Genomic DNA, 141,162 nt, shown 5'->3' with positions numbered 1-141,162 from the left:
GTGCCCACCTTTATTCACTTATTCAACCAATAGTTACTGTGTGCCTGCAGTGAGCCGGCACTGGGGGGTTCACCTGAGTTAAACAAGCTCCCTAACCTTGGGAGGGTTCCCCCTGATGGGGAGACAAGAACAAAAACTAAAGAAACAGGCAAGTTACAGGTCAGGAAAGGTGCGGTGGAGGACCCGAGGAAACGGAAAGAAGTCGGAGGTCACGTTACTCAAGCCCTTTGCCCAACTAGACCTGGCCTCGCCTGGGAGGAACAAGCGCTTGACAGAACCCTGGCCCCACTTGTTGCCTTCTCAGCATGAGGGGAACGGAAGTATACGGGGGAAAAGAAGGTGCCCTGGGCATCTCTCTCGGTCAGGCCTGAGGACTTCCCAGAGCAGGTGACGCTTACACTGGGTGCGGGAAGAAAGGGCAGGTTGCACTAGGCATCTTTCAGATGATCAGCTGTCTTGCTCCCCCTGCCTTCACTTAACAGAGTGGAAACTGCAGACCAAAGCTGCCTGGGAAGGGGTGTCAGACCCAGACACAGGCCTAGAAACTCGGCTCTGGTCCCTGCAGGAAGAAGCGGACGCAGATATGTCAGCCGGAGCCAGAGAGCTTTCTTTCAAAGCTCTTCCTGGTCAGTGATGCACACATAGCAGTGGACAGTAGACCGGGTTGAAACTTCCAGGGAAGTCCCCGCTACTGGACGAATTCAGTCCATGGGGGTCCGCGACCGGGAAGGCTGCGGGCAGCGGCCCCCTTATTTATCTATTTATTTTTTTAGGAGGGCGCAGCTCACAGTGGCCCATGCGGGGATCCCATCGGCAACCTTCGTGTTAGTATTAGCACCATGTTCCAACTGAGCTAACCCGCCACCCCGCTGCGGCCCCTTTAAGCCCGATCCTCCTCCCCAGCCAGCCCGGGCGGGCCCAGGGACTTCCCTCGCCGCAGCTGCGCCGCCCGCGCCGCCCGCGCCGCCACGCCGCCGCCGGGACCTTTCCCCTACTTTCCAAGGCCTCAGGCCCCGCCCCTTCGCCCGGACCAAAACACGTGCCGCATCCCTCCCTGCCCGATCACGCCGCGGCCAGGCTTTGATCACGCGGCTCCCTGCGGCGCCCATTGGCCGGCCGTGCACGGGTCTGGCGCGGATTGGCTGGCGGGCATCCGGCCGCGCCCCAGTGGGGCGCGGTGTATTTTGGTTTGCCTCCGCGCTCCGCCCCTGCGGCCGCGCCCTCCGCGTCAGCCCCGCCCCTCCCGCACCGCGGGGGCCGCGCCGGGGCAGAGCTGCGCGGACAGGAGGAGGCGCGTGCCAGCCGCCAGAGCTCTGGTTCTCGGACGCCGCCTCCGCCACGCACGTGCGGCCGCTGCTGTGCTTAGAGCTCCCGCCCTGCGGCCGCTTTGTTGCCCCTGGGCCGCCGGCACCATGCACACGCCGGGCTCCGCGGGTCCGGGCGAGACGCGCGCGGTAAGTGGCCGCCCATCTGAGGGGCGAGGCGGAGCCGCGCCTCTTGTGCCGGTTGGAGCGCGAAGGAGGGCGGGGGCGCGCGGTGCCTCGCCGCGGCTGCACCGTTAGGGTCCGAGACAGGCTGCAGTGCTGGGAGGGGCGGCGGCCGCGTGGGGCGGGGTGCGGGGGTGTGCCCCGCGCGGTCCTACGCACAGCTTTGTCTCGCGCTCCCGCAGCGGCGGGGCAGCGGGCGGTGGGCGCGGGGCTATTTCCAGGCCATGACGTCACCTGGCCCTGTGGGGTGGTGGCCGTTGGGCGGGGCGCGGTTGGCGGGACACGGCATGCGGGTAGTGGAAAGGGCGAGGGGGCGGGGCAAAAGCTGGCGGGAACGCGGCATGTGGTGGGCGGGGCGGGGCAAAGCCTGCGAGGGGCGGGGTCAGGGCTGTGGGAACGCGGCGAAAGCTGGCGGGAACGCGGCACGCGGGGGGTTGGGGGCCATGGGAGCGGGCAGGGCCCCCTTCGCCTCATCCAGGGGCTCCTGCAGTCGGGACCTGAGGGGCTCCCGGAGGTCGCTGGCTACACCTGGGACCTGGTCGTCGAGAGGCGCAGACTGCTGAGGGGCGGGGAGAGCGCTCTGGGAGCTCTGCTCCACGCTGGCCCCCTGCTGCATGTGGGGGCGGAGCAGGCGGCAGCCCCCACGTCTGTGACTTGATGCCCTAAGACTAGGCAGAAGTTGGGCCAGAGTGACATTTGTAAAGGCAGCCTCATTACCTGTGTGCTCTGGGGAGAACCAGGGCAGGACAGAGGGTTTGATGCTTGCGCAGACTGAGTGGAAATGTTTACAGATTTGAAGTGCCTTTGGGAAGAGATCAATAACTTCCAGCCACATCCCCCCCGCCCCGTACCTCCCGCTTAGAAAGAGGGGCTGTGATACCTGGAAGACAGCAGTCTCCTAGGTTGTGGTAGATCTTCTAAGTCCTTCCTCTTACCGCCGCGCCTCCGCCCCAACCCCTTGTGGCATTAGGGAGTGACTTACGTTCCTGACTCAGGAACAAGGCTACACCACCATAGGCCTGACCTTCATGGGGCCCGTGGAGTTCAGCCTCCCCACTCCCAGAGTTCTCTGTGGTAATGCCTGGACTGGAGGGGGCTGTGCTGAATGCTCCAGAGAGCTGCCAAAAATGCAACTGTAGGGACGCGCTCCTAGTGGCTCTGACAACTCAAAAGAGCCATCCTGTCATTTCAACCAACCGGAAAACTTAGAGTTGATGTCCTGTTCCACCTCCCCATGTGACTAGCCACTTTTTGGCTTACACCTTTGGAATTAAAACCTTATTAATCGTTTACCAAAGAAAAATACGAACTTCATATAAGTAATCTTTTTAAAGAGTTTTGTAAGGCTTTTCTGTGGAAACCTCTTGCCAGCCAAGTCTAGTCATTTTCTTTCCCTCTGCAGAACATTGGCTTAAAAACAAAATTGTCATGAATGTTGTTGACATCTTTTCCTAGAACAGAGCTTGTTCTGTGTGGAGTGTCGTATACGTGTTGCATATGTTGTGGAAACTCCTGGTGTGTGTATCCACGTGCCCATCGGGGTTACCCCTCTGTGTTTCCCCTGGACTGAGAAACCATTGTGTTGCCTTCAGGTTGACATCATGGACATATGTGAGTCAATCCTGGAGAGGAAGCGGCATGACAGCGAAAGGTCTACGTGCAGCATCTTGGAACAAAATGACATCGAAGCTGTAGAGGCTCTTGTTTGCATGAGCTCCTGGGGTCAAAGATCCCAGAAAGGTGACCTATTAAAGATAAGACCCCTCACACCTGTCTCTGACTCAGGGGATGTCACCACCACTGTGCATGTGGACGAAGCTTCAGCTGAGCTACCAAAGGACTTCCATTCTTTATCGACCCTGGTAAGAGGTGGGGGAGAGGAGTGTTTTTGTGCAATGACTAGCGTACCTTGAATAAATGTGCTGTGGAAATCGTGGTAGATTCACTGGGATGCTGGCAAGCAAGTTCATAGCCTCCCCTTGTGGAGGGCCTAAGGGCAAAACTTTTTATCTCTTGGAAATAGTTTCTTTCCATTGATAGATTATAGCTTGCAGCCCCAGGGTTAAAATGTCCATAGGACAAAACCTACAGATTGATTTAAGAAAGTAAAATGTACTCATTGCCCTGGGGAATTGCAGGGTAGGAGCTAGGTTCCACCGATGACCCAGTCCAGGCTCAGGATATGTGGGTGGCAGCTCGGGAAAGCCTGTGGTTTGGCACCAGACACCCTTTGTTAGTTAGGTCAAAAGACTGGCCTCTCTGCCTCCCTATGGCAGCCAACTTCTTTCTTGCGAGAGCTGGCTGCAGTCAAGCCCTGTTTTGTGTTTTCTTAACTTGCTACACTATGAAATTGTTGGGAGAAATTGCTTCTCAGCTTGGAAGAGTGGAGAGCTGTCGGTTGCTATATGAAGTGAAAATCATAATCTAATTGTCCTGGGCTGGAAGCTTGTACTGGAAGGAGAGTGTGGAAAGCAGACTTGGAGAGAGATGAGAAGGGAGTTGGAGACGGTAGAGAGGATTGTACGAGGACTGGCCTGGCTGCTGGGCGCCCTTCTCAGTTACTTGGTCTTGGGCTCTTCCACGGGGAGGCTGAAAAGAAGCGGGAATGTTGGGAGCAGTACAAGGAGAGGCATGATTCAGGCAGGACCACTGCTTAGAGCATGGCTTTTCAGGATCCTTCAGATAGGTTTACCCTGAATCTAGTAGGCACTGGCTAAGTGTGTGTGAAGTGATTACCACTGGGATTTTTAAAAATTTTGAAAATCTGAAATTATTGTGAAAAGCTCTCCTTTTGAATATAAACCTTTTTTTCTCATCTGTAGTCCTAATGCTTGAATTGCTTTCAGTAGCTGTGCAAGCCCAGGAGAGGCACTGACGTTCTTACAATCCAGCAATGGGTGTGTTTGGGAGGACAGGAAAGGAAGTGAAGTGCCTCATGCAGCCTTGAGATCCACTGCGGACTATTGTGAGCAGGCTTACACCAGTCTTTTCTCGATTCTGCTTTCTAAAGGCATTGGGGCAACATGATCAAAGTAAGCCCCTTTTAAAGTTTAACCAAAACAACATTTTCACACAGTACCTTTTTTTTTTTTTTAAGTGCATGACTCCTCCTCAGAGCCCTGACCTCGCGGAGTCTTCGACAGGGACACTTGTTCCTTCCCAAATAACTGATTCCAAAGCACGCGTGGCCATGGCCATCCCCCGAGCCTCTGGTGGGGCAGACAAAGTGCCGAGCAGGAGGGCAGAGAGGGGCCTGCCTGGTTTGAAGCCTGAGCTGCTGGAGCCAGCCCCTGGCCCCCCCTGCAGGCCTGTGGTGACGAGTGTCATCCGCCACACCATGGGGAGTCCGGCTCCTGTCCACATTCCTGCCGTCCAGACGCAAGAACACCAACTTGCAGACAACAGAAAAGGAGAAGCACAGTCTGTGGGACATACTGAAGCTTTGCAGGACGGTCACCTCACAACCAATTTACTCAACGTTAAATCAGTGTCCTGTCAGCCTTGTTTGCATAAGTCTGGTGGCCTGGTCCCCACTGACAAAAGCCAGCAGGCATGTTGGCCAGTTGCAATTCAAACCTGCTCACCAAAGAATTATGAAAATGACGTGCCAAGGAAAGCCACCCCTCTAATTTCTGTCCCCAGTCTCCCTTTCCTTTGCCAAATGATTCCTGTGACTGGACAAAGTGGCATGGTGTCAGCTTTTTTGAAGCCACCTCCCCAAGTAGCTGCCGGGACTGTCAAGCCCATCCTACCCCACGCCGCTGCTCCACTGCCCCAGCCTGTGTTTGTGGGCCCGTCTGTGCCTCAGGGAACTGTGATGCTGGTTCTGCCCCAGGGGACACTCCCCCAGCCGGCCACCTGTTCATCAAGTGTAATGGCTGTTGGGAGTACCAAGTTACTGCCTCTTGCCCCGGCTCCAGTGTTCATTGCCTCCAGTCCAAATTGCGCTCCTCAGGTAGACTTTTCCCGAAGGAGGAACTATGTTTGTAACTTTCCAGGCTGCCGGAAAACATACTTCAAAAGTTCCCATCTCAAGGCTCATCTTCGCACTCACACAGGTAAGTACTGAGGCAGGTAGGGCATTGGGAAGTCAGACCCCATGGTTAGGAAACACACCTTGAGCCTTCTTGGAGTGGGAGGGAAGCATGAGAACCACTGGAGAAAGTGGAAATGTGGCTCTTTTCCTGTGGTTCTGAAAAGCCTTCATAGTCTTATAGGGGTTGGGGTTAACCTTGGTACAATTAGCAGTAGTTTTTCTAGAACATAGCGTCTGCTCACCCCAGTACGTAAAATGCAGCATAGTTCTAAGACTGATCCTTCCGTGGGCTCTTGGGGTGATGCTCACATTGTCCCCTTTCTCCTCGCATCGCGGTGCACGTCCCGTTCTGTCCTTGCATTTTAGGTAATGTACACTCACGTCCAGTAAACATCAGTGTGACTGATTTAGATTTGTTCTGGGGAAGGTCTCTCTAAAGTATGGGAAAGTTTGAATTCTAGAATATTTGAACTTGAATGTAGATTTCTTACGTTCAGGAGGATACAGTGTTTAATTCAGGAGAAATCACACAAGAAATCAACTATAATGACTTAGTGATTTCTTGATTGTCTTACCAGCTGCTTCCAGTAGAATTTTCTGCAATGATGGAAATGTTCGCTATCTGTCCATTAGGATAGGCACTAGCCACCTGCACTTGACTGAGGACCTGAATTTTACACTTTCATGAAGTTCACATTTACATAGATACACGGGGCTGGTGGCCACCATGTGTTGAACTGGTCTGGAGGTTGCCTGGTAGAGTTTCTGCTTTAGTTGATTAGGGCAGAATATCTCAGGTGTCTGTGGCACTCTTGTCCTTTGAGGTAGTGTTCTTTTGTTTTTAAGGGTCCTATGGTTAAGTAGTCAGCTTGTTATACTCGCTCTTCAGGGTTCACACTCATACATACATATAAGCACGGTGACAGGTCACAGGTTCTGCAGTGAAGATGTGTTTCATAAACTCTCTTGATCATGAAACCTCCTTCCTCCAAAATATCTGCTAATGATCTGTGGGACAACAGCGAACTGTGGAATACAGTGTAGGAAAGGCTGAACTGGAGGTAGTTATTATTGTACTTTATTCCAAAATGCACTTGAGATCGAGTGGCTTCTGATTAGCTCAATGACGCTCTAATTGTGGCAGCTCCCACTTGCAGAATGAAGCCGAGGCGGGTTCAGGCATTACAACAGGAGCTTTACTGCCTCCTCATTCTCAAGTGGCTCTTTGCTTCCATATGAGGCTGAAAACCTGGCCCTGGAAGAACTTGCCTCTCTACCTTTACCTCTGCCTTCAGTCCCATATTTCTGCCCTTCACCCTCTGTCCTCGGCCCATCTCTCCTTACTGAAAACCCTGTGAGGGCCTTCCCAAAGTCACTTCTCAGACATGTTTCCTGGTCTCTCCTTCCTCCTTTGACCCTGGTAGTTGATTGTGTATCCCACCACAGTTCTTTCTTTTCTTTTTTTTCGTTCTATACTTGACTGGTCTCACTGACTGTAAACTCTTGCTGTCTGACACAGCCTGACACTGCTCAGTGATGGTTGCTCATTGGTGCTGGAGAGGGGCCGTTGTGGTCCTCTGAGGGGCTCAGTGACTTGGCAATTCTGCTTTTCACTGAGGCTACGGAGGTGAACCTCCGATCACATCCAAACACAGATTCCAAATAGGGGAATGAGGTTTTACTGTAAATTCAATCTGCTTCCCTTGGTAGAAATACGGACAGGATGGCATAAGAGAAGGCTCTTTTCAGGTTTCCCAAAATACTTCAATTTAAATAACCATAAAGATTCTGAAGAATCAACTTCTTATGCCATTTTGTCAACACTAAATTGGAATTTTCATAAGAAACAGAAACTTTGGGTAAGTTTACCTTAGAGAAGATAGTTTTTCGTATATTTCTACCAACCTGAAAAAATTTTTAATTAGAATAAGGGGGAATGAGCAAAAGCTACATTTTTGATGTGTTGAAAACAGGTAGGGCACTTTATAAATCCCACGCCAAAGGGTTGTTTATCTCCGCCCACACCTGGCCATCCTGGAATGCTGCCAACAGTGGTGGTTTCCTGGGAACACGTGGACAGCCTTGTGCTTACAACATGGGGTCTTTGAAATCCATGAAGTTCGCCCTTTTTCTTAAAATGGTTCATAAAAGACCATTGTGATGCCGGATTTTCCCATTAATTCAACTTTGAAAACCATCGGATATTTATTTGGTGTCTCTTCAACACTCATTCATGCAAAACCATTTATTTGCCGCCTGCCACATGAAGTGCCGTGCTGGGGCTAAGCTGTACGGAGATGGGTGAGCTAGACAAGTCCTAGACCCTGAGAAAGGCATATTACGTGGCAGTGCATGACAGCCTTTAACAAATCAGTGCACGAGGTCGCACAGCTGCGGATGCTTGTCACACCCTGGTCAAGGTGAGAAGAGCAGGACACAGGAAAGGGAGCCCTCCTGCTCTGTGGAGAAGGGCTCCACCTTACCTGCGGACAAAGCTCCCCGGCTCACCTTTGCAGCTCCAGGAAGACAGTGTGGGGCAGCTGCTGGGTACTTGGAAACTGAATGAAGGGAAGAGACTCGTGGAGCTGGTAACGGTACAGGAAGGTGGCTGTGAGAATTCTAACCCATTTCGTAACTGATCTCTGTCAGTGTAATAACAAATATGAAGATGGAATTAATGATTTTGAGAAGTCTTACAGGTCCTAGGAGGGATTTTTTTAGACGTGCAGTTTCTTGAGAGGGAAGGAATTATTCCTTTCAAGAATCTTCTCCCCTACCGCAAGCTAATAGTCAGAGATAAAATTTTAAACTATCTTTTGAAAGATTAGCTTAGTTTGACATCTTTGGGCCCTGATATATTACATCTTAGGTGTGGCAGGAAGAAATGCATCTTAGAGGATTTCTCGACTTCTGAATAACCTGATACCGGAATAATAGGGTTATTCTTTCTAGATTTTGATGAACAGAATTGAAAAACAACACGAATTCATTTGTTCAATAAGGTGCCGAGCCTGTACGTTTTCTTTAATATGTTTTCTCACCTCTTAGGAGAGAAGCCTTTCAGCTGTAGCTGGGATGGCTGCGATAAGAAATTTGCCCGTTCAGATGAACTCTCTCGCCACCGCAGAACTCACACTGGGGAGAAGAAGTTTGTGTGCCCGGTGTGTGATCGGCGTTTCATGCGCAGCGACCACCTGACGAAGCACGCCCGGCGCCACATGACGACCAAGAAGATCCCTGGCTGGCAGGCCGAGGTTGGCAAACTGAACAGAATTGCCTCAGCAGAGAAGCCCAGGAGCCCACTGGTGAGCACGCCAGCCTCTGCCTGAAAGGTCAGCGGGGAGTTGCCGATGGGGATTTTCAAAAGCCTCCTTTCGGGGAAGGAACTGATGGTTTTCTCTCCAAAAGAAATTGTCTTGGGGCCTAAGGAAAAGTGGGGAGCTGGTTCTGATGAAAGTGTGTTAACTTTTTTGGTTGAGACCCTGTTCAATAGCTTTTGTAGTTTCAGAAGTTTTTTACGGAAATGGAAGAAAATTTGATAGTCTAAATCAAAACCAGCATTCAAACAGTCATTTCGGCAGTAAGTTTTACAATATCTGGATTTTTACAACCTTTCTATTCGTGTTTTATAGAAATGCGACGGTACTAATTTTTATACTGTTTTTATGAAAACATTTATAAAATTTCTAGATGGGTGATTTTACAATCTTCTTTTCAGTGTTGAACAATGTTTTTATAATAACCCTACTTTTAGTAGTCTTGGCATATTATTCAGCCAAAAAAAAAAAATCATAGGTTTGTAATCAGGCCTTTTAGACCCAAGAATTCTTTAGAAACGCAACTGGTTGAATAGAGGTCTCTTAAAGAAATGGGGGTGGGGAACTTTGCAGTCAGCTTCTTCATAGCATTTTCCAGGGAAATTCCAGGCAACCATTCCTTTAAAGCCTGTAGCCCAAGCAATTAAAATTTTGGTAGAGCTAGTCACCTGTGTCTGGTGTGACTTGTGGAGGATGTACCCAGAGGATAACTTCAAACACTCGATAGATACCCTGTGAGCTGGAAGCTGCTGTGGGATCTGAATGTCTGCTCTGCCAAGAGCAAACCATTTGCAGTTTCCTGTTTGTACCTCAAACACCAAAAAAAAAAAAAAAGCTAATGTAAGCACTGAAACCCAGCTGCTTTGTCAATTATCAGTTGACTTCTTTTGCTGTGGCCTTATCCGTAGTATTCTGTGGGTAGAGTAACTTCCTAGAGAAAAAGGAAATACCCTTATTGGTTGAGGAACTTTCCACCGAAGTATAGCTTATCTGAGGTGAAGTGTACATGCAAATGGTCCAGGTCCAATGTTCTGATTCTTTTATTAAGTACTAAGAACTATAGGAAATGCGAGTTATGCTAAATGGCAGTGATACTACCCAGCTGCCCTTTCGTGTTTTTGAAGGAAATTGTTTTGGTCAAATAGAAAATTACGTGGAATGGGGGTGTTTTGCAGTCTGTCTAGAAACTAGACGGTGGACACTACTTTGAAGTTGTGTGAGCACAGGCCCCAGATATAGAGATGACACCCCCACCCCGTCCCACCCCGCATCCAGGAAGCCACAGAGGGAGACTGCTGGGTGGAGCTGGGAGTCCAGGCGACAGAAAGAAAGCGTGTGACGTACACAGGGCGCTGCTCGGAGCCTGGGAATGGCTTTTATTGTGCCATGTGTGTTTTGATTTTGTCTTTGCCTCTTAGTTACTGGCATTTACCTGTGTTAAAATGATGGTAAGATTAAATGTTGAATAAAGATCATTAGTTCTGCGTTCAGGTCTTTCTAGTCTAGAATGACCTAACCCGCTCATTCATTGTACGTTAGTTGATACCCATTAAGTTGCCCCTTAGTATCAACTGCTCATTGACATACTACAGATCTGTAAGTGGCGGCTGTGTGTTTAGGAGATTTTCACATTTGTGGACATGTCCTTAGTTGAGTATTTGTACTGGTCGTGAGATAGAATACAGTTGTAAGAGAACCGTCATTAAATGTACATAGCCCACCACCCCACTCCTTTCTCTCCCACTCGTATCTGAAACAGCGTAAACATTTCTGATGATGTGCATGCCATAAATGGCATGAAATTTGGATATTTTCCTTAAGTATACAAAATAATGTTAGTCCTACTAATGTTCTGGTGGATAATACAAGGTCTGCGAGTATCTGGTTGCTTGTCATCTTGAACTTTATTGTCTGAGCAGTGTTGGTTCTGAAGAATAGATGTGTTAAAAATGGTTTTGACTTTCGCTTCCATTCCCTGGTTAGATTTAGAAATAACTCCTAGAAACAAATTTTTTTTTCTTTGTTTTGCCTTCTGTTTGTCGATTGAAAGATTGTAAATAGGGCAACAGTTTTCGTCTGGAAAATACTGTCCTGAGAACCAAAACCCTGTGGTGGTTGTTTGACCCTCTGCTGGTGGCTCGGGTGTCAGAGCCGAGCACGTGGCAGGTCCCCAGTGCACTTTATTTCCTGAGCAGTTTTGCTTGATCTTTGTTGACTTTGAGCCTTTTAAGTAGTTTTAGTAATAAAATGTTTTGAAATTATGTTTTATGTACCAGACTTAGACTTAAGACTTATTATTTAAGTGAATATGTGCTGTAACTTTTTTCTTTGAATCATATAAAACTTTTTTGAGTTGCAAACTGGACTTGGTGTGCCATTTAACTGCACTACAATATACACGGTCACTTTTCAGAAAATCGTCTACAAAATTCATTGTGTGTTGGCCCAACCTGACCCTTCTCCTGTTTTCTGGGGTTCTGTTCTGCTCTCAGGGCACGCTACAGATTTCTTGGAGAGCTCTTCCTGAAAGAAATGTATGGAGAGACTCTTCTGTGTTGGTCTCTCTGACGTGGGGTCTGGTCCCGGCAGAATAGGACCGTGGGTGCTGGGCAACCCGTGTCCCTCGTCCTCGAGCTCTTCCTGTGCCAGGAGGGGGACGGAGGGAGCCAGTCTCCCCCGCCTCCCGCCTCCCTCCGCCCCCAGCCCAGGCTGTAAAAGGACATCACTGACCACAGTCTGCACTCCTGCTCTTGGAGCTGTGTGGATGTCGCCAGATCTGTCATCGCAGTTGTCTGTCAGCAGCACTGGACAGTTCGTTGTCCCCCTGCAGGCCACACACTCCTGCTTTTCTCCTACCTCACTGTCGCTTTGCTGGACCCCTCGTCCCCCGGACACTTTTCCTACTCCCCTTCACAACCTTGGTGATTTTTCCAGCCTGTGACCTAGATAAAAATAGTATGTCTACCACAAAGAAAGACCCCTGAATGTATAGAATGTATATCTCCCCTTCGTACGTCTTGCCTGAGCTTCAAATTCCTACATAACAACTGTCTACTTGAGACCTGTCCAGTCAGCGTCTCAGACTTAAAATGGCCAAGCCCTTATCTACTCCCCACACCTGCTCTTCTCACAGTTGACCCCATTGTCTTTAAAGGAACAGTGAGCCCATCCTTCTAGCTGTTCTGGTGCAAAGTCACCCTGGACGCCCTTCTCACTCCACATCCAGTCTGTCACCCATCCTGGGCTGTGATGGTGGCAGAGCTATGTAGATGGGATTCGTAGCCCACGCTGGTCCTGGTCATACGTGTGCACGTAGGCATGTTGGGGAAAGGCAGTAAATGATCACAGCGGGCTTTGCACTTAGCAGGCCACCTAGAAAAGTCTCTCCACCTCCAAATCCCTCTGCTTCGGGGTGACAGCCACGAGCTTGTTAGCCTCAGCTTTGTGACTTTGTGCCTGCTGTCCTCCCTCTGTTGTCACCAGCTTTTACTTTCCAGCTGTAACATCCACTGGACCTTTGTTTTCAGCCTGCCTCTTTGTTTAGGGACTTTCATGAGGAACATGAGACATTTTCTTAACAGGTGGACCCCATCCTGGGAGGAAGCCCAGGCACCAAGGACTCCCTACCCCAGAGGGGTGCAACAGTCACCTCAAAGTTAGGGACACCCTCTTCGAAGGTCTCTCCCACTCCCTGTGAAGCCTGGTGGGTCCCAGGATGGCCCGGAGCTGGCTCAGCACATACGCTTCCTCCCCCCAGCATGGTCTTGCTGAGCTCAGCGTACAAACTGGCCAACAAACAAAGACGATACGAGACAAGATGCCACAGCCAAGTGCTGGGGAGGAGATGCACGTGCGTGAGATGACAGTACAGCATAGTAGCAGCTGAGTGCTGAGCTTCGTCCCAGCTCTCCCCACCGGCTCTGGTGGCCGCCTCGGGGCTCCTTCAACACTCCAAGTTCTGACCACCCATAAGGCCCTGGCATCTTGGCTTTGGCAGGTGCCCTTGAAGCCATTGATTTCACTCACAAGGCCTGTGGTCAGCCTCAAGGGGGCTCAACTGAGCAGCAGCTCCCAGGGCAGGTGACACACAATTCATGGAAACACCTCTGGGGGAACCTCTGAAACATTTATTTAGAGACCATCAGAAAAATGCAAAATTCCTGCTAGCAAATGGGGTGGGGCTCGAAGCCAGGGCACCTCATTTATAATCTCGGGGGGGTCCCTGAGGAGAGTTGTGCCTCTTGGCAGGCCAAACCCCAAGCCCCAGTCCCAGCTGTCGCCTCCTGTGGCACAGACAAGCTCCCCCATCTACACCAAGGAGCCCGACAGGGTCTGCCTTCCACATAATCAGGCCCCTACTTCTTTACATGGGCTTTGCAATGAGAGAGCACGGTCAGGCCTCCCAGTTATCGTGGGTAGTAGGAAGATCAGGCACTATTTGCCCACTGAACACTCAGGAAGCTAAGATCCCGAGATCACACACTAGAGTCTGGGCCCCCTAGCAGCTCTCCTGTCCCCACTCTTGCTGCACAGGAAGGGGGCCTGGCTACTTCCAAGGATGGGTGAGCAGCGTAGCCTGCAGGAAGTCTGAGGAAATTCAGGCAGAATTATTTGCCCTTCATCTGTGCTTTCACTGCATTTGGCTTATTCCTGTGGCATCTTTATTTTTTACTTCCAGGGCCGCCTAGCATAGAGCCTGGAATGGAGCAAGCCCTCTTCAAGTAGTTGTATAAATTTTTTAAAAGAAGGGAAAAAAAGAATGTTTCTGTAACCTGTGCTTCACTAACGTAAGGTGCTACTAAGGTCGTACTATTTTTATTTTTCACTCAAATCGTTTTCTGCCAGATTAGTAGGAAAGTCAGCCCCTCCCTCTGCAGTTTCTCCCCTTCCTGCAAATTCTCCTAAACCTGAGTTGGGGCTGAGTTAGCTCACAATGAGTATTGCCACTCCCCAGGGAGAAAGCAGAAAGTCCAAGCGACACTACGGCTTCTTGCTATGTGATTCTTGCTATGTAGTGTCATTGTTGACAACTGGCCACAGACCCCTGACCCTGGTGAAGGCCTGGCTCTTAGAAGGACCGCCCTGCATCCCCAGTGTCACATGAAACCACGTTCTTTTTGTCTGTCTCCGTGCCCCCAGGCACCAGCTCCACGGAGTGTCCATCAGATATCATCCACCACTCTAGGACTTAAAGTGTCACCTTTTCTTTCCAGGGTCCGCAGCTCACAGAAAAGGCAGCTTTTCTTTTTCCAACTCTAGAAATTAAAGGATTTCATCACACCAGAAAATGGAGCCCCGCCCATCTGTTCAGATCTGATTTGTTCCTAGGGGACCCAGATGTCACCACACCAATGGTCTGACTTTATGTTGCCTCCTTCCTAAAGGAGGGCACTGACCTTCAGAGCCTCAGCTGTGATTTATCCTCTTGATGGCAACTGAGGCTCTTCTCCTGCCTCCTGATAGCCGGAACAGAAAAAACCCCACAGGTTAGACCTTCGATGGGGCTTTGGCTACAAGTCTTTGATGGCCTTGACCTTTGCCAGGTGAATCCAGGTGTGCCCGTGCCATTAGACAGCATGTCCTCACTGGTGGGGACCATGGCCGTGTTACGCACAAGCCCCACAGCTAGCAGGGTGCCAGGCTCACGGCAGCAGGGGTCAGGAGGTGTGATGAGGGCCCCGCTGAACAGAAAGTAGGGGCGTCCACCCATGCTGACCCGGCACAGCCAGGACCGGCGGCAGCCCCGGGAGAAATGGCGCCAGGACTTTTGAACGTCAAAGGGGAGGGACTGTCTTAGAAAAGCTCATGCTGCAGTGAGGAGGAGGGAGCCTACACTGGGCCCGAGGAGGCTTAACGCCTATGACAGGACGGCGGGTTCTGCTCCTTCCCCAAGACAACGGAGCCGGGAATGGGGCGTGTCGTCTAAATTCCCGATGCCTTGTAGCATCTCAGAGGCAGTCACACAGCCCAGAAACCAGGAGACACGAGTGTGGTGCTTAGCCTTCTCCAGACACTAACATGTGCCCTCATGGCTTCGGACTTGGAGCCCTTTCCTTACTGCCTCTTTCAGCCACGGTGCTCCCTGCCCGGGTGCATATCCCACACGCAGCTCCAGAGGAGAAGGCTCGGGCTCAGAAGCAACACCCACCTACCAAGAGAAGGCACGTGGCCATGGTCCATTCAAGCACGGCTCCCGTGGGCCCATCCCGCCCTTCCAGGACCCGCGCCCTCAGCTCCCCAGTGGGGCGGTGCTTCCAGCGGGCGCACACAGCTTTATCTGGCCAGCCGCTGGTCAGAAGACACTTTTTCTGAATTCAAAGAATAAAGCACAAAGGCCTGAGAACAACTGCTCTGATTTCTTAGCTTTGATGAAGTGCGTTCCCTTTGACACTGACAGACTGTTTAACTACATGAGGGATTTTTTTTTCCTTAGCACTTTTACCTCATTGAGGGTTTCATGACGTTTCCACTGGAAAATGCAAAGATATCATCTTTCTCTTGGAAACCGGCTGAACGTGTTCCATTTTAACAAAATGATGATGTGAAATTGTAAACATTTTATATCATTAAATTCAAGGCCTGATCCATCTTGTGAAAGATACAATTTTAACTTCTTATAAAAGAAGCATGTGTATTACTAAAATAGTAACGTCTTTAGTCATTTTATATCCAAAGAAATGGCTTGGGCTTGGATGAGGAATAGCTCTCGCTTTGGGGCGGTTCTGAGCCAACCCTACGGGCGCCGTGGTGCCATCCTCTGACTTTGCAGAAAAAAATCTCCCGGCTGTGGAACATCTGATCAGAGGCACTCTGGTCAAATGATGAAAGTTCGTGGTAATGCCCATTTGCTCATGATGGCAACAGGCCTATGCATCTGGGGACAGTGCCGAGTGGCCATGTGTCGGTTTCCGAGGGGATCTTGCATTTTGCAGGTGATGCCCGGAAGGCTGCTGTGTGGGGTAAACTTGGGACGAGCTGGGACCGATTCCGGCTTAGGCCAGAGCTGCCGTCGCCTCCCAGTGCCCCTTTGTGCCAACGCTCTCACAAGCTGCTCGGGCCTGCCTCCTGGCCACCCGGCCACCCTGCCCTTCCTGAGGGCAGCCACACCTGGGCCCCGCAGAAGTCCCAACTTCCAGCCAAGCTGTGGTTCTCCTGGCCCTGCGGGGCGTCCTTGTAGGCTTTCTCATTGGTCGGCGGAAACGTCCTAAGGCTCTCATGGCCTCACTGCTATGGTTTTCCACCTTCCACCGGAGGGAAGCCAGTGCAAAGGTCCCATCGGGCATTCGTCAGGTGTGGAGAACTGGGGCGCCCTAGCCTTGGCTGGCGGGGCCTCAGCGGCAGTACTCCTGCTCGATGCTGGCCATCAGCTCCTCCTCCGAGTAGTCGTAGGAGATGGCTGACTGCCTCTCGGGCCTCTTGTGGCTGCTGCCTGGGGCTCTGGGGGCCAGAAGCACAGACAGCTGTGTCAGGAGACAGGGTGTCGCCTTCAAACTCATTATCTCTACTGGACAACCAGAATGGCCCCTTTACGGAATTCTGATCCATCCTAAAACCAACCCCTGGGGACACGTCTCGGTCTCTTGCATGAGAGGGCAGGCCTCTGCCTGTTCTCTGGTTTCATCTCGCTAGCCTCAGCCACCAAGACCGTCCCTGTCGAGGAAGCCAGCACCTGCAGGGCGAGGGCTCGAGGGTGGGAGGACCCTCTTCAAATCCCAGCTCTGCCACTTACTAGCTCAGTGACAATGTTTTTCTCTCAAATGGAGCTGTGTTCATAGGTTCATTCTGAGGCATAAATAAGATAATGCATGGACAGCATGTGACACTGAACCTTGCCCTTAGCAAATGGGAGCTATGGCGTCACAGCCATTTGCCTGATTTACAACCTGCTCCTGCACCTCCAGGGTGCTGGGAGCTCACAAGACCTGCTGAGGGTGAGCTGAGATGCCGAAGGTCATGTGTCTAGCACGGAGCTTGGCACCAGAAAGCAGTGGGCAGAAACAGCTCCCAGCACAGCAGTATTCTAAGGTCCCAGCAAAGAGCCTGGTATGGAGGAAAGGCCCAACCGGTGCTACTTCTGTCCCCTCCGGGGCTCACTGAAGAGGGCAGTGAGAAGGAATGCGGAAAAGGACTAGGCACCTGGAACACCCTGAAGGGCAACAGGTCTCGTGGCCAAGCCAGGGGACCGAGCAGGAAGCCAGCTGTCCAACAGGCATCCCAGGGCGTCACTGCTGGGTCTGGGGGCTTCCCAGCAGGAAAAACACCTCGGGGGTCACCCAAGCCAGCACTGTTTGCAAATGAGAAACGACTTGCCCACAGTCACAGTGACCTGGCAGCAGACCCCTCCCACTGGCAGGTACAGGGCAGTGCCCTTGGGATTCTGCATAGTGAGTGAGGAGGAGGAAGAGGAGCAGGCCTCTGAGCTGTGCTGACGGCCACCCTTGGCCTTGGCTGCTGGTGTGAGCGGGGAGAGCCGTGTACGTGTTCTGCTGCTGCCGTGCTGGTGCCCCGACGCCCAGAGCCAGCCCCAGCGTTCTACTTGACAGCAGTGGCCGGCGGGTTCAGCTCAGCATTCAAGCGCCTCTTACATTTCAAAACACCCCTCTGTCCACTCCTTTCCACAGACCATGTGCTAACTGCCAGCAGCCTGTGTGCCGTGTCCCGAGTAAGTGATGTGTCCAGACCCGTGTGTCTGGCTTACTCAGCTCCTGCCACCTGGACCACCGGTTCCTCCCTTCTCTCTCCTCCCTGAACTCCTTCCTCCGAGGGTCCTGCCAACCATTTAAACACCAGCTCTTCGGTGAGCCCAGGCTGCTTCTGTCCCCTCTGCGACCTGCTGTGGCCTGCACTTCTGAAGAGGCCTCCCTGTCCAGGGAGGGACCTCTGCCAAGGTTTGGTACGTAAGGGAAGCTAGCAAGATTCTTGCCCCCAAACCATTTGGAATTGGTAATAAAAATAGCCATTAAGCCAGAATTTTCACAACTTTTCACATCCATGGTTTTGAGCAGCAGTCATCGGCATCCAGTGACAAGGTGCAGATCACTGTCACCCCATTAGACACAAGAAAACTAAAGTAAGAATGCGTCAGGGGTCCAAGGTCACCCCAGCCGCTCCTCCCAGTGTGCCCCCTCCCACTGGCTGCTTCTGGCGCCCTGAAAGCCTCATGCAGCGCAGGGCCATGTGGAAGGCCAGGAGCAGACGAGCCCGGGTCTCGGCCTGGGGTCCTCAGTGGACACTTTCCGGGGGTTTTAAATACATTTTCCTGATAACACCATCATGGGATAGTGGAGCCCATCTGTCTCCCCTCTAGGCTGCGAACTCCTGACGGCCACGGACTGTGTCTCCATCCAGGTGAATGAGTGAGGGAGGGATGGGGAATGCCCTGTGTGATCTGGGTCATGGCCTTTTTCACGGGAAGGCCAGAGGTGCTGTGAGACTGCACGGCTTTTACACTTTCCCAGGACAGGGACCGTCCTCTGAGGGGTAGAGCTTTGCATTTAAAGAGGGAGCTGCATCTGGAAAAGAAGCTGGGACCTGGAGAAAAATGGGAGCAATGAGCATTCTGGGGGCAGCTGGAGCAAACAGAACAGCCTGTGGCTTCGGGCAGAGACGAGCTTCCCTGTACTTACTCGGAGACGCTGCTGCTCTCGGGATGGCCTTCAGCACTCTGTTTAGGGGACACCTTGAGACAAAAGGAAGAGGCATCAGAAAAGGTTGTCAGTAGTAGTGCAGCCTCCTAATGCGCTGGCTTTCTGCTGATGGATGATGGCCACCACATTCAACCAACCCAGGACCCGAGAGAGCAGAGCCAGAAAGGCTCCCTCCAGACGTCTAGTTTATCTACTCATTTTACAGGTGGGAAATTGAGGCTGTGAGAGGGGAGCACCTTACAAGGCTCCCCCCTTCCTAGACAGCTACCTGGCCAGCACCCCCATCCCCCACCTCACGACCTGCACCTGAACGCCTTCCCTGAGGTGCCCCCCAGGGCTTCTCCGTCCTAAGTCAAAGGTGCGCACGCGTAGCACACGTGACACAGCACAGCCTTGACAGTAAGCTGAAGCAAGTCCTCCCACCTGCTCTCTTTGTTTTCAAAAGTCTTGACTATTCTTGGTTCTTTGTACTTCCACATGTATGTATTGGACTCAGCTTGTCCCCCCTTGGGGATTTTGTTGGGCTTGTATTTAATATACAGATCATTTTAGAGGGAATTGATATCTTTATAGTAAGAAGTCCTCTGATTTATAAACAGGGAATATCTCTATTCATTCAGGGCTTCTTCGACGTCTTTTAAGTAGTCTTATCATTTTCCCTGTAGAGGCTGTGGATACCTCCTTTTAGACCAATTCCTACATACTTGATACTTATGCTGTTATCAGTGGTGGTACCTTTTTTAGATAGAATTTTATTTTTTACTCCTGCTTGTTGCTGTAGATATATGACTGAAATATATATATGGTATGTGTGTGCGGGGGTGCCTTTAGCAGTCTTACTAAACTCTTTTATTAGTCCTAAGTTTTTATAGATACTTTGGTATTTTCTTTGTTCCCAATCACATCAGCTGGGAATAATGACCATTTGATTTTTTCCCTTTCTGGTCCTTACACATTTTTCCCGATCCTTTCTGCACTGGCTAGGACCTCCGTACTACCCTGGAGAGAAGTGATGATAACAGGCGTCTTTGTCTTGTTCCTTTATTGAAAGTTTTCATTGTTTCGCAACTTCCTAGGTTTGCTGTGGTTTTCTCCTTGAGCTATCCTGTATCACATCCTTGCCTCTCTTTGCTGGATCCTCTGTTTTCTTCTGTTCACCTTTGTCTAATCTCATGTTAACCCATAACATAAAAATCTTTAATTTTGTTTATTGTATTTTCCATTTCTACAAGTTCCATTTGGTTCTTTTTCAAAAATGCTAGGTCACTTCTTATAGGTCCATGTCCTTTGCAGGTATTTTCCTTAAACGTAATAAACATAGTTGATTATAGTGTCTGTCTGGTAATCCAAATAACTAAAGTCTTCATTGATCTAGTTTTGTTATCTATTGTTTCTTGGTTCCTTAGGTAGTTGGTTATTTTTTACTGTGTGCTGCTTTGTTATCCTTGGGAATTTCTTTGTGGGTATTCTCTGAGGCCTGAGTGGAAGATGACTTCCTCCAGAGAGGACATGCATTTGCTTTTGCCAGGCACCTTAGGAGGCATTCCAGTCTGAGACCACTTTAAATTAAATCTATGTGTGCAGGTATTTTGGACCACCCAGGGATGGGAATTTGGGCTGCAACCCTAAGTGGTGGTTAGACTGTGTTTATAGCTTCCTAGTGCTTTGTTACCCTCCTGTGCTGTTACACATAACTTGCAGTCCCTAGCGATACATACAATGGAATGTAAGCTGATACATACAATGGAATGTAAGCTGATACATACAATGGAATGAAGACTGAATAATGGAATATTATTCAGTCTTAAAGGACCACTGAGGGTCCTAGATTTATGAGAGATCTACTATTGATTCCTTACTTTCATTGGGCCCTAAATTCTGTTCCCTTTACTCTTGGACACCATCGGACCCAAAGCCAAGTTCACTTCAATGCACTGGCCAGAAAAGGTTGTTCTTGACGGCCTGGCATTATCTCCAAGGGGACACTGGCCGCATAGCAAGGTGCACAGCCCTGTTCCAGGGGTACCCAAGGAGCCAACTGTGGCTGCTGGTGGCTGCTGAGCTTGCCACGGGAGTCAGTCTTCACTGCACATTTCTCGGAGTGCTCACTGTGCCTTTGAAGAGTATAAAGATGAAGAGGAGATGACTCCCAAGTCAGCAAGGAATTCACAATGGGAAGAGGGATAGAGAATGGGGATGGGGCAGTGAAGGTGGAGAGAGGAGGGAAAGACACACACACACACACACACACACACACACACACACACACACACCCGCTGTGAGAAGCAGCCCATTCCAGCTCAGGGCAGCCCAGACTATGTCAAAGTTCTTTGTAATTTTCTTTTTATCAAAAAATTTTAATTGGCAAACATAACCTAAAATTGACCATCTTAACCATTTTTAAGTATACGGTTCAGTATTGTTAGGTACATTCACATTGTTGTGCAACCAGTCTCAAGACCTCTTTCCATGTTGCAAAACTGAAACTGTCCCCATCAAACAACTCTCACCCCTCAACCCCCTGGCAACCACCATTCTACTTTGTGCCCTATGACTCTGACTCCTTTAGACACCTCGTCTACGTGGAATCACACAATATTTGTCCTCTTGTGTCTGGCTTATTTCATTAGCATAATGTGCTCAAGGTTCATCCATGTAGCATGTGCCAGAATTTCCTTCCTCCTTAAGACTGAATATTACTCAGTTGTATGGAATACAGTTGGCCCTCCATATCCACAGGTTCTGCACCCACAGATTCAACCAACTGCTGATGGAAAATATTCGGAAAAACACAATGTTGTGGCTGGCATGCACTGTGTAGTCAGGACAGTGAGGGCTGCATCTGTACTGAACACGTATGGACTGTTATTTGTCATTAATACAGTATAACAACTAAATGATACAGTAGAACAACTATTTACATGGCATTTACATTATATTAGGTAGTATAGGTAACCTAGAGATGATTTAAAGTATACGGGAGGTTGTGCATAGGTCATATGCAAAAACGACACCATTTTATATAAGGGACTTGAGCATCTGTGGATTTTGGTATCCACAGGGGGACATGGAACCAGTCCCCTATGGTTACGTACTGAGGGACAACTGTACATTCTTTATCCATTTCGTTCATGATTTTGTATATCCATCCGTCGATGGACACTTGCGTTGCTTCCACCTTTTAGCTATTGGGAATAACACTCCTATGAACATAGGTGTACAGATGCCTATTTGAGACGCTCAGAGTTTTTCAATTCTCGTGGGTAGATAGTATATGAAAGGTCTCTCTCACATTGACACAATCAGCCTCCCTACAGCTTCCATCACTCGGCCTGGTTATAGTCTCAGGGGCAACACAGAAGAACAGTAATACTTCTACCCAACCATCCTTCAGCTGTTTTTTATAAAGTCTTTCTATAGAGACCCTGGTTCCCTCTTGTCAGTTTCTGCTGGAACCAGTTTTGCTGTCACCTGCCGTGGCTTTGCTTTTCATCACCAGATTTCAAGGTGTTGTTACAGTAGTTTCTCCCATCAGGAGGACACAAGACTGTCCATACTGAACACGTATGGACTGTTATTTGTCATTAATACAGTATAACAACTAAATGACAGAATCAAACATCTCCATGAAGCCCGGGCTCCACTTCTCCACGCTGCTCTACTTACTACTAACGGGGACATACTGGAGGCCTCCCTTGCAGGGCAGGGACGACGGGCACACCGTCATGTCTGAGCTGTACATTCTAAAACTGCATTCCGAAAGAAAGGTCATGCTCTTTCCTTTGTAATTTCCCTAATGGCTCAGCCTTATTACACCTGTTCAGTTTTCACCAGTGTTTCTTTCTGTGCCTGCGATTTGAATGTGTGGTCCTTTCTCTCATCAATTTGTTGCCGCCTTTAACTTTCCTGTCTCAGGTGGGAAATGTGTTAGACGCCCTCCCAGCAGTACAGCTTGTTGAAGCAGCCAGGAGAGCTTGGATGAAACGTGAAGACACAGCAGCCCCTGCTGGCTGGTCCAGGCCTAGTGCAGACACTAGCTCCCGCCACCAGCCCGCTGGCATCGTGCCACCTTGCGGTCAGACGTCTGAACCCTGGGGGGGGCGGCGCCTGGGCTGGGGCCGTGGGAACCGGGCTGAACTCAGGGAGGCGTGAGTGTTTGGGCGGGGCGGGGATGTGTCATCACTCGTGATCCTAGGGAGGCTCTGAAAAACTACAGCTGAATGAGAAACAGAGAATATATGAAGTCTGACAATTAAGTTCGTGAACTCATCCTAGAAAAAGTGCTACGTACCTCATTGCTGAATATCACTACAGTCACCTTCAAAGTACCCCCTTGGGAAGCTATGCACTGATGCCAGTGCCTAGTCCACCCTTCAAAGCAATTTTGGAACTCTTTATCTGGAATGGCCATCAGAGCTGTCGTTGTATTACCCTTGATGTCCTGAATGTCATCAAAATGTCTTCCTTTCAATATTTTCTTTATCTTCGGGTAAAGAAAGAAGTCATTGGGGGCCAGATCAGGTGAGTAGGGAGGGTGTTCCAATACAGTTACTTGTTTACTGGCTAAAAATTCCCTCACAGACGGTGCCGTGTGAGCTGGTGCATTGTCGTGATGCAAGAGCCATGAATTGTTGGTGAAAAGTTCAGGTCGTCTCACTTTTTCACGCAGCCTTTTCAGCATTTCCAAATAGTAAACTCGGTTAACTGTTTGTCCAGTTGGTACAAACTCATAGTGAATAATCCCTCTGATATCAGAAAAGGTGAGCAACGTCGTTGCAACAGGTTCACAAACTTAATTGTCAGACCTCGTGTGAGAAGAATTGAATGAGATGATCTCTTAGTCTCCTGTGACTCTTACAACTAGGGTTTTTTGAGAAAAGCGAAGTGTCAACAGTGAGAAAATCCACTACATCTCTTATTTACCAAAATGTATTATATTCTGCTTCTTCTGTTTATAGAGTTCTCCCCTTAACTCTCAATTCTTAACAGCTTTCTATGTACTATATATGTGCACATACCAATGACATATCTACAATCGACATAGAACAAGCAGCAGATGTTTAAAGGATACAGCTTGGTAGGTTTTGACCTGTGCGTATACCTGCTAACCCATCACCACAATGAAGATGCTAAACACATCCCTCACCTCCTCTGTGCTGCCTCACCTTGTCCCGCCCCCACCAGCCCTCCCACCTGCAGGAACCACTGATATGCTTTGTCACCGCTGTCTCAGTCTCATGTGCACCCTCTAGTAGCCTAGATACGTGGAATAGCACAGCGTGCGCTCTTTCTTGTCTGGCTTCTTTCACTTAGCATAGCGGTTCTGAGATCCATCCGCATGGCCTGTATCAATAGTTCACTCCCTGTTATTGCTGGGTAATACTCCACTGCATGCATAGACTTCCCCTTCCTCCTTATCTAAGAATTATCCTTCTTTGAACCCCAGGCTTATCTGGTTGGTTGGGTTTTTTTATGTTTCTGTGGGAAATTCTAACGTACAGTAGAGAGAACAGTGCACTGGCTCTCCTGGCACCTTGTCTCCCAACCCCAACAATTTTCAGGATTTTGCCAATCAGGTTCCGCCCTCTCACCACCAGAAGGCGCTGTTGTCCGCACTTCACGGCCTCCCCGGTAGCAAAAGCTGCGGGTGCAGGTGGCCTGGGCTGTGAAAGCTGCTCTGCATTGCTAACATGACAAAGAACTTTTTCAAAGGGATGCTCTGACTCTGAGGCCACCAGTCCTAGGGTCCCCACCTCCCTTCAAGAGGCCTGGCCTTCAGGAAAGTGTTTCCAAAGAGAAATTCAGGGAGACCTGGAGAAGGTAAAGAGGATAGGATTGGAGGAAAATAACAATAAATTACATTTGTGTAGTGTTTTATCACTTTATAAAGCACATTCACATACATTTTCACATAATTCTACCAAGCCTCCAGTCAGTCAACATTTACTGAGTACTTAACTAGACTCATGAACAGGCGGTAGGTAGGTGACCTGTTTCCTACCCTGTTCGTCCTCCGGACCCAGCCAAGAACAGCCAGGTCCTTGCACCTGGCCTGGTTCCTGGTCCTGACTGGAGACTTGGGCATCACCGTGCTGGACCCACAGGTCTCCAGCGTACATGACAAGACAGCCCTGGGTGGTCGATAGGCCCTTTACAGCTCTAGCAATCTGTGATTCTCAAACTGTCAAGGAACTAAAGGGATCCTAGACATTAGCCGTCAGGAGGCAAAGTCCCGTGGGAATCGGAATTGGTGTCCTGGGGGCTGCCCTCCTTGCTGGTAATGGGGCTCCTGGGATTTAGGTGTGGAAGAACGTCTGTTCTGGCCAAACCACTGCTGACCATCCTCACTAGAGTCCCCTTTGGGCTTGTCCCAGCCCTGCAGGAACTCACACTCCTGTGCCACGGCTTCCTCAGCATCTCTCAAGCATGCTTCAGCAACGTCCTGTCCACTTCATTTCTGTGCCTTCCTGTGCCCACCAGCACGTGGCTCAGGCCTGGCATCGGGCAAGGCACTGTGAGATTCTGCTTCCAACCCTTACAGAGTAGCTGGGTTCCGACCATGGACAGCAGCCAGCAGCCTGGTCAACCTGTGTGTTCTGGGGCCACCACTGCCTTTGCATCTGAGGTTCTCTCTGCCCAGATGCTTTTCTCCACTGTTTGCCTGGCTAATGCCACAGACCCTCCTGATTCAGGTCAAGTGCTGTCCTTCTGGAATTCCACCCTGACTTCTCCAGGGCTCAGTGCTCCTCCTGCGGACTCGATGCAGATCTTGAACCGCACTGTATTCTGCTTTCTGTCTGTGTACCCCACCCCTACCCCCGTCAGACTGTGGACTTCAGGGCAAGGACTGTGTGACATTTGTGTTCATCTCCAGCGCCTAGAGCAATGGCCGGCGCACAGTAGGTGCTCAAACAATACCTGAGAGATGACAGAGGATGAGTAAGGCGGCCCTTGCACCCTAAGAGTCTGTGATACTCCGCGAAGGTGGTGGGGGGGCCATTCTTTCTATTTTCTTCTCATTGTCACTTTTCGAGTTTCCAAAGCACTTGAAAACTGAACACTAAAAGATTGCTTCTACGCTCTCAGAATTTCCCCCAATTTTCTCAACTGTTTATCCATTTTTAGTGTTATATAACAGTGCTGCTGTAGCTGTAAAGGAATCCTGTTACATAATTCAGTCCTGCTAACAGCAGCTCACTTGGGGAGAGTAACGGGGAGGAGAGTAACGGGGTGGGGGTGGGCGGGAGGACGGGGTGGGAGGCTGTCTGCAATGTGCAGGTGGGCCAGTCCCCCCCACCCCCACTGAGGCGGTTCAGGACGCTACTGCTTGGTGGCTGCCCAGGAAGACATTCCCTCAGGTCCCTCAGTTAAGCAGAGCCTGCGGTTGGCTCCCCGGGAGGGGTGCTGCCTGCAGCTTCGCCCTCAAGTCCAGGAGCTGACATTAACCGTTTTGTACATTCAGCTCTGCTGCAGGGAAGACTGTCGCCAAACCAGAGTGCTCATTTTTATTGTTTTTCTAGACTAGCAGGGCTGTTGTTACAAGTGTTCTGGAAAAGAGAATAGGAAGCCAAAAAGAGATTCCAGGCATTTTAAAAATAGGCAGCAGTACGCGAATTGCTTGGCCAGCCTGACTCCCAGGGCATCTGTGAACCACTGTTTGGCTCCCGGCCACACCACGTAGCTAGCACCTCCTCCACCAGTGTCCCCAGGGACTGCCAAGCGGGGAGGCAGCTGAGAGAAAACAGCACCCCTGGCCAGCTCCCTCCCGGGCTGGAAGGAGCCCGGGAAGCTGCACTTTGCGGGTGGACACAGTTCCAAGAGGAAAGAAAGGGGAGCTCTGGCCAGAAGAAAGCCTGAGCGAGAGATGCCTTTCTGCCAAGTGAGACGTCTGTCCCCCTCCCCTTTAAGGCTGCTCCCGGCACTGTCACCCCAAACTAGAGGCAGTGAGCACCCAGAGGAGGCAGGCAGGGAGAAAATCAGATGGGAAGGAGAGGCCCTGACCTCGGAGGGATTCGGAGACGGCGAGTCAGTGGGGGGGGTAGGGGGGCCAGAGCATCACGCAGGCCAAGAAGCCCGTAGGGGGATGGAGGCGGCTGGGAGGACGACCAGCATCGGGAGGGAGGAGCAGAGAGAGAGCGACGGGAGGGCACCGGGGTCTGGGGGCCAGGGCGGAGGCCCCGCAGAGACCGCTCCCGGGCGCGGCCGTCGCGGAAGGGACTCCGGGCAGAGACGCGCACATGACACTCACCGGGCTCCCCGCGCCAGCGGCGGGTCGGGGCCGCGCCGGGCCCCGCGAGGCCAGTTCCTCCGCGCCCCAGGCCGCCGACTCGGCCAACAGCTGGTCCAGCAGGCGCAGGGTTTCGTCCCGGACGTCTGGGGGCGCCGCGGGGCTGGGGTCCGGGCCATCCGCACCCTCCGCCGCCTCCGCCGCTGCCTGCGGGGCCTCCTCCCGGGCCGCCGGGGTCGCCGAGACCAGCGGCCCCGTCCCGCCTTCGGAGGCCGCCCCGCTGGGCCCCGCTGGCCGGCTGTCGGGGCCGCGCAGCCGCCTCAGGGCCCGGCCGCTCCGGCTGCTGCCGCTGCCCATGGCGCACCCGCCGCCCGCTAAGCAGGCCGGTCGCCGCAGGAGCGGCCCAGGGGCGGGGACGCGGCCGGGGGTGAACTCGGGCCGGGTGGGGGCGGCCAAGGCACTAGTGCTGGGGGGGTGCCGGGGGCGGGGGTGAGAACCTGGGCATGGGTTGGGCGACGAGATCCGGGGACGGGGACGCGGAAGGGGGCGCGGCTTGGGCGGGGGTGTGGACCCCGGCCTGGGGAGATGGTGCGAGTAGCAAGAGCCAGGGGCGGGGGAACGGGATGGCGGGGGGACCGGGGCGGGGTGCGCGGGGGCTCGATGGAACTGGGTCGTGGAGACGCCCCCTCCACCGTCTCCCTCCACGGTCTCCCTCCACCGCTCCACCCCCGCCCCGGGTCCGGCCCCTTCTGGCCGGGTCTCCGCAGCCTGGAAGAACCGAAAACACTGGGGCTCCGAGCGGCCTGGGGTGAACTCCGCAGGGCTTTCTGTGCGTTGGTGGGAAGCACACCCAAGGCAAACGCTCATCGACAGGTTTGCGTGGGGTGCGGGTGGGAGCACTGAGGGGACTTCACAGACTTGTCCTTCCGGAGCTTCCAGGACTGCGGGCGACTTCACCTCTCCCAGCCTCCTATTCCTCAGACGTTAAATTGGGGACGCGGCAGGGCGTTAAAATACCGCTGAGGGTTGAGTAATACAAGGAACGTGCAGGGCCTGGCACCTCAGGTGCCTCCCCCGATCCTCAGGTGTCCACCGCCCCCCACCCCCAGACCTGAGACGGACAGAAGGAGGGAAGGGGCGGGCGATCCTCCCGGACGGCCCCTCCTGCCTTTCAGCGGAGGCGAGCGCAGCAGCTGGCAGTGAGGCCTCCCGTTTTCCCATCCCGCTCCTGCCCCTTCTGAGATCTGGCTCCTGAACGCTGAGCCTCATCAAAAAGTAATCACGTTTGGGAAAGAAAAAAATTAAAAAGAGGGACACAGAGAAAGCATGCTTTCCCCACAAGAAGAAAGCAAAGGAAATATCAGTAGGTACTGATCATACTTCATTCTAGGTTTTGGTCATTGGATACAGAAAAAAGAAAGAGGGAGGAAGGGAGGGAGAAAGATGCTTTTTTTTTTTAAGTTTTTTTTTTTTTTTTTTATTGAGAAAGGGGAACAGGACTTTATTGGGGAACAGTGTGTACTTACTTCCAGGCCTTTTTTGCAAGTCAGGTTGTTGTCCTTTCAGTCTTAGTTGTGGAGGGCGCAGCTTAGCTCCAGGTCCAGTTGCCGTTTTCTAGTTGCCGTTTTCTAGTTGCCGTTTTCTAGTTGCCGTTTTCTAGTTGCCGTGGCACAGCCCACCATCCCTTGCGGGACTCCAGGAGTTGAACTGGCAACCTTGTGGTTGAGAGCCCACTGGCCCATGTGGGAATCCAACCGGTAGCTTTCGGAGTTAGGAGTTAGGAGCATGGAGCTCTAACCGCCTGAGCCACTGGGCGGCCCAAAAGATGCTTATTTTTAAGTGAACTAACCCCACAATAAGAGCAGGAAATGCCCCCAAAGCTGTTAGGCTCAACCCCAGTGATGTTATTGCTGGTCGTCCTTGTATTTTTCTTCGACTTGGTTGCTGCTTCGCTCTTCCCCACTTATTTACAAAACCAGCCTTTCCAAAGCTGGACAACTCACATATCCTGGGTTTAACTCATATGTGTTGACTTGACATTAAGCTGAATCCAGACTGGACTGCAGAGTAATTGTTCAAATGAAATGTTGGCCAACTTTTCCAAACCACACACTTGAAATTTTATTATTTTATCACGTTGAGAACAGGCATTAAAAACTTTTGCCCAAGAAAAAGGAATAAACATGAGATTCAAGTCCATAGCCATTTGTTTTAGTGTCTAGAGACTATGGAGGTATTTATAACCTCCCTCGTTTTTTTTTTGTTTTTTTTTTTTTTGATGTACTATCTTAACCATGTAGGTGTAGGAGTTGGGGCAAATACCTTATTTTATGTCATTTGGGTGTTCTGAGTCCACAGATGTGTCTACTTTGGAAACTATTGATATAAGTATTCTCTTTAAGAAAACAAATCTCATCTTGAAACTCTTTAAGTATGGGGAAAAAAGTGTTCAGAAGGAAGAATTTTTCTTGAACTATGTTCAACCAAGTTTAATCATTTAAAGGAAAACATGCTTTCCTTCTGCCTAAGCAGAGTCTCTTGTCATATGACTCATAGTTTATACTCACAGCTCCCTGCGTTTACCTCCCAAGGCAATGGATTTTTCTGACCACTCTTGATTCCAGGCTTGTTCGCTCAGACTTTCCTAGCTTGCTCGCTTCAGTGAGAGGAATGCCAAGCCTGTGTTCTTTCCACTCTGAGAGTGCATTTAAAACCAGCTCCATTTGGAGACCTGGCTCCCATTAGACGTGCAAAAACCCCAGACTGAGTTTGTGAGGAGCTTCCTGTAAGCAAACAACCCAAGTTTTGCCACATGACTAAGGCCACCTGAGACCATTTCTCTTTGGGAAAAGAATCTCTTTTCCCAAAGGGTTAGCGAAGTCCTAGGAATATTGGCACATTGAAAATGGGGTGTAATCCCTCTTCAGGAAGCATCCTGGCAGCCACACTTCTCCAGCTGACGGATTTCTTTGTGCAGTGACTGTGTTGTGGTGGTGGCCGGTGAGGCGGGCGGAAGATGAGGCCCAGTTTGGAAGCCGTCTGCCTAACTCCTGGAAAAATAAGAACAAATTACACTTTGGGAGAGAACTGCAGTTGTTGGTACTCTGAGCGGGAAATGTGTCCTGAGTGGTGCTTCCCTTGGCAACAGGACTAGCCTGGCATCTGGAGACGAAAGGGGTCCTCTCCTTACCACAGCTCCAGGACCACCCCCATTACAGTGGGCTGCCAAATGCTGTTCCCCTGTCAAAGCCCTACTCAACTGCTCTTCTTCAGGGACCCTCCAGATCTGCGCTCCCAGCTCAGACCTCTATAAGTTTCACCGCCGCTGACACGTCACTAGGTGTTACATAGGACAGATATATTGCATAGGGGTTGGTTATTCTGAATATGCAGAAAGGTAGCATTTACGAGTATATTCAGATGGGTAATGAGGCAGCATTTGGAACAGGCAAGCCGGGCTTCTATTTTGAATGCTTAATCAGTAACATGAGAAAGCCACAGCGCTATCAATTATTGCTGAGACGTGGACAGCGGTGTCTCATAGAATTGCTGTTGTCTTCGTGCAAAGTGTCCAAGCTTTGCATCTGGATTCGTGGTTTCCCCACTGAGAGGGATGAGGGGAGAGATGTAAGGAAGAGTCAGCGCTATTCATTAGGACAATTAATGAGTTGCACGACCCCTTTGCAGTATTTACTCAGAAATAAGATGAAGTCCTCAGAGTTGGCACGTATACGTCGTGATTGATTTGGCCCATTCTGTAACATTGTATCCTATTGGTTCTGTGTCTCTCGAGAACCCTGACTAATACAGTAAGTCACATAAAATATCTGAGTAATAGAAGAAGCAAATTTATTTTCCTACATTTCTTAAAAAGGTAACACTTCTAGTTGGGATGGTCTTGGGCTTCCTCTGCCACACTGCCGGCCCAAGGTTCTGGATAGTTTTGTGCTCTCTTGACTCTAAAGTAAACCAACATAGCCAGCAGTCTCCCTACTGTCTCCCTACTGGGCGCAAGAGACCTAGACCACAGTGGGTGACTGGGTAAGGATGGGATCAGTGAGAGCAGGAGGGGGGCTCTGACCAGACAGGAGGCAAGTCATTCTTCTGGATCTGAAACTGCCATCCTGACACCTGAATCTGGCCTCCCAGCCCTGAGAGGTGTGGTTCTTTTCACTCACTCAGAATTTGATCACTGGTGTTAAAATTACAAATATTTGTAATGCCATAATAACCTTATGACCTGGTCAACACAGCTTCCTTTTGTATGTGCAAGGTGTGTTTAAGAGAATGGATACTTAGGGCTGAAAACAGAGTGTTTAGTTGAGAGGTCAGCAACCTATAGCCAACAAGACAAATCTGGCTTCCTTCTGCTTTTGTAAATAAAGTTTTATTGGAACACAGCCATGCCCCATTTTTGCACATCTGGCTGATTTTACATCACAGCGAAGCGCTGAGTAGCTGCTTCAGAGACTGTCCTGCAAAGCCTAAAATATTTACCATCTAGCCCTTTAAAGAAAGCTTGCCAATCCCTGGTTTAGTTAAAGCCCTCTGAGTTTCACCCATTAGTCCCAGATGATATGGTTTATTCATGAAAGAAAAGAAAGTTAATATTAACCACCTAAGAGTTTCAGTAACTTATTTCTGCCTTCATACCTAACAGCATTCTCATCTGGGGCCCCAGGGAAATGTTGAGTTATGAAAGCCAAAGTAAAAAGATTCTTGTAGACAAACCATCAGTCCCAATTTTTAAATTCCTCCTTTTGTACAAACCAGAAACTAGATCTGAAAGTCATCTTTATTTTTCTACTTCTTCTACAGTTTCTTTTTTGCTTAGAGATAAAATGTTAAAACATTTGCTTTCCCTATTCTTTCTCTTATTCAGACACAAATAAAAGGGAAAAATCTTTTCAATGTCCAGTTTGCAAGCATTATCACATTACACTAGGAATATATTAAAAGCTATTTTTAATCCACTCAAGAATACTTACCTAAGTATGTTTTGATTACTTAAACTGAAAGCAAACTTACACCAAAATAAAATTATCAGAAAAGAAAGTCTGTTTGAACAACCACATACAGTCTATTTGATTCAACTCTGCAAACAAGACAGCTGCAGTAAATAATTAAAATAGAGAAATGTGAAATAACTGGTACAAAATACAGAGAAAGGAAAATTAACACGAGTTAAAAACTCTGGGAGAGGTCAATTAAAGTCACAGAAAAAACACCACACCTGGGTTTTAAAGGAGGAGCAGAAGGAGAGTCTCCCAAAAAGCAGAGGCCAAGTTACCCGGATGTGGAAGGCACGGGACATTCGGTGCCTGGTATTCCCGGAGGCGAGCGCAGAGAAATGCCCTCCCCTGGCGTCCTGTGAATCCAGCCTCCAGTGAGACCATAGTGGTGTGACTCCCCTACCTATGGCTCCGTGGGTGTTCCTTTTTGGCCTAGCCACATCCTGCGTTCTTATGTGGGGAGCGGGAGCAGAGACCCCGCAGGCCGCCCTGCATGACACTCTGTCCTCGTGTTCCCACGCTGGCACTGTGTACTAACAGCCAGGGCCAGCAAGAGCATCCAGCAAACACCAGACGGTGGAGTCAGCGCTGGAAGGATCTCTGGGTAGCACGTGCTCAGAACAGTCCCAGAAGAGGAAACGTGACTCCTCCAGGCCCAGAGCAAGGATTTCAGACCTACAATTTATCGAGGGCTACGGTGTCCTGAGCACTCCGTGAGGTTCAGACGGCTTAACCCTTGGCAGTATTATGAGGTAGTTTCTGTGCTCCTGCATTTGACAGAGCACCGAGGCTCAGAGAGCCCAAGACACTTGCCCACAGTCACACAGCTAATCAGTGCCAGAGCCTTGGACAGTCTCGCTGCAGAGCCCATGTATCCTGGTGTCTGGCGGTGCCCTCCATGACCAATGAGCCACCCAAATCAGCAGACCAGCAGACAGTTGCATGAAGAGCTTTGGTGGCACTTACAAAGCATGTGCCCTGTTCTCTGAGAAGCCTCTCCCAAACTAGGGCTGTACCACCATCTTCCATGCCCTGAAAAGATCCCAACTCTGATCCCAGTCCACCTTTCAGTTTGCACAGCCTGGCACGCGCGTGCCCACCTCTAGCGGTCAATTGCAGGATTTATTTGACTGTGGTACCTCCACCATCATGACACCGTACATCTCTAAGTCTCTATTGCATCTCTAAGTCCAAAAAAGATCTGAACACCAGCTGCCCTTAAGCAAATTTTGGTTCCCATGGTAACTGGGCCACCAGCTTTTCCTGACTGGAACAGTACCAGCAACACCACTGTGGTCTTAGCTCCAAAATGCCACATGCATCTGGTGCCCCTGGCTGCACGCTGTGAAACTCCGGATGGGGTAAGAGGGGTTGAAAGGGGGCAGCGGGCGCTCTTCTTGCTGCATCGTTCTTCATCCTCAGGAGCAAATTGGGTAGTCGGTACTTCAGTCCTAGTGGAGTTCAGGGAGGCTCAACCCTTCCCTTAGCCATCTGTGTGCTGTTGGGTGAAAAGGAACTATTACGCTAAAACACAACGGGGCTGTTTTCCTGCCTCCCAGATCCAGCTCTGTTGATCAGAAGTGGCGGTGGTGACCAGGCACTCACAGTCCCCAAGGGTAAGAACTGCAGTGAGCTGGGGACCAGGGTGATGGCCCAAGCCAGGGAGGGAGACCCAGCTTGAGCCACTCCTCTCTTGGGGCTGGCTCCCGGGGCGGGTGGCCAGAGTTCCACCCCTGACCCAGACTTTGCCCAGACCTGGGGCCCCAGGAAAAAGGAGAGAGGTGCCAGGCAGTTACTAAGGAGAAACTGTCTCAGACTGGAGGAGACTAAGGAGACATGACAAGAAAGCACAGGGAGGGGGTCCTGCATCACAAAAATGACAGTAAGGGGAAAAATTGGGAAATGAGAATACAGTCTGCAGTTTAGTTAATAGTGTTGCACCAAAGGTAATGTCTTCTTTTTGTTACTGTACTGTGGTTATGCCACATGTTAACAGTAGGGGACGCTGGTGCGCTCCAGACACTGCTCTCTCAGCAACTCTTCTGTAAGTCTAAAATTATTTCAAAATTAAAAGTTTTAAAAAATCATACATTTTTCTTCATGAAAATAAAAGGAGGTGCTGGCTCTTATCTCTTGATACATCGTAAAATAACTTTTGTCATACTTCCTGATTTCTTTGCTCCTCCCACTGTCCCACTCTGGCACAGGCATGTCACCCAGACCACTGGGCAAAGGTCTACAGAGGCCACGGGGATAGAGAGAAAAGCTGGCCCCTTTTTACAGCATTGTTGTAAATTTTTGTTATTCCAGTTACTTGGGCCAAAACCCCTGGGTCCTGTTTGACTCCTCCTCTCTCTCACACACCACCTTCAAACCATCAGCAGTTCCTTTAGTTCTGCCTTCCAATTACCTCTCTAGAACCTGGCCACTTCTGACCACCTCCATTGCCCTCTGTCATTCCTCTCCAGGCCCCAGTCTCCTGGACTGTCCTCTACCATGCTAAACACGCACATACCTCTGTACCTTTGCACTCACTGCCTGTGTTACTCTTCCAGAAACCTGCACAGCTCACATCCATCCACATCTCTCACCCCCCTCAGTCTCCACACCTATTTCATCATCACAGGAAGGCCTATTTTAAATTAAGTCCCCCCTTCTATCTTCAGATACTCTTTATTTTGCTCTATTTTCTTTTCATGGCCCTTTCTCCCTCAATATACAATTTAATACACATTGTTTATTGTTTGCTTCTCTTATCCTCCTGCTAGAATACAAGCTCCCAGGGGCATGGATTTCTGTGTGGATTGTGCCCTGCTATGACCCCAGCACCTAGAATAGTACCTGGCCCTCAGTAACTATTTGTTGAGTCAATAATTAGTGTGAGAGAAGGGTATATGAGAGCCACTCTTTCTCTCTAGGGACAAGCATGGGCAAACCATCCACAGAACTGTACTTTCGTGGGGTTTTGTTCTTCTAGAGCAGAAATATGTCTGGCTGCATCAATGTGATCCAGCCAATGTCAACACAGAAATGGGGTCTGTTCTCAGGTGCCAACTTTATGGAGTAGTGGCATTTTGGAAAGAAACATGCTCACATGTGAGTCCCGTCTCCATCTGTGCAGCTTTGGATAGATTATTTAAACTCACTGTGCCTCAGTTTCCTCATCCATCAAATGGGAATGAACACCTGCCTCATCGTGCTATCAAAAGTGAATAAAAGTGAACCTGGTAATGCATGCCAAGCCACCAGCATGGAATAGTGTCTAGCACATAAGAATGTGAGCTCAAAATGAATGCATTTGTAAATGGCAACTGTTCAAATTTCACAATACATTTTCCAGAGAATTAGCGGAAAAAACTAATTGTTCCCTAGAGCTCATGAGAAAAGTTTGGTAATTGAATTGAAGACAGATAATATAACTGGAATAACTGAGAACCAACTAATGGCTGGTATCAGTTTAGTGAACATTTATTGAGGACCTACTACATGCCGGCCACTGTAATGGTGACAGTAGGACTTATTCTTTTTGTGTTTTAATTTTTTTATTAGTTTCAGGTGTACAAAACAATGTAATAGTTAGACATTTAAACCCCTCATAAAGTGATAACCCACCCTCCACGCCACTACCCCTCTGACATCTTATATAGCTGTTACAATACCATCAACTATCTTCCTATGTTGTACTCCACATCCTGTGACTATATATTTAGTTATAGTTGACCTTCACTATTATTCTACTTCAGCTTCAGGTGTATAGCGCATTGGTCAGGCATCTACAGTGTATGACGTGATCCCCCTGATAAGTCCAGTGCCCATCTGACACCTTACATGATCTTTACAACATTGTTGATTATCTTCCCCAGACTGTATTAACTACCAATTTGTTTTTCTTAATGCCTTCACCTTTTTTCACCCTGCCCCCAATCCATTCCCATCTATCATCCTGATAGATCTAGCACCTATCTGGCACCATACCTAGTTATTACAATATTACTGACTATATTCCTTATGCTATAACCCACATCCCCATGACTGCTGTGTAACAACCAATTTGTACTTCTAAGCCCCTTCCCCTTTCACCCATCCTTAACCCCCTCCTATCCTAAAGAAATCCCTCTAAAATTCCTTGTAATACTGGTTTGGTGGTGATGAACTCCTTCAGCTTTTTCTTGACTGGGAAGCTCCTTATCTGTCCTTCAATTCTAAATGACAGCTTTGCTGGGTAGAGCAATCTTGATTGTAGGTCCTTGCTTTTCATTACTTTGAATATTTCCTGCCACTCCTTTCTTGTCTGCAAAGTTTCTTTTGAGAAATCAGCTGCCAGTCTTATGGAGGCTCCCTTGTAGGTAACTAACTGCTTTTCTCTTGCTGCTTTTAAGATTCTCTCTTTGTCTTTAACGTTTGGCATTTTAATTATGATGTGTCTTGGTGTGGCCTCTTTGGGTTCATCTTGTTTGGGACTCTGTGCATCCTGGACTTTTATGTCTATTTCCTTCACCAGGTTAGGGAAGTTTTCTGTCATTATTTCTTCAAATAGGTTTTCAATTCCTTGCTCTCTCTCCTCTCCTTCTGGTACCCCTATAATGTAAATGTTGGTACGCTTGATATTGTCCCTGAAGTCCCTTTAAACTCGCCTCAATTTTTTGGATTCTTTTTTCTTTTTGCTGTTCTGATTGGATGTTTCCTGCTACCTTATCTTCTACATCGCTGGTTGGGTCCTCTGCTTCATCTAATCTACTGTTGATTCCCCATAATGTATTCTTCATTTCCGTTATTGTATCCTTTATTTCTGACTGGTTCTTTTTCATGGTTTCCATCTCCATTTTTATGCTTCCTGTCTCTCTGTTGAAGTTCTCCCTTAGATCACTGAGCATTCTCATAACCAATGTTTGGAACTCTGCATCTGATAGATTGCTTATCTCTGTTTCACTTAGTTCTTTTTCTGGAGCTTTGTTCTGTTCTTTTATTTGGGATATGTTTCTTTGTCTCCCCATTTTGGCTGCCTCCCTGTGTTTGTTTCTATGTATTAGGTAGGGCTGCTACGTCTTCTGGTCTTAGTAGAATGGTCTCATGTAGTAGGTGTGCTGTGGGGCTCAGTGGCGCAGTCTTCTTGGTCACCTGAGCCGTGCACTCCAGGTGTGTCCCTTGTATGGGTTGCGTGTGCCCTCCTCTTGTTGAGCCTTGGTTGATAAATATACATCAGTGGGAGGGACTGACCCTCGGACTCAGTGGTTGTGAGGACTGGCTTTGACTACAGTGCAAGAGTTGTTGTGCAGGGGCTGATCCTACAGAGCAGGATCTGCCTCAGCAGGGCTCTGCCCTAACTGCCTCTTGGGTGTTTGTACTTGGAGGCGGCTGGGTGATGCTCCAGCTTGCTTTGAAGCTGGCCACTGGGGGCGCCAGCTCCAGGACCACTTTAGACGGGGTCCACTGTAGGTTAAGTTCAGCCACAGCCCGTGTCCCACCTGAGGCCACTCAGCAGGAGCCACAAAGAAAATCCACTGATGGCTGCCACCTGCCCGTGCTGTGCTTAGAAGCATCTTAAGAGGTCAAGCCGCGAACCAAGGCTGGCTGCTGCCAGTGCCAGCTTAGGGCTGCTCAGCCAGAGGTACAGGACGTGCTCCAGCCAGATGCTGCTTGTAGGGACAGAGTCCCAGAGAGCAGTTTCCAGGCTCTCAGCCTCACATGGAAAGGTGCTGGCTCGGGCAGTAGGTGGCCGTCAGCTGTAACCAGTTAGCCATTCGTCACTAATATAACAGCGATGGTGATGCTAGCAAATTCGGTTAGCAAATGTGGTTAGCAAGCTGATTGTGGATCGCGGATCATGTTGATTCTACTTCCTGTGTCTCCCTGGCCGCCAGCGAGACTGGGGTGCAGGAAGACCCCTAGTTGGGGTACTGGTAGATGTTTGCTTTTGTGTTTTGACCAGCTGCCATTGAGAATATAGTGGTATGACTCCCCTGTCTATGGCTCCGTTGTTGTTCCTTTTTGCCCTCACCATATCCTGCTTTCTAGTGCGTGGAGCGGGAAATGACACCCTGCATGACACTGCTTGTCTGGGTTCTGCGAACCTTTGAGAGACCCTAGGAAAGTCTGCAGCTTGAGCCAAGGCAGGCGGTCTGCACATAAGAGCCACTGAAAGAGGCCTGGGTGTGCCAGAAAATTGCCCGGGGCCAGGTCTTGAACCTCCAGGGCGGGGCTAACGATTGTTGAAGACTCATATATGGCTGCCACCTGCGTCCACATGTGGGGAAGGGGGAGAGCTCAGCAATGAAACAATGGCCTCTACCAGCTCCCCGTTCAGGAGAAAGCCGCCTCTCCAGCCCCCTTCCAAAGCCGGACAATCCAATTCCCCACCGTTTGTCCCTGCGACCTTTCCAGCTGCTGCCCGAGCACTGGAGCTCAGAGCGAGTGTTTGTTGGTGGGTAGGTCTGCGCGGTCCCTTTAAGAGGAGCACCTGGGAATGCCGCCACACTCAGTCACAATGTCCACTGGTTTTCACAACCAGAAATTATGGGGACTTCTCTCGTCAGTACTGGAACCCCGGGCTGGGCTGGGGCTGGGATCTGTCACTTCTCTGGGGGATGAGGGGGATCCCCACAGCCGAAGTACCCCTCCTGATCTTTAATGGTCACACGTGGGTGTGGGACCAGCGTTTTCCACGTCTCTCTCCCTCCTACCAGTCGGGAGGTGGCTTCTCTTGCATGTCCTTAGTTGAAAGGCTTCAGTTCAGCTTGATTTTAGGCGATTCTCCATAATGGTCGTTTGGGAGATTAGTTGTCATTTTGCTGTGGTTGTGAGAGAAGGTCAGCACAGCGCTTACCTGTTGCGCCATCTTGGTTGTCCCAGTAGGACTTATTTCTTGAGCACTTTATTTTACCTTCTGGCTCTGGACTCAATACGATGAGAAGTCAGAGTTGGACAGAGCGCAAGGGACACTTAGAGATGATGCAGGCGAAATGCCATCCTTTCAGATGAGCAAGCAGAGGCCTGCAGACGGTGGAAATAAGTTGCCCAGGGTCACACAACTGTTGTGTGCCACACACAGCTTGCCCTCCTATCGTAAGGACCAAACGAGGTACTCAGGCGAAGCACCTTAGCCAGGTGGCTATAGGTTGAGTTCAGTTTCCCCTATTATGTGGAATAAAAATGCCTCTTTTCTGATAAAAATGTGGCCTGGTGTCTTCTATATAATGAACTGTGTCCCTGCTGTCAGTCTCTGAAAGTGAAGCCTGAGCTCCCTTCTCATAGTGTTTTTATGTCACGTTTCATAGCAGTTTCCCTCAGTTCCTAGAGAGCATTGGGACAGGGTTCCTCGTTTGGCTTCTATCTGGGAGCAAGTGAATTTGATGACATAAAGGCCGACGGCGCCCCCTGCTGACCACTGTACATTTTCTAGGACACGATCCCCGGTCGAGCTGTGTTGGGCTCCCAGAACCTCTATAGGGACGGGGCTGAGGAGCTGTCATCTGCCCATCAGTTGAGGGTGTTAGGGAGGCCGTGCGACTTGACTGATGCCCTTTGGAAAGCACACTATTTGATCTGGGTTATATGTTTACATGAAGAGAGCTTAGGAGACCAATCCCCCATCCCCCCCACCCCTCGTGTCTTGCACCGTCACTGGCTCATTCCTTCAATACCATGCATAATGCAATTTAATATTTATCAGGTCCGACCACACACAAGGCAGTGTGCTCAGGCTGAAGGAAATACGGAGATTAAGCATAGCTTTATGTCTACTCACAAAGATGAAAACACAGCATGTGGTCCTGATAACCCTGAAGCATCTGTTACAGGCCGAGGAGTGTTCCCTGCGTCAAGCTTGGTGAGTCCAAAGAGAACACACTGTGTTGACCCCTTAAAACAATCCTTGGGGCTCAGTAGGGTTTTTGGCTCCCTCATCCTTATTGTCCTTCCCGTCACTATAGCAGAAAGTCTTAGTTGTCCATGAAACTCTTTAGACACACACTCAGGCTGAAACCCTCAATGTGCAAAACTGGAAAACACTATGGGAACTCACCACCTTCGGAAAACATCTCATCTCTGGTTTCTGCCTCTGCTAAAAATGGCTCAGTGACAGTAGCACTTCTGCCCACCACCTTCTCTCCTGAGACCAGTAACACCCAGGTTAGGCCCTTCAATACTGTTTTCCACCGCGAGGAACTAAGCTTTGGGAGGGCAGCTGATCTCATGTCTTGGGGCAGGAAATAAGTCAGGAGCCTGGAACAGTTTGTTGTCCCCAGAAATCCAGAAGAGCACCGAACACATCAGGAGCAGTGCTAAAGGAAGACCTCCCCACTGACCTAGTTGTGCCCCAATACCAATACTTATTATAATTTTTATTGAGGTATAATTGACACATAACATTAATTTCAGGTGTACATGATTTCATACATGTGTATATTGCAAAATGATCACAATAAATCTAGTTAACATCCATCACCACATAGCGTTACAATTATTTTACTTATGAGAAATTTTAAGATCCGTTCTCTTAGCAACTTTCAAATACATACATAATACAGTATTTTTAACTATAGTCACCATGGTTTGCATTATATCCCCAGGACTTATTTATCTTACAACTGGAAGTTTGTATCTTTTGATTATCTTCACCCATATCATCCACCCACCACCCCCCCCTCTGGCAACCACTCCTCTGTTCCTCGTATCTATGAGTTTTTTGTTTGTTTGTTTTGTGTAAGATTCCACATACAAGTGAGATCATATGGCATTTGTCTTCATTTGTCTGACCAAGTCCAGGCCTGTGGAGAAGGCTGTTGGACAGGGGTTGGGACTTGGTCAAGGCGTGCCAGCAGCCTGTGTGACCCTTCAGGGAGATGACTGCCCTGCCCCCCATCTCCTCTTTCTCTCCAGTCTCTTCGTGACACCCACATTGGCGGGAATTGTGGAAGCCAGGCAGCAGGAGGCTCTTTGGTGCCATCTACCCAAGGCTTCCTCCCTGCACAGGGCAGGGTGGGGAAGGGTCAGGTGAATATGCAGAGCCCGACAAACAGAATCCAGCACAGCACCTACGTCAGTTAGGACACACGTGTGAATATGGTTTACATCCCTTGTGGCAATTTACATACATGTGCAATAAAAATGCCTTAAACATTTAAGAACATGATTTTTAAGGTTTTGTTACATATATGTATTTTGCACATGTGTGTATATTTTTTCAATTTAAGGGAATATTGTCTAGACACCAGAGAGATGTCTTTTGTTAACAGGATCTAAATTAATCACTAGGCTCTTTTTATGAAGAAGGAGGTAAAAAGTACAGATTTTAAAGAACTAAATATCAATTGGATTTTTTTTTCTATCCAAGGTAACATTAAGTAATGTTTAGATCAGGGGTGTCCAAACTGCGGCCCGCGGGCCAACTGTGGCCCGCAATCCATTTTTAATTGACCCGCAGCAAATTCCAAAAATATATTTCGTTTACTTAAATAAACCAGGTGAGACAATACGTACTTTTCCTCGAGTGAGTGGCCCAGCTGTTTGTGTATTTTACCGCATATGGTCCTTGGTAAAAAACGTTGAAAAAAGTTTGGACACCCCTGGTTTAGATGTTTCCCAAACAGTTTTTTAGCTCTCGAGTTGCTTTCTGTGTCAAAGCAGAACTCACCCACAGGTGAGGTCTCAGCCACACACATTCTCTTTGGGAGGGCGAGAAAGGTGGGGCTGCTACATGTAAGATGCTTAGGAATTAAGCCGGCCTGGGGGTGAGGATGTGGAGATGAGGTGGCGGTGGGTGGAAGCTGTCAGCCAAGCGGACTGCACTGGTGGGTGCTGGGTGCAGGCGTGGCGGGGGATCTTTCTGGGCTCTTCAGGCACGTAAACCAATAACAATTTTTTGCTTAAGTGTCTGTCACTTGCAACCAAAAGAGTCCTAACTAACAGTCTCTCTCCATCTCTGGGTTCTGCTTTCCTCTGCATTCATTCCCCTTTCCACTCTGGGCTCCCATGAGTCTCAGGCTTAGTTCCCCACGTTCCAAATGCAGCAGGAAGTCAGAGTTTCTCTTTCCTCCCACAGCCGGCAAATGGCCTGAAATTGGGCTTCCTAAGGAAGGCTTGAGTCGGTTGCCCATTCCTAATGGGTCGAGAGACTAGAAATTTCGGGGGTCACGTCCCTCCTATACACCTTCAGGGGCAGGCAGGGCAGGTGGGGAGTTGACCCACTTAAATATCATGGGCCTTGTAAAGACTTGGATGTCTGCTTTGCCTGAGATGAGAAAGGTTTAGTCAAAGTGCATCGGGACAAGCGCTGAGTGTGGAACCCAGGCAGCTGGCCCAGTCCATGCTCTGCCCATTACACCATCCTGTCTCTACTTCCTGCAACACTTTCTTGCCACTTTGGGTTATGTCAACCCACCCTAAGTCTGATTCTGCAGGTTTTTGATAATGTGCACCTAACCTCTCTAATCTCCCTGCACTGCCCCGGGGCCAAGCCAAGATAAGACTCCTGGGCCTGCCCATCAGGCCCAGCAAGAGAAAGGAGACGACCTGCCCTGGGGCTCATCAGGCAACACAGTGGGGCTTTTGGATGGTGGGTACAGGGTGGGGGCTTGGGAAATCCTTAAGCAAAACCTTAATCAGCATAACAGCTACCCTTTACTGAGGGTTACGACCTGCCACGCACTGTGCTGGATCTGCCATAAATTCTCTCATTTCAACCTCACGACATCCTATTGAAGTATTAACACCCCATTTTACAGATGAGGGAGAGAGAAAGCTCAGTGAAGAGTAGCCTGCCCAGGACACAGCGAGGATGTGGCAGAGGGGGTCAGCCTGGCCTGCCTGACTGCAAACGCCATGCACTGAAGTTACGGCCCCTCCGTTTCCAGGTCCCACCTCCAATCTCTGGTCTCTTGTCAAACGTTTTCAGCCTTTTTCACCAAGCAGGGTTATGTGATACGCAGCAGAGAATAGTATCAATTTTATTCCAAACGGGACATTGTCGATCTGTTAAAATATTCCTATAAAAATTAATGCTGGAAATGTAAATCAAAACCACATGGTTATTTTAAAAGACTATAAAATAACAAGTGTAGGTGAGGATGTGGAGAAATTGGAATCTTACGCATTCCTGGTGGGGATGTAGAATGATACAGCCACTGTGGGAAACAGCATGGCAGTTCCTCAGAAAATGAAATTGTTCTCTGTATTTTTTTTAACTTTTAAAAAATGAGGAAGAAAAGAAAAAAATGCATGCCATACATTTTCTGATCACAATGTAATAACAAAGGGTAGAAATTAAAAAATATCAAACACTGAAATCAAACCACATGGATAATTAACATTTTTGACCTGCCAAATAATTCAAAGTAGAAATAAAAAATTCAGACTATTTAGGGAAAAAACAGCAAAATTGAGAGCACTACCTATTAAAACCTGTGGGATTTGGCCCAATTTCTTTTTTTTCTTTCTTTCTTTCTTTTTTTTTTTTTAATGCTAAAAGCAATGTGGATCCTGGAACAGAAAAACAACATTAGTGAGAAATCTGGTAAAACCTGAATAACGTCTATAGTTAATAGTTTGGTACCAATGTTTTCTTTTAGTTTTAACAAATGTAAGATGTCAATATTTGGGAAAGTTAAATGAAGGGTATATGGGAACTTTCTATAAATGTAAAATTATTCCAAAATAAAAAGTTCAAAGAAAAAGATGGCAGTTTATATAGCTACATGGGTGTCAAGAGGAAGGCGTAGAGCATCCGGTCGGTGGCATAGATCCTGCCTGGCCAGTGTGGACCTGAACTTGGCAATGGGGCACTGGCCTCCTGACCAGTCCACTTATCACAATCCTGGTAGCAGCTCTCCTGGGGGCCAGGTCTGCAGTGTTCTCGGAAGTTGCTACTGGAAGCTCAGTCTGGTACCCTACCCTCTCGTCCTTCCAACTTTACAAGCACTAATTCCCCTTAGTAAATCCTTTTCTCCTTAAGTTGGTTACAGTAGTTTCTGTCATTCTCAAACGACCCCTAACTGATAGGCAGATAGAAATACTGAATATATTCACCCAATGGAAGGAAGTGAAAAAGAAATATTTACCTCCCTCCACACAAAAAATGTGCTCATCCTTGATGGTTTTTACAGGCAAATTCTATCAAAGTTACACGAGACAGATAATTTAAACTATATCAGAATAAAGTTATGTAAAAATACTTAATTTTATTTTAACGAAACTACTTGAATTCCAAAAGATGTGAGAATAGTGAACATGATAAAAGATTAACAATTCTATTTATGAATGATGTCAATTGTAAATAATTCTGCTGATTCTAGCAGAGTAATACAAGAATAGAAACCATAGCAAATACAGACTAGCTTTGCAGTTAAAAGCACAGATTCAGGAACAAGACTGGAGGTTCAAATACTGGTTTCACCTGTTTGATTCTGGGTAAGTTACTTCCCCTCTGTATCTCACCTTCTCATGTGTATGATGATGTACCTACCTCATGGGGTTCTTATGAGTTAAAATAGGTAAACACAGAAAGTGCTTAGTGGGGTGGCATGTTAGCTCTGTTGGTTAGAGCACGGTGCTGCTACCACCAAGGTTGCCAGTTCGATCCCCACACGGGCCACTGTGAGCTGCGTCCTCCTTTAAAAAAATAAAAAAATGTTTGGGACAGTCCTGATATATAGTAAATGTTATCATTAATATCATTCCAGGATGCAATACAATATAGCAAATTACGTCTATAGATTCAAGGAGAAAAATCATGCAGTTTCATTGGTAGATGCCAAAAGAGTATGTGTATTTGATTAAATTGAACATTCCTCATAAAAACTCTCTGTGATGTAGGATATATAATGAATGTATTTAACGTAGTAAAGAGTGTGTATCAAACATCAGCAGAAACTTCTGGGTAAAGAGAGTGAAGTGAAGCCAGATCATGGATTTTCTTTCCTGTGATTCATCCGATGAATATTTGTCAAGAACATACTGGGAATGTCAGCAGTAAACACAGCTTATTGGTTCTGGCTCTCGTGAACTCACATCCTAAATAAGGAAAAAGTTCCAGAGACTGATGAGTGCTATGCGAACATTAAAATAGGGTGGTATGTTAGAGAGAGACAGAACAGGTACACATAATAAGATGTGAACGAGAAGAATGAGCCATGAAAGACAGCAGGAGAAAGCGTACCTCAGGCCCTGAGAACAGCTACTCCATGGCTCTAAGTGGGAGTCGGGTTGGAACAGTGACGAAACAGAAAGAAGGACCCAGCACTAAGCTATAAAGATACTGAGAAGTAAATCCAGTGAGAAACGTGCAAAACCTAAGAGAATATTCTAAAACTTTACTGGTGGTCATTGAAAAGCTTAATGATGGGGCAGCTGGATGGCTCAGTTGGTTAGAGCGGGAGCTCTGAACAGGGTTGCCAGTTCAATTCCCGCATGGGATGGTGGGCTGTGCCCCCTGCAACTAAAGATCGAAAACGGCAACAGGACTTGGAGCTGAGCTGCGCCCTCCACAACTAGATTGAAGGACAATGACTTGGAGCTGATGGGTCCTGGAGAAACACACTGTTCCCCAATATTCCCCAATATTAAAAAAATAATAATAATGGGATCATTCCAAACATATTGTTGGAAAAAAAAAGAAAAGCTTAAGGAAGGGTATACTGTGTTCATGAATGGGAGGACACACTGTTTAAGATAATGTTTCCCCCCAAATCATCTATAAAATCAATGCAATTATAATTTTAAAATTCCATTAATTGCTTAGTTTTAATTTGGAACTTGACAGACAAATGAATTGTAAGGTTCATCTGGACAAATAACTGCAAGAATAGCCCAGAAATGTTTGAATAAAAGAATAATAATGAAAGAGTCATGCCTAGCCGATATAAAAAATAAATTATATAACTAATTAAAAGAATATGGACAGGTCTGGTAACAGATCAGTGAAACATAATTGAGAATCCAGAAATAGGCTATATATAGATGGAGGTTTAGTATCTATAGGATAAAGATACATTTAAAATTAATACAGAAAGGATAGACGAATTATTCAATAAAGATATTGGAGCAATTAGCTATGAATTAAAAAAAAAGTAGAGCTTGATCTCACCCTTATCAGCAAATCAGAGATTCAAGTGTAAAAGATAAGCCATTAATGTTCTATAAGAAAATGCATCTTTTGGCGGCCAGTTAGCTCAGTTGGTTAGAGCGTGGTGCTCTTAAAAACAAGGTTGCCGGTTCGATCCCCACATGGGCCACTGTGAGCTGCGTCCTCCACAACTAGATTGAAACAACTGATAGGTTCTAGAAAAACACATTTAAAATAAAAGTTAAAAAAAAAAAAAGGAAAAGAAAATGCATCTTTGTGTGGTGTTTTAGCAGGGCAGCAAAACCAGAAACCAGAAAAGGAAAAGTTTAACAGTTTTACCATACAGAAATTTGTAAACTTCTCAATGGTAAGAGACACCATAAATGATATTAAAAGATGAATGAACAAGCCACAGACTGGGAGAAAATATTTGCCAACCATATATCCAACAAAGGACGTGCCCCTCAAATATAAGAAGAACTCTCTAATCTCAACAGTAAGAGAACAACCAGAAGTGTATCCAGACATTGCCAATGTACCCTGGGGGTTCAAATTACCTCCAGGTGAGAACCACTGAATTAGAAATGAGCGAAAGACCTGAACTGACACTTCAGTGAGAATGATATATGAATTGAAAATTAGTGCCCATGAAAAGATGTTCAATATCATTAGCCATGAGGGAAATGCAAAATAAATCTCCGATAAGATAGAACTACACACCTTATTATATGCTAAAATTGAAATGAAAAATTCTGGTCATACCAAGTGCTTGTGAGGAAGTGGAGCAATTGGAACTCTCACTCACTGCTGGCAAGAATGGCAATGGTACCACCACTCTGCAAAACAGTGTGGCAGTTTCTTGTAAAGTTAAACGTACACTTACCCATATGATCCAGCAATTACACTCCTGCATATTTACCCTAGAGAAATGACAACATATATTCACATTAAAACCTGTACACGAATATTCATAACAGCTTTGTTATAGCCAAAACTTGGGAATAACTCACATGTCCTGCAGCAGGTGAAGGATAAACACTCTGTGGTCCATCCATACCACGTACCACTCAGAAATAAAAAGGAACAAACTAATGATGCACTCAGCAACCTGGATCCCTCTCAAGGGCCTTGTGATGAGTAAAAAAAGCCAATCTCAAAGGGTTACAGAATGTGTGATTCCATTTATATTATTCTGTAGGTGATAAAATGATAGTGATGGAGACCAGACAGGTGGTTGCCAGGAATTAGGGTTGGGGGAGGGTGTGACTATTACAGAAAAACAGGGATTTTCATCGTGGTCATGGAAACGTTCTGTGTCCTGATTTGGTGATTACTCAAATCGACACATCTGATAAAATTTCCAAGAACCATGTACACAACCACAAGTGCATGTAGAAACTGGTGAAATCACAATAAGGTTTGTAATTTACTTAATAGGGTTGCACCAATGTCAATTTCCTGACTTGAACAATGTACTCCGTGGTTATGTAAGATATTGGGGGAACCTGGGTAAAGGGTACATAGGAATTCTACTAATTTTGCAACTTTTTCTATATCTTAAACTATTTCAAAATAAAGTTATAATGTAAAAAAAAGAAAAACCACAAATGAAAAACCTTATTGTAATTAAACTATTTCAAAATAAAAAGTTATAATTAAAAAAAGGAGAAAAAAGACATAAATGAAAAACCAGGAAATGAAACTGCAACAGATATAACAGAAAAAGAGGTACCATCCAAAAGATATAGAACACCTATAAATATGTATGAAAATAATAAATAACCCAACCAATAAGTGGACAAATATCAGGAAATTCAGAGAAGAAATATAATTATCTATATGTCCATAGTCAATCTCACTAATAATCACATAAATTCAGATTAAGACAACAGGGAAATATTAGTTTCCATCCATTAAAGATTCCTGGCCAGGATATAGAGAAAGTGGCTCTCCCATAAACTAAGTGAAAGTGTAAATTGGCCAGCATTCTAACATGTCTAACTAGACAGTACCTATCTAAATGTTAAATGTTTACACCATTTGACCCAGTAATTCTACTTCTAGGAATACAAAGATGTTCACTGAAGCACTAGTTTATAATAACAAAACATTTGTTACAAAGAATTGGATAGAAAAACTATAATGGTAACTAATATTTTTCTGGTGCTTTCGATGTTCCAGGAATTTTTGTAAGTGCTTTACATGTATTAAGTCATTTAATCCTTTTACAACAATCCTATGACGTAGGTTCTAGGTACTATTATTTTTGCAACGGAGGACTTACATTAGGAAGCTGGGATTCACACCCAAGCGCCTGGGTCCAGGACCCACCCCTCTAACCTTCCACCACATTTCCAGGCACTAAACATGGAGGGATGTGCAGGCGTGATTACACATGAAAAGCAGCTACAAAGCAGTGTGTATAGTGGGATCCCAGAGAGTGTACACTAAAAACAAAGGTCTGACAGATTATCTCTGGGGCTTGATGTTATGGAAAACATTTACTCTTTTGTTTATACATTTTAATACTGTTTGCATTTTTTACAATAAAGTATATCATTTTTATAATTTAAGAATAAGAATATTTAAAGGTAATAGATGCAAAATTTAAAACAGCGAGAAGAAAAGAAAAAATATATCTCTTGTAGGAATTGCGTAGCATGGGGCACTCATTCCCCAGACCTTTCACCCCCTCAGACAGGGGATGACCTTCCAGGGAGGGGCTCTCCTCAGGCTGGGGCTCCTCCTCTGAGGTGAAGGTGAAATCTCATGGAGAAGCCTCTAAGTGTTGACGCAAGCTAGGTGGTGGGCCACCCTCTCCAGAACTCTCCAGGGCTGGCCCTTCCCTGAGGAGCTGATACTCCCCCCAGGGGAACATGAGATCATGGCCGAAGTAAAACTACTTCAAAAGGAAAACAACAAACTGGAATACAAATACCATCAAAAACTGGAGATTAGAAGGAGGGACAGAACAAGAAGTTAAAATAAGCTTAACAAAAATGCAGAAGTCTTTGGAGTCGAGGTTCTAGGAATCACACATTAAAAATACTCAGATTGGCAACTTGGTGGAAATTACATCCCCTGCAACTACTTAAAGCGATGAAAAAGTTTAAATGTCAATTTAAACGTGTGCAAAGGGGCACACTATTTTTCAACATCATTTCAGGGGCCACTTGAGCAAAAAGAAAACCACTGATTCCAGCCCTGCATGGAGCTGGCTGCAACTCTGAGTCTGCGTGTCCTGGACTCATGGCTCTGCCAGGCCGTGAGGTCTAAATTCTCCTGGCTAGAAAGCAATTTCTTGATTGTGATCTGTCCTCTCTGGGAGGCGCAGGAATAGGGTCCTGGGGTCAGCAGAGGTGTGTGTCTGTGTGGAGTTCACAGGAAGAGTTGTGTGGAGGGGGAGGGCCCTTGGCAGGTTTCTGGGGTTGGCGGAAGGAGGCTGACCCAACTTTACTCTCAGCCCACTGCTTCACTCTTGAAATTCCATAGCTAACAAGTCACGCTGCGGATGAAGTATTCCATCTTTCTGCTGCCCACTACGCATTTCCTGCCACAGAGGGTACTGAACATCCTGCGGCTCTGAAAGGGGAATGTCAAGTTCCGAAAGAAGAAAGGAGGCGCTCTGGAGCCACACTGGAAGGAGCTCAGTTTTGAGGAGGGTTGACCTTGCTTCCTAGTGGTTGGGGAATAAAAGAGCTCCAAGGAGGGAAGGGGCACGTGGGTCATAGAAAGGAAATCTCATAAACAAAATGTGGTCCGTCCATACAATGGACTATTTATTATTCCTTAAAAAGGAAGGAAATTCTGACACATGCTACATCATGGATGTACCCTGAAGACATTATGCTAAGTGAAATAAGCCAGATATAAAAGGACAAATACTTTATGATTCCACTTACATGGTACTTAGATTCATAGACAGAAAGGCAAATGGTGGTTACGAGAGGTTGATGGGAGGGACTAATGGAGAACGAGTGTTTCATGAGGACAGAATTTCAGTTGGGGATGATAACGTTATGGAGATGGATGGTGGTGATGGTTGCACAACTTAAATGTACTTAATGCCACTGAACTGCACACCTGAATGTGGTTCAAAAGATAAATTTTAGCTTATGTATAGTTTACTACAATTAAAAAAACAAGCTAAATCTAAAGTCTTTAGATCTAACTTCCAGTTTACAGTAAATACAGGGGATAGAAAAACAAGTTAACTTGCAATATGAAATCACAATGTAGAATGTAGATATTCATTCAAATGTAGAATGAGCCCGCAAATGTAGAATGTGGGATATTCTACAAAAAAATTGGCCTGAACTTCAAAAAGTCAATTCACGGGGGGAAAAGTGGAGTTGTTCTAATTAAAAGAGATTAAAAAATACAATAACCAAATGTAATGCATGCACTTAATTGAATCCTGTGTCCAAAACGAACAGACTCAAAAGACATTTGAAACAACTGGGAAAGTTGATTATGGACTAGATATTAGGTGGTATTAGAGAACTGAGTTTTCTTAGGTCTGAATATAGTATTGTAGTTATGTTAGGGAATGTCCTTATTTTTAGGCGCTACATGTTGACATATACTGAAATATCTATTGTGAAGGGTCATTAATACAATTTACTTTCAAATGATTCAGAAAAACAAATGCCTCACACACCCATAAAGGGGGATAAAGCAAACACGGCAAAATGGAAATGACTGTTAAATCCTAGGTGGTGGGTGAACACTGCAAAATTCTTTCCATTTTCCTGTAGGCTGAAAACTTTTTTTTTTAACTTTTATTTATTTTAAGTGTGTTTTTCCAGGACCTATCAGCTCCAAGTCAAGCAGTTGTTTCAATCTAGTTGTGGAGGGCGCAGCTCACAGTGGCCCATGTGGGGATCAAACCGGCAACTTTGTTGTTAAGAGTACTTGCTCTAACCAACTGAACTAACCAGCTGCCCCAAATAATTTTTTTTTGTTTTTAAATCTCTTTTTTTTTTTTAAGGAGGGCACAGCTCAGTGGCCCATGCGAGGATCTGAACCGGCAATCTTGGTGTTATCAGCACCAAGCTCTAGCCAACTGAGCTAATCCGCCGCCCCTGAAAACATTCTTAATAAAAAGTTGGGGGTAAAAAGTTCCAGCTGTGCGGTTAAAGAAGCTGCGTGACCTTGGGCAGTCTCCTTGACTCTCAGACCTTAATTTCCTCACCTAAGGAACAGAGCTAAAACTACCTACCTCACATTGTCGTCTGGATTAAAAGAGTAAGTCACCTGGTCCAGGTGCCCAGTGGCTGTACGGTTATTGTCATTAGCATGATTATGACAATCCCGCCGGTGTCTGGTATATGGAGTGATGAACAGCTCTGGGAAAATTACTTGAGTTCCCCAAGCCTCACTGAGTTTCTCCACCCCGAGCACAAGACCGGTAAACTTTCAACTGCTCGGGGCTGGACCGCCGGAACGCGGGAGAAGAAAGCAGGGTTTGAGAGGGTCGCAACCTATTGGGATTTGGGGAGCACCCTGCGGACCAATGATGGAGTTGCTGAGCAGTCTAGTTGACTGAGGAACTAGCGAATCCCAGCACTTCGCGCTCAGCGGCTGCGGCTGCGTCCCCTCCTCCTGCGGTTGGGCTGCCTGCAAGCGCCGGCCGGGCTGGGCCGGACCCTTCCCTGTCTGGACCCCAGCGCTACGGAGGGGGCACTGCGGACCAGAAGCCCCGCTAGGCGGTCTCCTCCGGGCGCGACCGCCAGGGAGAGCCACGCTGCTTTCTGCGCCGGTTTTCTTCTTGGAAAGTAAGCTCACCATTTAGGCGGAACAGAACATGCCCCAAATGACTCAAAGCTGGGGGATAGTGAAAGAGAGAATGGCGACGTTTGCCCTGCCTCGTGGTGCTACTCACATGTTCAAGTTTTCTACAATGCACATATTTTGGTGGCCAGGAAAAAAAATGAAACTCAGAACGGAGTCCTAATTTCTGGCTAGCTGACAGTTACTTATACTTAATGGTTCCTGTACACACAGTGTTAACAGGAGCTCTTCATTCATTCTGGTGTTTTGCCACTTACAGGACAAACGTCTGAGACAAATCACAAAAAAAAGCAAATACAAAGTAAAATGAAAACTTAAACCAACTACACGTCTCCACCCTCAGCCCAGTGGAGATTTTCAACCTCTGCTGGCTATTTGACGCCCAATAAGCAGTAAATGAACTGGTTCTTCAATCATTCTCTGAACTTTCTCTCAGGAACTTCTGCTCAGTTTGCAATTTTGAAAACAATGTTGACACGGGACAGTGGCCTGACAGCAGCCACATTTTCAGTGGGAAACTGCACCAAAGGCTCTGTCTGTCATTTCATTGAGGGTTTACAAAGGACTGAGCATTTTACGCGAATTTTATTTAGTCTTCCCATTAATAATCTCACAGGTTAAGTGCGTTATTAAGTCCCAACTGGAACTCATTTGTCCAAGTGACAGCAACTGCACGTCGGGACCCCACAAATTTGCCTGATCTCAGGGACCTTGCATCCCCACCCCCAGGGACACAGAGCTAAAAGGTCTCAACAAGGCATTTCCTCTGAGGAAAGAGCCGTTTTGCAAGCGTTTTCGTGAATTTTACTTGCAAAACCTCTATCGCGGCCAGCCAAACAGGTTCGCAGAACCCGCACTGGGGAGGTGGGGTTATGGGTGGGCTCGCAGCACATCCAATGGGAAGGCTCATTACTACCCGCCAAGCCTTTACTAAAGGCGCCGCTTTAAATAGCGGCGCGGGACCTTGCAGTCAATTCCCGGGACCTAAGTCCAGCCTCACCTGTGTGAACTGCACGCCGCCCTCAGCCATGCACTGTGTCCGCGTCCCGCTCGCTACCATTGGGAACCAGCAGCAGCCGCTGCAGCTCTCGCCCCTGAAGGGGCTCAGCCTAGCGGATAAGGAGAACACGGTGAGCACGCTCGGGCCGGGTTGGGGTGGCGGGTACCTGGGGGACTCGGGCATGCCTCTCACCGCTTGTCTCCCCGCAGCCACCCGCTCTCAACGGCACCCGCGTGCTGGCCAGCAAGGCGGCCCGGAGGATCTTCCAGGAGGCGGCGGAGTCGGTGGAGCCGGTGAGCGGATGCCCGAGGGCGGAGACAGCGCAGTGGGCGTGGCCAGCGCGCAGCGCCTGGGGGCGACAGCCGACTTCGCCGGCTCTCTGGCGCCATGGCTTTCTTTGTCTTTCTACTTACTCATAAATCCTACCGCTTCCGGGCCCGGTGCTCCGTTCCCGCCTGTTCTTTCGGTATCGGTCATTCAAATTTCCGCGGGGATGGATACGTGTGTAACAGCTGACACGTAAGACACTGGACCACATGAAATTGCCGACAATTGAATGTAACTGGATGGGAAAAATGGCAATTTCATATGGTTCGATGGATACTTCACATTTTCATTACTTTCTCCCCCAACAGAAAACTAAAGTGTCTGCCCTCAGCGGGCAGGATGAACCACTGCTGAGAGAAAACCCCCGCCGCTTTGTCGTCTTTCCCATCGAATACCATGATATCTGGCAGATGTATAAGAAAGCGGAGGCTTCCTTTTGGACAGCTGAGGAGGTAATCAGATTCAGGAACTAGGAGACTTATGAGAAAGTTCAGGCCTTGCCCCTCACTGGAGGAAGACCCTCTGCAGGCGCGGTTGTAACTTGTTTGAAATATACTTGACTTTCCTGTTGTTCCTCTTGGGGATGGTTGCCCACCGAGGCTGTTAGATGTCCTCAGTGGCCAGGGGAACTCGGAGGGATCTAGGAACCAAGTGGGCCCAGCAGACTTAAAGGTTAAGAATTACGTGTGAGGTCCTGCAAGCCTAAATCCCTTGTGAACTTGTAAACTTCAGGTGGATCTTTCCAAGGACATCCAGCATTGGGAAGCCCTGAAGCCTGACGAGAAATATTTTATATCGCACGTTCTGGCTTTCTTTGCAGCGAGTGATGGCATAGTAAATGAAAACCTGGTGAGTTGTGCCAAAAAGTCTGTTTTTATTCACGTCAAGATTTAAGGGAGAACTAATTCTCTTTCCTCGTCTATTAAGTTTTTCCATTCCCAATGTATCTAGAAGGTAATTTTTATGTGGCATTTCCTGATTTATAGTATAGTTCACAGTTATTTCTTCCTTGCGGTGATTTTTCCCTGACTGGAGAAGCTCAAAGACAACGGTTAGCGGTAATAGGTTTACTCCTGGGGGGATCACGTTTGCTCTTTTTGTGCCTTTGATGTTTTAATAATTTGGTCGCATATGCGGCTTATGCTGAGTGGATCCTTCTCAGAATGAATTAGGAAAGAATGAATCAATAACCAAGGGTTCGCAGAAACCATATAAAATAGGGGTTATCTATTTCCTGATCTGTACATTGAGCATATGACAGGAAATGCCCACCTTTATCACAGAATAATGAATTATATAGAGAAACAAACCTTAAAATGGCACCAAAAAAGGAGAATGATGCAACCAATGTCCAGTGACCCAGATTGCGCTGAACTTTGATGTGTTTACCACTAGGTGGAGCGGTTTAGCCAAGAAGTTCAGATTACAGAAGCCCGCTGTTTCTATGGCTTCCAAATTGCCATGGAAAACATACATTCTGAGATGTATAGTCTCCTCATTGACACTTACATCAAAGATTCCAAGGAAAGGTGAGTATTTGAGTGGTATGCCAACATGTTTGGGACTCACTAATTGTTTATTTCAAGTTTTTGGATTCAGACTGGGATAGAAAAATGACTCAATTGACTAAATCAAAAATTCCTAGCTAGCACCCATGATCGTGTCCGTTTTGAGGAAGAAACCTAAATTTACTTTTAGCCAATCACTAAAAACAAAGTTATGATGAGGTTACTCCATTTTTAGAGGTGGAAGTATACTGTTGGTCAGCCAATCTAATATCTTCTTTTGGGAAAACATCCCTTAGGCTCTGGATGATGAACTAAAACCTTAGTCTGACAGTTTTTACTCGTGGCAGACCCTGATTTACAATGTGAGGCTGGGGCAGGGTAGAGGATATGAAGTAGACTGTAGCTTGCTTCTTAAAGAGCTAGTAATACCGTGTTTCCCCGAAAATAAGACCTACCCCGAAAAGAAGCCCCAGTTAAAATCTCAGCCAGACGGAAGCATTTAGTACGTCATGACGATGTTCCAGAAGAAGATGATATGGCTGTATTTGAATAAATGTAGATTGTATATAAAAAAAATAAGACATCCCCTGAAAATAAGCCCTAATGGAGCAAAAATTAACATAAAACCCGGTCTTATTTTCGGGGAAACACGGTAAAGTACAGAAAATAAGACCTAGAAGTGTAAGTGAGGAATTGCATAATATAGTAGTCCCCCCTTCTCTGCTGGAAATACAATCCAAGACCCTGTGGATGCCTTAAACTGGCTAGTACCAAATTCTGTATCTACGAGGTTTTTTCCTATATATACACACCTATGATAGTTAAATTTATAAATTAGGCACAGGGAGATATTGACAACAATAGCTAATAATAAACAGAATTGTTGTAACAATATGCTATAATAAAAGTTATGAATGTGGTCTCTTTCTGATAACTGAGACAGCTAAGTGACTGATGGGTGACAGGTGGCACGTATAGCATGGATACACTGGACAAAGGGATGATTCACGTTCCAAGTGGGACAGCACAAGATTAAGAGTTTTAGTGTTTTTAGGTCTTGGGGCTCAACACAAATTAACGAACACCTAAATTTGTATTAACATAAGTCAAATCAATGTTGATATTTTAAAACCGGTAGTGAAGGAAAAAACAAACCAGTGGAAAACAACACATTTCAGTTTGAGCCCCAATTTGGCCTTGGTCCCAGTGATCTGATCCAGAAGCTTGTGACAAACGGTCTTTGCTGGAATTGCTGATGCTCTGTGTGCTTCCCAGGGAGTTTCTCTTCAATGCCATTGAGACGATGTCTTGTGTAAAGAAGAAGGCAGATTGGGCCTTGCGTTGGATTGGGGACAAAGAAGCTACCTATGGTAAGGCTACCTGTGGCCCTCCTTATACCTCAGCTTCATTTTCTAAATGACACTGGTTTCTTGGTCCTTTCTATGAAGCCGAACAGTTACTCACTAGAAATATTTTGGTGTTAACTCTTAAACAGGAGAACGTGTTGTAGCTTTTGCCGCAGTAGAAGGAATCTTCTTTTCTGGTTCTTTTGCATCAATATTCTGGCTCAAGAAACGAGGACTGATGCCTGGCCTCACGTTTTCCAACGAACTTATTAGCAGAGATGAGGTGAGTCTCGTTCAAGTAATAGGCTAATCTGGACCCCAAACACCAACTTTTAGGCAGGTTCTCGTGTTCATTGATGGGAACTCCCGGTATCATGTTGCCGATACTCACATTTCACATGTGAATTCAACCATATACTTACTTGGCGGGGAATGAAATACTTTAAATGATATACTGAAATTATTTTACTCATTCTTAGTATGTTACAGTATATTTATATATAGGTATTTCTCTATGAACGATGGGATTTTTAAAGGGATATGTTATTTTTCCTAGTATCTTGTGTGATTCTACTGTATTTGGAAGTCACACAAGTAGAAGGTGACTCAAGGAAGGTGACTTCACACAAGGAAGTCAGTTGATGAGCATCTCAATGAAATGAGAACCCATTCTGATCCAACATATGTCTTTGAATGCACTTGGATTAAGCTGCAGACAGGAGGAGATGGTGCCCGGGTATTCTAGTTTAGGCCCCATCGGCATTACTTGGGGTTCAATGCACTAAGAATTGCAGACTTGATCACTTGAAGTTGAATTAACGATTTCCTACGCATTCAGTTGTAATTCTAAAAAGGAGCCTACTCAGAGATTTGCCTTTCCTGCTGCAAAAGGAAAGGATGCTTTGAGCGGAAGTACTGCATCCTCTCTCTTTGCCACATCACAGAGCAGTGAGGACCACACCTAGCCTGCTGTCAGCATCTCGGTGGCAGCATTGAGAGCCTTGGGTGTGGCTGAGCCCTTCTCGTGTGACGTAAGCAGCGTAGGCAGCAGTTAAACTGGCCGCGCTCTCAACTGTTTAAGTGCCTTTAGTACAGCCAAGCAGGATGTATAAAGAGAACGCAGAAAAAGATAAAGCCATTCCCTAGTCCACATTAATGATGGAAGTCTGGTTTTGCAGTGATCTTAAACCTTTTCTTCCAGGGTTTACATTGCGACTTTGCCTGCCTGATGTTCAAACACCTGCTACACAAACCTTCGGAGCAGAGAGTCAAAGAAATAATTGTCAATGCTGTTAGGATAGAACAGGTGGGTGACATGTACAGCCTCGTGCTTGCCAGAAGAGACACTGTGGTGCTTCCATTTTCCTGAGAAGCTGTGTTTTGGCCCTAGGAGTTCCTCACGGAGGCACTGCCGGTGAAGCTCATTGGGATGAACTGCGGTTTAATGAAGCAGTACATTGAATTCGTGGCGGACAGACTTATGCTGGAGCTGGGTTTTAGCAAGGTACAGTATTGTGCCTAGTCCTCTGGTTCTTTTACAAACTGGCGTTGTGTATTTATGTTTTGCTGTGCCCTTTTTCAGATTTTCAGAGTAGAAAACCCGTTTGACTTCATGGAGAATATTTCACTGGAAGGGAAGACTAACTTCTTTGAAAAGAGAGTAGGCGAGTATCAGAGAATGGGAGTGATGTCAAGTCCAACAGAGAATTCTTTTACCTTGGATGCTGACTTCTAAATGAACTGAAGGTGTGCTTTTTGCTGATTTCTCTTTCCTTTCTCATCAGAAAAAGCCCTCTCACTCAGTGTATCACCCGGCCAAATGCCATGAATTATCCATATGTTTGTTAATATTCAAAGCAACTTAAAACTAGCTACCTCTGTGTTAATCCCATTTGTTACTAATGCTAGTCTCACCTAGCAGGAAGGTGCGTACAAAAGCTATGCTTAGAAAAGACCTTCTCAGTGTTTGGCTTTTGCAAGCAGGCTGGCTGGCTATCCACGGCATGACCATGGCTCTGAAGAGGTCTTGGCCTCAGTGTGGGGACTCAGGTGCCTCTGATTAGCAGGGCTAAATGTTCAGTGACTACCACAAGGTCATTATAAGGTGTCAGCCTCACAGCTTCAAAGCAGATTTTAATATTTATTTACTTGTATAGACAACTGGCACTTTACACACAAATAAGCATAGTTTGTATTATCAATGTAAAGGCCCAATTCAAGCTAATTTGGTTTAATACAACAAACGTAAAATACAAGGTATGATCAAAAAATACAATGAATGTTTAAATAAAAATTAAAAAATTACAGTAAAAGACACATTGCCATTAATCTCCCTTAAAATAATCCCCTTTGCTTAGAATACACTTATCCCATTGTTCTTGCCACTTTCTGAAGCAGTACTGAAAGTCCTTTTGTGAGTGTCTTTATCTTTTTCTTAATTCTTTTTTTAAGGAGGGCACAGCTCACTCACAGTGGCCCATGCAGGGATCGAACCGGCAACCTTGGTATTATCAGCATCACATTCTAACCAACTGAGCTAACCGGTCACCCTCATGAGTGTCTTTAGTTGCACTGTTGTGGCTGCCTCAATGCCCTGGATCAATAGAAAATGTTTTCCTTTTATGGTCATTTTGACTTTGAGGAAGAGCCAGAAGTCGCACGGGCCAGATACGGTGAACATGGTGGATGAGGATACACCGTAATGTTTTTATTTGACAGAAATTGCTGTACCTGAAGCGGTGTGTGACATGGAGTATTGTCGTGAGGGAGGATGAAGTAAAGACACGAAAGAGGACTTCCAGAACTGCTTCAGAAAGTGGCAAGCACGATGGGATATGTGTGTTTGAAGCGAGGGGGCATATTTTGAGGGAGATTAATGGCAATGTGTCTTTTACTGTAATAAATTTTTTTTATTTAAACATTCACCATATTTTTTGATGACACCCCGTATTCTATTGACCACTAATTGGAGCCAACTCAAAGTTGATCAGGTGACGAAAGTAAGATAACCTGTGTAATCTAAGCATGTTAATTTATATTCTTTGTTTTCTTTAATGAAATGGCTGTTCATCAACTTTATAAATTCAATCCTGTGCGTACCTAAATATTAGCCATTTGGTGCCACGTAAATGGGTTGTATTGTGTATTCTGTAGCCCAGGTTGAGTTTCATGGGATAAGAGATAAAGGGGAAGGAGCTCTTATCTTAAATCATTAGGAATTGAAGTGTGATCTGGGCTGAAAATTGGTAATCTGGGTGAGTGAGCATCAGTTTGTCATTTTATTTCTCAAAGTGTATTCTGCCCAAATGCAAGTTAGTATGAGAGATTCATGGCTGGGATCTAAGATAGTACTGGCAATTGGTTTTCAAATCATCCTTGAACAAAATAACCCAGCTGAGATTTTGCTCCTGGTTAAAGTGGTAAAACCAGGACTGGAATTGGCTCTCTGAAAATTGTTCTGAATTCAATTTGTGTGTGAACAGGTACCATGGACTTTTAGTCCATTTATGTTTACTAGCTGTGTTTTAAGTTGGAAAATATTTTTTTACTTTGTCTTTTTAGACTATATCTGTAGTTTATACTTTGAAATAATTACCCAGTCTTTCAGATCGTAACTGCGTATATATTGTTCAATGCAGTTACTTCTGGTGCTAATATCTAACTAACTCTGAGGGCCACCTGGTGATTTAGGAAAACAGTTTTGCATGAGTTTCTAATACATGTGCCATTCAGATATTTCGTTTCTAATACATGTGCCATTGAGATATTTCAGAAGCAAGTGTAAACTAATAGACACTTATATCAATCCTTTGGCCATATTTGTTAACACAGGTTGTGTGTTGGCTGACCCTGGCCTGTTCTATTGTCAGTTTTCTTCATTTATTGTGTCAATGGTCCAATGGTCCATTAAAAACCTGTAATATGCGACCCTTTTCTATCTTGTTAGTTATTGTTAACAGAAGTTAATCCTGATTCTGTGGTCCTTCCACTTGTACAACAAACATGAATAAACACTGCCTTGTGCTGTTCAGGTACAGGTGGAGGTTGGAGGTGGCTTTAGGATTCTGCCTCCATCAGCTGTGTCATGTAGGAATTCACTTCTTCCAGCTAGGATTCAGTTTCCCGGTCTGCTTAAAGGGAAACCGATTTTTGTCTGAAGCATTTCTGAGTCTTAAAATTGAATACTGCACAAGTGTTGAATGATTAAAATGAAACTTCTCGGGATGGGAGTGTCGAGGAGAGCCGGGGAGGGGGTGCCGTGGTTTCCCCTGGTGGACTGGGGACTAGCCTCCCGCCTCCCTGCAGCAGGGTTCCTGCCAGGTTTCTCCTGTGAAGGAGAAGGCTCACTCGAGGCACGGTTTTGTCCATCTCCCCATCCTGGCATAGCCTCCAAGCACCGGGCCCTCCATGAGTGGCTCCTGAAGGAGGAAATGAATTTGAGCCAAGCGTTTTGAGGCGGATAATGGGTAAAAGTGTATTCTGTGTCCTGGAGGAACCCAGTGGAGAGCTTTGCCTTTGCACCCCAAAGGTGCTCGAATGTTATTTGATGGGTAATATCAGGTTGGTGACACCACTGTGGACGTTCAGGGCAGCCCTGCTCTAAGGATCATAAACTATTAGAACGGTCTCCCTGTGGGAAGCCCACAGTCACGTTCCCTTTTGTTGTCCGCCTGTGCCCGTTACCCACACTCTTTCTATAACACACCTCCATGCATCTGAATTAGTGTTGTCAGACCACGGAGTGAGTTGCCTCAGGAACCTGATAGATGCAGAGACTCAAGGGCCTCATCTCAGACCTAGTGAGTCAATCTTGGGGTGAAACCTGGGAGTCGGCAGTTTTAACAAGTTCACCTTAGTTCCTCTCAGATAGTTGAGATCTGGACGGGATGGGCTCCTTATATAGTGCAAACCAGTGGTTTTCAACTCTTGGCATGCCTTATCATCGCCCATGGGCTTTAAAAAATACCAGTGCCCGGATCCCACTTTTGGAAAGGGCAGCCCTGCTCAGAGTATTAACTAGAGGTGCTTGCTGATTTGTGTTCCAGATGCACTGAGCCTGGCCACTGCAGAGGCACATTTCATTGCATGGGAACACTCAGCTTCTGCTCACTTGGCGTGGCCACACCTGGCTGACCATGAGAGCCGTCCTCTTGACTGGTGTTGTGGCTGGAACTCAATGAGTGTTTGTTAAAGCCATGTGGCCAGGGATTTGTTTCTGTATGTTATCGAGGATCAATAGCCCTGCCAGTGTGGGTCTGGAGACTGCTAATGGTTTAACTTAACTCTTTGCAGACCAAGACAGTCCCAGCCTTATCAGGTAGTAGCTGCATGCCTTAGAGGCAACAGGATTCCACGGCTTGGCCCTTTTAGACCAGAGAAGACTGATAGGACCCCACCCCACCCCCGTACAGGGGGCTACCTCCCGGTGTACTCTGGCCACTAAAGGAAGAACATGGTCAGTGGTGTCTCCTTGTCATTCTGGGAAGGGATTCTTTACATCAGAATGTTTTATGTCAAGAATGGTTGAATCCATTGCTGTGTATAAGGTTCAATAACTTCATGGCGTGGCCGTAAAGACTAGAGTGGCTCCTGCACGATGACAGACAGAGGTAGTCTAAAACCCCTCCTGCTTCAAACACCCACCAATGACAAACGAGAAAAGTTAAATGGGTAATGACTTCCCAAGGAAGGGGAATTCCAAGGTGCTGGAACGGGCGGGGACCATGGAAGCCTGAGCTTATAACAGCCCTGGGGGGGGGGGGGTGAGTCCCTTAGAAAAACTGGAGTGTGAGGAACCCCAAACCCCCTTGGGTTTGGAGGGAGGGATGGACCTGCACTAGGGGAAGAATTGGAACTGAAACCTCTGCATAAAGCTGGGACCGGCCCCCAACACCCAGTGAAATGGGCACCAAGGAATAATCCCATCAACATGGTTCATCTTTCTGCACTCAAAAAAACCCAAAACCCTAGGCCTGCACCTCACAGATTTGTGGTGTAGGAACCCATGGAAGATACATAACCCCAACTCAGCCGTCTGTGATTCCCACGGGTGGAGCTCGGTCATAAATTACAAAACACGTGATTGTAGAAAGAAAAATTGGGTGTAAAAATCCCAAGAACTTCCGTCTAATAAGATGAAAGGTAATATGTGATCAAAGGGAAAAAAGTGAATCAAAACCCAAAGAACAGTACTTACAAATGGTTTTGAAAAAGAACCAGCTAGGATTTCTTGGACTACAACACAATTACTCGATTAATGCTCTAGCTTTAAAGGAACCTGCTTAGGTAAGGTTAGACATAGTGAGGAATAAGTGACCTGAAGAGATTTATCTGAAGGAATTGCCCGAAAGATGAGAAAACAGAAGAGACGAAGATGGATGGGAGTACACGTTATTTCTAAAGGAAGTTTTAGTCATGGAGAGAAGGGATAGACAGTAGAGGAGATGGTGACATAACTTTCTGGAATAGACCTTGTCAAATCTGAGGAACCTGGACAAGACGATGTTCCATACCATGTCCAGGCAGGACCACCAGGGCAAAGTTCTGGGGCCACCGTGGTCTGGGCAGGTGTGATCTAAGCTGTTTACGATGTGAGCCATGCGAGTTACATGATTTGGTCGCAGTAACTTGGGGTTGAGGCTCGTGATGGGTGGAAAGACATGAGGGAGACTGGTTCTCAGCACAAGCTGACTAGTTTGGGGTGGGCTGAGCCTTGCCTGGGTGGGGCCCAACCTGACCTGAGTTTAAAGGATGAGCCTGAGGCTGCCTGGCTCAAGGCCCGGTTCACTGCACCCCTCTGATTGGGCTGCAGGACAGACTGGGAGAGGCCGCTGTCAGTCTGGCAAGATGGAATCCACTTCATGAGTGCTGGGCGGGGCCTTAGAAAAGCTTGCTGTGCTCCCAGAAGCCACCAACTGATCCCCGCTATCAAAAGTCCCCTGGTCACAGCCACTGGGATTCCCGACTCCATGCGACGAGGACCTGGTTCCTGGCCGCCAGAGGCAGGCTTAGGACTTGTGCTGGGTTTGGGGGAGGTGGGGAGCTATTTTTCCCCTTGGCCTTGGAATTTAGGGAACAGTGGCGCTGCAGAAGCCACCTTGCTGCTATGAAGGAAGGTAGGCCTGCCTTGAGTGGGGTCCACACATGGGAAAAGGAGAGCTGATCTACAAAGAATTGGGGCCCTCGTGGCTTCGTTTTCTGGATCCAGCCATGCCTGAATCCCACACCTGAGCTTACACTTAAGTAGGCTTATAAATTCCTAATAGAATGACTTTCCTGCCACATGCAACAGAGTTAAACCTGAAGGGAAGGCACAGCCCTGTGTTCCTCTGATCCACAATCACCCTGGGGCAGAGATAATTAGCCCCATTGTACAGATGTGACCAAGAGGCTGGGGAAGTCATGTGCCTTGCTGAGGACCTCACATAAACAGCGGCGGCCCAGGACTAGAACTGAGTGTGCTGGCCATGGCCATATCCTTATCCCTTTATCACATACCCCCCATTGTGAGAGAACAGGCACCCCAGGTCTCTACCCTGGTCCCAAGGAAACCGCTTCTGGAGCTGCTGCTGCTCAGGGGATTGTGTCCTCACTCCTTGTCCTGGTTTACCTGTGTGCCCAGCATGGTGGGGAGGGTATGCTCTGCATTGCCCGTCACCAGCCTGTGATGAGCCACACACTGCACTAGGAAGGCTAGGTGGGGAGCGGTAACTGACCTTGGTGGAATACTGGGGGGTCCAGTTGTTTAGAAAGTGCCTGGAGCAATAGCTGCCTCTGAGGTGCCCCCGGGGCCCATGCAGGCTCCCCAGGACTTGTTCCACCGGAGCCCAAGCTGAGAAGGGACTTCCTTTGGAAGGTGCCGGCCCCATAGGTGCCTGGGGCTATTCCAGCCTCCCAGTGGGCTAATCCTAATCAGAATCCCAGTTCCTGAGCTGCGTTGCCACACCCCACTGAGCTCTTTGTTTCTGTCAGGGCGAGGACAGTGGCCAAAAGACTGGCTAGAAATGTCATGGTGAGGATTAGGTGACAAGCGCCTGGTGTATCTTTTAAACAGCTTTATTGAGATAAGTCACATACCATCCAAGTCACCCATTTGTAATGCACAACTCAAGGGTTTTAGGATGGAGTGGTAGTCAGGGCATCTCAGCTTTCGAGCGTTCTCACTCCCCAGGGAGACCCTAGACCCATTAGTCCCCCTCCCTGTGTCCCCTCCACCCTCCAGCCTCTGGCGACCGCTGATCAGTAGTTCTATCTCCACAGAACTGATTGGCACTTTTGAGACAATAAGTAGAAGTTTTTAATGGAAAGGGCACTGGATTTTATTTCTAAAAGAGCATTTGGAACGCTAGAGCTAACAAAAGGGATGGCTCTGCCTCACGGACATTTGATTTACATATTCAGAAAGCTTTTTCTTCTTGGCATATTAGAAAAACATTTTGCATTAAAGATTCCTGACATTGCCTGGAAGGGGACATTGCCTGCTGACAGCTTGTGCGGTGGCTGATAGACCTTCAATTCCTTCACTTCCCCTCGTCACACATTAACTCGGCCCTCCCTGGGAGCTGGGGGCGGGGCGGAAGAGAAGCCAGGGGTCAGGTCTGGTCCCCTGCCTGTTTTTGTACAGACTCCAAGCTAAGAGTGTTTTAAAATATAGCAGAAGAATAATATTTCGTGACACATGGAAATTATATGAAATCCACATTTCAGTGCTGTTGAAAAAAGTTCAGCTGAGTCAATCTGACGATCTAATTGGCTTTATTCAATGATTCATGAATTGAGCAACATCCTATCTATTATAGCAAGTAGAAAGGAGCTCCCAGGAGCTGTACAAAACGCAAGGTTTTTATGGGCAGGAAGAGGGTGGCACAAGGAAGTTAAAAGAGTGGATTATTTCAGGCAAGGACACCTGCCCTTAGGGGAAGGCAGTGGATCTTATCAGGCAGGTTACCTCCCTAGTGCTAACCAGGAAATTCCAGACAGATTTAAAATTCCACTCCTGGGATAGGCTGAAACTGCCGTCAGGCTATTTACTGTTTCCCCGGAAATAAGACCTACCTGGACAATCGGCTCTAATGGGTCTTTTGGAGCAAAAATGAATATAAGACCCGTTATTATATATATTATATTAACTTATTATATAAGACCCGGTCTTATAGTAAAACGAGACTGGGTCTTATATTCATTTTCGCTCCAAACGACGCATTAGAGCCGATTGTCCGGCTAGGTCTTATTTTCAGGGAAACACGGTATTAAGTGAGGCTTACCACAAGTGAGTGTTTTGGGCCTTTCCTTCATAGCACTCATAGTGTTACTGGCACTCAGCCACATCACTTGCTTATGTTTTGTCCATGGCTGCTTTGGCGCTACAATGGCACAGTTGAATCATTGTAACAGAGGCCATTTTTTACCTAGAGCTACACTATTTTCTAGCTGTCCCTTCCCAAAAAGCGTTTGATGACCTAAAAGTGAAGTATGACCGTCCTCTTGAATGGTCCACGGTCAAGTCAGAAAATGGGCAAGTGGCAGGTGGTCAGTAATGGAGGGCTGGAGCCAGCAAGCACTCGAGCAGATCAGGACATTTTCAGGCATGTTGTGAGTATTAGTTTGCCCGGGCAACCAGAACCAACTACCACAGGCTGGGGGGCTTAAACGACAGAAATGTATTTACTCACAGTTCCGGAGGCTGGAAGTCCAAGGTCAAGGTGTTGGCAGGGTTGGTTTCTCCTGAAGTTTCTCCTTGGCTAGTAGACGGCCGTCTTCTCCCTGTGTCCTCACATGGTCACCCCTCTGTGTGTCTGGGTCCCGATCTCCTCGGAAAAGGACACTAGTCAGACTGGTTTAGGGCTCTCTCACATGACCTCATTTCACCCTAATTCTCTCTTTAAAGACCCTCTCTCCAAAAACAGTCACATGCTGAGGTATTGGGGGTTGGGACTTCAGCGTATGAATTTTGGGAGGATTCAATTTACCCCATCTCACTGAGCTAGTAGTTAAATACAGCCATTATTAAAAATTAAATTACATAAGCTTACAATTAAATTAATATTAAAGACAAATACAATAAATACTTAAAAGTCTATTTTACTATTATCTATGCTCCTGAAGCTATTTACATCTGTTCTATCCATATGGAGGAAATAACTGTGACAGCGTGTTACTGAGCAAGTAGTCTTTCCAATTCCATGACCAGTGACGTCACTTAAGTAGCTCAGAACTGGCTTTGGTGGGAGTATTTACACCATGGAGATGGGTAAATGCTACAGTTCAGGGTCCCCTCATCAGAGAGCTGTTGTTAAACATTTACCAGCATTTGGAGGGGTGCTAAGTGCTGAGACAGAGGTCAGCGTGAACTACGGGGGGCACCAAGGAGGATGCCAGGCCTTGGAGAGTCAGCAAAAGTTTCACAGACTAAGGGTTGCCCAGTGGCACCTTGAACATGAGTAACGGTTGGCCAGATACAGGGGAAGAAGGGGTAACATGGGTTTGCAAATGCCTAAGGCAGGAGAGGGCACCCTGTGTGGGGGGGTGGGGGGTGATGGCAGGTTGGTACGAGTCACAGGTGAGAGAGGAAGAAAGGAGTTGTGAAGGGAGAGTGGGCACGACCTAGAGTTCTATTCGAAGGAGGTTCTACTTGATCTGGCAGTAATGGGGAGCCAAGGAGGGTCTTGGAGCCAGAGGGAGGGACCAGGTAGTGAGGGTGGTCACTGGCTGTCAGTGGGGTTTGTGGTTGGGACTGTGTGTGGAGTGTGGGCAGGGTACTGTGACTTGCTTTCTCTGGGTCCTTTGCAGGTGGGAGGTTCTTGGCGAATGCTGAGTGGCTGAATCATCCCATTCGTTCTGAAATCTTGAACAGGGGACTCAGCCTTCTGTCTCCGATTAGAGGTGGAGCTGGAAATCGCCTAAATGTTAAGCGGAAGGGGAACGGTTAAATTACAGATCTCTACACCATGGAACGCTAACCAGTCATTATATTTGATCAATAGGAAGCTTATGTAGCAATGGGGTGAGCTGCTGACAGAACAATGATAAATGGAAACGGCAGAACGTCAGATTCCGTGTGTCTTTACTATTCAAGACAAATATAATAAATACACAAAAGTCTATTTTACTACATACTACTACTACCTGTGCTCTTAAAGCTTATACATCTGTTCTATCCGTATGGAGAAATAACTGTTCCTGTGTCACTGAGCATGTCTTTCCAGTTCCATGACCAGTGACATCACTTTGGTCATAATGACATGACAATATGGATAAAGATGGAGGTGTCACACATGGAGACATGAAAACGGCTCTCAGGGAGGTGGGAGGGAGTGTTTCTTTCTGTTCTGTCCTTCTCTGTTTGATTTTCTTGTAACAAGTACTGAGGAGGAGTTGCAGCCTCCCCAGGCAGACGGCCCCGCAGGAGCCCAAGGCAGAGGGAACCGGCCCTGGAGCCATGGCCGGGGACTGGGGGGCTACACCATGCAGGGCGTCTGCTGATTCATGCGTGCGCCCTGTCCTCCGCGGTTGCCTCTGGAGGCTGCTTCCAAGGCTCAGCATGTCACTGGGAACTGGGAACCAGTCACCTCCAGCCCAGAGGGTTGGCCAGGGGTGCGGTTCTGAACCCCTTTTCAGAATAGAGAATCTTGGGCTTTGGAGCCCAATGGACCCAATTAAGTCCCTTCACTGTCTGTGTCCAGGCTGCGCTCAAGGGCTCAGACGGGTTAAGTCTGCAGGTGGCAGAGCTGGGACTTCATCTGGGGGTGTTGGGCCCTCAGTCCCTCCCACCCCCACTGCGTCCCGCTTGGAACTTCAGAGAGTTAGTGCCACCATGCCATGCTCAGTGACACCCATCTTAGGCTATACGAGGATGCTGTTTGTTGTATTAATGTGGCCTCTCTAGGGACACTGTCAGCCCCTAGTGGGCAGGACCCCTCTCCTTTCACATCCCTGGTCACTGCCAACAGAGGCCAGGGCACACGGTGGATAGACGATAAATACTTGTGTCTGACTGGAGGGAGCCCGGGATCTGAGTCCTGGTCTTGGAGTTGAGAGCATGTGGTTAAGGGTCATATGTTCCAAGGTCACATGGAGGGTGATTAGCTCCAGGGAGGGAGGGAGTTGGGAGCAGGCGGAGACCCCTCTATCTGTTCTTGCTGGAAAGGAAAGAGGGGTGCGCAGAGGCGAGGGGAGTGGAGGGGTGCTGTTCCAGGGCTAGAGACTGAGCACAGGCAAGGGATACACAGCAGTCGGAGGCGGGGTGAGGTGTGCGGCTGGGAGGCCATCATTTCACAAGTGTTTACCCTACTCTGCTTCCCCTCTGCTCAGGTGCGGGGGAGAAAGAAGCGCAAAGCGGATGAAGCCCAGGCCCTCGTGGAGAGCGGGAGACAGAAAACCAGCCAACTTGACTTGTGTGGTAAGTCAGGCGGAGACAGTGCTGGAGGAAACGAAAGTGGCAGGGACAGGAAGGGTTTGTGCTCTTTCACATGGTTGGTCAGGGGAGGACTCTGAGGGGAGAAGGGAACTGGGGGAGGAAGCGGGGGACAGAACGAACACATGGCTAGCAGAGGAGAGCAGAGTGCGCCTTTCAGGCAGCCGCACACTTGCCCTTCAAGGGGCCAGGAAAGGGCCAGGGAGGTGGTGGGGGGGGTGGTGCTGGGGGGCCTCCGGGAAAGCCCGGCTGGTTTCCGGGCTTGGCAGTGGCTGAATGGATCTCCCAAAGGGTAATGGACCCAGTAGGTCTTCCAGGGGATCTGGACCAGAAGCACTGACATTTTCTCGGTATTTGTTAGAAATGCCAATTCTCAGGCCCCACTCCAGACCTACTGAATCAGGAGCTCAGAGGGTGGGAACGCTGATGATGGGGAAGTCTTAATCCCCACTCCGGTGTTTCCTAGCTGGGTGGCCCACTTAGGCCTTCCTTCAGCAAGTGAGCGTGAGGGAACCTGGGTTGTAATCACGCCCCTCCGCCACGCCATGGACCCCAGGTGGTTTGGGTCTGAGAGTCCACTTTCCTGTGAAGCAACTCAGTATGCACCTGAGTGGTTTTATTTGGGGGAGGGAGGGTTGGGGAGAGGAGGGAGGGAGAAGGGTGGGGCTAGGATCAGGAATCGTTACCTGTCAGACAGCACTGCCAGAATACCAGGTGGGGTGCAGGTGTGTGGAGTGAAGGGGTTGGGCCCCTCGGAGGTTTCCCAGACCCCAGCTCTCCGTTTCGTTCTTTATGCTTCTTCCTGGGTTGCGTCCTTGGAAGATGACATCCGATCCCCTGAGTCAGCCCGCCTCTCTCCGGCTCCGCCCAGCCAGCCCTCTTGAAGGAGGAGTCTGTGGTGACTGCCACCTTCTCCGGCCTCTTCACGCCTCAGTTACAGCTCTCTGGCTTCCTCCTTGACTTCCCCACTCCCACAGTGTCCCCAGACAAGGACCTTTGCTTTCTTTTCACCATGCACTATACTAAGCACTTTTTATATGCTTACTCATTCACTTCTCACAATAGTCTTTTACAGGAAAGGGACTAGCGGCACCGACAGGGTAAGTGACTTGCCCAAGGTCACACAGCCAGTAAGAGGAGGAACTGGTGTTTGAGCTGGGGCTGCTCCGTTCCCGTCACGCTGAAACTTTATATCCGTCGTGCCGCCCCCTGGTGGCCAGAGGCCGCGTTTTAGTTCTCACTGAGTCCCTGATCCCAAATCCACCTCGTTTTACACCTACTGCTCCTTCTCAATCCCTTTTGCCCACCCACCTTCCTGTCTCTGTTATTGCAGGATTTTTTCCTAGAGCCTCTTCACACCTGTCTGTAGAATTACAACTCTCTCTCCTCAATGCAGGTTTTGAGTTCCAGACCTAACATTCATCTAGACATTTCGACTTGGGTGTCCCACAGACAGTGCCCCAAACTGCACCGCAAATATGCTCGTCGTCTGCTTTTTCCACGCTCAGTGAATGGCATCTCTAGTTCCGGTTGCTAGGTCAGAAGCTATTCCTCGTGTAGCCAGGAGGGGGAGCCTCCCTCCGTTTTCCTGTGCAGGTCAGCATGTCCAGTTGATGCGCTCCTAGACGGCGCTCTAAGGCAGCCCCACTCTACAGGAGATCAGGGCCATCTCACCTGGGTTACCACCTGTTCCACTTCTGCTCTCTCAGGTCTCAACCCCGAGATCACATTCCCTAGGCACCTCCCCAGACCTAGCAAGGCTGTATTAGGGGTCCCTTTTGTTCCCATGGCCTCCAACAGTACCTGTTCTGAGGTCTGTCACTTTTCTAACACCCCCCCCCCCCCCCCCCCCCGCCAGTTGTGAGTCCCCTGAGGTCAGGGACGGGGTCTGCTGTCCCCACGTATCTTCAGCCAGCATCTGGCATAGGGATGGCACTCTGGATCCTCTCAGTAAGTGTTCATTGAATGAATGAATGAATGAATGAGTGACCCCGGGGAAGCTGCTGTCTCTGACCTGGTAGCAGGGAGGTCCCGCTGCTGGGGATTAAGTGAGACAGTGATTGTGGAGGCCCTGGCCTCTTAGGGGTGGTTGGTAAATGGGGCTCACTTCCTTGCCCCGCTTTTCCCTCTCTCCTCTCCCCGTCCTCTCCTGGCTAACCTGCGAGTAGCTGCAGATGGTTAACTGAATGTTATGTCTGTCCTGCCATTGCTGCTCACTCACAGGGCCTTCCGGGTCCCCTAACCCGGAGCGTCTGGCTTTCGGAGTCCGGAACTTGCACTGAAGGCAGAATCCTCAGGGTACAAGGCTCTTCCTTCTACGAGTGTCCCCAAGCTCTGGACCAGGCTGTGCTCACTTCCAAGGTCTTGAGAGGACAGAGACAGCAGCCAGCACCCAAGGTATCTCCTTGGATCCTTGCAAGCTCAGGGACAAGGTCTCACATCTACTTCCTAAAGCACAATTTATTTCTTTTTCAGTTTTCTTTGGAACCTGTACTTGTCCACATGTTCACCTGATGTGGCAGGAAAGGAGTTTTATGAAGCTGTTGGCAGAGTACCATTTGGCATTCTTGTGGTTCTAGAGATTTCTGGGGACTTGGGGCTATGGTTCCAGCTGCAAACAGCTGCCTGCCCTCTCGCAGTGTTCAGCTTTTGAACCTGGCAGCTTCCCCGGCCCCAAATATGCAAGTGACCTTATGATTTTGGCCCGTCAGTGATCCTAACAAGCTGTTCTGGTGTGTAGGTGGAATTCCTATTTTTAATAGCCAAGTTGTTGAGAAATTGTAGGGCTTCTGCTTCCTTCTGACTGGAAGACTTCCAGAAATATTTATATTTGCTTCTATAGAATCTGGGAAGTCATCTTAGCCTAGAGGAGGTCAGCGAGCGGAGTGGGATCACAGAGGAAATAGCCCAGTGACATCACGCTCTGCTCACTCTGTCGTGCTCTCAGTAAACTGAGCGCCCAGGGGCTGGGTCGGCCCGGACTGCCCCGCTGTCTAGTAGGGAGGGTGGGGTTGAGGGTGGACAGGAGCCAGGTGCTGAGGCACTTTCAGTGCTGTGACGAGGGATCTGAACTCTGTTCCTAAACCCTCACTGACTTTTAGCTGGGGAGTGACATGATCAGATGTGCATTTCAGAAAGGTCGGAGGGTGGTGTTCTTTCAGTCTTTCCTTCATTTTACAGAGACCTCGTGTACACCCAGCCAAAGTGTCATGACGCAGCAGTCACTCTTACCACGTGCAAGGCATTCCGGTGCTTTCTAGTCCTTCTGTTTCATTTGTTTTTCTCCAAATGCTGTTTGCACCCTTCTCCCTTGACTTCCTGTCTCCCTGAATGTTTTTGATCTGCAGTTTGAACAGCGCCGGATGGAGAGAGGGAAACGGAGGCAGGAGCCCAGGGACAGAGGCAGCTGTCACTGTCCAGTAAGGAAGCGCCGAGGGCACAGGGTGCTGGTCCCTGGGGCAGACAGTAAAGGTGCCATCATGGCACTGGCCCCCAGGGCTATGTGTGTCCCCTCAAATCTTTGAGCTCAGTGTATCCCCCTCAAAGACATGGAGCAGCTCCCAAAGCAACAAGAGAGGCCTGTTGTGATTCGTGTTGGGGATCCAGAGTTTGTGGTTTCATAACTCAGCGCGTGGGGACCGAAATTCATTTCATTAAATGTCGCATGGAATCAAAATAGAAATTCCATCTTTGGGACAAAGCCCATTGAGCCAAGAGCCAGGCATTCTGCACTGGAACCAGCAGATCTCATGGAAGCTGTAACTGTGGCTCCAAGGTGGCCCTGTCTACACGGCCGGCCTCCGCTGGCTCTGGCTCAGGTGCTGCAGCCTCTCTTCTGGCTCACAACTGAGTCCTCAGGGGTGGCAGGTGGACCTGGAGCCCTGTCCACTTGTAGAAATCAGAGGCAGCTTAAGGGGGGATAGTGACGACAGCTCCCCTTTGTCACTCTCCTAAGTGCCTGCCCAGAGCTGCATCGGTACATGTATCATAATTCAAGGATCCCCACCCACCTTCTGGGAGGGACATGTCTCATATTTGAGGACACAGGTCACACAGCTGGCGAGAGGTGGAGCTGGGGTTTGAACTCCAGACCAGTTCCCACGCCCCGCTTCTTCTGTCTCCTGGTTTTTGCAACTAGGTGACCAAAGTGGAGAGACATGTACTCATGTCGGGAGAAGGGCTTGGGCCCCGACCTGTTTACAGCTCCCTTGGCATCCTAATGTGCAGTGAGGGCTGGGACACTGCTCCAGAAGGTAGGGAAGGGGTGTGAATGGCCTCTGTGTCTGCCCTCCGTCCCAGCCTCCGCCAGGTGGTCCATTCAGCCAGTACACACGAAGGATCCTTTGGAGGCTGGTAGCCTGCGCCTGTAGCCCTGTGAACTCGCGCCCCCACCATGCCTGCCCCAGGTATGTGCTCATCTCTTCCCTCTGTGCCTAGGTAAGGTGGGAGAGCTGAGGGGGTGTAGGGGTGGAGCAGCCCTGAGGGGTGCTTGGTGAGCCCAGAGGGGTATAGAGGAGGGAGGGGATAGGGAGGGCAGTGAAGGGGCCTTGCACCCACTCTGAGCCTGGGTGGAGGGAGGTCCTGCATGGCACAATGAGGAAGGGCCTGGGCCTGGGCTTCCTAATCCATTGCTCTTTGCTTTTATGTGTGTTCTTTCCTTCTACTTTTCTAGGTTGATTTTGTTCTTTTTCTAACTTCCTACTCTGGACACGTAATTGATCTCCTTTGCTTTCGTTTGTTTATTTAAATATGTTTTTAAGACTATGAATTTTCCTCTGAAGACTATCTTACCTGAACCCCATGGAATATGATGTGTGGTGTTTTCATTATTATTATTTCTGCATGTTCTGCTCTTTGCGTTTTGGCTGCTTCTTTGACTCCTGAGTTAGTAGAATTTTCCTCACCCAAGATGGTAGCTTTTTTTCCTCTAGATTTTGTCATAAAGTTTTGTGGTTTTTCCGCCCCCACTTTCTTCCACCTCCCCACCCCCCCCACCACTCCGGTTCAAGCCATTGTTTCTCAGTCTAGTTGTGTAGGACACAGCTCCCTGGCCCATGCTTGTATTATGAGCCTTGCGCTCCTCCCGGCTGAGGCAGTCAGTCACCAGTCGGTCGGCCACTTACAGCAGCTCACGGCAGCTCTCGCTGGCTGCTGGCCATTCACACTGGCCACCAGCTGCTCATGGCAGCACATGGTAGCCCATGGCAATCTACAGCAGCACACAGCAGCCCATGGCAGCACTTAGCAGCCCACGGTGGCTCATGCCAACCTCCGGCTGCTCATGGCAGCCCAGCTCCAGAGAGAGCCGTTGTTCACAAGCTTAGCTGTAGAGGGCACAGCTCACTGGACCATGTGGGAATCAAACCAGCGATCTCGGCGTTAGGAGCAGGGCGCTCCAACCACCTGAGCCACCGGGCCGGCCCGTAAAGTTTTAATTTGATTGCACAGTTATTAGAGACTGTTTCACATTATTTCAGCTTTGGGGAATTTATTGAGATTTTTCTCCTTGTTGCTTTGGAGTGATTTCTTTTTCTTAACCTGCCCTCCTCCCCCAACCCTCCCACCCCCGGCTTTCTTAAGGTATAAATGACATCTAATAAGGTGTGCATATTTGATGTATACTATTTAGGAAGTTTTGACATATGGATACACCCATGAAATCATCACCACAATCAAGGTAATGAGCGTCTCCATCATCCCAATTTCTGCACGCTCCTTCGTCATTTCTCCCTCTGGCTTTTCCTGACCTTCACCCATCCCCAGGCAACCAGTGATCAGGGAAATGCTTAGGAACAGAATGTCTGGTGATATGGTAGGTGTACTTTGAACTTTTTAAGAAACTGCCAAACTGTTTTCCCAAGGGACTGTCTGCTACATATGCCCATGAGCACATGAGAGCAACGTGGGAATTCTAGATGCTTCACATCCTCGTGTGGCCAGTCTTTTCAATTTTAGCCATCCTAGTGGGGGGCTGGTGTACCCCCGTGGTTGTAATTTACATTTCACTAATGACTGATGTCACTGAGCGTCTGCGCATGGGCTTGTTTTCCACACATAGATCTTTGGTTAATTGTCTGTTCAAGTCCTTTGTGTTATTCAGGTGTAAGGATTCTTTACATATCTAGATATAAGTCCTTTGTTAGATATGTGATTTGTAAATATTTTCTTTAGTGTGTGCCATCCCTTTTCAGTTTCTTCAGTATCTTGAAAATCAAGGGTTTTAAATTTTGGTGAATTCAAATTTCTTTTCTTTTGTAGTTGTGTGTGTGTGTGTGTGTGTGTGTGTCCTGTTTAAGAAATCCTTCCCAACTCTAAGACCATGAGAATTTTCTCCTGTGTTTTCTTGTAGAAACTTGGTAGTTTTCACTCTTATATTTAGGCCCATGACCCATTGTTTAGTTGATTGTTGTGTATGGTGTGAGGGAAGGGTCGTGACTTGTTTTTTGCATGTGGCTCTGTCTGAAGTGGTTTCTGAAAGGAGAAGCGGGATATACCATCGCTGCTGGGTTCTGGCTACAAGGCCCCGATCCACTGGGGCTTCTTTAATTGGTGAGTTTACATTCTCCAACAGGGTGGAGTCTTGTGAAAATAGTAAGATAAACTACAGAGAAATAAATGAGCTAAATATTTTATGTATCTCAGTGTCATGTGTTAAATTGCAACCTGGCTACGTGAGACTTCCTGAGCTGGGTTCTCTTCTCCCTGTGACTTTGTTCTGCTGACAGAAGGTACCAGTTCCTTTGTCCATTCAGCTGGTCAACTACAAGGCAACACGAGGAGTGAAGAGGATACAACTAGAATCAGACTGAGCTGGGGATGTCCCCAGCTTGACCCTAATGCCAGGCCTTCTTTGGGTTACTTGGGTAAAGTGAGGGTGGGGCAGAAAATCTGGTTCCCCACCCCACACTACAGTTGGGTTCTGGATATTTCCTCCACCTTTTCTGATTCCTTCCTCTCTTCTCTTTTGGGCCAAAATGTTTCCTTTGTGCCTCAATACCTCTCTTTTCATTTGCCTGACAGCAATCCCTGAGCTGTGGGCCACAGGGCCTGGCCTGGGTGATGCCTGCTCCACCCTCACCCTTTCCATTCCTCTCCAGCACAAAGGATTTCCTCTAGGGCTGCAAAGAGCTCTCCGAGTCAGAGCCCCTCCCTAATTGAGGGAGTGATGCTGAGCCAGGATTATGTGACCCCATGGTGCCCCCAGGGAGATGTAATTATGCCGGAAGTTCTCACAACAGCATTGGCTCCTCTGTAAGGAGAAGGAGGATGCAGCCCAGAAAGGTTGTTCCACTTGTCCAAATTCACACAGGCAAGCTTCTAAACCTGATCGTCTGGCTCCGAAGCCCCCACCCCACCCACACTGCTCTCCAAGGACTTGGTTCTTCTAGCCAAAGCTTGCCCGGGTCTCTGGGAAGGGCCCTGAAGGCATCGCAAGGAGCCCTTCTAGACTTAGCTAAATTTTAAGTCAGATTAAAATGGCCCAGAGCTGTGCAGTCTCCTTAGAGGGAGAATAGCTTCCCGTCCTGTAAGAGCTAAAGGGGGCGGAGTGGATGCTGTGAGCAGAGAGACAGGCTCGGTGGCGGGGTCCTCACGGATGGGAACGACCAGACATGTTTCCTCGGGGGTGAGGCCTATCGGAGGCATCTAGGGAGCTGAGGGACAGCTCCCCCCTCCCAGGGTCTGTTTGCCTCCTGGGCAAGTGCTCACCTGCAGGAAGAGAATGGAGGTGCCAAAGTTAGGCCATGTTCATGTGTCCATTCATTCACTAACTATTTATTGAGCTTCGACTCTGAGGGACTGTTTTAGACTCAAATGCAATGATAAAATGTCAAAGGGAGGAGTTTCTGAGCTCAGTCCATTGCCAATACTGTCATTTCCCCGAAGCCTTAGGGTGGGGGGGCTGCAATGGAAGAGAAATAAAAAAATAATGGACGGAATAGAAGTACAAAAGTAATGGGCAGTGGACTTGGCCTTGGTGATAGGAGGTGGGGCCTGAGCTTCAGCAGCCCGGAAAGCTGGGAGAGCACAAACCATTGCAGGGAACAGGACAGGAGAGCCACTTGGAGGCCTGGTGAGGGCTTTGTGCCTGGTGCCTCGGGACATCCAGGCCCTGGGACCTCATCCGGAGAGAGGCCTGGTGTGGCAGAAGAAGGGAAGACTGCATCTCTGGGAGAAAGTCGTCTAGTCCTTGTCACAGCTCAGTTGCTCATTGTCAGTGAAAAACATGGCTTCTGGTTTATACATCAGCCGTGTGAGCTGGGCTAATGTGAGTCTTCCTGCAAGTTAATCTGCGTGCTGGCTCTGATATGGCAGTGAGGTTTTTGAGCTGGGTCTGCTGAGGGGTACACGCTGCTTAAAGGCTCTTAGAGGACAACCAACCCTTTCTGCCACCAGCAAATTAGCAAAAGGTCATATTTCATTCAAGCATAAAGATTGTGAAGCTCAATAGTGAAAAGCTAGATGAAGTCCAGTCACCTCAGGCTTTTGACCAGCTTCTCACCAGCCTTTGCTGCCCAGGCTAGGGCTGGAGTCATGATGAGAGCTGGGGAGACACCTACATTACCAAGGCTGTCCCCCCATATGCTGGAAAAGTGCTGCTAGGGGCTGGGTCAGCCTTCCTTTATACATGTGCTGTTTTTCTGCCACTTTCTGAGCACAACTATGCCATGTGCAGGATGTTGCCCTGAGCCTTGAGGGCCTGGAGAAGCAGCTACCCCTGAGGGCGGAGGGCGGGGGGGGGCGTGCTTGGCTCACCTGTCTGCCCCTGATATCTTTGTGTATTCTCACTCTGGAGGGTGGTGGCTGCAGGCTGGATCTCCATAAACGCCATAAATTTGGTATGTTCTGAAATGCAGTTATGGGTAACATTGTTTTTGGAAGTTTTGACAGAATGCACAAGGAGCTAGATTAAATTAAAACAAAATTGCAATCACTGACTTAATGACTGTGACAATACAAATAATTCACAACCAAATTAATGCGATATTAGGTCTCGTCATTATTCTAATAACCTTTTCACAGCAATACAAAAACAACAATTGTTTGGGGAGGAATGATTCATTCTATGGGAGAACAGAGTTCTGGGAAAGTCTCAGAATTTCCTTCTGCCATTTGAAAAGGGCAGGAAAGAGAGGAGTTAAGAATTGTGAAGCACCTACTGCGTGCCAGGATCAGAGGTGACAAAGACACCGTCCTTGGGGAGTTCCTGGGTCACATTGTGGGGACAGCCTTAAGTGATTGTAAAGTGAAGTGGCCTTGAAAGGAAGAGGCCCACAGGGAAGGCTTCCTGGAGGTGGTGGCATTGAGCGGAGCCTGGAAAGATAAGTAGGGTTCCTTGTGTCTTGCCACCCCCCACTCACCTCCCTTTACTCTGCAGCCAGTCCTTTCCCCTTTTATTTCTCTTCCGTTGCAGCCCCTCACCATGGGGCTTTGGGGAAAATGAAGGCACTGTATCTGGCTTTTGTCCCTTCTTCATCTCTGAAATGCTCTTAGCAAGCAACCTTCATCGGGTCATGTCCAAAGGTGGCTCCTCAGTCCTTGCCTTCTGACTCCTGGTAGCCTGTGACCCCGGAAGCTTCCATAGCCTCTGGGATTCCCACCAGCATCACAGGGTGCCCTTCTCTGTCTCCTCTGCTGGGTCCTCTTCCCTTCCCGGCCTCTGAACATGAGCGGGCCCCAGGGCTCAGCCCTCACCTCTCTTCCCTGCCTCCCGGCTCCCAGTGATGACCCGACACTCACCACCTAGCTCTGACCCTCTCGATCCCCACACTCAGGTAGCTCACTGTGTGTCTCCCTGGGATGTCTAATAAACTTTTATTTTTTAAGCCAGATACCATAATGCAGAAAAATGTACATGTCATTAGAGCCCTGCTAATGCCTTTCCACAAAGTGAATGCCCTTGGGGTGTCAGCTCCCAAGTCAGGAAAGAACACGAGGAAGTCCTGCAGCCCGCCGCGGCCCCTACACACGAGTGACCGAGTCCTGACTGACACCGAGGTGGGGTGCGCCTGGCCTGGTACCTATATCAGTGCATCATGGGGAATATGCCCTGTGTCTGGCTTCTTCAGCTCAGCATCCCATTTCTGGGCTGACTCATCCACGTTGCCAGGGAGCTGTAGTCCCTCTGTCACTGTAGAGAGTATTTTATTGTGCGAATATACCAGTTTACTCATTCTACTCCCGTCGGCATTTGTGTGGTGTCCAATTTTAGAAATATGAATAGTCCTAGTAGAAGAGTTTATGGCTTGGTTTTACTCCTTACTCTGCACACCCCTCCCCTGCAAGGACTGAGCTTGACATGACAAGGGGAAGGTGAAGGTGACATGTTTTAATAGGGACCTGCAATGCCTTGGCCAAATAGAGTGCCTGCTGTTGGAATCTCAGGTACCATAGCTGGCCTTTTATTTTAAATAAATGAGTGCATGAATGAAGGAAGGAATAAATGAATGAATGAAAGGAGTAACAAGTGAATGAATAAATGCATTTCTGGAAACATGATTGCATGTCGCCTTGTTTCAGACATTGCGCTGGTCATTGTCATACATGTTCCGTATTTAATCCTAGTCATTTTCATAATGTTACCATATTTAATTCTTGCCACAGTCCTTTGAAATGAGGGTGATTACATTGATTGTATGGATGGAAAAAAACTCCAGGCTCAGAGGATCCTGGTCATTTAACTTTTCTGGGCTCAGTTTCCCCATCTGCGAAATGGCAACAGCAGATCTCAGTGGGCTGTTGAGAGAGTGAGTAGGGGTGATACACATAAAACCCTGGGCATCGTGCTGGCACAGAAAAGGGCCCATGAGTCATTGCCTGTTGTCTTTATGTTTCGTGGTCACATAGCTTGTAAGTGGCTAGGCCAGGATTTGAACCTGTGCTTCTTACATCATCCCACAGCACAATTTCCACCACTCCACGTGACCTGCCCTTGGGAGATTTGAGAGAGTGAAGGGGTCTCGACTATCTTTCCCACCTCAGCACATCTTCTTCTCTCCGAGTGGTGGGATATGAGGGGCCCCCTCCCTCTCTCCTCTCCCTGCCTGTAATCTGGACAGTGATTAAACAGGGTTTAGATTCAGCCCTGGGACCCTGGCACTCTCCCTCCTCTACCCTGCTTACCCAGAGGAGGAGATTGGAATACAATTGCAGTGGTCACTGCCCACTAATTTCATTTTCTGTGTCTGGAGTAATAGGGCCTCTTGAATGAATTACGCTAATTTAAATGCAAATAATAACCTGCTTAGCGTATGACTCTGGAGTTGGGGCTGAGGGTCTGCCCTGAGCAAGGCCTGGCTGCTCCCAGCAGAGGGACGGCTCCGTGCTTCCAAAAGGCGGCGGCCTCTGCCAAGAGCAGTCAGCCAGTTGGTTGGTCAGCTGTAACCAAGCTGAAGCCACACTGACCCAACCCGGGTAGGCCCGGGAGAGCTAGTCCCCTGCACCTTTACCTCGGAGAACCAACTAGTAATTAGAATGGTGACCCATAAAGAGTGGTGGCCCTGGGGGCCTGGTGGGCGTGTTAGCCCTTTGGACGGGACAGTCTCTTGACTTCTTTCAGGAATTAATCGTTATATGACACTCTTGGGCCAAGAGATGGATGTCAATTTCAAATGCGGACCAAATCTGGCCCTAAATTTTATTACATTTGGTACTGAGAGCTGAGGTGGGGGCGGGTGACACTTTCAAAGGGGTCTAGGGCCCCAAATAGGACAAGAAGCACTTCCTTAGTGAGTGGAGACACTCTCAGCTCAAGCTTGAGTGACTGAAGAGCTGTGAACAGTGGTCCCCAGGCGCTCTGGGTGCCAAGTCAATAAGGAAATGTCCCTGGGTGTCCCCTTCTCAAGCCCCCGAGGGTCCCAGGAGGCCACATCAACGTTTCACTCTTCACTGATTCCTGCCCTTCAGCCTTGTTTCTTCCAAAGACCGGTCCCCTTGGCTGGCAGTGTTTGCTTAGTGTCTACTCCTGTATCTAACTCTCAGGAGACTGAGACTTACCCTCCTCGGGTCTCTTGTCAGGTTCAGTTCCACCAATACCCCGTGCCAGCCTCTGTGCTGGTGATACCAAGATCAGACTCTGGGTTTTTCCATGAGGACCTCACAGAGAGGCAGGGACCACAGTGATGTTTTCCAAAGCAGGATTTTAATAGTGCATCCAGAAGAAACAGCTCCTCAGGAGGAACGAGGTTTAGGATCCAATAGTTCACCAGGCTTCCTTCCTGCAGGACTGCTCAGAGCCTTTATTGCCTGCTACACAGTGTGGCTCTCTGACAAGTACAGCATGGGGAATTTCCCAAACGCACACATGGGCATGACCTTTGTTGCAGTGGGTACCACGTGGCAGCCTGGACCAGGCATTTTCCCGGCCCTGTCAGCTGGGCAGCAATGTCTCCATTTTACAGGTGAGAGTTGCCAGGAGGTGAGGAACTTACCTGGGTGCACAGAGCTCGAAGAGGGGGAGCCAAATTACAGCTGGGGATCCCTCACTTGTACTGGTCTCTCTCAAGTTGCTGGTCTCTCTCAAAGTTATTGGTTAGTAGAATGGTCCAGCACTGCCTTGTCGATGGCGAGGGCTCTCTGGGTCAGTCAGGATGCTGTCTTGTTAGGTTTGCAGATACAGTATTTGGGGAGGTGGGGGTCACTGATAATCAGTGGTGAATGCTGGCCCAGGAATCAGGGGACATAGGATGAGTCTTGGGGCTGCCATTTATTGGCTGTGTGAGTTGAACCAGTTCCTTTTGGGCCTCGGTTGCTGTACGTGGAGATAAAGAGCCCCTCTCTCTGCCCCAGGAAAAGTACTGGCCACAGCTTCCTTGGCCTGTCAACAGTTTGATGCATGCACCAGCTTAGTGGGGAAAAACGATTTTCCTTCGTTGGCTGGAAGCCCCGACATATTTCTGGCCAAGATGACTGTGCATCTTAAACAAGCTGTATGGTCAGCATGAAGCAGGAGCACCTGCGGGAGACTTGCTTTCGAGTTGAGACTCTGCCTGAAGTTCCTGTGTTATCTTGGGCTGTGCGTCTCTCCTCTCCGGGCTTGGGTGCTCCATCTTTATTTTAAGATTTTTATTAAAATACAGCTAACATACAATAGTATATTAGTTTCAGGTGCACACCATAGTATTCAACATTTACGAGTATATACCTAAAGAACTGACCACCATGATAAGTCCAGCAACCATCTGGCTGTCACAATATTATTGACAATATTCCCCATGCTGTACATCACACCTTTATGACTTATTTGTTTTATACCTAGAAATTTGGACCTCTTATTCCCCTTCACTTCCCCTCCCCTTTTTTATTTTTCTTTTCTTTTTTTTCACTGGGGAATATTGGGGAACAATGTTTTTCCAGGATGACAAGTCATTGTTTTTCAATCGAGTTGTGGGGGTCTCAGCTCAGCTCCAAGTCAAGTTGTTGTTTTCAATCTAGTTGTAGAGGGTGCAGCTCACCGGCCCATGTGGGAATCGAACCAGCGACCTCAGCGTTAGGAGCGCAATGCTCCAACCACCTGAGCCACTGGGCTGGCCCTTGTTTAGTTCTTTTTCTGGAGTTTTTGCCTGTTCCGTCATTTCAGATGCATTTCTTTGTTTCCTCATTCTGACTGCCTCTGTGTGTTTGTTTTTATGTACTACTATGTTTCCCTGAAAATAAGCCTGGGTCTTATATTAAGTTTTGCTCCAAAAGACACATTAGGGCTTATGTTGAGGGGATGTCATCCTGAAAAATCATGCTAGGGCTTATTTTCTGGTTAGGTCTTATTTTCAGGGAAACGCAGTAGGTAGATCTGCTACATCTGCCAGTCTCGCCAGGTGGCCTTATGTAGTAGGTGCCCTGTGAGGCCCAGTGGCACAGTCTCCCTGGTCACCTGCACTGGGTGCTCCAAGAGTATCCCTTGTGTGGGTTGTGTGTGCCCTCCTCTTATAGTTGAGACTTGATTACTATTGGCACAACAGTGGGTGTGATTGACCCTCAAACTGATTGGCTGTGGGGTTTGGCCATGTCTACAATTTACGGGCTGTTGTGTGGAGGGCTTACCACGTGGAACAGAATTCGCCCCAGTGGGCTCTGGTGCCTGTTGAGACCACCCTTTGTGTGTGCCGCTTGTGGAGCTAAGTGGGCATTGTTCTGCTGTGGTCTGAAGCCACCCTCCAAGAGTGTTGGTTCTGGGGCCTCTTGGGAGGGACTGGCCAGGGACTATCTGGTTGTTTGCTGCCTGTGCTAAACCTGAAGGTGTGTGGGAGAGGCCTTGCTGAGAACCGAGGATGGCTGCCACCTGTACTGAGCCTGGGGTAGCTCTGCAAAAAGCCAGGACACCCTGAGGCCTACTGGCTTCTGTAAGGTTCAGCTGCTGATGAAGCCTCCTGCAGTATGCAAGTTGGATAAGGCAGGATCTCAGGGAGTCACCAGAGTGGGAAGAATTGCGGTCACCAATTTAATGGTTTGGTGCCCGTGCTGAGCCTGGAGCTACTCAGCAAAAGTCTCAGAGCACAGTGAGGCCCGCGGACTTGGATAGTTTTCCAAGAAAGAGTGCAGTGTGGGCGGGGCTGGCTGCTCCAGAGAAAGTGTCTCTGGCATTGGGGAAGCTGGGTGGGGTGGGGCCCCAGGGAGTCAGCGGGGCAGAGACGTGGAGCTCACCAGACCAATAAGATTCAGATTTGGCCTTTGGGGGCGGGCTCAACACAGAAAAGATGGCGCTTGCTTGCCAAGTGCACAGGAGGAGGACCCCTTTACAGGGAAAATGGCGGCTGTGCTCCAGGCATTGCCTTGAAGCCACACTCCTCAGTCTGTCACCTGTATGTCTCCAAGGCCCCCTGAGTCACTGCCCCTGCGCTGGAACCCAAGGTGAGTGCTTGCGAGCGAGTGAGTCTGTGTGCGGGCCCTTTAAGAGGACACCTGGGTTTCCCACAGCCTTTCATCCCACCTGGGTGGTTTGAATCCCCACTGTTTATCACAGCCAGATGTTGTGGGGGCTCCGGTACTCTAGGCGGGGAGCTTGGTGTGGGTATGGGGGTCCCTCGCTCCTCCGGGGGGAACCTCTGCAGCTGAGATATCCCTCCCAGTTCTCAACCGCCACATGGAGGTTTGGGGCCCATTCTGCGTCTCTGCTTCTCCTATTAATCTCAACGTGGTTTCTTCTTTATATCCTTAGTTATAAGACTTCTGTTCAGCTAGACTTCAAATGGTTCTCCAGGTTGATTATTCTATAATTTAGTTGTAATTTTAATGTGTTCACGGAAGGAAGCAGGCACAGTGTTTGTCTACCCGCCATCTTGGGTCTCCTCTCGGGTGCTCTATCTTTACAATGAGGTGATGGGACTTGCCACTCTGAAATGGTTCACTGCTCCAGCACTTCATGACTGGGGTTCTTTAGGCCAGGGACTAATGGCCTGTGGTTGCGGCTTGCCAGGCCTGACTGGGGAGGGGGTCTTGAGGCATTGCCACCCCACAGCACGTCTCAAGAATAGTGGCCCACAGGAGTGAGAGATGGGGCCTTGGCCGGGGCGGGCCGACAACAGGCTCTCCTGCCAGCCGGGCCCTGGGGTCCAGGGCTCATCAGCTAAGCAGGTAATTACGTGTGTGCTTTGTTCCCCGGCACAAAGAAGCTCTCAGAGCACTTCCGAGAGACTCCGCTTCCTGGCTGATTGGATTTTTTTTTCAGAACCAGAGTGTGAAAGCCAGGCTGAACCTGCCTAATTGTGCCTGCAAAGGCTATTCAGAGAGATCGTTCTTGGAAGGAAATCAGGACAATTAGCTCTTGGCTGTGGGCAGAGGGGGAAGAGAGCTAATCATGCCGAATGTCAGTCTGTTCCCCAGGGGACCAAAGGGCACAGAATTGGGAGAAGAAATAGGAAAAAAATAAAATAAAAAAGAGGGGCATCTGCCAGCTCTGCCTCTGGGGGCTGCATAGTCCGCCGTGGAGAAGAGCCTGGCCTGGCCAGAGAGCTCGGCTGTGCTCACCTCAGGCTGCCGGGGTTGGCTATGTGACCTTCGGCAAGTCACTCAGACCCTGGGGGCTCAGTTTCCCTGAGTTTGCAAAAGGAGCAGATGGAGCCCATTCATTATGGGAAATGACAGGTGGGAGCCATGGGGTCCAGAGCAGATGGTGCCGGAAGGGCCCGAAGAGAGAGCTCCTGCAGCCAAGTGCAAGCCCTGGCCCGCTGGCCACTTCTCAGCCTCTCCTCCTCCCCTCTCCACCCTCCCTGTTTTCTGCCAGAACTAGAGGAAAATTTCTAATTCTAACTCAACTGCCTCATTAGGCTTCGGAGAGGTGAAGTTCAAACCTCAGCTTTGCCTCTTCTTAGCTCTGTGACTTTATGGACATTCCTTAGCCTCTCTGAGTCACAGTTTCCTAACGAAATACATTATAGTACCGTTAACCTAAAAATAAAAGATCAATGTGAGAGGCAGCAGGCATTTATTTGAGATCCAAACGAATAGCTATTCAGGAAGCACTGATTCAGGTAGAAGCCCAAATAGTGTCCCAATTAGGAGGCAAAGGCAAAGGGTATTTATGAGACGGGAAGGGGAACAGTGATATCAGTAGAAGGCAGGCATTTCTGTAGGTGCAGATGCGCTAACACAGGGATGCTAATTCTATAGAATGTCTTTAATTTTCAGTGCTATAGTCATCAGTGCAATAGTCATAATAACTGCTTTCTTGTTATCTTTGCAAACAATTGTTTGGGATGCAATGCGGCTTTAGGCCCAGTCCCAGGTTATTCTGCCCAGGTTTAACATTCCAAAGGTTTGAGGAGTAAGATGTGCAAGGCGGTTCGTCTGGGATGGCAGCTGGGACTCCAGTTTAAAGTGGCTTCGTTTATCTTCCTTTTTACAAGCAGCCTGTAGATGATAAACGCTTGTGATTGCTGCAGCATCAGGAAACCGGGGTCCGTCTAATGCTTATGTTCATTTTTCCATAACCAGAGTGTGTGTGTACGTGTGTGTGTGTCTGTTTGGACAGAAGTGTTTCTAAATAGAGTATGTGCTTTTTCTACCTTTTTTTGAATGGAGCTCAGGGTACATATTCCCATATTTGGTTTCTTTTAAGGAGAGGCAGCCGAGTGTTGTACATGACCACCAGCCACGGGGGCTGGCGCCTGAGTGTGCATCCAGGCTCCACCATGCACCACGAGTGTGTGCTAATCACTTTGCTCTCCAGTTTCCTTATTTCTCAGGAGAGCTAATGGTCGCACCCACTTCACAGGTGCCTACTGGGGACTGTACTCATTAAGACACTCCGAACAGGGACTGATACTTAGTAAGTGCTCAGTTCGTTTTAACACCATCATCCTTATGGTTTGATGGCTCAGGGTCACCCTATAAAATCCATGCATATCAGCAGGTGCTGGCGCATCAATCCATCCCATGTGGCTGAAATGAGGGACCGCCAGCGCTCACTGGCTAGGTGGGCAGGCTGGCATCCATTTGGACTGGGCTGTGCTTGGAAACACATTAGTTGTTAACTACTTTAAATAACACCCCTGGACAGAAGAGACAGACCCTCAGAGCTACCTCCAAATGTAGGAACTTAGGTGACAGGTGTGGGTGTGGCCAGAGAATTGGGCCTAGAGATGACCTAGTTCTATATGAGGAACCAGGGCCTTGGGGGGCCCTCCTCTTAGAAGCCGCCCTCACAGCCGTTCCCCTGGGCCCCAGCTGTCCACCTGGCAGGTGAAGCTGCTATGCCAGCCTCAGCTTTTTCAGCCAAGAACAGGGGGACAGGTTGCCATGCCATAAGAGGAAGTGTCTTCATTGTACTCCTTTATCCTTTGGCTGCTCCTGGAATGAAAGGCTTTGCATTCCGCCCACTCAGAGGGCAGCTCCACGTTACTCCTTTGGAGGACGCTACGGAGATCTTGCACACACATTGCCCGGTGAAGACCTTCACGGAATCCTCTGGGATGAAAGTTCTGGCCACGAGCAGGGCTAATACCAAATGTGGGGACCCTCAGCGGGCCCCCGTAACTGACTACCCCAGGGCTGTGCTCTGTGTGTGAAGCTAATTGGGGGTGTCAACATGACGCAGGGGACCAGCTGTGTCTGACTCCAGCCCCTCGTTTTGGACACAAGGGAGATAAGTATTGTAACCCCTACATGACATAATTGTTGTAAATAAGCTCTGCCAATGACATGAGCCAACAGGTGCTATGGTCATTATGACACGTATCCTCTCCTGGGTGACCAGGGTAGTGAAGCTGCCGAAAAGACTACCAAGGAAGAATGGTGAAGATATCAGGGCAGATTCTTCCCTGGAAGGGACCTGGGAAAGATGCCTTTGACTTATTTGAATAAGAGTTTGGTTTGAGCCAGCATGACTGCTTACCGTGTGCATATGCACAGGTTATCGCTTGGAGGGATTTCTTATTTCCATTTTGCTGGAGTGTGTGGGGTGGGGGGCAGGTGTGGGCTGAGTGTACAGAAGCCCTCTCCGTAGTCAGCAGTGTCTGAAGATGGAAGGGGCAGCGAGTAGCATGAGAGGTCCAGCAGCTGGTGGTAGTTTGCTGGGTTGTCATGGGGTGTGTGTGTGTGTGTCTGTGTTTCCAGGTCCTTCTGCCTGGGGTTTGGCCCAGTAGCTGGGGTGGGGGTGGGGTAGCGTGGAGCAGATGGAGCCCTGCTCTGTGGATCTCTCTCTAATCCCAATCTCCCCACCAGCCCCTCCTCACTGCCTACCTGCCAGGAACACACAATTTTATCTTAATGCCTTTTCAATAAAGCCTTAAAGACGACAAGCCCCATTTCCCGAGCAAGGCAGAACAGTTATTTTACACTTCATCTAATTGATTAAAATTACTCCTCTAAATTAACCAGGCCTTGCAGAGCTGTGGGGGACAGGGCAGTGTGACCTGGAGACCTGGAGGCTTGCCCAGGAGAGAGGGAGAGACGCTGCCGGAGTGGGCAGGCAGTGGGGACTGCCCAGAGACCCTCGGTGGGCATGGGCATCGCCCTTCTCCTACCGTGTTTCCCCGAAAATAAGACCGGGGCTTATATTAACTTTTGTTTCAAAAGACGCCTTAGGGCTTATGTTCAGGGGATGTCATCCTGAAAAATCATGCTAGGGCTTATTTGCCGGTTAGGTCTTATTCTCAGGGAAACACGGTTGTCTCTGTCTCCTCCTACCCGCCGGGGCCAAACCATGCCCACCCCAGCCTCCTGATAATGGGCAAACCTGTCAGCCACCTGGCTCCTAACAGGCTCTGCGCCCTCCCATGATGCCAGGCAGAGGTGGGCGTGGGGGTCAGGAACATGACATCTGATCACTGCTTACTGCATGGCAAGTGGGTGAGATGTTTAACATCCAGGGTCTCCTTTAATCCTCCATACTGCCCCAGGTGGTAGATCATTATGACCCCATTTTACAGCTGGAGAAACTGAGGCCTGCTCCTGGTCCACAGGTAGGAGGCGCTGGGGCCTAAGGTTCCGCCTGTTGGCACTGGAGCCCAAGCCTGCTCACTGCCATGCTCCGGCCACACAGAGGCCCCCATGGGGCTGGGGGAGGTGGCTTGTATGTGATCTACCAGGTGTGATGTGTGTTCCGCCCTGCGATGTTTAGGCCGCCGCAGTGTGGGCTTGGTGAGGAGGGCGCAGTTTGCTCCCGCCTGTGAGGGGTGTGGGAGAGGGTGTCTGACCGTGTGAGGAATGGGGGTGTCTGCATAGGGAACACCCCTCACTTTGCTAGGATGGATGTCAACGTGATGGCAAGTACCTCAAGAACTGGGATGAGAACTTTTACCTTCAGAACTAGATGTGAAAGTCTGTTTATGCGCATGGATTGACACCTGTCAAAGACGCCAATCATGGCTTCCTTCAAGACAGGGCTCAGCTGTCCCCTCCTCTGTGAAGTCTCCCCTGGAGCGTCTTCCTGCTGTGAACTTGGTGGTAGGGTGGTCCCTCCACTACGCCCAGCTCCACTGCCTCTTACTTGCATTGGTTTCCTGGGGTCTGGCATTGCGCCTGCTCCATGATAAGAGCTCTGTATATGATGCTTAGATGAAAGAATGGGCAAGTTAGGGAACGAGTAAGCGAGTAAGTGAGAAGCGAATGATCGACGCAAATGGACCCTTGGTGGAGTTGGCCAAAGGCTTCTTTGGGCATGCCACCCCCACCCCCAAAGAGAAGGCAGGTTATCTGGCTTTTGGGTGACGTTGGATGTAGATGGGAGAGGTGGGATCAGGGCCCCCCAACCCCAGAGGCAGTGTACTCCGACCGTGGTTTCCCACCTCAAGTTCTTCGTAGCAAATATTTATGGCCTGCCCCTTCCCCTTTTCCAAAGTGAAGATGATGGCGGCTGTTCTGGTTTCGGTTCCCACGTGAGGCCACAGTGCACTGAATGAGCCCTTTGGCCAAACGCCTGCTTGTCTAGAGGAAATGTCTCCAAGGCTCCCTTGGAGTCGAGCTCTGGAAGTAACACACCAAACTGGTGGGAAGAAAACTTTCCTCTGTGGATTTCGGTTCATTTTTGGAACCTGTGAATTTAATTGGCAATAGGTTAACAGGAGAAATGATAAAGTATATTCACATGCATAGGAAGCACTCATAAAGATAGGGGTTTATATACCCAACTTACAGGGGAAAAGGAGGAGAGAAAAGGTTTCTAGGGAGGAACCAATGGACTTTTACGGGGACAAACGGGAGATAGGGCAGCTGTGATGGCGTTTGTTTCTGCAGGTGGACTTCTCAGCTTCTTCCTGGGTGGGGGGGGGATACGCCCCAGGGAAAGGATTTATGGCAGCCTCATTTACAGAAGTATCTGCCTTTACTCAGATAAGAGAAGCTCCCAAAGGACTTCTTTCTGCATCTCAAATGTTTGAGTCTCAAATGTTTTTAGTTTAAAATCCTCTTCATACTAACTACTATGGAGGTCTGAGTGGGTCTCACCACTCTCCCCTGCCTCCCCCCACCGCCTTCAAACAGCTGTAAAGGTTGTTGTTGACCTTTGGGCGGGTCTGTGGGTTCCACTTTCTAGCACCCCACCCCCATACTGCTATTCATCCCCTCCCTCTCTTACCTTCATCCACCCAGTCTTCCTTCCTTCCTTCTACCCACCCACTGACCCACCTGATCACCCACTTACTCGTCCGTCCTTCAGCCAGCCTTTCCCCAGTAGCCAACAAGTACAACTGCATATGGGCTCCTCAGGCAAGGTCTCCAACACGGGCACATGGCGGGCGCAGAGCCCACGCAGAGCCCGCGCAGAAGGGGCGCAGAACCGGCACACGACACAGGCCCCTATTTCCTTCATCTGTTAGCAGTCAGCCTTCTGGGCCCTTGTCACTTGCTTCCTCTATTCGTTCTCAAGTTGAAGTACCCTTTTTAGGTACAGTTACAGATGTGCAACAAGAGAGAAGGATCTATCAGATTAACTACTGGGTCCAGAATTGCTCTTAAGAAGGGACAGTCTTTGTTCCCAAAAATGTTCTATACGTGCTGTGGAGGCCTGGGTGCCCCGGCACCAACTGAGCAGAGCAGCCTGGGAGGTGCTCGGCATGAGATGAGGCCTGTTGTTTGGAGCAGAGGCCGTGAAAGCTGAAAAGGCTGGTGTGACGGGGGCTGTGGGCTGGAGGTCAAGGCACTCCCAGCAGAAGGCGCTGAGCCCGCTGGGCCTGCTTCTACTCTGAGCTTGACGGCATGGCCCCCGTGCCAACTCCCTTTTCAGAGTCCCCTCAACACCCTGCACACTCTTTGTGAATGAACTTGAAGTTCCAGTTCTCTGAGCTTGAAGGAGAGTGAGTTTCACACCTGGATTCCTGAGGGGCGGAGGCGGGAGGCTGGAGACCGAGGTTACCAGGAAGATGTGGTCCCCAGAGATCTGAGGAAGTCTTGGAGGCTTTGAACCGGGAGATACGAGTCAGGTTTTCCTGACTTCTGAGTCTCCAGAGGCCTTGGCTACCATCCAGTTTACAGAGATTGAGTGGGCCCCACTTGCTGACTGTAACCCAAATTCTGGTACCCAAGGGAACAAGACCAGGGCCAGCCTGGCCTGCAGGCTGCCTGCTGCCTCCACCCCGCCACCAAGGCCAGCCCAGGGAGTCCCGAGACCCAGGCTCAGATGGACTTTCTGGAGGGCAGGGTAGTGGCTGCCTTTCTCTGCAGGCTTCCCGGCTCTCAGGAGCCCTCAGGAAACCCCCAGACTCCCCAGCTGCTGGAGCACCTATGCCTGCTAGGACCCTTTGTCATTCTTTCCATCTTCCAGAATGACCCATTTGCAGTTTTCCCAATTAATTGTCACATTTCCAACATGGCTGGAACTTGAAATTTATTTTTGAGCCCGAGCAGGTGGCTGGAGACGTAAAACATAAATATATCATGATTCAGGAGCTGGCTTGCTTATCATGGAAACAAATATCCTCACTCCTGGGAAGGGGTCGATTGGCCCAGTCGCTGAATAATCCCTTTGCTGGCTTTGATCTCCGCAGTGTGGGAACCAGGCAGCCCCCAGCCCAGCCTGGATGGGCTGTTTCATCAGTCTGGTTTTCCTGTGAGTGTGTGTGTGTGTGTGTGTGTGTGTGTGTGTATGTGTGTGTGATTGAATGAGAGAGAGAGAGAGAGAAAGGGAGGGAGAAGCAGAGGGGGAATGGTGCCAGGGAGATGTCTGGCTAGCTGATTAGCTCAGCTACCCTTGGTGGCTGCAGTCAATTTGGGTCTGTAATGGGGACAGACACAGTCCCTGGCTGTGAGGGGGATCATTTAAGGCTTGGGTCTCTTTCTCTCTCCCCCTGCCGGCTCCTTCTCCCCAACCTGCCTTTCTGCTGGAAGGAACCGTGAGGCCCCCGTTGCCTCCAGCAGCAGAGAGAACGGGAAACTTGGGCCTCTGCTCCCTCCCATCCTTGGAAGCACAGGAGATGAACGGCTGATTAGAGATCAGACGCCAGAAGGAAGGCTGTTCTAAAAAAACCAGCTCAAAGCAAGAGGTCTGGAGAGGCTGTTCAAAGAGTGTCCCCTGGGCAGGGTGGCACCTCAGGGCTGCAGGCTGCTTGGAGATGCGGGGCTCAGGCACCATCAGGAGAAGGAGGCCATTTATACCTGTGCCCTGTGCAGACACGTGCAGACACGTGGGTGCCTCCCTTATAGGCTTCAGGGCCTGCACAGACCCGGGGCGGTGATCACAGCACGCAGCCAGGGAGCCGGCAAAGACCCCAGGCAGTGGGTCAGCAGCACGGCAGTACCTGGCATCCAGGCCCCTGCCTTGACCCAGCTTCCTCACAGGTAACCTTAGGCCTGTCACCCCCAGGGCAGTTGATGGGATTAAATGAGATAGCATGGAAGAGAGCTCTGGGAAGAGGAAAAACCACCCTTTCTGATCTTGTGCGATAACAGGAAAGATGCACCAAAAGGATAGACTGCCACAGGCCACTCTGACTGGAGAAGCCGTGACCTGTGTGTGCGTTTCCTGACAGGAGTCAGGCCTGGGTCTTGCTTCCAGTCCAGCTCCCAAGCGTCTCTTCCCGCCTTTTGGCATCCTCGCAATTACCCATAAAGGGGCCTGTCCGTTGAAACAAACGGGCTGGACAGGTGCTGGGCCCGGGCTGGCACCATGGCTCTCTAAACGTGACTTATAAAGTTGGGGGCTGGAGTGAAGGTGAGATTCAGGAGCCCCAGAGGAGCTGCCCTGGTCGCTGGGTCAGGACCAACACATTGAAGTCTCAGGTCCCTGGATGGCAGTCTCCTTGCATGGGGAGCAGAGCAGGTCATCTAGTCAGCTGGGCAGGGACAGGAGCAGTCACAGACACGTCCCCAGGGCCGATGGCACTCAAATAGGATTTCTTATTTAAAAATACTGACTGTCAGCTGTGTGGCAGGTGCTGTCTGGGCACAGGCTCTCGGTGGCAAACAACACAGACAGAAAGCCTGGTCTTGTGGAGTTAGGGTGAAAGCAGAGCTCAGGGAGCTGTATGGGCATCCCTAACCTGGCCGGGGTCTGTGAAGGTTCTGGAAAGTTCTGCTTCAGTGGTATCTAAAGGCTTGGGAAGAAAACCTGGTGGAGGGCATGGGGCGGCAGGGGCTGGGAGGTGCTGCCGTTCCAGGCGCAGGTGCCCCCATCGTCCGAGGCCCAAAGATAAGAGGCAGCGTGGCTCCTGGGAGGGATTACAATGGATTTTAGCACAGATATATATAGAGAGGGACATGGTGAGTTCGCAGGGTGTGGGTGTTGGAGCCAGACAAACCTGGGTCGGATCCTAACCGAAGCCGTCACTCGCCGTGGGACCCTGGACAAGTTACCTGCAGTTTCTCGGCTCTAAAGGGGGTGCTGGTCCCCCCATCACACTGTTCCGAGCAGGATCAAAGGGGTGATGGAGGCGAGGGCCAGCCTTGTGCTGGCATGCATGTGGCCCTCTGTGAGCTGCTTTCCTCGCACTCCTGCTGTCCCCAGCTTGAGGAGCTGGGCTGGGCGGCCAGAACAACGCTGAGCGGCTCTCCTTTCTCTGTTTGTCAGTGATTTATGGGAATCCAGCTCCTCTCAGAGCTCAGGGAAGATACAGTGAGTGCCCTTTTGTTTTTAGTTCAATTTTGTAAGCAGAATGCTCCTGAGGCCGATAGATTTTTCCAGTAATGAAATTGAAAAAAGAATTGAGTTATGCCTCTCCTGCTTTAAAGGACAATCCATGCCCTTTCCCCCGTCCTCCCTGTGATGCCATCAGACGCTCACTTCCTGTGCGTCCATCACACCCCTACCCGCTTTTTTCTGACCTGGGGGAGAAGTTTGGTGTGTTTGCCTCATTACTACACTCAGGATTGGAGATATCATTTGCAAAATAAAATGTGAGGACCCTTGTTCAGAAATTATTAAGAATTTCACCCTGGAGACAGCAGAGCCTTAAACCCGGCATTGGGCCCTGGGGGATGGCATGGGCTGTGTGCTCAGGGGCCACCCTGAGTGGACCAGGACCTACAGTAGTGCCTGGCAGGTCAGAAGTGCTCAGGAAATACCTGTTGAGCCATGACTGGGCCTCCTTTCGCCCTGCCCTTGTCCACCCTTCTCATCCCCTTCCCCGTCTGCTTTCTTCCTCCTCATGCTGCTCGCCAGCATGGACTCTGCCTGACTGGGTTCAAATCCAGCTCTGTGACATGTAGTTAAGTCCCGAGTCAGTGAATCAAGCTCTCTGTGCTCGGTTCCTGATCTGCAAAATGGGAGAGCCCTAACAATAGTGCCCGGTCGTGCCCACGGGCATCAGGAGGGCTCCCTGGATGGCATGGGTCACTTCACTGCCATTGCAGCCTTCGGAGCTGCTGGCTGTGGTTGGGGTTCTTTCTCCTTTCTCTCCTGTCACCTTTCTTTATTTCTTTCCTCTTTCGGAGATCCCCTTTCTCCTCCGCCACATCTGCAATGTGCATGGTAGTAGCGAATGCTGACCTGTTATTGCTGCCCCAAAACCTAGTTCCTGGGGTCAGCCAGTCCCCTGGGAGCAGGCTGGGCCTTTCGGTCTGGTTGGAGGAGAGGCCCGGCTCCAGCTCCCACTCTGCAGCCCCTGTGCCCGCGGGCAGAGGCCTCACACAGGTAGGGCAGGCCTCTCCCGGGCTGGGAGCAGCCCTTCCACCACCCCTGGGTTTCTAGGGCGCTTTGGAGCTTCACCCAGAATCAGTTTTTAGGCCCCAGGTGGAAAAGGAGAGCGAGGAGGGAATGGGGCCCTGTCTCGGCGCCCCCACAGCCTGTCAGGTTGCCTTCTTTTCTTTAATCTAAGCATGGGGTTTTTTCCCTCTCATTTAAAAAAAGGATATTGAGCTATAACACACAGCAGAGCACACAAATCTTAAGTGTGTGGTTTGACTAAGTTTTAAAAATATGTACACCCAAGTCCCCCCACCCCGTCAGGACACAGGACATGGCCAGCCAGGGGCCCCTGCACATCCCAGGGGAGCCCTTCCACGCCCTCTTGGCTCTTCATCAAATCAGGGAGGTTCATCACCATTGAGGAGAGCCCTTGCCTGCAGTTTCATTGCCACGTTAAGGATTCCATTGGATGAACGTAACACCGTCTATTAGTTCTCCTGCTGGGGACATCTGGATTGTTCCTGGCTGCTGGCTGTTAACCTTTTGTGTGTTGGCTGGGGGTCACACACACCCATTTCTCTTGGGATATGTTTAGGAGGGGGATTGCTGGGTCCATTTAGCTTTAGGAGATGGGTGTAAATTTTGAGGTTTTAAAATAGTCTGATAATGCACATTAAGTTTTGTGGTCAGTATTGTATCATAACTTTTTTAAGTTAAAGCTTTCATTTTGTGATCATTGCAGATTCACGTGCAGCTATAAGAAATAAGCCATAGAGATCCAGGGAACTTTTCCCCCAATTTTCCCCAATGGTAACAACTTGCAAAACTCTAGTGCAACATGACAATCGGTATATCCACCTCCATGCAATATCCCTGTCTCATTCAGATCCCCCAGTTTCATCTGAACGTGTGTGTATATGTGTGTTTATTTAGTTCATGCATTTTTGTCACCTGTGTAGGTTTGTGGCTCCATCACCACAGTCAAGACACTGGACAGTTCCAACACCACAAGTGTCCCTACAGCTGGTCTTTTATACCCACACCCACTCCCTCCCACTATTTCATCATCATCACTTCTTCATTTTTATACTTTTGTCATCCCAAGAATGTTACGTAAATGGACTCAGGCAACCTTCTGGGATTGGCTTTGTGCACCCAGCAGAGTTCTCTGGAGATTTGCCCCAGTGGTTGTGCGGTTCAGTGGTTTGGTTCTTTATTGCTGACAGGTGTTCTGTGGCATGGGCGTGCCAGTGTGTTCACTGCTTCCCCTTTAAAGGGCATTTGGCTGTTTCTAGTTTTTGCCTGTTATAAATAAAGCGGCCGTGAGCATCTGTGAACTGATTTTTGTGCGGACATGAATTCACACGAGGACAGTGGCTGGGTCAGATGGCAATTGCCTCCTAACTGTTTTTAGAGGAGCCCAAGGTCATAGGTCACTCTGCTGATAGCATACCCCAATGCAAACTTTTCCTGTGACCCTGAAGTCTTTATTATGACCCTTCTCTGGGGATTACTCCCTCTGTCTAATCCAGGTCCAGAGACATTTCTTCAAGGGAGGGAGGTGCTTTACCACCAGCCTTCCTGGGAGACGGTTCCCAGCAACGACCCTCCTGTGGGTGGTGGAGCCCACAGCCGTGGGCAGATGATACACTGGCTTTCGCTGAGGCCCCTTTCTCCACAGAGGCCACATCCACGAAGTTTACAGCCCAGTGCATCCGGCTCTGGACACACCCGGTTCTCCTCACCTGGGAAAATGTAGGGTGTGTGTTGCCTGTCGTGTACACCGAGGCCTTTGAGAAAGTGAGGAGAGCCCCATGAGAACGCCTCTTCTGGGGCAAACTGGCTTGATCTGTCGAAAACGTGCTCATTTGATTCCAGCGGAAAATAATGTCTGCGTTAGCTTGGAGATCATTATAGTGAAATCATTCCCTTAACTATAGAGATGGGCTGGGTATGACCAGCGTGTTTTGAACGTCCTGGACAGAAATCAGTAACCAAATGGTTAAAAAATTCCAAGTCATTCATTATTTACCCTGGCTGCATAATGCATGAAGCCCATGAGCCAGGACCATTTGTATTTTCAACACTGGCCTCAAATGTCAGCCATCCTCAGACAGGATTTGGCAGCTTATTTTATGGGGAAGTGACGGACCTCAGGCCTCTGGGCCGTCTGTGTCCCGCCCACGATGCTCTCAGCCTGGACTGTCCTCCCTCTTGCACTCAGTTCTCTTCATCCTCCAAGGCGTAGCCTGGAAATTGTTCCTCCCTGACTCCTCCCAGGACAGGAAGTAGTCCTCCCTGCCTTGTCCCCCTGTAACACTTTGGGGCTGTGATAGAACATTTACAGCTACTGTCACCACCATGACAATCACTAGTATGATTTATTTAATTTCTACTACCTGCCAAACACTTAGCACACATTATCACATTGAATTCTCATAGTAGCTGATGGGGCAGATACTATATTTCTCAATTTTAAGATGAAGAAACAGGCTCAGGGAGGTTGGTTAACTCGCCCAAAGACACACAGCCGGTAAGAGGCAAAGTTGCGATTTGTCCACAGGGTGGGAGTAACTGTCATCCCTTTTCTTGATCATTCTCACCAAAAGTTTGTGTGTTTGTTCATTCTTTTCAAGAAACCAACTTTAGGTTTTGTTGCTTCTCTTTGTTTCTTAGTTCATTAATTTGCGTTCTGGTTTTTATTCCTTCCTTCTGCTTTCTTTCGATTTATTGTGTTGTTCCTTTTGTAATGTCTCAAGATGGATCTGAGTGCATTACTTTTCAATCCTTCTTCCTTGCTGCATTAAACATGAGGAATTTCCCTCTAAGCCCTACTGTAGTCGCGTCCCACACCTTTGCTCTGTAGGAGTTTATTATTCCATTCAAAATATTTTCTAATTGTCATTATGATCTCAAGTTGGGACTGCGCTCACGTTTGGCAGACTTACAGTTTGCCTTTTATGGTTATTTTCTGGGCATTGAGCATCTCGTTTTCATGTCTGTCCCTCCCTTGGGATCAGCGGTTCAGGTTTCTTCCCTCGTCCCACAGCAGGGTGGCTCCTGGTCGCCTGGCCCCACCCCTGTAGGTTGTGCCAGGTTGGAGGCTTTGACTGTTTGGTGGGCTCAGGTTACATGCCTCTGTGCCACCTGTAACATCTTTTCCACCAGGGGGTCATGACTACTGGGTGAGGGCAGTGTTACAACAGGGTTAGCGCGGAGTCTGTTCTAATAAACCACGAAAATAGGGAATTCAGAACTGGTGCTTTAGCCGTCCCTGGTCATATATTTTGACCAGGGACCACTTAATTAGAGAAGATCAAGTGCTTACCACCTATGCATTCCGGTTTTCCAAGGGGGCAAAGGAAGCAGTGAAAATGAAGAAGTGGAGGGGAGTGTAGGAATTACCTGGTCTTTTCTTTATGAACCACTTTTTACATCCCACTCAAATGCAGACTCTTTCAAAAGAAGGTGGGGTCTGTGTTTTGAGCTCCGTGGGCAGAGAAGGGGGCAGTACCAGCTCGCCACAACCTTATTCCATGTCTGGACCTGATGATTTCAGCTTGTACCTGCCGCCCTCGGGCTGACGGGGCTTGTGGGAAGTTGGCGAGGCAGAGGCAGCATGGATGGGGGCAGACCCCTCTGGGCTGGGATCTCCTTGCCCCTGCCCGCCCGGTTCAGTCACTTTTCTTGTTGTACATGCAGAGCAGGGCTCTCTTTCCCGTTGGCTGACTGACTTAGAGAAGCAGGATTCTCCACCTTGGCCGTGCTGCCTTTTCGGGCTCAGCGAGACAAAGTTTAGTAACATCAGGAATGCAAATGTCGTTGCGGTCAGGTCTCGCTGACCAGCACAGGGCTGGTGTTCCGCTATTTTAATCACAGAACTTGGAGTTCAGAAACAGCCTCTGATTTCCCCATGTCCCCCAACTGGGAAATCACCACAAAACTTAAACTTCCTTCCCTGCCGGGACTTCTCCTCACTAGTACTTTGCCAGCTTGCCCAGGAGGGGGGTGACCAGCTTGCCCAGGCTGACTGGCACTGGCCCTGTCTTCACACTGAAAGTCCAGTGTCGTGGGAACCCCCAGGACGGGGTGCATTGGGACAGCCGGTCATCCCACCTGGGAGGCTCCTAAGCGGGAATGTTCGGTGATCTCTGTGCTCCGTGGCCAAAGGCAGTAAGAGGGACCCAGACTGAGGCTGACTGGAAAGGAGGTTTGGTCTTGTGGCCCCGGCCTGGCGCAGGGCTGAGGTCTCCATGCAGCTCCCTCCTGACCTTCCATTTCTCTCCATGGCTCCCGTGCAGTGAGCTGGGAGGGGCTGCAATGGGAGATCTGAGCTCTCTCTGTTTCCTGGGAACTACCCCCAGCCCAGTAACGCCAATTGTCCCTGCAAGTAGGTTAGCACTGAGCAGTGTCACATCCCAGGGCTGGAAGGGGCTTAGTGACCATGTCATCCTCCCACGCTTTTATAGGTGGGGAAACTGCACCAGAACGGGAGGAGATGTTGCAAGTAATAATAATAACTCCAATTTGCTTCTGTAGCATTTACGGGTACCAGGATAGCCCAGGGTTAGGACAGGAGCTCAGGAGTCAGCCCCGTCTCTGCGTGAGAACCAGCAGGGAAGCCGCCAGTGGGCTCATCCACAGCCCACCGGACAAATGGCCACGTCACCAAACTTGGAACATTTATAGCAAATCATGCAGGATGGAATGGACTTGAAGGTTTCTGTGGTGTTTCATTTGTCTTTTGTAGGAGTATTTTTTTTTTTTTTTTAAGATTTTATTGGGGAAGGGGAACAGGACTTTATTGGGGAACAGTGTGTACTTCCAGGCCCATTTTCCAAGTCAAGTTGTTGTCCTTTCAGTTTTAGTTGTGGAGGGCGCAGCTCAGCTTCAAGTTGTTGTCCTTTCAGTCTTAGTTGTGGAGGGCGCAGCTCAGCTCCAGGTCTAGTTGCTATTGCTAGTTGCAGGGGGTTCTGCCCACCATCCCTTGCGGGAGTCGAACCGGCAACCTTGTGGTTGAGAGGATGTGCTCCAACAAACTGAGCCATTCAGGAGCTCAGCGGCAGCTCAGCTCAAGATGCCGTGTTCAATCATTAGTTGCAAGGGGTGCTGCCCACCATCCCTTGCGGGACTCGAGGAATTGAACTGGCAACCTTGTGGTTGAGAGCCCACTGGCCCATGTGGGAATCGAACCGGCAACTTTCGGAGTTAGGAGCATGGAGCTCCAACCACCTGAGCCACCGGGCTGGCCCCTGTACTAGTATTTTAACAAATGTTTTGGAGGAAAGAGAAGAAAATCAGTATGTAGCTGGTAACCTTGCTGTTACAAGAGAGAGAGAGAGAGAGAGAGAGAGAGAGAGAGAGAGAGAGAGAGAGATCCATAGAATCACCGTAAAGTTGTAAGTCTTTAGAATCAATGACTATGTTGATTGGATTGGCCTTTGGATGTATTCACTTAGAGCTGTGTGATCTTGGACCCGTCACTTCACCTTCCAGAACGTCAGTTTCCTCCTCTGTAAAGTGGGGAGTTTGCACCATAACAGTGGTTTTCAAATCATTTTTGTAAGCAAGTCTTTTTTTTCCAACCAAAGCCTTGGTGAACCCCAACATGTACAACAGTCAAAAGGGAGACCAGGGTTCACAGAGCAGGCACTGAGATCAGGCAGCCCGGACTCAGCCCCACACCCGCTCTGTGCCTCAGCTGCTCGTTTTCTGGGATCAGGTACACCTGCAGGTGGCCATGGGCCCGGCACTGGTCACTGCTCAGAGGGCATCATTATGATTTCTGTGCTCTGTCTGAGGCAGGCTGGGGCCTGGGTTGGCTGGGCCTCCCCCATGACGCCCCTCCTCACCTTGGGCTGGACCCCACCCTCCACAGGGGCTGCGCTCCGTGTCCTCACGTCCTAGAGAGGTAGCACTCTGATGGGGCCAGGCCAAGGACCCGGTGCTCTGGCGCCCATGACCCTGAGCCCTGCTCCCAGACACCCCAGAGGGGGCTCTCAGAGGAAGTAAGTGAGGTGCTGGGTGGTAGGGCCACTGACAAGGCCGCTGTGCAGCCAGCCTCTCGGGGGTCTTCGCTCTGCCCAGCGGTGTCCCCAGCCTTGCACAGCATGTCTGTCTCGAGTCCCAGCCTCTGAAAGCCCTGGACCAGGAGTGACCCAGAGGCTTAGATAATCAGCCCCCCTCGCTTCCCACTGCTGTCAAGCACTGCCTCCTCCGTTCCCACCAGAAGGGTCCAGGAGAATGATCAAATCTGAAATTAATTATAATTATGGACAACTGCAGCCGGGTTGTCATAGAAACCTGTAGCGCTGGCTTTCTGTGGGAGTACAGTTTCTCTGTCGGGCCTGCAGCTTCTCGACCTGGCAGCTGCCGCCCCGGACACACACCTCCCTTCCTATCTACCCAGGATTTTCGCAGTCCTCGGGGAGAGATTGGGAGGAGATGGTGAACGCATCAGAGAGTCCTCTGACCCCAGTCCTGAAACTGGCAGCACACCCAGTGCCCGGTGGGTAGAGAGGCTTTCTCTGTGTCTGCTCTCTTGTTTTTGGGCAGTGGCACCTGGTGAGACACAGGAGCTCCGAGGCCTGGGGCTGTCCCTGTGTGTCCCAGGTCACAGTGATGAAGGGTCACCAGGAGAATGGGAAAGGCAGGGGCTTGGCCCCGTGCCTATCTGTGGGACTCCAGGCAAGTCAATTTGCCTTTCTGAGCTGGGATTTTGTCTGTAAAATGGGGATGGAGCACCACGTCCTCAGTTGTCCTGAAGATGAAATGGACTAATGCACAGGACAGCCACATCCGGGGCCTCAACAAATGTCAGCCCCTTCCTACCTCATTGTTGTCCTGACATTCGGGCTTTGGGGGGGATGAGCCTGTGCTCCCCGCCTCTGGCTTGGACCATTTGACTCGACACTCCTTGGTGCAGCAGTTTTCAAAGTGGGGTCCCCGGAGCACAGCATCTTAACACCTGGAACTTGCTAGAAATAAAAATTCTCAGACACACTAAGTCAGAAACTCCGGGGGGGGGGCCCAGAAATCTGTGTTTTGATGCATCCTCTAGGGGATCCCAAGGCACCCTCAAGTGTGAGAACTGCTCGGGTGATTTGTGGGTGATACCCTCTGCACCTCTTTCCCGGGGGAATGGCCTCCCCATGTCTGCTTGCGTCCTGAGCTGCAGCCCCCAGCTTTTCCCCCCTCCCACTTTGGGTGAGTCTGAGCTGGGTCAGGTTGTCGGGACATGATGGGCTAGGCCAGGGCCGCCTGCTCCCTGTGTCTTAGCTCGGGCTGCCAAACAGAACACAACAGATATTGATCTCTCATAGTTCTGGAAGCTGGGAGTCCAAGGTCGTGCTGCCGATAGATTCCGTTTCTGGAGAGAACTCTCTTCCTGGCTCACGCACAAGGGCCTCTTCGCTGTGTCCTCTTCCTATAACGATGCCAGTCCTATCAATTAGGGCCCTACCTTTATGACTTAATTTAACTTTAATTATCTCCTTAAAGGCCCTGTCTGCAAGTAGTCACACTGGGAGCTAGGGCTTCAACATGTAAATGCGGCGGGGGACAGACGTTCTTCCACAACACTTGGCCTCCCCAGGTCCTGCCCGCTCATGGCACCTTCCTACTTGAGGGCAGCAAGGGGCAGCTTGTGTCAGGGCCTGGGTCTTGGGCCAGGGTGGGGGTGGGGAGGGTTTCATGGGCTGGCATTTGGATCCTCTGCCTTCACCCCAAACCAAACACGACAGACCTCTGAAGAGAGGGGCAGAGGCTCAGCAGGAAGACAGCAAGTGGGGCGCCTGGGGAGTGTGTCTGTCTGCCCCCAGCAGAAAGGTCTCCCTAGAGGTGTGCTCCCTTGTGTCCCCCGGAAAGTTCTGTTTGAGAAGTCACAAGTCAAGGGGTCCCAGTCCTGGCCACGGTAGGAAACACCTGGTATGTGTTGAGCACTTACTGTATGAGAGCTGTGCGAAGGGCTTTTCATGCCTCGCAGCCCTGACGCGGGGTCCACAGTTAATATTCCCATTCCTCACAGGAGGACACATAGCTCAGAAGGGCTGAGCAGTGCCCGCTGCCCGGTGGGGCACCCACTGGCTGCAGAGCACACATAGCTGGGAGGAGAGGGACCATTTTCAGGGTGTCCGTCTCCCGAGGTGGGCACGGGGTAAGGCCACCCCCCACCCCCAGCCTTGTGGCAGCGCCCCACTCCTAGGGGTGGTCAGACTGACTGATTGCACAGGCTGGAAAGGTCAGGTGGAAAAACAGTCTGAGAGGGAAGAGGGGCTTGAGGAGCTTCTTGGAGGAGAGACTGATGACTCACCGCCACTGAAACAGAGCAAATGGGAGACTGGAAGTTACAGGCGACAGTGTCACGCAGGGCAGGAGGGACAACGGCATACGCCTTGAATTTATGGTATTCCGGGACCGGATCATCAGCTCAGCTTGGCTGGGGGCCGACGACCCCTGTTGGGGCAGGAGCCTGCTAGCAGACCCCTTGGTGGCTGGTGTCAATCAGTCTAGGGGCTCTGGCCCCGGGGCCAGTAAGTGTCCAGCACAGCACAACCCCTGCCATCCACCCCACCCCAGGAGGCAGCAGCGTGACCCCGGGCAGGCCCTTAACCTCTCTCAGGTCCCATTTTCTCATTCGTGTCAAGGGAGTGCAGGTCCTGGCTTCATATGGTGAGGATTGAATGAGGTGATGTGTTTAAACGTCTGGCTGGAGGCTTGGTAACACCAGATGGGCTTCCTGAAGGCGGGCCCGGGGCTGAGTCCTGTCCATGCCCCCGGCCAGGGCCTGGCGCAGTGTGAGTGCTAGAACCCAGAGCTAAGTCTCCCCAGTAGGACCCCAGACCACCCTTCAGGATAACAGCTGCCTTCTGCAATGAAAGTACCTCCTGACCTCTGGGTTGTGGAGGAGAGAGGCTGTGCACATGGGACGGGCAGCCAGGTCCTTGTCGCGGCCCTCGCAATTGTCCTGCGAGTCACCCTCCCCATGGCCTTGGTAAGGGCTGCTGCCTTCAGTCCGTGTGTAGGCAGACACAGCTCTCCCCCACCAACCTCAGCACGGCCACATCAGTCCCGACTCCGGAAGCGGGGCTTTGCTAAAGGCTCAGGAGTGATGTAGGGAGCTGCACGCCAGGGCGACCGGGGCCTAGATGGCTCATCAGTCATGGAGGCCCTTCCAAGCAGCAGTGCCCAGACTCATGGATGCTGTGCCATGAAAAGAGTCCATGGACAAATACCTTTCTGAAAGCTGGAGCTCAAGAGTTTAGTGAGATTCTTCCCCAGCAGGGTTTATCAGAAGCTTTAATGGGCCAGGACATTTGTGCCGCTCAGGCAGCAGTAGAGTAGGCGGTGCTTCTCACACTATGTGACTGCGGAACCCTCTCCCCTAAAGCACCTTGTGGTACTGCAGGTCTGGGGAACATGCATTGGGAAACCCTGCAACGCAGGGGGAGGTCTCCTTGACAGGCTCCTAGCCTTGCCCTCTTGTGGCCGAGGTTTTGAATCCCTTCAGTGCAGGAGCAACCCAGGAAGGCCAAGCCTAAGTGGGAGAGAGACCCAGAGAGAGACTTGGGCACCCTGCTCTGGCCCCAGGGGCTGATCTCCTGGGTCCCTGTTTCCTGTCTGAGGAATGGAGAGGGACCCCATTTCCACTCATTCAGCAGGGGAAGCCTGAGAGAATGATGATGTCTGTCTGGATTCAGTCTCTTGGGAGGTGGTACATTTGGACCCTGAAACCCCAACTTCATTCTCCAGGAGTCCTTCTCCATGACCCAGCTTCCAACTCAACGACCCCTCCTACCCACAGCCTGCGTCCTCCAGTATGAGGTGGAGTGAGCCTCTTGGCCTCTGCCCCTGCCCTTCCAGCTATGCTGTCCCCCTCACACAGACCTGCGCCAGGCTCCCCTCTCTGCTCTGGCAGCCCCTAGACTCACGGGGCTCCGGCAGAGGCCCTTCTCTTACAGAAGAGCTTAGGTGACCAGCCAGAGGTCTCAGGTGGTGGGCTCACTCAGGCCTTTTGCCAGCCCTCCTCCGTCTGTTCTCTGCTCTTCTCTGCCCTGTCCCAGGGGCCGATCTGTATGGACTTGTCAGTGACTCACTTGTCTCCTAACACCCCTGGGTTTGGCTGGTGGGAAGCTCTGACTAGAGATGCAAGTGCAGGAGGAGAGAGAGGCTAGAATGTTCTGTGTGCCTCCCTGCCTCAGAGCTGCAGTCTGGGCAGAGGCCTCTCCCTCTCGTTGGCCTGGGGGTGGTAGCAGCTTCCCACAGGGCTGGACGCCAGGTACGTCCACATCCCTCCTTTCCTTCCATGTTCTTCACAATGCCAGCTGAGTGTGTCAGCAGTTTGTCCTCCCTGCACAGCACTGAAACAATCCTTCTAGCAAACGTTACTGAGTACCTACTACGTGCCAGGGGACCTCGTGGCGTGTGTGAGTCACGGACACAATCAGGCTCTGATGTCTTCTTCTTCGCAGCTCAAGGTCAGGTTACACAAGTCACACGCCCTAACTGGGCAATTCTGCTGTGGGTGACAACAAACCTGGGACTTCAGAACTTCTCAGCACAGCAGGCGACAGTTGCAAAGCAACCCCTTCCCACCTGAGGGACAGGGCTGGGTTCTGTCAGAGCAAACATGAGATTGCAATAGCAAAACCAGAGTCAAATAGACCAGGAAGGAAGACACATGGGGAATTAGCAGGGAAGTGGCACTAGTTTTGATGTCCCTAGACATTCATATCTCAGCTGGTCCTGGGATGGAGTATGAAACCAAGAGGCATTTCACAAATTAAGATAAATCTTGTGAACCCTCAGCCCATTTCAACGCTTAATGCAAAACATAAACACATTAAAGTCATTTCAGAATCTGGAGGAGTTTGAATAATTCAGTCCCATCATCATTTACTCCAAAACGCCTCATTTCATCTTATGAGTCATCTTCGAAAGGAAAAGAAGAGAGAGATGTATGGTGGCGGATAACTTGGGACTGTAACCAAGAGAGCTGGCCAAGCTATGAAGAGGAGGCTGCCAGCTCCCTGGATGGACACGGCCCAGGGCTAGTTTCAGAATCAGTCCGGAGAAAGGCTGCCTGAGCAGGGTATAGACAGGGAAGGGCAGCCCTGAGTCCAATTCCTGGGGTCTTGGGGTGAAGTCCTTGTCTGAGCTGGGCCTCAGCTTGCTCATCTGTGGGACAGAAAGCACAATTCCTGCTCCTCAGTTGTCGCCAGGCTGGAATGGCATGGTGTGTGTGGATCAGGTGTGTGTGGACGCTGACATACACAGAGCAGCTGGCATTAGTGACATCCAAGATGGCACATTCTTCTTCCTGCAGGGGATGGGAATGGACCAGTATGGTGGACACATTGGCCACTCCCCAACAGCCATCACTCTCTCCCTTATTTTGTCCAGCAGCAATGTGCTCAGGCCCAGGGGATGGACTGTAATTAATCTAAAGCCATCATGGCAATCCTGTGCCAGGTGACTGGTTTAGAGAAAAGTAGGTCTGGTCAATGAGATATTAGGGAAAACTTGGTAAGGAGGTTCTGGCAAAGGATTTTCCTGCTTTACTAAAACAGAGGGTCATATGAGAAAAATCTCTTTTTTCTCAATCTCCCTTTGAGTTTTGGACACAATTGTGCTAGAAAATGAAGCCTGGAGGTGCTGTAGCCATCTTGCAACCGTGAGGGCATAGCAGAGGTGCCAACCTGGTGACCTAATGTCATTGTGTGGCTGAGCCAGTCCTGGAACTGCAGACCTGTTATGTGCTATTGTTTTTTGTTGTTGTTGTTTTTAAATGATTTTTTTAAATTGGGGAACAGTGTGTTTTTCCAGGGCCCACCAGCTCCAATTCGTTGTCCTTCAATCTAGGGCACAGCTCAGCTCCAAGTCCAGTTGCCATTTTCAATCTTTAGTTGCAGAGGGTGCAGCTCACCATCCCATGCGGGAATTGAACCAGCAGCCTTGTTGTTGAGAGCTCTCGCTCTAACCAACTGAGCCATCCGGCTGCCCCTGTGCTATTGTTAAATAGTTTTATTATTTAAGCAATTAACTAGATATGCTGCTTCTAAAAGGCACACACATACCTAATTGATCCATTGTGTTAAGGATTTTGATTTTGCCCTAGGAGCAATGGAAAGCTATTAAATGGTTTGAACAGTTGAAGAGGGCCATGACATGATTATATTTATGCTTTTTCAACATTGTTTTGAAAACAGATCAATGTAATCTATCATATCAACAGACTAAAAAAGAAAACCGTATGATCATTTCATTAGATGCAGAAGAAACATTTGGCAAAATTTAATAATAATTCATAATAAATACCCTCAGCAAATTAGAAATAGAAGGTCAGTCTGATAAAGGGCACCTATAAAAAGTCCACAGCTAGCACGATCCTTAGTGATTAAAGACTGACTATTTCCCTCTAAGATCAAGAGCCAGACAAGGATGTTTGCTCTCATCACTCCTGTTCAGCATCAAAATGGAGATCCTAGCCAACGCAATAAAGCAAGAAAAAAAAATCACCCAGACTGGAAAGGACAAAATAAAACTATTTCTAGCCACAGACAACATGATTATCTATGTAAAAAAATCCCAAGTAATTTATAAAAACAAACAACAACAAAAAACCTACTAGAACTAATAACTGAATTTAGCAAAGTTGCAGGATAGAAAGTCACTATACAAAAATCAATTGTATTTCATTCTGTGTCTCCAGAGGTGGTGCCTCTTGGAGACAGGACTGCTCAGACCACCCTGAGTGGACACCCTCAGCTGTGCTGGGCAGAAGGAGAGCTGAGCAACTCCAGTGAGGGTCAGGGGTTGGGCAAAGGCAGGAGAATGAGTGCAAAGCATAGGTGAAGACCCAGGACACAGCCACTGCCACAACGGAAGAGCTCTAATGACAATGCAGCATTTAATGAGGGCTTCCTGAGCAGCTGGCCCAACAGCTTCCAGCACTTTCAACTTTACGTTTGAGGCAAGACACTTTGAAAATGCTCAAATTCGAGTTCTTGCTCCCACGAAGGAACTAAGTGTCGGCCGTGCTTTATACACTCATCTTGTCTTAGGACCCCCAACTTGGCACAGGCTGCGGAGCCTTGGCCACACTTGCCTACCCAGAGGCCAGGCTTGTGAAGGGAAGAACACTCAGAGGAGACTTGCAGCTTGGCTGCTGGTGGAAGTGTCACTCTAAAAACTCTGGGTCCTGTTCAAGGATAAAGAGGCATCATCCCTGTGAAAAGAACAACAAAGGAGACTCCAGATAGAAGGAATGTGGAAGAAAATAGGGCAGAGGGAGAGGAACTGGTGGGTGGGCAGCTGTCTCTCTGCCCACCAGCAGGGGAGTAAGCCAGGCTCTGAAGGATCAGGGGAGCAGCCTGCAGGCTCCCTATCAGCCCTGCTCAGCTCCATTCCCAACACCAGTCTGGGTGCAGGGAGATGGAGTTTGCTCTCAGAGGCGCAGCTGAGGCCATTAGGGACAAGATGCTAATGGATCAGCGCCCCATCTATTCTGCCAGCTTTTGTGAACATGCCTGCAGTGACTAATTGGTTTAATTATCCATTGCTGTACTGGTTCTGAGTTGTTCTATACAGACACTCTGTGGCTGGAAGTCAGAACTCAGGGTCCTCTTAGCTCCTCCACGGTGGGTGGCACTGGAAACAAAGGCCATGGCCCCTCTTGATGAGCTCAGAAATATCACCAGGTGCCACTAACATTCACAGGCTTTATGCAGACCTTGGGAGGGCCCTGTGGGGTCCTAGAGGAGACAGAGGCTTTGTCCCTAGGGGAACTGGCATAACAGGAGCAAGGTCACATCTACTCTCAGAAGTGGCCCCGTGCCATCCACTTGCAGACCAGTGAACTTTCTCCTTGGCTCCCTTGTCCTCACCTTCCCTTCTTGTCTCTCTGCTTCCTCCTGACTATGGGCTGTCGTCCCGACAAGTTTGTGTTGGCAGCCAGGAGTCAGAGACCTGGATGGGAGGGGAGAAGTGAGGAGAGAGCATGGAGTAGGGGCTGAGGCTTGAGCTGTGAGGAGGAGGCTCAGAACTGATGGTTATCCGACAGTCTAAACAAGTGGGGAATAAACATGATATCTCCAATCGCTGCTTCACTACTCGTAAGTGCACAATGGCAAGTTCGCGAACTTAATTGTCACAGCCCATATGACCCTTGTCACAGGAGCAATTGCACACTCATTTGCGTAGCTAATTATGGTCTGGCTCCACCACTGGTCTTTAAGTTCCAATAAGTAAAAGACTCCCTCTTTTTGGCCCACCAATGTCTCCAGGACTAATACAACAATGAATACATAGTAAACATTCACAAAATAATTGTTAATTTATGAATTGGTGAATAGTGACTTCCGTCCTGGAATTTCCCTTATGTGAAATTCTAGACTATGTAGATTCACTTCTTTTTTACAACCATGAGAATGTTGGTTCTCGAAAAAATGAATTGTGAGTCAGTGCTACAGGAAATAATTGGGAAAAGAAAGAACTGGGAATTGGGGGAAAAAAAGGGAGAAAAACTTAGCAACGCTGTATTTGTGACTTTCGGTAGTGCAGCCCTGGGGGAGGCAAAGGCAGGCAGGGGGGAGTCAGTGGGTGGTGGCAGGTGTTTTGGCTTTGAAGTTACAGAGCAGAGCTGAGACGCCCCCCTCCCAGCCCAGTGGGAGAGGCGTTGGGAAAGGTTGCCCCTCAGCTCTGCCAAGCAGGTTAAATAAAGATCCACCGGGGCCTCTCCCATTCTACTGCACATTACTCAATGGCTGGGGCTGTGGTGAGACCCAGGAGGCAGGAATAAATAATTATGAGTCATAAAATCATTAAGGCGTCGAACATTCGGGTGGATGAACAGACACACGTCAACGTGCTTCTGATACACATCCCTGGCAGCAAAGCCTAATTCTTTTTGCAAGTATCTCACTGACCCTCTTGGGGAGAGGGCTTCTGAAATGAAAAGTGATTGTGTGGTACTCGTCTTGGTTAATTTACAATGTGTAAAGGGTTATTGATTCACTCTTTGTTTCATGAGCTGCTTTAATATTTCATTTCGGTGAACAAAAATATTTTTATAAGGGTTTTCATGGGTTCACTTGCAACCTGAATCCCCCCTGAGCTGCGGAGCCCTGTATCCAGCTGCCTGTTGGATGTCTCTGAGTCAATGTCCCACAGGCCCCTCAAACGGAACAAACCCCCAGCCAGCTGCTCCTTCTGCTGCGTCCCCATCTCAGGATCCAGCCACCCAGTGCCAAGCCAGAAACCCAAACACCACACTGATGCACCTGCACCCCACCCCCGTCCAACAGATGCTCAAACCCCGCGCATTCAAACTCCCGAACACCCCTCCAGCCTGAGACCTCCCCTCCCACCCCCTGTGTCCTGCTAGTTCAGACCTGTCTCCTCTCCCGCATGGTGGCCGCTGCCTCCCCAGTCTTGCCTCTCTAGTTCACCCTCCCCACTGGGAGGAAAGGCGGGGCCTGTGGGGGCTGCTCTAGGCAGCAGATCCTAGACCCAGGGAAGTGAGAGTGGGAGGTTAGGCTGGTGAGCGCTGGGCAGGCCTGCTTGGAGCTAGCTTTGTCCGTCAGCCCACGCCTGGGTGAGCCTGCTCTGTTTCGTGGTATGGGCGAGTCACAGTATTTATTTATTCAACAAGTATTTAGTGAGCACCTGTTGTACACACCAGGCCCTATTATGGAGGGACATAAAGATAAACCAGTCAGACAAGATTCTGCCATGCATTGTCCAGACTAAGGAACTAAATCTATTATCATTTTCAGTATTGATGAGTGAGTGCTATGAAGAAAACGAACAGGGTAGAAGGAGAGTGGGTGAGGAGGAAGGCAGAGTGCAGGGGTAAGATGGCAGAGCCCGGGTGGGCCCTTCCGTTAAAAATGAGGGAGAGAGGTGGTCTGAGCAGAAGGAAGAGCAAGTGCAAAGGCCCTGTGACAGGAAGGAGATGGGCCTGTCTGAGAAGCGGGAAGGAGTCCAGTGTGGCTGGAGCTGAGAGTGGGAACAGATGAAGCCAGGGAGGAGGTCCAAGCAGGTCACACAGGGCCTTGAACAGCGCCTTACAGAGATGGGACAGAAATCCGGCTCCTGGACATAAATCCCCCAAGTCACACAGAGATCCCAGGCAGCCATGTGGGAAGCTGTTCCTCAGTGTTGTGGTGGCCCTCTGGTGTCCACTGCAGGGGCAGAGGGACAGGTGACACCTGGCGGATGCACACGGGGCTGGGTATTTGTCTGTTGCTCTCGGTGTCACGCTTGGCCGACATGTTCCGGGCTCCCTTGATAAGCTGGTTCCAACTAGAGTTGGATGAGGGCCCCCCTATTTCAGTGTGACCTCATGTTTATCACATCTGCAACGACTATTTCAAATACGGTCACTTTCTCAGGGACTGGGGGTTAGGATTTTAACATACTCACTGCTAGGATTTTAACATACTTACTGCGGGAACACAATTCAACCATAATAGTGGCCAAAGGTATACGCCCTCGTGCTCCCAGTGGCACCTCTGGGTCCTGCAGCCTGGGCACGGGGGCAGCTCGGGCTGTGGCCCCAGCCCAGGGCACTCACAGCTTCCTTATCTCTTTGAAGCCCCCTCCCTGCTGCACCTCCAGCCTGGAACTGGTAGCCCTTCCCCTTCTCTCCATTATGCCTTCCCACACCTTTGTCACAAGCTCCTTGCATCAAATTCCTCTTTGCTTGAAATATTTAGAGGCATTCCTGTTTCCTGACTGGCCAGTGACTGACACATACACAACGTAGCAGTTAGTGACAGGGTGTTCACAAAGCAACATGAAGAGATCTAAAGGCAGTGCTGACGAGGGTGTGTGTGTGTGTGTGTGTGTGTGTGTGTGTGTGTAAAAACGGACAAGTTGATTCTAAAATTTATATGGAAAAGCAATGGGCCAAGACAAATTAGATGCTCTTAAAGAGGAACAACAAAATCGGAGGCTTTATATCATCAGATCCCAAGATTTATGATAATGGTGCAGTAATTAAGACAGCGTGGCAATTGCCAGGGTGATTGGGGAAGCTTGTGGCCGGCAGATCCCCCAAATACACGGCTGCTTTGAGGATTCTTTTTCTCAAATGACTTGGGGGGGGGGGGGGGGGGGGGAAGGACACTTCTTCGCTTAAACTGTGCTTAAAGCAAAATTGCAACATGGAGGCCAAAAGCCATAGAGGCTCCTTAGTGTGTGGCTTGAAACGTGCAAATGAGAAACAGGTCCGTTTTGATAAATTTTGTGGGGTTTTTTTGGTGAGTTTTGATCAATCAGTTTACTTTTTCTAGAATGCAATTAAAAAAATGCTTTTACAGAAAAACATTTTAATTATTTAAATTCCTGCAAGGAAAATAATGTGTTATTGCAAATCTGAAACGTGCCAACTCTTAACTCCGTATTTTCCAGAGAGACAGTTGTTTTCCTAACGTGCATTTCGGTCACGTGAGGTTTCTCGGGTGCGGACCTGGTACGTGGCCTTGATGGTCGCCTGTGGGGCTGTCAGGAAACTCAGATTTCCATTTACTGCGTGTTAAGGTGTGGCCCTGTGTCCTCTCGGCACCATTCTGTCTACTTCTTCATTCAAAGGAGTAACACCTTTCATCTAATTTTGTCACCAACACTAAGTGGCCTTTCTGTATTTTGACTCACTGAGTCACCGTGTCTGAATTTTTTCCATTATTTATGATGGCTCATGTTGGGGAAAGATGGATGAATTACAGCATTTTTTTTTCACACCCCTGCCTCCCAGAGCAGAGTCCTCCCTCCTCGCCTGCCCACCCCTCTTTGAAGCCCGACCCCTGGCTGTGGGGTTGCCCTGGGAGGTGGGACTGCCCAGCAGGATCCCTACAGGGGTGGAAACGCAGATGAAAGGGAAGATCTGGAATCTTTCAGGCCTGTGGGCAAATCCCCACTCAGCAGACAAATGGCCAAATGACAACATGATTCTTCAGGAAAACAGAGCATCCCTTGCCCAGGTCTCCATGGCAGCTGGGACCAACAGATTATAAGCATGTTCTGCTTTGAGCCCAGGGTGCCAGACAGCTGAGCCCAGCTGCGCCGCACATCTGGCCGATGACCACCCTGTTCCACTCTCCCAGGGAGATGTGACCTTCACACAACTCAATGCCAGTCTCCTCAACTTCGGTCCCCACTCTGCAGGGGCAGCTTCCCTGGTGATCCTAGATTTCCTTGTGCTCCCGCGGCCTCAGTCTGGTGATTTGGCCTGTCCGGGAGGCAGGGTCCAGCAGTCTGAGCCTCTCTGAGCCTTGGACGGACACTGACTGAATTGGAGGAAAGCTCATCAGATGCCATGCCCGGACCAGCCTGTGAGATGCCCCTCACCCTCCTGCCCCCTTTTATCTTGGTAACTGGCTGCTGTACTTTTACTTCCTTCCAAGTCTGCCCGTAGGAAGCCTCCTGGGACTCTGGGTGGGGCAGGCGCTCCCTGTCCCCTCTGCTTCCTTGTCCCATCAGACCCGAATTAGCCTCTTCTGTTACTGTGGGTCAGGGTCTGCCTCCCCCCGCAGATGGGAGCTCTCTGAGCGAGGACTGTATGCTGCTCTCTTTCACACACCCCACGCCTCAGAGCACCTGTCAAGCCAGTGTCACCAGGTCTGAAGTAGGGGGCACCCACATCAGTGTAGCTCTTCCCGAACAGGCTTCCCACCACTGGGAGTGCCCGGCCCACAAGGCTCTGGCCAGGGCCACCCGCCACTCCAGATGACCTCCGGCCAGAGCTAGGGGACAGGACCTGGCAGTGCAGGAGAGGCTGTCCTGAATGAAAGGGTGGCCGTGGCTGTCTAACCTGGAACCTGCCGTGCTGGCATCCAAGCTCCTGCCTGCTTCCACCTGGCGGGCGCTTCTCCAAGGACCTCGGGCACGCAGTGACGCGTAAGACTGTCATGCAGAGGAGAACAGGCACTGTGCACGACACCTGGCCCTGACGTCACCCCCAGGGCTCCTCACGTCCTGGTGTCCACCACACTGTGTGGTCCTCCCAGGTGCACTGCCCCTCATCCCCAGGAGCTCCTGTTTAGGCTTGAGCTTTGCTAAGCACCAGCCCCTCCTTTGCAAAGTGTGTTGGGAATGGCAGCACGTCCCAGAACCACCCATGGTTTATAACTTCTTAGGCCACCGTTTGCTTGGTTTTCGCGTCATCTCACGTAATCCTTGCAAAAATGCAGCAAAATGGGTGCTGTAGTCCTGTTAACAGGAGGAAACTGAGGCACAGAGAAGCTCAGGGCCAAGCATCCCAGAGGTAGTGAGTGGCAGAGCTGGGGTTCAAACCCACATCCATCTATCTCCTGATTGAGTGCGTGTGTCAGATTCCAGCTTTTTGTGGATTATCTCTCTGATGAGACTTCACAAAACCCTAGGACAGGGGTACTACTACCTCTGTTTCACAGGCAAGGAAACTGAAGCTCAGAGAGGTCCAGTGACTCACTGGAGGTCACACAGCTAGGGAGTGACAAGGATAGGACTGCGTTCAGTCCTCTGCATCCTGTTAGCAGAGCAGCGCAGAGGCATCACCCCCTAGAGGTGGGCCTCGTCTCTGGCTGCTGGATGGACTTGGCACCACGGGATGAGCTGCACGTTCCTTCAGAGGAAACCCTGTGCTCCCGGAAGGACCAACCCTCTTCTGGGTGAATCTTGAGGACAGCCTCCCATCCCCCACGGCAGGGCGCAGGCAGGCTTGTCAGGGGGAGAGTGATAGGCCTCTGAGCCGCTAGTGTTCATTTTCTTCTGAGCCATTGTTAGCATCAGGCTGAGGCGGCCAGGCTGGAAATAATAACTGGTTTCGCAGATCAGCAGAGTGCAAAGGACATTCTGCTGTTGGTAAATAGTGCGGCATTTGAAGAGCAAATTGTGGCTTGCATGCGTGGGGGAGAATGTCAGGCTATTCCTCTGGAAACACTGGGGAAGGAAGCCTTGTCTGGAGTAGGAGGTGGGGCTGGCAGGAAAGAGGGTGTGGCGGCAGACAGCGTGAACTCTATGTGGCCTGAACCTCACCATCACCATCAGAAGTGTCTAACCCTGTGGCAGGGGCAGGTGCCCTACTGGGTGCAGGTGCCCTACTGGGTCCCTGGGATATTGATCCAGCAGGGACAGACGTGTCAGCAGGTCCTCAAAACACAGCGGCACAATCACAGTGAAATGCCACCTCACATCCTCCAGGCTGGCTGTCATCAAAAAAGGAGAACAGCAAGTGTTGGCCAGAATGTGGAGACACTGGAGCCCTGGTGCGGGTGGGGATGTAAACCGGGGAAGCTGCTGTGGAAACCAGTACAGTGGGTCCTCAAAAAGCTAAACTTAGAGATAGCACGTGACCCAGCAATTCCATTTCTGAGCATATCCCCAAAAGAACTGAACTGAAAGCAGGGACTGGAATGGGTGTTTGAACACTCATGTTCATAGCAGCATTATTCATTATTGTCAAAAGGTAGAAGCCACCCAAGCGTCCATCAGTGGATGAGTGGATAACAATATGTGTTATATACTTGAATATTATCAGCCGTAGTGGATGAGTGGATAACAATATGTGTTATATACTTGAATATTATTCAGCCGTAGAAGGGAAGGAAACTCTGGCACATCCTGCAACATGGATGAATCTAGAGGACAGTATGCTAAGTGAAATAAGCCGGTCACAAAAAGACAAATATTGCATGATTTCACTTATATATGGTACCTGTAGTCATCAAACGCACAGAGACAGAAAGCAGAAGCGTGGGTGCCAGGGCCGGGGGAGGGGGACATGGAGAGTTGTTGTTTAGCAGGGACACAGTTTCAGTTTAGGAGGATAAAACAGCTCTGGAGATGGACGGTGGTGACGGCTGCACAACAAAGTGAATGTACTTAATGCCACTGAACTGTACACTTAAAAATGATTAAAACGGTCAATTTTATGTTAGATATATTTCACCACAGTAAAACAAAATACAACAGTGCTTGGGTGGGGACCGGAGCTCGGAACCTGCTGTGGAAGCACAGTCACTGGGCAGCAGCCTACCCCCCCAGAGGGAGGCTGGGGCACGTAGCCCTCTAGTTCTCGGTTCGCTATCTGTACGCTGAGAATAGCATCCCTTTCCTGCTGCCTCCCAGGGTCGACACAAGGATCAGAGGACATGACGGATGTCCTTGTCATCCACAGGGGGATGTGAAAGGGGACAGACAGATGGGGATGGAGTCCCTACTTTGCCACTGACTAGCAAAGGTATCAGCGGGGTCTGAGCCTCTGGGTTTTGGCAGCAGGACAGGGATTGTGACACCCACCTGCAGCCTAGCTGTTAAGCATGAAACGACTGGATGAATGTAGGGAGCCAGCCTGGTCGGTGCCTGACCCACAGAAATGCTTGAGATGCAGAACTGTGCCTGTTCCTTCCCCTCCTGCTGGATTGGAGTCATCATCCCAAGGGGCCCCAGAGCCCCCACTCCCCTGCTTCGATCATTCCGGGGGGGCTGGCCAAAGCCTTCTTCTCTACAGCTAGGCCTCCCCCCAGGCATGTCGGAGGAAGGCCGCCTTTATGAAATGCTTTCCCACTCAATTAGGGTTGTCTCTGAAGCAGAACATTTTATTAAAAGACCTGAAGATAAATTATTACCAATCACTAATGATCATATTTAAAAAAGTGATACATAATTTAGCACAGGTTTAAAGATGTTAAAATACCTTGTGTATTTTTAGTCGGAAAACTTTGGTTGCTAACGACAGGAACCCAGCTCCATGTAGTTTAAGCAGAAAAGGGAATTTATCGGCTCATGATGCTTAGAAGTCCAGGAGGGATGTCGGACTCAGACACAGCTGGAGCGAGGACTCGCGTGAGGGACGCCGTAACTTGGTGTCTCTCCATCAGCTGCTCTCTGGCCGTTACTTTCATTTTTCTTGCTGGCACGTGTGTCCACCAGCATCTCCAGCCCTTCACTCACCACCTCTGCAACCCCAGGGAGAGACGTGCCTCGTCCCCAGTAGCCCCAGCTGAGGGCGCAGCTGTCCAGCCTGAGTCCTTCCCATCCTGATGCAAGGAAAGGGGGCTCGACTTGGCCAGGCCTGGAACACGCAGGACGAGGGGCCCTGGGGCCACTCTGAACAGACTGTAAGGAGAGGGTGAGGGGTGGGTCCCCATCAGGGCCGGTTCTGGTAGATCTAGATAGGCAGCGCCTTTTCCCCCGGCCCTTGATTCAGGAGCCTTGAAACCGCTCCTTCGCTTGCTCACCCCGACCTGCGTGTGAGTTGGGTACATGTGCTTGGTCATACTCAGCCCCAATTCCTGGAAGCCGAAAGAACTTGCAAAGACTCCAGGTCCCGAGGTCTATGCAACTGTGGTCATCAGCCTCAGCTGACCCCCAGCCCTCGAAGGTGGCGCAGGCCAGGCCCAGCGGCAGTCGACCCTCAGCCAGCGTGTGCTTGTTAACACGCTTCATGCAGCCTCTTCCCGGAGAGCCTCAATCAGGGTCGCCACCGTTAACGCTGCTCGGCCCCTTGATTGCAGCTCAGAAGGAGACGCTCATTTTCATCATAAACTAGTGTGAAGTGACCCATCGCTGTTGGGATCCTGGGCCTCCAGCCACCTTTCCCTGTGTTCAGAGGATGACTCACAGCCCCCAAGTCTGTCCTGAGGCGGAGGTGGAGTGAGCCAACGAGGCGGCGTGACGTAACCACGCCAACCCTCACGCTTTCTCTGATACTCGTGGCCCTTCACCTTTTGCACCCTCCTGTCCCATCTACCACACCTCCCGTCCCTCTCCTCGGGCCTGAGAGGCGGGCAGGGGAGGTTTTGTCACACCACTTTATAGAGGACAAAAAGACCAGCCGGTGAGCCACAAAACTCCTGCACCCACTGTGGTAGGTTGAGCTCTGCTCTAGTCAGTCCCGTCAGAGTGGAGTGCCATCTGTGCTGGTGACCAACTGGGCGGCGCATTTCTTGACCCTCTCTGAGCCTCACCTGGAAAATAAGGATAATCCTTGAGCCCCCCTGGATGGCTGTGAAGATGAAATGAGATATCAGTTGGCAACATGCTGCGTAAACTGTAAAGGGCTGTGCACCTTGAAGGGGTCGTCACCGTCTTCATCCTCATCGTCCAGATGAATGGCCTCTCCTCAGAGGGAGGTCACAGGTGACAGCCAGCCTCCGTCCTGACAGGAGAGGCCTGAGCTGTGACCCCTGGAATGGGAGCTCACAGGACGCAGGCAGCAGCTCCAGAGTTTAAGAAAATAAGGGCTTCAGGGCATCTTGCAGTCATTACTGAAAATAACAGATGGCTGATTGAATGCACTCTTCTCAGCCAAACCCGAAATTACTTGCACTGCTGATGGAGCCTAATGGGAAAGCAATGATCTTCCAGTGGGAGCCCCGCAGCGTCCCTGAGAGCAGGCAGCGCCCACTGGCTCCAGCCTGGGAGGCCCCTCCCTGTGCCCTCCGTCCCCAACTGCACTGTCTCTGGGATCTGGGAGCACGGGGGCGGGGGGACAGCAGGTGTGCCATGAGGTGAGGTCAACGCTTGCTGGATTAAGAATGAGCTAAGCTGTCCTCACCTCATCACCTGAGGTGCGTACAGGCAGGGGATAATATCTTCATTTTATAGATGAACAAACAGGCTCAGAGAGGTTGAGCGACACACCTGAGGTCCCATGGCCGGGAGGTGGAGGCACAGAGCCCTTTCACTCCCAGGTGGGGCTCTTCCCACTGTCTCCTTCGTGGGAACCAGCTTAGCACCACCATGCAGGAGCTGTGGCTGCAGCCTGGGCCCTTTGCTGAGGAGTTTATTCACGCCCATCGGCTCATGTAGCCGCACAGCACACGGGGGGGGGGGGGGGGGGGGGGGCAGCTCATTGACCAGCCCTCCTCACAGATGAGAAGACACGTCAGGGGGCCGTACCCTTTCAACTCAGCACCCGCTCAAAAGGAAACCTCTCTCTCCCAAATACTGCAGTTTGGGGGTAGATATTTAAGTTTTGAGTATCATTCATTTGGCTGCAGAGATTGAGACTCTGCCACTATCGTTATGAGGCAGTTTTACCAAAGTCTCCAGGCCCTTTCCTAGAAACCCAGACCTGAAACCCCCTCTTACTCCTGTCCCTCAGGCTGGCCAGACGGAAAACCAGGTCACAAGGGAGCCAGCTGAAGGCACTGGGACAGTGTAAGGCGGAGAAGCCAAGCTTGAGGAGCTCATGAGAGCCGTCTTCCGTCTCTGAAGAGGCAGCTTTGTCTGTGTGCCATGCGGTTCTAGAGGGGAACGCCGGACGGCACAGGAAGCGGGGCTTTGCTCAAGCCAAGGAAGCACTTTGCAAGTCAGGGCACCCCAATGCAGAGGGCTGCTGAGGGGTGGTGAGTGGCTGCCAGAGCTGTGACGGTGCAGCTTGGAGAGACGCTGCAGGAGTCAGGAACCTCGAGAGTGGGGTGGAGTCTGGGACTTGGGGAGCCCAGATGTCATCTGTACAGGAGGAGTCACAATGCCTTCTTGAAGGAGGTCGAGGAGTGTCGCTGAGACGGTTGCTTTGCGAATAGTAGCATGCTAAACAAATGTGATCTCACTCAGCCCAGGAAGCTGCAAGAGCAACGGGAGCTTCAGGGTCACGGGGTGTGGAGGGGAGGAGAGGGGAGGCTATCTGTGCGGGGTGGAGTCATGCCTATGAGGCCTGAGAGCTTCGGGGTGCCGATGAGGTGCTGCTGGCCAGAGCTCTGCAGAGGCCTCAACAAGTGTCTTCAGCTTCCTATAAAATGCCAGGCTGGTTCCCTGTCCTTTAGGAGCTCACGTTGTGGGGAGTAGGGCACAGACCTTACAAGGGACATGATAAATGAGTAAGCTGTGTGGAATGAAAGAAGGTGATCAGTGCTGTGGGGAAAAGTGGGGCAGGATAAAGGAGATTGTGTGTGTGTGTGTGTGTATTGGGGGGGGCAGTTACTGAACACTCACAGGCCTTGAGGAGAAGCTGAACTCTCAGCAAGAACACGAGGATGTGGAAGGGAGGCTAGGAACCAAAGCTTCTCATGGGAGCTGGTACCCCCGGCCTGGCGTGTGTGGGAGCCCCTGCTCCCAGCTGTGGGACCCTCCCCTAATGGTACTGAGCTCAGGAGCCACTTGGAAAAGCAGAGATGGGGGTGGCAGTGGGGCCTCTTACAACAGGAGGGTCAAGGCCGAAGCTGTGCCAGGAGGCGAGACGTCTTTCCGGTGACATACGTGATTGAACCGCGGCCTTCTAGGCAGGAGCCAGGTCACCCAAGGTCACCCTGGGAAGGGTGGGTTGTCAGACTTGCCAGCGGGGCCTGCAGACTTCATTTCTCAAACTCTCAGGAAACACACATCCATGTGGGCGTCCCTCGGCTGCTTCCTGTCAGCTGGGCGGGAAGGCCAGACCATGTCTACTTTCCTGGGAACGTTCTGGGGGAGGCTGTGGGCTGTAGAGTCAGGCCGAAGAGGTTTCTAATCTCACTTGACCTTGGAGCTTGGGATTCAACCTTGGGGGCCTTTGATTTTTTTCCCTCTCATGGAGAACATGCTACCTCCTCTTAGGGTGAGGGTCAAATGGGACAATTCCTGTGGCATTTAGCCAGTACCTGGCTTGTAGGAATTGCTTGGTAATTCCCAGTGTCTTGGGCGGTGTGTGTGTGTGTGTGTGTGTGTGTGTGTGTGTGTGTGTGTGTGTGTGTGTTCAGGTTGGAAGGATAAGTGCTGAAGCGGCTCTCTGGGCCTGGAGTTGGGCTGTGGAACTGTGGGAAACCCTGTGATCTCTGTGGGTCCGAGTTTCCACCCAGTAGGACTGTAGGAATTGTCCTGGGAGGTGATGGTAGGAGGGTTGTTTTTAATCAGAAACATGAGACGTTTTTAATCAGAAACATGGGCCACCAGTTAGAATTTTCCAAGGGGCTCCTTATAGGCTCACTGTCCTCAGAAACGCAACGGTAGGAAAATCACCCTATAACTACCTTCCTGTCTTTTCCATCTGAGTGCACTTGGTCAGAGGACATGGCAGCGACCGGGACTCTGATTAGTCCTGTAATGTTCACAAAGTAAACACCCATCAGTTCTTTCTGTGAATTATATCCTACTGTACCCATTTCACACATGAGAAGATTGAGGGCTGGACAGATTAGGTGCTATGTTCAGGGCACACGGTCGGAAAGTGCTGAACCCATGCTAAACCAGGTCTTCTAGAACAAGGCAGGCACACACCCAGCATCTTGGACGTTCTGGCATATGTGTCACCAGGATGACAATTAAGAGATGCTCTTTCACTCAAAAGCACGATGTTTGGATTCTAAATTACATGATCTAAAACGACGGCCTTGATGGTTTCTACTACATCCCAGCTGATTTGAAGGCATTCAGCCTAAAGGGGGGATCAGCCCACCACGTAGTACTGGGGGGTGGAAAGGGGAAGAGGGGCCCAGACGTCAGCCACCCCCTGCCCTCTGCTTCAGGCAGATTGTTCTCAGTCTGGCCTCTTCCACACCAGATGAGCAATTCCCTGCCCGCCATCCTCTCCTCCTCCATCATCCCAGGGCCCCCTGCAGCTCTGGCCACCTGCTCCGCACAGCTACCCAGGGGTCCACTGCAGGCACCCCAGCAGATGCCCCGCCCTAGGCATTCTTCAGGGACAGCTCTGTCTAAATATAGAGCTTTGGTCCACCTTGTCCCTACCTGCCCCCACCCCTCACTATTGGGGACCCATCTTCATCCAAATGCAGAGCTCCAGGACCCCCAATCAAGCCAACCAGACATCACCAGGCTCCACTCCCCTCCCTCCTGTCCAGCCACATCCAACTAACTCATGGTCCTATTGCACCAATGGCCCCTCAGATAATGTTCTAGATCCAGGGGGTGCTGGGGAAAGGAGGAAGGGGCCCTCTCCAGTTGCAGCCAAGCTGCTATGGGTGTAATGGAGCCTGGGGCCCTGTCTGTCGTGGAAGGTAGGTCCCGAATCCAGAGAACAGTGTCCACAGACACGGGAAGGGGCCTGTGGACTGCACGTGGCTCCTGGCTGAGCTCAGGGAACAGGCTGCTGTGGGTGCCAGTGAGTCAGGTGTGGCTCTGAGACAGATCCCCAGGAGTGTCCTGGAAAAGTACAAAGTCATTACTTACAGGGCAGTGCAATGCCGCTTTCTCTGACATCGTTTGTTGTTGGCTGCTGCTGCTGCTGCATACATTTCTGAAAATGCCTCCGGTGGGTGACATTTATCAAATCAAGTGCTTTCTAGTTTTATTCCCCAAATACATAGACAATTCTCTTTGTAGATAATGTTGCCAGCCGCCCGGGCCTGTGCAGCTGAATGGTCTGATTGGAGAAGATGTACCCGCAGAGGGAGAGGAGCGGCCAGGGGACTGGGGACCACGTTTGATGTAAAAGCGGGTGCACCCTGGCCTCTTCACCTTTCTCGTTTCTAAAGTTGGCAGCGTCGGTGGTGATGGGGGTAGGGGTTTGGAGGGTCCTATCCCTGTTGACTTTGTGAACAGAGCTGTGAAAACACGCCGGCCATCTCCCCGCCCAGTGCCTTCCTGGTCACCATGCTGGGAGGAGCTGGGATGTGTGGGCTACAGCTGCCTGGGGGTGAAGTGCCGTCCAGCCTCCTCAGCGGAAGGCGCTCTGTCATGGGCCACCCCTGTCTGTCTGTCAGCAGCTGGAGGAGCCGTCAGCCCTGTGACCCCGCCCCCAACTCCCCTCTCTTGCCACCTGTTTGAGGAAGAGTTAGCCAGAGGGAATGTGTGGGAGCCAGCTTGCTGCCCCCCTTGGCTCTGTGACACATAAGAATGTCTACTGCACTCTTTCCATGTGCCCGGCCCTGAGCCAGGCTTCCATGTTGCCTGTTCACCCTGAAGGGGTAGATTTTGTTCTCTTCCCATTTTTCAGGCAAGATTGTTTCCTTGCCCGAGGTCACTCATCTGGTGTCGGGCAGAGCTGGGCAGATCCTCCTCTGCCCCACTGTGCTGAGCACTTGAACTTGACGTTGTTAAGCTTCCTCTTCGTCCATGCACACGGGCCACCCCACTGACTGCCCCCTGGACCAGGCTCCTCCATGACTGAACCTGTCTCAGCACATGCTGAGGGGCCCTAAGCAGAACCTTGGGATGGAGAAACCAACCTGTCTGACACTCGACTCTCGCATACCTCGCCTCTGACTTTCGAGAAGGGACCCCCTTTTCTGGGCCTCCCTGTAGGAAGGGCGCGTGAGGTCGAGATGGTCTCTAGGGCCCTGTGGCTCCCGCTCCCACAGCTGAGCGTCTGGGAGAGGCAGGAGGCCAATCGTCAGAAGGAAGATGGTTCCCTCAGAGCAGCCTCTGAACCACAGCAGCAGCAAGGCACTCTGTCCTTCTGGGCAGCTGGCAAAGTTGGCAAAGCATGGTCACCACCCCTCGCTCATTGGCTGCTTCTCACCTGCGCCCTCTGAGCTGCCATTTGGTATAGCCATGCCTGAATGCCAGAAACGAGCCGCTTCCTCCTGCCTTTGTATGAGCATAGAGTGGACGACAGCTGTGGCATCCTAGAGGTCTGAGGTCATCTACTTCCACCCCCTCTCTCAGAGGCTCAGGCAGGTGGTGACTTGCTCAGCATCTCCTAGAATTGGTGGCAGAGCCATCCAGAAGTTCCACCATCTTGGAGGGTCTCCCTATTTCTCATGTACGTCTGTGGCTGGATCAGAAATGGCAGTGTGCTCTGGTCTGTGTTGACGGCTGTGTCCACCCTGGTGTCCTTCCACCAGGGACTGCATTGTTGGTGTTACTTTTTCTAAGGCTTCCTCATCGGTCCTGAACCCTGGAGAAGCCTGAGTGTCTGGGCTTCCTCAGGGGCATAGTGCCACCCTTGTCCCATCCCCCAACTTTCAGAGGAAGGTCAAAGGGCCTGGTGTGCTGGACAAATAGGAGGCAGGAAGGAGCACTGGCTTCTATGGCAGGGAGCCCCCACCCAGGCTTTGGGGCCAGTTCTTTCTACAGCCTTCCACTGGGACAATTGACTGCACAGCAGAGCTGCCTGACGAGACATTTTGGTCCCCAAGATGAGCTGTTGTTTTTTTTGTCAGTTCCCATAAATGCACATAAATTCCCCCTTCCTCCACAGCCCAGCTGTGTGGCCTTCAGGTGACCCAGGCAGCAGGGTGTGGCTTCTGGGGTGCCCCTTCAGAGACCAGCCACTCTGGGTGGGCGTGGGGGCACCATGTCTTCAGTTGGGCTTGCACCCACCCCCACCCCAAGGTACTCAGGCTGTGTTTTCCACACCTACTTAATTCTTTTTCAAATGGAAGGGGAAAAATAGCAAAGGAAAGGTCCCAGAAGCTCTAAAAGGCTTTCACTGGCTCGGAGCAATTAGGCAGTTGAGCTGTGGGAAGTGGCTGGAATGCTGGGAGGACATTACTCAGCGAAGCAAAGTCACAGGCAGAATTTTCCATCATGTCCTCCTCCCCAGAATGGTGTGGGTCCATGTGAGATGGTCCCTGGGGACAGGGGTTCACACTGACCCCTCCGCATGTGCCCTGGGTGTGATGGTGATGGTAGTGGCTCCCCCAGAAGGGAGACGCCCCAGTGCCTGGCTGTCTTTGGGAGTCATTTAGAGCCTCCTCCTGTTTTCTTCACCCTACTCGTGCTAGAGGAACAAGAGGCCCCAACACAGAGGGGAGAGTCAGAGGTGGGCCTGCCGCCCAGTGCTGGCAGTGGGCAGGCGCCGCTTGCTTAGATTCCCCCTGAACTGTGGAGGGTCTCCCGCGTGCAGTCACAGGAAGTGTGGGGATGAACGGCAGTGTGCCCTGCCCAGAGGATCCCCAATTTCTTGAGGAGGCAGAGAGCCCAGCCTTGAGGAGTAGCCCCCTTGGGGACCCTGTGACACACACGAAGGCCAGGTTTCACAGCCAGGCAGACAGCTGCAGGGAGCCTGCTGAGAATGGTGCACACCTACACGACCAGACTCACTGACCCCCGCCTGACCTATACCCCGTGGCAAGAAGTACCCAGGGGGCGAGGCCTGGGGTCTGCAGCAGGTTCCCAACTTCCCGGAGCCTTGGTGTCTTTGTGCCAAGTCATGCTGGTCGTCACACCTCCCTGGGAAGTCCATCTGCCCATGTGTGTGCACAGCCAGGAGGGGGCCTGGCTAGAAGGAGCTAGAATGGTGACTATTGCTATCACACATGCATAGCACACACACACACCTCTCTACACATTCAGCACATGCACACACACATTACACATATACACACATAACCCAAGTGCACACACATTCGCCCATGTGCACATACATTCACACATGTGCACACACAGCACCCATGTGTGCACAGATTCACCCATGTGCACACACATTCCCCCATGTGCACAAATCATCCATGTGCACACACATTCACCTATATACACGTACAAACAAAATCTAGGTCAGGGAAGTAGAGGGCTGAGCAGAGGTTTTGCAGGAAGACTGAACTGATCAAGCACATGGGGGTCAGCACATCCTGGGGGAGGGAGCAGGGGCTGAGAGGTGGGGAGGGGGGCACAAGCCTGGAGAGAGAGGTGTGGAGCTGCGGGGTGGGGGTGGGGGGAGATAAGCTGAAGTGCTGCGGCTGCAGACTTCCCTCAGAGCCCATCTTCCGCTTGTGTGTCCCTGTCCCCTGAGCTATCCTGGAGCACCAGTCCTCCCGCTGTGTCCAAGTGATGAGGCTCAGACCTGGAGGGAGCAGTAAAGGAGCTGTCCTCAGGCCAGGCCCTCCCGCCTCTCAGCCCCAGGTTCTGATGAGCTTCAGATGAGGCTCTGTCTGAGGAAAGCCCAGCGGGAGGCGCACAGAGGGGCTGGTGGATGCCAGTTCCTTCCTGGGACAGCTGGGCCCTTCTGCCCTGCCTTCTGGTCCTCTAGGCCTCTAAGTTCTCTCTTCAAAGCCATGCCCAGGAGTGTCCTATCCCCCAAGACCCCTGAGCCCAGAGTATTTACCAGGAATGGCTGCCTCCTGCCCTTTAAATGCATCCAGTAATTATAACCCCAGGCTGATGGGTGCAGTTTTCATTTTCCAGAGTCCTGACCTGGAGATTCAGCATTATTTGCAAACACTGTCTACTCACGCTCATGGTGGGGCATGAACCACAGCCCCTGGCAGAGAGGAGGGAATGACAGGCAGGAGCTCTGGTCTGCAGGTCCCAGCAGGCGGCCCATGGGCACTAAAGGTCCTGGGATGGCTGGCACGAGGGTGGGGGGGTCTGGAGCTTTGGTGCTGTGAGTTGTTAGTCCTCACGGCCACCCCAGGGGTGGGGCTCATAAAGGGGACTGGATGGGGGCGGCTAGATTGTAGGTGATCAAGTCCACATTCAAACCAGTTGGCCACTTGATGAAACCAGTGCCCTCAAAACCTCCCCACGACCAGCCCCCTAACACTCCTTCCAGGTGTCTTTGCGTCCCCTCAGGTGGCCTCACCTTTGGGCACAGGGATCTTGTAAATCAGGTCACTCAAGGACACTTTTGACTCTACCTTGTGTTTCTAAAATATTATACTTAAATTTGCGTTACCAGTGAAGGTTGGTCCCAGGCCTGTGCTGCTGAATGTGCCACCATTGATCTCTGTCCAGGGCCATACCCAGCCCAGCTGGAGCCAGCCACAGGCTGCACAAAATAAAGGAGGCTGCTGCGTCTCCCCATTATTAAGTGGGGTGTTTAATTTGCTGTGGATATTGGGTCTGCTCGATGCTGAAATGTGTGTACAGGGATTGAACTCACTTTTCATGCCTCTTGACGCTGAATTGTGAGACTGCGGATCAGATTTTAGCTGAATCTTGGCCTGGTTATACAAGCTCCTCTCCGTGCCTCAGTTTCCCCCACTACAGTGAGAAAGTTGAAGCAGGGACCATTGAGGCCTCTTGCAGCCCTGGGCCTTTCCGAAGGACACCCAGGCCAGTGTTCCCAGCCTGGACTCAATGTAACATCGGCTGAGCAACTCTGCCTGGCATAAGGACCCCCAGCCCTGTGCCCAGAAGCCCCTGCCACCGTGCCAGGAGCAGGAACAGCCTGATGCATCTGTGCTGCCCTGTTCTGTGAAGGCGGTGGCCCCAAGAAACTGCATTTGACCTTCACTAAAATTAGGTCCTTAGTCCCAGGAGGCGATTGAAATGAGGATGAAAATGAGATAACAAATTGAGGGCATTGGAGGATGTTAAAAATATGTGTATATATTAACGGAAGCAATGAAAACGAGGGCTCCAAGAGGCAAGAGAAGCAGTCGTGCGACTCATTATTTTAGTAGCAGAATCAGAGGGAGTGAGGTGGGAAGGTCCCCACAGGAGCCTCTACTGCTCCACACCCCTTACACTACAGACAGGAAAACTGGGCCGGATGGCAGTGATGTGCTGAGGCCACCCACAAAATAGTACCAGAGCGGGGAGGAGTGTGGGCCCAGCCATCCCTCCCTGCCCCGAAGGAACGGGGTCCGGTGGGGGATGGAGGGCTATCTCCTCAGCTTCTCAGGGCTACCAAGTCTTATCACAGTGCCTGGCATATAGTAGGCGCCTAATAAACCTGGTTTATTACTTTCATTACTAACATTGATCAGTGCAGCGGAGCGACATGAGAACAAGGTTTGCAGGAAATGGTTTTTCCTCCTGCAGACTGAGTAGCAACAGAAAAGTGGGGCAGTCCCCGTGGAGAGAGGTCGCAGCACATGGCCCAGGTGGGACTGAATGGGGACCATGGGAGGAGGAATGGGAGGGTGTGGAGGGGCTGAATGTGGGTGAGGGGCATAAAGGAGCCAGAGCGATGCCAGGGCTCACAGACCACGGCAACCACCGCAGTGACAGTGGCTCTGTGGTGCCTTCTGGGTACTGGCACTGCGCTGGGCTTTCACGACGTGTCTTCTTCAGCTCTCACAATCACGCAGCCACCATCCCCATTTCACAGACGGTAGGGAACCGGGGCTGTGGTTGTGGCTCAAGCCACTCTTGTGTTCAGCTGTACCCCCACATTCCTGAGGCGCTCCCTGAAGCACGCCCCCTGCTCCTCCCACACTCCACCTCTCAGCCCCTCCCTGATCCCGCTGCCTTCTGGTCTGAGTGGCAATTTACCTGCAAAGGCCTCGCCCTTCCAGCTGAGGCTATGGCTTCAGTCTTCCACCTCCCCTGAGCTGGCCCCTTTCCTAGGACCCTGCGTGGAACCAGGACTTTGGGGAGCAGTACCCCTGCCGGTTCATGTGGCCCCAGGAGTCAGGCTGGGAGTCAGGCTCCCTCTGGGCCTTGGTTTTCTGATCTGTAAAATGAGCCACTGAATAATCCCTAAATGCCTCCCTGTGCAGCCCAGGATGGCCTCCCGGCAGATTCTCCACATCTAGCACAGGCTCAGATCCATGTGACGTCCCTCTCCTACCTGCTGGGGCCAGCAGGATGGAAAAGGAAAAACTTTCCTTGCTCCCAATAACTAAACACAGAGACCAGGAGGGAAATGGAATGGAGTGGAGAGGACCCTGGTTGGCCCCAAGCTCCCACGCAGCATTGGGAAAGCAGCCTGGATTCTGGGGGAGGGGCAGGGAGGTGGAGGGCAGAAGAGAAAAGGGGAGAACAGAGGAGAACAGTGGGCTCTCATCACCCCAGCCCCTCCCTGGCTCCAGGTGACTTGTCTGTACAATCTAGACACGTATCAGAGTGATTTTCACTGCAAGTAACAAAACCCAGTGCTGACTAACTTACGCAATCAAGTCAGTTACTTCATAACACAAATACAAAACATGAATGCTAAAGGGGAGAATGGTTTCATGGGCCAATCAAGGAGATGTAGTGGCCCACATTCCAAAAATGCAGGCATAGCCATTTTCAGCTATTTCTCTGCCGGTCTCTGGGCTCTGCCTTCCCCATGTGCTGACACAAGAGGGTTGCTCTTGGCTGCTGGGGTGAGAGTATTCTCATTCTCTAGGAATAGACAGGCTTTCCTGTGATCCTGATTTGGGGCAAAGCCCTCGTGAGAAGTGTCCCATGGGCCCTAGCACAGCCCCCCAGGCATGGACAAGGCCGATCAAAGCCGGGCTGGGCACTGGGCCTGGGCTTTGCCCCTTTGGCTCTGAGAAGCCATAGGAAGCATTAGTCCTGTGGGCTCCCCTGGGGAAGATGGTCGTGGCTGGTGATGACACATGAGATTGGCTACGGGCTCCCAAAGCTGTTCTACCGGCTGGGACCTGGGGAGAGGGACTGACAAGTCCTGACAAGCTGGCGAGATGCTCGGCTCATCTGTTGATACCTTAGGGTAGATACAGCCCCTGCGGGACATCTGACCCCATGCTGGCACCAGGGAGGAGCAGAATCAAAACAGTCTGGTGGAGAAAGACAAGTTCACCAAAAACGTGACGCAAGGAAGAATCATGAAGGGAGAGGCACTGCGGGCTCTAATGACCGGAAGAAGGAAGCCACTCCAGCAGGGACCCAGAGGGCTTCTCAGAGGAGGTGGCCGTGGCCTTGGGCGCCGTATCCGTACGTGACTCGTGGCAGTACCCATTCGGTTCAGAGAGGTTGTGTGACTTTTACTAGCCTGCATAGGCCACAGAAAGGCGTCAGAGCTGGACCCTGCAGCCACATCCACAGAAACACGTCATTATACGTCATTTCTCTCTCTCGTTCACAGCCCCTGAGCTTCACCACAAGCACCGTGTCATGCCAGGCCCACTGCCAAAAACTCAAAATAGGCCCCCCCCTTCTTTGCTTCTCCCTAGCCCAGACCTCTGTCCCCTTCACCTGAATTATTGCCAAATTCTCCAAAATGGCCTCCCTGCTTCCATTCATGCTTCACTATGATCCATTATTCCCACAGCAGCCAGCGTGCTATTTCAGAATCCTCAATTAAATCACGTCTCTCCTTTGCCACTCTCCAGTGGCTTCGCTCACAGTGAAAACCCAAACTTCTCATAATGTCCTGTAAGATGTGGGCCCTGGGCTGGCTTTCGCCCCTCCCCCGCTGCCTGTGCTGCCTGCTCCTGTCTTCTCCCAACACGCAGCATGGACTCTTCCATGTGGCCTTCGCACTGCCTGTTCTATCTGACTAGAAAGCTCTTTCCTCTGACCTTTGCCAGCTGGGTTCTTCCCATCACTCAGGTCTCGATGTCCCTTCCGTGGCGGGGCCCTTTCAGATGGGAACCATAGAGCTGGGATGTACGGAAAGTTAGAGGTGATGGAGGGGAGTTGCAGAAAAAGTGGCTGTTGGAAAGACATGTACCAGGAAGCCCCACGTACCCCTCCCCCAATGTTGGCATCTTACACAACTGTAGCATGATACCAAAACCAGGAAAGTTTCATTGGTACAATCCCTAGAGCTTGTTCAGTGTACCCGTTTTCGTGCACTCTTGTTCGTGTGTGTGTGCGTGGGTACATGTCTGTACAATTTTGTCCCACGTGTAGCGTGGCGTAACCACTGCCCTCGTCAAGATACTCAGTTGTGCATCCCAGGCTCGCTGGTGTTAGTCTTTCCACACATCCCCTCCCCTCCCATCCCTAATTCCCAGCAAACATGCATCCGTTCTCCGTCGCTAGGGTTATGCCACCTCACGATTGCTGCACAGCTGGACTCCTGCAGGCTGGACCCTTTGAGATTGGCTTTTTTCACTCAGCATAATTTCCTAGCATTCCAGCAATACTGTATATATCAATAATTCATCTGTTCACTGCTGAATGGGTTCCGTAGCAGTTTGTTTAACCATCAACGTCTTAAACAACAAGGGTCATTTCCGGTTTGGGTCCACCGTGAAAAAAAGAAGAGTTTTCTGGAAGACTGTGTGGGCTGCTATGGGGAGGCTTGATTGGGGTGGAGATGCGTGCCCTTTTGCTGTGGTCCAGGGAAAAGACGGTGATGATTGACAGGCTGTTTTGGGGAGAGATGGAAAAATGGTCAGACTGTGAGGTGGGGTCCATGAGACTTGTTAGGTGGGGACTGAGGAACAGACAGGAACTGTTGGCTTAAAAAATGGAGTGGACGGTGGTGCCAGGAATTTTCCATTTGTCTGAGCTCCTGGAGGGCAGGACACACAGAGGGTTTTCAGTACATGTGGGCTGATGCAGCAGAACTGGAAGGAGCTGAGCGGTCAGGCCTGGGTGAGGGGTGGTGTGGCCTACAAGTCCTAGAGATTGTCCACTGGAGTCACCTCACCTGCCCTGCCCTACGTGCGGAGGGCAGCTGTGCCCCTGTGTGACGGTTCTCAAGCTCCAGTGTGTGTGAGATAGTCATGGAATGACCTGGGACATTCTGGGCCTGGCCTCAGGCATTCTGATTCGGAAGGTCCGTGTGGGGCTCAGGCTTCCGCAGGCTTAACTGGCTCCCCAGGCGAGTCTGATGCAAGTGGGCCCTGATCTTCCTACACAGTCCTGGCTAGTTACAGAGGCCGGGGCTGGGTGGGCCCAGGCACTGGAGCCCCAAGGCACACGCAGTGGTATCCCCAGTCACAGAGAAGCCCCACGGAGGTGGCTCTGGGAGGCCGTGAGGTCTGGCTCTCCATTCCTAGTGGAGAAGCATATCACCTTGATGGTCTGGAGACCTCAGCTCCTGGTGAGGGCGAGAACAGGAAGAGGTGGGGTGCTGGGGACATTCCCCTAAAAGGCCTCCAACACAGCCACCTTGTTCTGCTTCCCAGGGGAGGAGGTTGAGGGGAAGGCCTCCGACTTCCAGGATTTTCCTACCAGTGGCTTCATCAGACACTGATCTCACAGCCTCTAACTGAGCACATCTTTCAGTTTCACATTTCAAGCAGGGTGACGATATTGGGGACAGCCACAGGGCTGGCTGTGGGACAGAAGCCTCCCGGGCAATGGGGCAGGATGCTGTGACAACTCCAAGCCAAGGAGAGTTGGCCCGACAAGGACTGCTCATGTTTCGAGGTTGCCCCAGGTAGGGAAATTCAGAGCTTCTCAGTGCTGGATTGGGGACAGGAAGGGAAAGGCAAGGAGGCAGAGATCAGAGCAGGAGGCTACATGGGTAGGGCAGCCAGATAAATAGAGGACACCCAGTTAAATGTGAATTTCAGAGAAACACCAAATCATTTTTTGTGCGTGTATGTCCCAAATATTGTATGGACATTTTGTATTTTCATTTGCTAAATCTGGCGACCGCATATGCGGGACACCAGCCAGGGCATCTAGTGAGTGACTTTTATATGCCAAGTCCTCTGCTGAGTAGACACTTTCAACTATGCTCTTTGTTCCATTAATAAATATCGATGGGGCACCTATTACATGCCAGCACTGCTCTGGAAGAAGACAGGGACTTAGCAGTGAGCAAAACAGACATAAACCCTGCCCTCTTGGCACTCACGTTTGAGGAAGGGGCAAGAAATAAGTAGACGAGTGAAATATAATATATCAGGTGGTAAAAGGACTAGGGAGAGAATAAAGCAAACTAATGAGGAGCAGGGGAAGCTGTCTTGCTAACCTAGGTAGGGCAGGAGGGAGGCTTCTCTGAGCAGAGACAGACAGGAAGTGAGCACGCCTCAGGGAGGCACTGCAGGCAGAAGGAACAGCATGTGCAAAGGTCCTGAGAAGGCCGTGCTGGGAGAAGTCAAGGAACAAAGAGGCTAAAGCAGAGTGAGCAGAGGCTGGATCACGTCGGACCATGTGGGCCACGGCGGGGAGTTTGGCTCTGAGCAAGATGGGAGCCACCGAAGGGTTTAGCAAAGGAGCCACAGGACGTGCCTTACCCGTTAGAAGACTCACTCTCGCTTTTGGTATTTGAACTCATTCAATCCTCACATCAGCCCTGTGTGTACTTCACAGGTGGCCAGACGAGGGTTAGGTGCTCCAGGCTGTTGTCTGCCGACCCTCGTTGCTGAGCCCCAGGAACTAGTAAGAGATAGGGACGAGGGGCAGTGCCTGTGGGCAGCGGGAGGAAAAGGCTCGGCTGTCTGACAGCCGTTTGCTCTGAGTGAGAAAACGTCACTGTATCTCCATATCAAGTAAGGGGGCACAGAGCAGGTCACCTCTGTTATAGCAACAATGGCAAGTCCTGCACATGTCACCCCCTCCCCCACTGAGACCAAGCTCGGGGCTCCTGAGGGACAAGCCGCGTTTCTCCCACTCAGGACCAGATGGTGGTTCAGGAGCCCCCACAGCTTCCAGGCACAGGAAGGGGCCTTTACAGGTGGTCTCTCTTCATCCTTTGTTTTCTCACTCATTTGTTTCATTCATTTTTTTTGCCCTCAGCAGATGTTTACTGAGGGCCTGGTAGGTGCTGAGTGTTCTGCTAGTTGGGAGACAGAAGTAAACAGGGTAATTATAGACCGTGCCAGTCACTGCGAGGCAATGGACGGGGAAGGGCGACAGAGAGCAGATGGGAGGTTGTTAGGTGGGGTTGGTCCTGAGAAGGTGGCATCTAGGAAAGGAAGGAAAGCACGGACAGGGCTGCAGGTAGCAGCAGACATGGAGCCCCGTGTTATCGGTAACCTGAGACCCGGATGCAGGTGGGCATATGGGCTCTGTGTTCCGGGGCGGAGGAAGCGGTAGTGAGTGCCAGGCTGCACTTCCCTCTGGCCTTGGGGATGGCAGTCTTCAGTCCTATGGGCAGCTGGGGTGCAAGCACCCCCAGGAGAGGTGGGATCACCTTACAGTGGCCAGCCGAGCCCAGATCTCCACGGCCACTTTCCTCTCTGTGCCATGTGCATCCCTCCGTTTCCAGTCTTGATTGGCCTGCCTGTGCTCGGAGCATGACTAACGGACCTCAGGCGAGCATCCCTGGCCTGAAGGGAGCCTTTCTCTTCCCGCCCAGGGGCCAGCCCTGCATTTGGAACAGATCCCAAAGCCTCTGTTTTCTGGGCCCTTTCCCAGCTCAGTGGGGGCGTTAGGGAGCCCCTGGATCCTGATGAGTGCTTGGCTGGCCCTGCCCAGAGTCACCTCCCAGGGCAGGGGCAGGGGCTCAGAGTGGCCTCCAAATATCCCTCTGCCCTCACACCCCAGTCTCGGCCTAGCCGACTCTGCTGCCTGCAGGATGGCTTTCTTCTCCCTTAATTGGCAGGATTGCTCCCAATTGCAGTGGGATTAGCGTTGAGGAGCCCCCCACTGACCACCCCAGTGCCTGGAGAGCTGGGGACACGGAGCAGACCCAGAAAGGCGATGACGGGAGCTGCTTGGTTCCACTTGAAAAATTCTCTAAAAGGGAGCCGTTTTCTGGGGTGTGTGTGTGTGTGTGTAGTGTTTGCCCTGCCTTGGTTTACCCAACCCAGGGACATCCCCTCTGACGATGTATAGGAAAAGGGAGCCCTCCAAGCTGCAGAGCACAGCCACTCTCTAGAAGGAAGATTAAAGCCCATTTTTTAGGGCACACCTTGACATCTGGCTCCCAGAGGTAAGGTGAGCAGCATTGGGAGGGGTGTCATTAAAACTGTTATCGCTCTATTAAATTTCTCAAGGAACGCAAAAGCTTCCATCAGCCAGAGAGACCTGCAATTAGAGCTAAACAAATTATCGCCTTTTAAACAATTGTGCATTTCTGCAAAACCCCGTGTATGCCTTCTCTGCCAGTAAATCACACCACGCCTGGCTTTTCCCATTTCCCTGTTTCCAGTCTCCTCTCTTTCGTTTGCCATTTTCTACCCCTCTCCCCCAGTTGTTTTGGGCATTTTTGTTGATTTTGTAGTGAAGCCTCGATGACCCACCCTATGCTGAGAATGCAGGCTTTGGGTATATTGATCCGAAACTGTAATACAGTAGAAAGTAAACTGGACTGGAATGAGAACCAGGAGACCCGGGCCTGAGGCCTCCACCCAACTCTTGTGCCCTGGATTTTTCTAGAAAAATGCTCTTCAATCATCAATCATAGGATCCTGTGACTTTTCCGGTTAATTCTGACAACACCGGTCAATTCTTTCAGAGGAACATTTATTGTGGGCAGTTTACATAGGCTCTGGTTGACCATAGGCTCTGTGGCAGCACTGTGCTGTGTTGGAGATGGACGCGTGAATTAAGCTAAGTCGTCTCCCTTGAGAAACTCGGCATAGAGGGAGAAGCGAAGTGTCTTCAGGACCAGGAGCCTTTCAGTTGCTTATGCAAGAAATCTGGATCCAATAGGAATTGTCTTTGCTCGCGTGACTGGGTGTCCAGAAGCTGGCTCCAGGATAGAGTGATCTTATCTGGACTCTGTCTCCTCCATTCCTCAGATCTGCTGCTGGTCTCTGCTGTTCTTTGTGTGTATGCTGCACTCTCTCCTGCTTCAGACATGCTCTAGGCTTGGAGGACACAATGGTGGCTCCCAACCCAAAGCCAACGCCAGCAGGAGAAAGAACCCTCTCGTTCAGCAGGCATGTACGAAATCTCACAGAGGAATGTTTGTACCCGTTAGCTGTTGCTCCTAAGCAAATGCCTACAAAATCCAGTGGCCGAAGGGTCGGCTGGGGTCAGCTGATGCAGGCTGGGCTCAGCTGGCATCTCTTCAATCTCTGCATTCAGCTCCCCTCTGAGGAGGCTCAGGCTGACTTCCTGGGTGTGTTCTCAGGGTCCCTGGCTGAGGGGGTAGCTCATCTCATGATGATGGTGGGGTGCAAGAGCTTGAATGGACACATGCAAGCCTAGGCTCAGAACTGACACCCTTTTTTTTCCCACCTAATTCCGTGAGCCAAAGCAAGTCACACTGTCTGCATGTGTCCCCACCCCAAATTCATGTTGAAATCTTAACCCTAAGGTGATTGTATTAGAAAATGGGGTTTTGGGGTGTGCTTAGGTCATGAGGGTGGAGCCCTTCCGAATGGGATTAGTGCCTTTGTGAGAGACCCCAGACAGCTGCCTCACCCCTTGTGCCATGTGAGGACACAGTGAGAAGATGCTGTCTGTGAACCAGGAAGTGGGCTCTCACCAGATGCTGACTCTGCTGGTGCCTAGATCTTGGACTTCCAGCCTCCAGATCTGTGAGAAATAAATTTCTGTCACTTATAAGCCACCCAGTCTGTGGTACATCTGTTATAGCAACCCAAACAGACTGAGACACGTGGCCAAATCCAAAAGGTTAATGTGATGAAAGAAACTGCAAAGTCATAAGAACATAGGGAGGGTGAAGGGTTGGGGCCAATCGCTCATTAATAATAATTATGATTGGCTCCAATGGACACATGCCATGCCACTGTGATGGGTCAGGCCTGGGTGACAAACCCACCCCAAGGCCAGAGGGAGGGCCAGATGCTCTGTCAGATGGCCCTCCAGGACCACGTGGAATATGGGGAGGAAGGGACAGCTCCCCAGCTGGAAAAGGGTGGCAGGTCACACTTGACCTGGCCCCCGCACCAGCCTGAGACTCTCCACTAACACTTGCAACTCCAAGTCCAAACGCAGGCAGGGCTCCTCCCCTAGGGGCTAAGACATCAGCTCTCCTCCTCACCTCCCCTGAGCTTCTGTGGGAGGTTGTCGTGGGACTCCTGTTGTTCTGGAGTCCCCCAGCTGCGTCTGTCCTGGTAGCCAGGCCGCGACCTTGATCTCTTTCCCAACAGTTCAAGGAAAGGGGCCAGGGTGGAATCCGGTGACTCAGGGCAGGTTGCCTTATCTCCAGGGGCTTGGGGTTCTCTCTTACAGCATGAGGGCTACTCTGAGTTCCTACCAGAGCCAGCCCCCAGTGTCTTGTGGCTGGCCAGCTCTAAACATGACCAAGCATGGACACTGATGAATTCTTAGCTTTTAGTGATTTAACAAAGTGCCTTCTCAAACAATGTTTTTCTTTTTTTTTGGTGTTCACGTCCATCAATATTTGTTTTAACATAAAAATCATGCTTTCCTTCCGAGTCTGTGAGCAAAGTATGCCCCCAGGAAGACAAACATCTAGCAGGTGGCTCAGTGTGCTCCCTGATACCCCATAGCCCACCTGCGAAGGTGCTTACACCCCAGCTTGAAAAGCCCTGGTTTCACAGTGTTCTTTGTAAAATAGATCTTCTTGGTTTCGCCTAAAAACGTGAGTCATTAATATGAGCCTTTTAGAAACTATTTCAGAAAAAAAACCTGTGTGGGGTCCTTTCTGTGCCCCTCATATCACCTTCCTCCTCCACCTTCCACAGCCCCAGCCTGGCCTGGAATGAGGATGAAGACCCAGAGCTACAAGGCAGACCCCTTTCTCTGCTGGGCTCTGAGCAGTTTAGAATGACCCAGAAGGCTGCCCTGGTCTCTGGTCTTCCTGCCTTTCACATTTTTTTGAAGGCCTCTGAACATTCTAGAATTTCCCAACTTATAGCTGGCATCTCTAGGAGGAAACCCCAAGGGGCTGCCCTAAACTCCCTGCCATAGGTGTGGCCTCTGGACGGTTGGTGTCCAGGGGCCTGTCCCCCTGGACGCCCAGGGCCTTCCCTACATGGTCACCTACTCCGGAGGAGGAGTCCAGCTCACCTGCTCCAAAGACATGCAGCCTAGATTTGCTGAGAATTCCTGAGTATTCCAGCTGCCTTAGCTACAAGTACCCAGTGGGCTCCATGTCAAGAAAAGCTAATATGGAAAAACCCACATGAGTCAGCGAGAGCCCCACTATTCTCAGTCCAGATTAACAGTTCACCTGGCAGTTCAGTCACCTTGCAGTTTCTTTCAATACACGTTTCTTGATGCATTTAAAATATTCAATTTCACAAACCCTTACTAGGTGCCAGTGCTGTGGTGGGTGGTGCAGGTCCTGGAGGTAACAAGCATGAGAAAAGTCCCAATCAGTAGGGGAGGCAGGGAGCTGTATCCAGGGCAGGGACAGGCTGCTAGTGCAGTGCGACCTGAGGCACATCGCCAGGCAGAGGACATCCTGTGTGCGTCCCTTGAGCCACGATCTTCTAAGCTGGCTTTCCTCGCGAGGATTTCCAGATGGCACCTGCCTGCTGGCACCGCACAGCTTATCTTTAGAGCCGCAGACGAGCGGCCAAAGCAGGACTTCCGCTGTGTGCAGTTTCCCCCTGGCTTTGCTGCACAGCAGCTGCCCTGCGTGGAGTGCCCTGCTCCTCCCCCTGCCCTCCATCTGCTCCGGGAACGGGCCTTTGGGAACTAAGGCTTCCTGACTGTCAGGGCCTCCTTTCTCCTACATCTGCGAGTCGGCTGGCTCGGTGCCAGGTCCTGGGCTTGGGGACGGGGCTGTGAGAAATGTGAGAATGGGAAAGGTGCTCTCCGTCCCTCCAGGTAGCCGGGTGTGGAGGCCAACCCACAGACCAGTAGTGTAAGAGCTTATCCCTGCATAGACACACGCCCTAGAAGAGGGAGAGCCACAGGGAGGGCTGCCCGGGCAGGACATGAGCTATGCGGGGGCTGGATTGCTCCTCCTACAGTCTGCACACTGGCCTCCTCGGGGCTCCCTACCCAGAACCTGCACCCCAGCCTTGGCTCTGTTTACATTCCAGCTAATGTGGAGGGGCCCTTGTGCTGACAGCAGTCTGCAGTCTCCTGACAATGATTATTATAACACAGTGTCCCTGATTCCAAGAGGCTACCTGCTAAAAGATGCACGTGTAATTGCAAAAGAGCATGGGGGAAGGGAACAAACCAAATGCAATTGCAAGCTTCATTAGGATTTCACAAATATCGTGTGTAGGGGGGCAAGGGAGTGCTGTTGAGAAAGAGATGTGTTGAATGAAGATGAAGTATGAGGCAAACCTTACCTCAGAGAGAGGAGTACAGTGGTTCTCAAACTGTGGTCCAAGGGCACCCCTGTGGGTACCGAGACCCTTGCAAGGGGTCTGCAGATCAGAACTATTTCCGTAATAATACTAAGACATTGTTTGCTTTTATTATTCTCATCCTCTCATGAATGCACAGTGGAGTTTTCCAGATGTGTGCCCTACTGTAATAAATTAAATGCAGAAGCATTTAATAATATGTTATTTCTATAATAATCTATTATCAATAGATTAAAATAAGTTAAATGTAGAAGTGTTTAATAATAACATATTATCATTAATAACCTATTAATTATTACTAAATGCAGAGTCTTCTATCAAGCTAAACATTAAAGATGTTTGCAAAAGTATAAAAGGATGTCAATCTTCTCACTCAATATTTGTTTTGTTTTAGAAAATATAGGGTTTTTTTCCCCCATTTGCAATGTTATTATGCAAACATATGGTGGACTATTTTTAACTAAATTAATAAAAATATTTCTGAAGTTAAAGTTTTCATTTCCAATACAGTGAATATCAATAACTATGCCCCCCACACATGGCATCTTGGGGTCCTCAGTAATTTTTAAACATGTAAAGGGGTTGTGAGACCAAAAAGTTTGCAAATGCTGGTCTAGAGCCAGCCCTGGCCACAGCATAAAAGCTACTGAGGTGTAACATGGGGACGCTGGAGACAACTCTGAATTTGGACGTGGCACGAGGTTTGGGGGCTCTGCCACACAGACCCATTTCACCCTGGGCCCCACTTGTCTCTTTAGACCTCGCCTCTTCGTCTGCCCGGGGGAGTGGTGATCCCACTCCAGAGCTGCAGACAGGATCCAAGACAAGGCCGAGTGTGGGGAAGAGGGTTGCGTGTGCCTTTGGAGCTGTAAGCTCTGTGCAAATAATGACTTCTTTGTTACCTTCTGTGTTGTCCTTCATGCTTTCCTTGGTATCAGGAACATGTGGCCGACAAGAAGCCAAAACTATAGAAGCTGTCCAAATGCCAGGCAGGGACTGGTCTTACACACACACACACACACACACACACACACACACACACCCTGCTTCCGGAGGCTGCTCAGGGGCTGACCTGGTCTGATCTCAAGCTCTAGGATAAGCCAGGTGAGCCATACCTGCTGACTTTGAAAGGTAGAAAGGCAGTGAGGACAGAGGGAAGGCCAGGGGTGTTCTTGTCTGGTCCCTAGTCCTGCGAATGTTCCCAGCCGATGGAGCTGGGAGGGACAGCCTGTGAGGTCTGGCAGTGAGGGCCTCCCCTTCCCGTCAGCGCTGCTGTAGTGGGGCTCAGCCCCTGCTTGTCCCTCTGTGCCCCCAGGGTCCTTGGGCACCCAGGGCTGGACACATGGGCACAGAGGGGTGAGGACAGGTCTGGACACATAGTGGGAGGAGCTTTGGCTGACCGGCTAGGTGGCCTTGGGCACGTCCCTCTTCCAGGTCTTCAATCTGTCAGCTGTGAAATCAGAGGGTCGGAGTCTGCTTCAGAGTCCAGTGTCTTCCATAGGGGGCGTCGCTCAGATTTCTAGGTCCTTCTCCAGGAGGAAAGTACCCAGGGGCTGAGCCCATAAGGGCTGCCTGGCTCCACCTGGCAGAGGGGCCAAGGGTGTTAGCTGCCCCACGCCGCCAGCCGTGCCAGCCAGCCCCGTCTGAGCCAATCGCCTTCCTCAGGTCAGCCCAGGAACCTTATCAGCCAAGCCTGCCCAAGACATCCTGAACCGGATCTTGCAAACCTGGCATCTCAGGCTGAGTGGGAAGTGTGTGCGTGCGTGTGCGTGCGTGTGCGTGTGTGTGTGTGCACGCTGTGCCTCTGTTTACACCAAGACTTATCGGCTCCTCGCTGACCTCGGGAACAGGCAGACACAGACGCCTCCCAACAGCTCTTTCATCAGCTGCTGCCCAGGGAGAGGGCTCGTTCCCAGACCCTGCAGAGCGTAGGAAGAAGGGCGCTGCTCCTCACAGCCCTGAATGCCAGTCAGGGGTGGGCTCTAGGTGTTGTGACCGTGCTCCCCAACGGCACTGCACCGTGCGCATACTTATTTATTTATGTATCACACACAAGTGTTCCTGCACTAATGTAATGTGCAAATTATGAAACATCCCCCAAAGGGAAATGTTTAAAGGATGAATCAAATCATACAGAGGAGCAGTATGTTCTAACACTGGCTTGTCCCCCACATCACGCGGGGCCGCATCCAACTTAGGAGACCGTGTCCTTTTGAGGGATCCATCGTTGTAGGACCAGAGCCCAATCCATTTTCTGACTCAGGTTTTGCCTCAGCCGGCAGCGTCAGCCCTTACCTGGCCCATATCCTGGCTGCCCTCTGAGGTCAGCATTCTGCCCGGAGCTCCTGTCCCCTGAAGCAGCCCCCACCTGACCTGGGAGTCAGGCTTGGAGCTCAGGGTCCGATGTGAGGTCAAAGTCTGCCTCCAGCCCACCTTAAAGGTGAGGGAACTGAGGCACAGCGAGCAGCTGACCAGGACTGTAGGAGTCTGAACCCCTATTTGGGGTTTGTGTGTATCTGTGTGTGTGTGTGTGTGCACTCTCTCTGCTTCCTGTGGGCACTTCCGTTGCGAGGGTTAGATCATGAGAAGAATTACTTCATAACCCGCTTTTCCTTGCCAGGAATTGGAGTCAAACACCCTTAGCAAAGCTGACAAGCTGTCCCGATGTGAAGGTTCTTTTAAAAGGGGACACTGTCACCCAGGACCAGACCCCATATCTGCCCCAACATACACCTCTCTGGCTGTACACACAGGCAGGAGAGAGGTTCACCAGCCTTGCTCTTCTCTTTTTCCTCAGCCTGCCTGGTCGATTCATATTTTCCAAAAGGCCCCGTGACCTCACCTTCTCTTTATCGTTTCTGTGGTTGGGGCTGGGTTAAATTTTTTTTTTCCAACTTCCTTTTACTCTTTCCAGCTGATTGAACTTTCCACGCTCAAGGCCAAATTACACACCCGTCACTCCCTCCCAGTTAGCTGTGCCAACATTGGTTCATGCCTTAGTTAGAGGTGTTGGGTTCTGAGGGCGGGACCTCCCAATACTTTTTTTCCTAGAGGTGGGAGCTGAGGCCCGGAGAAGAAAGAAGGCAGGGCTGGGCAGAGGGGACCCAGGGACACATTCTAAAATAAGAAGGGCTTCTCTTGGTTGACCCCAAATTCCACACACTGAATGGTGTGGTCCCCAGTTCCCTTCCTACATCTTCCCACCCACCCTCTCTTTGCCAGGAACTCCTATTCATCCGTCACTACTCGGCTGGGGCAGTGCCTGCTCGGGGAGCCCACCGGATCCCCCAGTTTGGAGAGGAGGCCCATTGCTCCCCGCTAGGGATGAATTGTGTTCCCTCCAAATTCATGCAGGGAAGTCTGGACCCTCAGTACTTCAGAACGTGACTGTATTTGGAGACAGGGCCTCAAAGACGTAATTAGGGTAAAACGAGGTCATATGAACAGGTCTTCACCCAGCTGACTGGTGCCCTCAGAAGAAGAGGAGATGAGGAGACAAAGGACGCAGACAGAGAGAAGACCATGTGAGAAGACTCAGTGAGAAGACGGCAGTCTGCTGGTGGAGGCCTGAGGCCTCAGGAGAAACCCACACCTTGACCTGGGGCCTCTGGCCTCCAGAACTGTGAGAGAATAAATGCCTGGTGTTTAAGCCCCCACCCCCTCCCCCAGCTGTGGTACTTTGTTACGTAGCTCTAATTCTCTGACATTGCTGGAGAAGAATTCCTCTCTATACCTGGGTGCCTGGATCTCTGGGTGTTCAGGAAATGCTTATTGGAGTGCACCAGACTTTTTTTTTGGCCTGAACACACGTACTTTGTACAGCTCCTAGGTTCACCCAGGAAAAGGAGTGGGCCTGGGTCCGCAGACTCTTCAACCCTCTCAAGGGCTCCAGGGGCACATAACGGTAGCTTAGGCTCCATTTAACTGACGCCCCACAGCCCCTGGATGCCCACGGGGTGCCCCCTGCTCCTGGCAG

General features: G+C 50.2%; 3 protein-coding genes and 1 pseudogene across 7 annotated transcripts; 3 read left to right on the top strand and 1 right to left on the bottom strand.

Annotated features, from left to right (window-relative positions):
• Positions 1–1,243: 1,243 nt before the first annotated feature.
• Positions 1,244–22,424, top strand: KLF11 (KLF transcription factor 11). 2 transcript variants are annotated; one of them, XM_033124629.1, is made up of 5 exons: positions 1,244–1,454; positions 3,080–3,349; positions 4,585–5,545; positions 8,572–8,855; positions 22,403–22,424. In XM_033124629.1, exons 1-4 carry the CDS (start codon positions 1,413–1,415, stop codon positions 8,850–8,852), a joined length of 1,554 nt encoding a protein of 517 aa, XP_032980520.1. In that variant the 5' UTR covers positions 1,244–1,412; the 3' UTR covers positions 8,853–8,855; positions 22,403–22,424. The 2 variants fall into 2 exon arrangements, with proteins under 2 accessions (XP_032980520.1, XP_032980518.1); XM_033124627.1 differs by lacking the exon at positions 22,403–22,424 and having other exon boundaries at positions 8,572–9,312.
• On the bottom strand, positions 15,182–27,071 carry CYS1 (cystin 1). 2 transcript variants are annotated; one of them, XM_033124630.1, is made up of 3 exons: positions 26,736–27,071; positions 18,467–18,519; positions 15,182–16,277 (listed from the first exon to the last, which is right to left on the bottom strand). In XM_033124630.1, exons 1-3 carry the CDS (start codon positions 27,069–27,071, stop codon positions 16,172–16,174), a joined length of 495 nt encoding a protein of 164 aa, XP_032980521.1. In that variant the 3' UTR covers positions 15,182–16,171. The 2 variants fall into 2 exon arrangements, with proteins under 2 accessions (XP_032980521.1, XP_032980522.1); XM_033124631.1 differs by lacking the exon at positions 15,182–16,277 and adding an exon at positions 16,286–18,371.
• A 25,457-nt stretch (positions 27,072–52,528) lies between these two features.
• Positions 52,529–68,083, top strand: RRM2 (ribonucleotide reductase regulatory subunit M2). Of its 3 annotated transcripts, none has more exons than XM_033125600.1 (11): positions 52,529–52,705; positions 52,785–52,868; positions 53,211–53,354; positions 53,635–53,751; positions 54,298–54,431; positions 55,686–55,780; positions 55,906–56,039; positions 56,958–57,062; positions 57,147–57,260; positions 57,339–57,502; positions 68,066–68,083. In XM_033125600.1, exons 1-10 carry the CDS (start codon positions 52,604–52,606, stop codon positions 57,489–57,491), a joined length of 1,182 nt encoding a protein of 393 aa, XP_032981491.1. In that variant the 5' UTR covers positions 52,529–52,603; the 3' UTR covers positions 57,492–57,502; positions 68,066–68,083. The 3 variants fall into 3 exon arrangements, with proteins under 3 accessions (XP_032981491.1, XP_032981489.1, XP_032981490.1); XM_033125598.1 differs by lacking the exon at positions 68,066–68,083 and adding an exon at positions 58,475–58,533; XM_033125599.1 differs by lacking the exon at positions 68,066–68,083 and having other exon boundaries at positions 57,339–57,636.
• A 2,053-nt stretch (positions 68,084–70,136) lies between these two features.
• LOC117032826 (uncharacterized) lies at positions 70,137–140,706 on the top strand (annotated as a pseudogene).
• The last annotated feature ends 456 nt before the right edge of the window (positions 140,707–141,162 follow it).

This window comes from Rhinolophus ferrumequinum, chromosome 13 (assembly GCF_004115265.2).
Source record: "Rhinolophus ferrumequinum isolate MPI-CBG mRhiFer1 chromosome 13, mRhiFer1_v1.p, whole genome shotgun sequence".
In the NCBI taxonomy this organism is placed as follows: domain Eukaryota; kingdom Metazoa; phylum Chordata; class Mammalia; order Chiroptera; family Rhinolophidae; genus Rhinolophus; species Rhinolophus ferrumequinum.
Note: the sequence above shows the minus strand (reverse complement) of the source record. Positions and strands in the feature narration are given on the sequence as shown.

What these genes read in the sequence shown, in the direction of transcription:
- RRM2 (XM_033125600.1), top strand. Translation starts at nt 52,604, where the DNA reads ATGCACTGTGTCCGCGTCCCGCTCGCTACCATTGGGAACCAGCAGCAG. An exon ending in ATCAAAGATTCCAAGGAAAG is followed by an intron (nt 54,432 to 55,685) that starts GTGAGTATTTGA and finishes TGTGCTTCCCAG; the next exon opens with GGAGTTTCTCTTCAATGCCA. An exon ending in TGGAGCTGGGTTTTAGCAAG is followed by an intron (nt 57,261 to 57,338) that starts GTACAGTATTGT and finishes GCCCTTTTTCAG; the next exon opens with ATTTTCAGAGTAGAAAACCC.
- CYS1 (XM_033124630.1), bottom strand. Translation starts at nt 27,071, where the DNA reads ATGGGCAGCGGCAGCAGCCGGAGCGGCCGGGCCCTGAGGCGGCTGCGC. An exon ending in CCGCTGGCGCGGGGAGCCCG is followed by an intron (nt 18,520 to 26,735) that starts GTGAGTGTCATG and finishes TTTTGTCTCAAG; the next exon opens with GTGTCCCCTAAACAGAGTGC. An exon ending in GAGAGCAGCAGCGTCTCCGA is followed by an intron (nt 16,278 to 18,466) that starts GTAAGTACAGGG and finishes TCTGGCCCCCAG; the next exon opens with AGCCCCAGGCAGCAGCCACA.
- KLF11 (XM_033124629.1), top strand. Translation starts at nt 1,413, where the DNA reads ATGCACACGCCGGGCTCCGCGGGTCCGGGCGAGACGCGCGCG. An exon ending in TCCATTCTTTATCGACCCTG is followed by an intron (nt 3,350 to 4,584) that starts GTAAGAGGTGGG and finishes TTTTTTTTTAAG; the next exon opens with TGCATGACTCCTCCTCAGAG. An exon ending in TCATCTTCGCACTCACACAG is followed by an intron (nt 5,546 to 8,571) that starts GTAAGTACTGAG and finishes CTCACCTCTTAG; the next exon opens with GAGAGAAGCCTTTCAGCTGT.